Raw genomic sequence first — 144,179 nt, forward strand, 5'->3', positions numbered from 1 at the left:
ATTCTTTCACCCCCTCTTGGCGGCTTGAGGCATAACCATATTCCAAGCAAGGATGTCCTCCACCACAAAGAGGCTTCGAGTGAAGGAGGTTAAACACACTGAAGGAACTGCCTTGTCCCCCAGATATGGGGTAACCAGCAGTGGAGTTGTAGTTTTAGAACTCCAAACCCTTTGCTTTGAGGGTTTATACCTTTTCTCCAGCACCAGCATAATGTCTTCTACAGCTACAGCAATCTGAAATTTGCCATTTCTCTTTTGATGCACCTCAACTTGGACAAAAAGTCTGGGGCATGTAAGTCTGCCAGAAATATGGAGTGGCTGAGGTCTGCTGTGCCTCTCTGAAGATATTTTGCTCCTGTACAGTCCTCAGTATGGTATCTCTCAATGTCATGTGGATCTTTACTCATCTTAAATTTTCTGTCTGTGGAAACACAACTGACAGGATTCACATGACCCTCACATCGATCTTAAAACTATTGAAATGGTGGACATCATGACTAGATATTCTACTGATTTTGTGGCACCCATTTTCTTTGTATCTTAGAGTTTCAAGAAGGGAATAGATCAACATCTTCTTTCTTCAGAATAGACTGGCCTCCAAAAAGTCAGGATTCCAGTTCATGCCATAGGGAATACCAAATGCTCTCTATACCCTAAATCACATAGCCATTTCAAACAATCAAGGATCTATAACAAGGTCCAAAACTCATGCATGGTCAAGGTGAAAGGTTAATTCAAGTGCTCAAATGAATCACACAGGACAGACCTCTGAGACAGATACACTTGACCTTGGACAGGAGGATTAGTGAAGTCTACTGAGACATTACCATTCTGCATAAGGGTGATGACTACCCATATCAGAATCACAGAACAGCCAGAATTGGAAGGGACCTCTGGAGCGCACTTCATCCCACCCCTCTGCTAAAGCACGTTCATGTAGAGCAGGTTGCACAGGATCATGTCCAGGTATATTTTAAATATTGCCAAAGACAGAGACTCAACAACCTTTCTGGACACCTGTGTGTTCTTTTGCCATGCCTTATAATCTAGGTAAATGTTCAGTTATACAAAGGCCAAATGTCATAAAATAAAATGCAGACAATTTTGGCCATATTGGTCCAGTGGAGGCTGTGTTTCCATGTGCAGCGCTCTTCCCTTCAGTGTGCTTTAACTAAAACCCCCCTTGCAGTAAACTATGGGGAAGTAGTAGAGCTAGAACCAACCTCTGCTCCCCAGAGGTGCCTGTGACACCATGGAGTGTGACAGTGAGACCTTAATGCCACTTAGTTTCACACAGTACCTCCTGCATCCTTGCCCATCTTCCTGAAGGAAATCTGCCCCAACACCAAAGTATGCAGCTACAGGCAAAACAGTGGGTTAGACTCACTGCTGGATATGTCCACATCGAAAAAAAGACATTTGAAAATCGTTTTAGCCTCCTCTAAAACTGCACAGTATACTGTTAGCCGCGATTTTCTAACTGAGTGCCAGCATGGTGTGGTAGTGAGACTGCTCTGACCATTGCAGTATGTCTAAGGTGCAATTACCTGCTCCTAGGTTCACCTCTCAGATGACTGCAAATTCAGAAACTTCTGGTCTCAGTTAATAGTGTACAAGGTCAATTCTGCTTAAGCTGCCCACAGCTGTGTTACTTCTGTTTTAAAGACTCTGTGTAAAGCTCGGAATTTTACTTGGAATTTCAGGGGCTATGCAAAAAGTATGATGAAGTCCTGAGCTGCAGGCACTTTGGTCAAGGTACAAGTATAGAAATGGTTTCTAAATGCAGTTAAAATTATGAAAGCTTTATTATTCATGATGACACTGATTATCTACCCCCATACCTCACTGACAAATTCAGCCACTGCTTTCAGATGAGATATCGTACTTTGTCCACAGACAGCCCTAGAGGTAGGAATTAATTATTAAATACTGGTTGATGATAATTACATGATAACTTTATTGACCAAAATCAGAAAGGAATGTGTGATGTGTTCTAAATCGTCTCAATAAAATGACTTGTCTGAGAAAAGAGAATGTCTTAGCTCTTTTATAAACCATCTTTAGAAACCTCTTTGTCCAAAACACTAGCATCATGCTCTAAAAGCATAAAATGGGAGCACACATTTTAAGCCAAATGTTTTCCTTGTCAGCAATAAATGAAATCTAGATAATAAAGCAGAACAGTAATTCAAATTCAGTACTGAGGATCACATTCAAACTACGTGTCCCTGCATAAATTCATATTTAAATTTAGTTTTGTATACTCTTATGACTTTCAATAGTCACCTTTTCAGAAACGATGTCTGACTTCAGTCTTCAAAGTGAGTGGTCTTAAATGAGGCTTCCAAAAATCAGATAACATTTACCAAAAAGAAAAGTCAAGCATCTTCCAGTATATTATTATTCCTTACAATTGCAGTCAATATTAATTTTAATACTACGGGTTCGTTTTCTGTAATTTTAGAAGAAAAAGTGTTTCATGAAGTACTACTAATACTACTTCTTTTCTGATTCTTTTTGGATATCAGTGCAATAATAGAATTTCCAAGTTCAAGGGGGAATGAAAAGAGAATTTAGGTGAAAAATAACAGGTTTGATAGCTGCATATTGCCTCTCTCAGAGTACTGTCATTTATATCTGTGGACTACTACTTGCACTTAAGAGTATTTTACATATATATAGATCCAAATAAAGAGACAGGACGTATGGTAGGAATAAAAATCCACAAAAGTAGAGGAATATTTGTGACAGAAGTAGAAGAAATGAGTTTTAGCATGCACATCAGCAATTAGACCTATAACAGGAAAACAAGGTGTTAGAACCCCAACAAAATGAAGCCCTAGCATTTTAACAAAACTTTAATCTTCTCAACATCCAAGGTGACTAAGTCTCCTGAAGAATGGGCCTAGAGACTGAAATTAGAATCACAGATAGATCCATGTAGATCTACAGCTTTGTAAAAGTAGATGCAAGTGACAATTAGAGGTATGGCTAAACAGTCTAGTCTGGTGCTTTCCCAAACCTTTGAAGTTAGTGTGGTTCAGTCCCTGTTCAACTACAGGAACCCAGTCATTCTCACAGTGTCAGCTATGAGACCTACTGAATCAACATAAACTGGTATCAATTGGTGGAAAATCAAGGACTCATGCGCACAGAATAATACAGTACTGTATCCCTCCCACATTCTGAAGGACCAGCTCCCCCAGGAGGGTGACACCTATGCAGACTTGCATAGCACTGCTGCTATGGCCTTCTCAAGCACATGCAGTAGAGGCAGGGATGGCAGAAATGACAAGCAGCTGGTAACAGAAGACAACATATTGTCTCAAAGAAGGCTGTCAACATGGTTCCCCCATGGTTTCCAAATTCGAAGCCTCTCCATGTGGTCATATGCTATGTATGAAGCAGGGCACACTAGACAGATTTGTGGCTGAGTAAATGCAAGAGCATCTGAGCCCGGCCATGAGGACAACTGATACACCCTGAGGACACCTTTATGTAATGTCTGCCTTGAACACAATGACAAACAGCCTCCCAGTCCAGTTGGCCTAAAAGTCAGAAGTTACTCCTGACATGGACCACATCATTGTATAGATATATCTTTGTCTTAATTTTGGATTGATAGCTCCAAGGACAAATGAAAGAAACTCAGCACCTCCTTCATTACCTGTTCTTTAAGAAGACATGAAAAAAATCACATGCCTTAACATAAGAGACACTGGAAGAAGGTTGTGGGGGATGCAGAATAAGAACTGTCTATTTTTATTCTGGAAGTAGGCCATCTATCCACTTCTCCAGGAAAGTAATGCTTACTACAAGTGTAATCACTGTAACTGAATCATTGTGTTGTCTGGATTTTTCTTTTCTCTCTTACTGCCTTGTTCAATACTCTGCCCTTGACAGTATATCTTTCCAAAGTCTGTTTCACTGAATAGTCTTTAGACAGTTCTGGTAGCTTTTAAATAGCAGATTGAAAGCCAAGTCAGATAACAGATAGAAATCATATATAATGGCAAGAGAACAGAATTAGTGGAAGCTTTATAACAAAAATGGTATTTAGAAGAGAAATGATTAATCAGTATTGGTTGAAATCTCCTGTAATGATGAATAATTCAATATATAACTGGTAAGAGTGTCACTAGTCTGTATCCCTATACATTTGGTTCATCTGAGAAAATCACTATGTAAATAGAAAGAGCACAGAAGCACTCCAAGGCTTCCGTAACAATGGGAAATTCTTTATTTAAATAATGGAATTAACATCAGCCTGAAGCTTTCCTGTGAATTTCTGATGTAAAGCCACAATTTGCATATCTGTGTGTATGATATAGATTATCACATATAAATAAAGATCTGCATAGCTCTCTGAATTTTTCCTGTACAGATCTATGAGTAAGTAATAAGGTACTGCCTATTCTGGATTTCTCTCGGTGTAAAGGAACATTAACTCCATAGCATACAAGAGTACTTTAAATTAGTGGTGTGTAATATATGGGTGGGCGACAGTCTCTGCACAGTGGCCCTGGGGTGCAGTTGTGAGGGGGCAGCAACAGCCCAATCTAAACTGAGAATTTGGCCCCAAAGGTCTCCCTTCCCTGATTTCCTCTATCCCTGAAATTACCTGTTAGTACACTGTGGTGTGAGGAAGAGAACAGCAAGCAGAAACTCGGCAAAAGTTCATTTGCATGTATGGTAGCACATGAACCACCCAGAAAAGCCTGTAAATTAACCAACAACCGGTATCCCACCCCTCCTAGTGACTAACAATAAATGCCACTCTCCCATGCACCCTGCCTTATGTGAGGAGAGAAGAGAGCCATCACAGCTTGATAACTAGCTCCACCTCTGACAGGGGTCCTCCAAGGACAGGGGCTAGGTGCCCTTTTGCTCCTTTGGCATCATCTGACACATAAAGGACAAGTCAGGAAAACAGCCTCAAAGTACAGACTATGTAATCCTTGACCACACACTAGCAACCTACTTTGATCTTTTGACTGGAGTGGCAACGTTACACTAGTGAGGAATTAACACTGAGGTGGAAGATAGAGATCTCCCAACATGTGGGAGACAGTCTTGATCATTAATTCACTCCTACCTAGGATTTGAACTGCTGGCAACAGCTGCATCCCCCCTAGTAATTCTCCCAGCTATTCATGTTCCCCTTTGTTTATGTGGTGCCTCACTCTACTCATCTAATCCTGCACTGATAGGGGAAGTCATTATACAAATGAGAGGATATAGCACAGAAGACAACATAATCTATCATTTCTTCCTATAACTATGAAGTTGTATGATATTCCTTCAGGCAGATCTGGAAAGAGAACCTTGGGGGCAGTAACACGTTCACTCTGCCCATCTTTGAAAAGAATCACAAGAAGTTTGACAATTGCAAAAAATTATGCTGCATCTTGGTGTCACTTTTCATACACTTGATTTGTTTCTCATCCATTGTCTATGAACTGCCACCAGTTTAAAGGAAAACAACACATGAAACAATTGTCAAGAAGATAAACAATAATAGTTCCTAGATTCACACACATTTGATTTTAAGTGAAAAATAGAAGCAACATGACACAAGGTGGTTGGTTTTTTTTCCCAAATCCAACAGATTAAGCTGCTGCATTAAAAATGGCTGAGAGACATAGAGCTAAAACACAATCAGATCATGCTTGACATTGGCAGCTTGCTCTAAAGCATCTTTTGCTTTTGCAGTAATTGAGAAGTTCATATTTTCTCATCCTGAGTTCCTAATTTAAATTTTGTCTGCTAATCAAAAATGGTAAAGTGCTTCCTGGCTAAAACTAGAAATTTAGACAGCTTTTTTAGATGCTCTTTTTTAAAAACATCTTGCTGTTTTTACATAAATACCAAGGAATCCATTGACTTTTCATATATCAGCTACTCAAAGGTGATATTTCCCCGTCACAACTCTTTCCTAGAACTGAAAAAGATGAGATCTGTTCTGAGAATAGCAAAGTTGAGGTATATGGGGTAAACCACTTTTTTTCCAGAAATTAGAATTCTAAAATAACTGAAGCATTTTCTACTGAAAAATTTTACAACTTTACGTGAATTTGAATTTTTATTAATATTTTGCAGTTACATATTCGGTGTTAGTACTTTGGTTAATAAAATAGTTTTTCAGAACAGAATGCAGTGTGTTTAAGACCTCAGTTATGAGTCTTGGGAACACAAAAGAACTAATTTTATGTTAGCTAGATAATAAGGTTTCCATTGAGAAGAAACTTCCTTAAGGAAAATAACTAAAGAAAAAACTTTTTTTCATAAAAATCTATAACAAAGACCCTTACAGAGGACAGCAAAAGCAGTAAAAGGCACCAGGACCACACAACACTTAAAGGAACGCAGGTATTGAGTGTGTGAACTATTACTGGAGACACATAGACTATGACACATAGACTATAACTTAAAGAAATTTGTAAGAATAAAAGATACAAAATATCCTTGCTTTTACAAATGTGGTAGACAACTGCAAACAGGAGTCACCGGCAAATCGTTAAAATCTCCAATGAAACCTAATAAAACCAGAGAAGGGTTTGATGCAGCTTTTGTAAGAAAGCCATGCCTTAAAGATCTGCTCGAAGCTTTTGAAGGTGCCAGCAATTATATGAATAAACTTGAACTAAATGATACATATACTTGAATTTCTAAGCATCACACCCAGAGTCCCTTACCATTGCCTTCTAAAGAAGGCAAGCTGGTTTAGAATAATATACAAAGTTAGAAAATAAAGAGTGTGAAAGGAAAGTTACCAGGGTGTGCCATGAGACTCTACAATGGCATTTATGCCCTTCAGCATCTGCCAAAAAAAAATGTTGGAAAGAAGGAAAATATGGAGACAACAAACTTTGCTGAGATGGAAAGTTATTTACAATAGTCAAAACTAACACTGTATAAAAAGCACTGCAGGGGAACATGCAACTTAATGACTGATCACATGACAGAATGTCAGTAGAGATGCAATGCCAACACAAGAAAACAGAAGGTATACACAAAAAGATATTCTTAACTATACAGTTTTGAACTATTATCCTTACCCCTTGCAAAGGGACTCGTTCACAGTTCACTGTTCTGTAGCAGGCAAACAAAGCAATAACGCTATCAGGAAGGAAAAGTAGTAAAAAAAATAAATTCATTATGCTACCATTATTTTTTTATTAGTTCATACCCTGAATACTTATGTGTCTCCAGTTGTCTTAGTTCATAAACTGACCTTACCCCAAAACACTCCAAATAGTAAAGACAAAAAAAAAAAATGCAGAAAGAGGTAGAGTTATAAAGGGTATGGAATAATGCAAGGAAAGACAAACAAGACTAGGATTTTTGACTTGCAAAATAAGCTGCTCAAGAAGGATGCAATAAAGATCTGTAAAATAATAAATGTTGTTGACAAGGTAAGTAGGGAACCATGTTTCATGTTTACTCCTGACAAAAGAACTAGGAATACAAAAAACAATTAACACTTTGAAAGCCTGAAACAAACGGGACATTTTTTTAATACAATGCACAACTAAATCCTGGAAGTTAATGGAAGATGAATTTATTAAACCCAAGACCTGTAACAGATGATTCTCTGGATGCAATACCTGGTTCATAAATACGTTAAACCTGTGAATGGTAGAAGATCACAGGTTAAGTCAAAAGGATTATCACTGTATGTTTTTCTTCTCCTTAATACAAGCTCCTTTTTTTCCCACTGTCCGAGAGAGGTTAGACAGATCTTTGGTTTGACCCAGACATTGTGGATCACTAAAAATGGCCAACAGCTTATACTGGGAACCACTCCACCCCTTTGTTCTTGCCTTGAACTTGGTGCTGGAGTTCATGCCGAACTGCTCACAGTGCTGCTGTTATCCACAAAAGCTACCTTGGAGCTTGTCGAACTACATTGTAAAGGTCTTGCAGCTATGCCTTTGATTGCAATATAGAACTGCTATGGGGAAAAAGTGGATATGGGTTATGGGATTTCATCTCCTTTGCAGAATACTATGAAACCTTTTGGCCCCCTTCCCATGTGCCATCCCCCCAAACCAGCACCTTCTAATAAGAGCTACTGAAGAGAGAAGTGCAGCTCACATAAACGTAAAGTATACCAAAGATTTAATGAAACAAAATACCAACAGGGGGTGGTGGGGGTGATGGGTAGTGCTCAGGAGAGGGACAGAGACTATGAACAGCACACCAAAATCAACAACTGTGAATATATTTTTAAGAAAGTAGTTCAACTCTGTATTAAAACAACAGCAAATGACATTCATTGGAAAAAAATGGCAGTTTCCCCTCCTTTCCCCAAAAATCTTAAAAGACCAAATGATATATGCATCTAAATGATGTTAAGGCTGGAGCATATCAAGGATTTTTTCATATATACTGGAAATTATTAATTCAGTTGTTTAATTACTGATGCAGTTTTCTTCAGAAGTATGAATAACTGCTAAAGTTTTCAAAAAAATTGATGTAATTTGTCTCCTTTTTGCCACGTATCTAGGTGACTGCTACACCCAGAGAGGTTCCAAGATGACAGCAAAAATATCTCAAGGATGAATATTTATACCTTTACCTATTTGTAGGAAGTAGGGACTCATAGCAATTCTTATTATACTTTTTTCTTCCCACAAATGCTTTTGCACACATTATTATGCACTAGCAAAATAAAAGACCTAACTGCTTCGGTTTTCATCTGAATACTACAGTCCATTTTGAAATACTAAAAAAAAGTTGCAAACACATTCAAACAAGAGTAAACAAGGAAAGTGGTGCAGTGAATTAAGGTGTCATGGTCCCTTATATTAGCACTACTCAAATGTACGGCTTTGCAGTACCTCATCTGGGCTGCCAGGCTGTGAATGCATCCATGCAGGATGGAGACACAGGAAGAAGCACTGGAATGAGCAACAGATGAAAACCAAAAGTTAAATGCTTACTTCCAGGGCTTTGTTTCTTGATAAAGTTGCTGAGAGGTCAGCCAAAAGAAATGAAAGAAAAGAAACAAGCAGCAAGCCAGAGGAGGTTTGTATTTGGTAAAGGGGAAACGTGTCAATACAAGAGTTTGGAGGTGACTGTGCAGAAGCAGAAGTGTAAGTGAAATAGCTTATTTTGATGTGACAGCATTTTTGGTAGATTTAAGGCAATAAGGTAAGTGTTGCTAGGAGGTTTCTAATAAGCAATTTAAGAAGTCTCAAGTGCCTGAACAAAAGCTGTGTAATGAAGGGCATCAAGGGGATTCAAAGATGTTAAACAGGAAGGAAAACAAGCACACTATATATAGGAACAAGTAATGAGAAGGGAGAACTAGAAGAAGAGGGAGCATTTGAACACAGTACTGTTCACAGCTTTCTAGGTTACACCTTTTGTTACCCATAGCAGCAAACACAGACCAGAGCAGAACAGAGTAATTCAAAAATTAAGGCAAAGGGGGAAAAAAGAGTGAGTATAGCTAGAAGAAAAGAGGGATTAGATATAGTAATTTTTTTTATTTTGAAGCTTTGGGTACTGAGGTAGCCAGAAATTAGTTTTATCAAGGCTTGATGTTGTTACTAAAAGTTGTCAGAACTACAAAGCTGACAAAAGTTAAGGATATGAACGTTGGGGTAGTAGCTGTAAACATCTTTATGGTGAGGTAAAATGGCATAATAATTAAGCACTATCAGGAGTTTCTAGACGGCAGAGAGATAAATAATTCCATGCTAGAGGACAGAAATAGCCAGAGTACTAAATATTGTGATTAATGAGGCAAATATTTTTAACAGGTTTGAGTTAGTAATTGAAACCTTGCAAAAGAATGTACCCAAGAAACAAAGTTATTTGAAGTCATCCTTGTTTCATCTTCTAATTTTATGCAAGGACCGGAAATTATGCAGTTGTGCAATGTCGAATAAACATTTTTTTATATATTAACTAAGAGATAAAAAATGAAGAGGTTTTTCTGTCCGAAGTTTGTGAAGCAGCTGTTTACAGTGCATTCTGAGGTTGAGAGAGGTTTCCTGGGATAAATCAAAGCTGGTCACATGCTATGTGGTATTTCCACTGTGTCCTTGATTATCTAAGAGCACAGCAAGTAATCAAGAGTATCTTTCCAGCTCAGCAGAAGCTATTTCCACTGACTTTCTCTGAAAAAGAGGCTTCACTTCAGCTGAAGTATTTGCAGTAGCTGGAAAAATTGAAGGCTTTCTATTTTCCCCTAGGGCCTACAGAAGTATTTACTGATTATGGGAACCTGCTTTTCTTCTTCCCCTCCATTTACAAAACACAGGATTTTATATCACTGTTCACAGATTGAATATACACTACCTTCACTGCTAAAATCCTTTTGTAAACACACGCTTCTGTCAAGTGCCTGTGGGTGCAGCTACGAGAGCTGGAGGTGGCTGGCAGCTCTGCAGGAAGTTGGGAGGCACCTGAGGAAAAGCAGCTCTTTTGCAGTGGACTGGTGTTCTGCTTCTGGTGTTTTCCCTGTCCAGGCAATGCTTCCTCAGCTCAGACAGGGTGAGGCACCTCCTTGCCACCACCACATGCTGGTTTCACAAAGGGGCTTCTTCCTTTAGTCCTGAATTTCTCCTGCAGGATCAGACTAGCATAATTTGAAGACCTTCTCCTTCCAGTCATCCCTGTTTTGATACCTGTGCATGTATCTCCTCTGGTATCTTCTCTGTTGGAAGTGAAAAAGGCACCTAGTGACAGATTACAAATGTCCAGAATTAACTGGATGTTAACCATTGTTAAGCATCCAACATTCAGCCTGGAAATGCCTAACCACTAGAAACACAGAGTAGTTGCAAAACATTCCCAGAAACCTGTTCCTACACTTTAATTTTCCAGCATTCAGGAGTTACAACTCTCCAGTCATACTGAATTTCTTCTCCTAATTTTCCCCAGGTATGGAGAAGGGCACGTATTAGAAAATCTCAGTTTATACACACCATCAGAAATACAGTTATTTGAAGTTTTGTGTAGATCAATTTTTCATTTCAGGAAGAAGCATTACATGGGATAGTCCCTCCCCATACTTAATAAACAAAATAAAAAAAAGAAACAAATTAAATTTTCCCATAAAAGCTACTTAATATAAAGAGTGCCATCTGCTGGTACGATTGAAGTGAGGCATTGTTCATAGGCATCGAGGTTCAATAAAGTTTTGCTAGGCCCTGTTAAGGGCACATTTCAACTCTAAGCTATTTCACACTTTCAATTTTACTTATTCATGGTACTGCCTTTTACAGAATAAAAGTGCAGTCAAGCACAGTGGTGTAGACAGCTCTTGTTGTGTGAACATGGTGGGGGAAAGCATCATTTATTAATTCACATTTTTATATTCACAGGGTGTCTTTGTTGATTTGGGATTTCTTTGTCTATTTTTATTTTTTCATCATTAATAGATTTTTAAACAAATATTTTTGAGAACCTGAAAATTAAAAATGTAAGAGATTTTCTAAAACACTGTGGGTGAGACTTTTAAAAGTACCTGCTTTCCACTCTACCTCATGCCAAACATATTTATATAATTGTCAAACAGCTTCAAAAATCCAACTTGCAGGTCTCGGGCTTAGAAGCACATTATTGATAAAATACTGTTGTATACCTTCTTGGTCATGTGAATCTTCTACAAAGGCGTGTGGATCAAGCCTTCCTGACTCATAAAATGTTACTTAAATACCCTTTAAAAGTACTGCCTCCTCCATAACCAGGATAAAAAGTATGTTGCTTGCAGTTGTCCCAGGTCCTGGCCTGTGCCAACAACAAGCTGAACAGTGAGGACAAGTAGAGGGGATGAGGACGGAGGAAAGAGGGAGACAGTGTGCTACCTTACAAAAAACTCATTTGTCTAAAACCGAAGTTAAAGTAACATTGCCCTTTGCTAGCTCAATGACTACTTACTGAAGAAGTCTACTTTGCATTTGGGTGTTACCATTATTAGCAACATTTGCACTTCATGTTGTATTGGTGAAGTAAAAAAAAAAAAAAATCTTAGAAAGTCCACATTCACTGCAAGGATAATAAGATTTTTATTGTTCTGAAACACTGGAGTTCAATTTCTGATTTCCAGCAGGTTCACAACAAAAGATACTTTATAGTCTTCCCTAAAAAATTATCATTCAGATTATGACTAACTCACACTCCCTCCTCTTACTTTTTTTGAGGTCATTACATGACAAAGTGTACCAGACCAATTCCTGAATAGTTAAGCTCCTTCCATATCTCTTTTCTAATGATAACAGCTTTTCCATTTTGCTTTTCTTATAATGTTGTTTCACATCTGACTCTTCGTTTGACTTCCTCCACTTTGTTGTGCAGTTCCTATGAATTATTGAGGCAGTTTCCAGTTAAATCTCACTATCCAAATTAAGCATTCCTATTTTTAACTACCCACTTCGCTATTATCCTCAAAGCATTTACTTCCTCTCTACTGTCCATTCTCTTATTAGTCAGATTAGTAAAAATCCAAGAGGGCTACTTCTCCAGGTACTTAACCAGGCAAATATCTCAAACTCTGGATTGGTGCTTTCGCCAGTCCTGATGATATTATCTTCCCAAATATTTGCTCTCTAGGTCTATGAAATAGAAGAATTCCAGCAAAGATCTTTGAACATCTTCCCCCATCTAGCACAACTCTCTTTGAGCAGCTCAAGCAAGTTTCTTATTCTTACAGTCAAATGGTAGAATGACAGCAAAAGGATTCTTCCCCAGCCTATTTAGAATGACTTTCACACTCTGCCAGCCCCTCACAGCATTATGCTTGGACAGACTTCACACAAGACTGTTTTCCATTTCCATCCACTTTGATGGCCAGTCTGTTAATATTTCTTATGAAAAAAAGTGATCTTTCAGAGCAGCCTTAGGTTCCTATGAAACTTTGACCTTCTTGCTTCCTTTTTGCTTTCCACTTATCTTTGTCTTCTCTTTTTCTTCAGCCACTAGCCCCTGCTGTTACCATTTACTCAGTCTCTTCTTTCATGCTGCTCAATATTCTGTCTCTACAGGTTGCACCTCATCACTCCTTCCACAGAACAAACTCCTTCCACAGAGAAAACTTCTTCCACAGATTTACTTCACATTCTGGTATTTTCCTCTGCCCTGTCATCATTTTAATATATTTCTAGAGGTCTCCTTTTCATCTGGGGATCTGCCAATCAACCCATCTGCAACTACAGTTATGTTCATGCTCTTTCCTTTCATCTTATCTGTCATACTCAAATGCATTTCTATATTCTACCCTCATTTCTAGCAGCATTTATGTCTCTCACACCTCTTTATTTTCCTGAACATTATGAGATGACCCTTCATGCATATGTAAATTCTGTCAGAAACTCACTGAAGGATAACATACACCTTACAGCTTCTGCATCCAGTCATCTTCATCTTTCTGCCATATTTTGGTCTTCTCCACTGGTGCCCAAGATGCTGGTTTTTTCTCCCTTACTCTAGGTTTAAAATCAAACAAACCATCTGCATACCAGGGTCCTCTCCGAAATTCTTCTTTTACTAGACTCATACCAGCCTCTAGTTGCTTTGATTCTGACACCTTCTTACCTACATTAGCCCACCACTTCATTTAGGGTTAACTATGATCAAAGGCCATGATCAAAGACTTCCTCTTTGTGCTGTTTAAACTAAGCCATATGGCTTTGCAACATAGCTTATCTAGTCTTGTTTGAACTGGTTGTGCACTTCTATGCACAGCAATCACTTCCAATCATAGTAAGAAATCCATGTGAATTTTCTGATGCACTTATGCCAAAGCTCACATTACAGTTACCCTGGGCAGAGAAGCTGCCTGGTGCTTAGGAAGCCTGAACCAGAATTTCACAACTCCACCCTCATGCAGCACTAAATACCTGTCAGGAGGTGAGTATGCTTTGCTTTTGGGGTGTTAATTTGGTGGAGTTTTCTTCTTTTTCAAAAGTAAAACACCAAAATAGAGTTCAAGCACAACCAAAAGTACAGGGTGATGCTGATGATAATTTGAGAAAAAAATGCTGAGAGTCCAAAACCTTCATAATGCAACTGCTGATATATACATGATAAATACAGGGAAAGGCTTAATATTATGGACCTCTCAGTCCAGGCAGGGTGAACTACCAATTGTAGATCTCCTCTGACACGGCTAATTATTTTCACTAAATATAGTTCATTAGTGTCTAGACATCACTGATTCACCCTTCACATCTTCTTCTTCTCAAAATAAAAATGTGAACCAAAATCTAAATTTCAACTTAATTCTCCAGAGGTAGAAGGTGAAAATAGTGTATTTCGCTTTATTAAAAAGGCCTACAAGCATTTTGGTTGCAATATAAAAACTCTTTCTGGAAAAAAACAACCGGTATCATGATGGTACCCAACACTGCAATACATTATAATAATTTATAGGAAGGTTATATCTCAAAAAAAACCCCAAGAGTGAGAAATAGAACTGGAAAGACATTCCTTGATGAACTTCAAGTGTTTTTTATATGTGAAACTTAGACTCTTAAATCACTGGATCAGAAATATTTGTCAAGCTGACTGCAGGCTCTATAGTCTTAGTTCTTAGTTCTTTAGTCTTTTTTTAATATGGAGACCGAAGTGCTGTATGCTATACTTCCCTTCTCCCAGAATTTCAGTTAACAATAATGTACATATTTTCTTGATAATCTTTACAATTTCTATCATGAAAATATAATATTCAGAAAATACTAATGCATCAATTCAGCTTCCAGAACTCTAATGGTATGAAAACTAATATATTGTACTGATACAGCTAAAACTTGGACTAAAGAATCAAAATAATATGTTTATAAACACCATATATTAGACTGCCTGGTTTGTTACAAGGTAATAAACAGAAAAGCTTGCATCTAGTCACTCGTGGTTGTTAAATAAGATTCTTTGTGACTTGGAAAAAAACTAGAACACAATGAAGAATTATCAGTGCATTCTCCACGGAAGTCATCTACATGTGTTTATTTAATAAACAGAAGATGGCTTTATTATACACATTTGATTTCCATATGCAATCGTCTCCTTATCTGTCACTTGTATCTAAGCAGGGTGCTTTATACAAATCTGAAAATGAAAAATTCAGAGCAGGGCACAGGAAACTCATTTAATGTCGAGTGCAGTCAAAATCAAGATTTCTTTATTTGTAGTAACAACGCTGTTAAATCAGAAAATTACTCTCCTTTTCTGCATGTCCTTCTTCCTTTACAATTCAGTTGTTTGATCATAAATTGTCGAGTGCAATGACTTGTCTCCTCCACTTTCCACACTGGTCGAGACAGATTAAAAACTCCGGCATACCACCAACCAGTCTCAGCATACCATTAGCATATATATGAGATTTGAGACATTTTCTAATATTCTCCAGCAGAACTCATCTGTCAGCCAGGTGATGAATTATAAAAACTCTTAGCTTGTTTAGAAAAGAGAGGGGGAGAGTGAGAGAGAGAAAGAGAAAGAGAGACAGAAGAGGAAAACACGATCCCACCTTTCTTTTTCATTTTACCCACCTAACTTTGCAGTTAGTCAAATAAATAAACATTATCCAAAATAAAAGAGACATAGTGTGAAAGATTTAAATACATGAGCAGCAGAGCACATTTAAAAGCTCATGGAATTGGATAGAATTATGGAGTGGTCAATGATCTGCATAAATAATTTTTAACAAATTTTTTTCCACCTCATAATAACAAAGATTCATAAGGTGCATTACAAAATTCACACAGTTATCAGAAGCTGATAAACCAGCACAGGGACTGTTTAGGAAATAGTGGGAAAATTAAAATGTAAAATTCATGCAATTCATAGAAGGATTGGGGTGGGGGTTTTTTTCAAATGTTCATGAATTCAACAAGTTTTCCTGCACAATCTGAAAATTCTGTGTATTCAATTAAAAAAAATTAGTCTCCCTTATTTGGATTTCATTAACATGTTCAGGTTTTTTCCCTGATTGAAGGTGGAAAGTGGACAGTGATTTCTTGTGACTTAAATTACAAACCTATCTCCACTATGAGTAGGAAATAGCAAACACATGATGTCACAAAGAATGACTACCCTTTCAAATATGTCAGTAGATAATTACACCTTATGAGTATATTTGAAAACTATCAAATTGTCACATGAATGTTTTACATTAAAGAAGGGCTAAAGTTTATCATAATAATTTACACAATCATCAACTCCCAATACCATTGTAGAACCTGATACTAACTAAAAACAACTTGTATTTCCTGTGGACTTTTGGAATTAGAACTGGGAAAATATTAAAACATATATTTTTCCATAGAAAAGTCTTCTCAGGAACAAAGCTTTTCAAAAGCTCTAGGAAAATTTGGTAAATACTGTAAAAAAAGGAAGAAGGGAGATTTTTTAAAACGCCATTTTTTTCAATGCCAACATTTTTAACATATTCATTTCTTAGTGTGACCACAAAAAATGGTTTATTTCTATATTTCGACGGGGGAAATTGATTCAACTGTTTGTTTTCAAAATAGTGTTTTTGTTTAAAAATTAACCTACCCAGAAAAAAATGAAAAAGAAATTTAGAAGAAATGAAATAAAGCACTTATTTTACATAAGTTGCACTAAAAAGAATAATCATAATATGTTCGTAGTATCTAACAGTGTAAGTATGACAAGTCAAATTCAATTAGAATTTAATTAGAAGCTTTGTTATTAAATGTACGAGTAAAACTATGCATATATTAACTTGCTTTTTATCCATAAATACCTTTGAGATTTAGGGCACTACATATCAGTCTGGTATAAACTATGGAATAAAAACACCATTGTTTTTTTAGGTGGGAGTGTGTATAGAAAAAATGACAGATTTATTTTGGTAAACAATTTGATACAATAGTATGGTATTTTTGTTAATATACAAGAGATATCTATCATAGGATAAAGGTTTTAGCCAATAGAGTGACATTATCTGTACATACACGGACTAAGAAATTAAGAAATTAAGAAATTAATGTATACAGATTATTTGAAGTATAAAATAGCATATTTAAGGAATAGTTATTTGGAACTGATCTTGAATGCCAGGTAATCAATTTTTTTTCTGCTAAGCTATGAAGCTTGTGAGAGCACAAGTTAGGAGCTAATGAGCTGTTTTTTCAGTTGGAGCACTTGTTCCAAGTTCTAGTGATAACCAGAGCTATCAAATCATAACCTGTTTTGGTTTCCATTTGCAGATGTACACAACACCATTATTAATTCTTGCATTTATAAAGCAGAATCAATTTAAGGAACAGATATCTAACTAGTCCTTTCTCTACATGATAGTCATTGGTTGCAATACATTGGCTTTTTTCAGGCATTTAATTTTGAACAATTTTTGTAAATTCAGTTTCAGACCAATACTTCCCCACCAAGTGCTTCCATTTACCACCAAAGAAAAGCAGCAGCATGCTACTAAACCCATTAATAGCCACTACTTGTTTAAGTAATTCTTTACAACATATAAAGATATATATATAAAGATATATAAACATAAACTACGCTTCAATAAGAGCATAATAAGAGATGTAGTGCATAATGCTACTGTATTGCCAGGTTTCACTAAAGCCATAGAAAAGTGTGACTTGAACATCCAGCTATTTCTTTATCCATTTACACACTATATTCAGTGAAAGTACTAGCACAAGAAACATTACACTGAGATACTTCCTCCTGATAATCATTATGTTTTGGAGTTAAAACTTAAGGCCCTTTAAGATTCTGAAAAAATCTCACTCACACTAAAGAAGAGTGTTCTAGGACTAAAAAAGATAGCATTGGAAATCAAAACAGATGTTCTTGCAAGTCTGCAAAGCCAGTGTTGTAGATTTAAGTGATCCAGATAAGTTGCAAGCTGAAACTTTCAGAGATTTGCCAGCAAAACTTAGCAGTAAAAATCTGGCTAATATTAAAAGCAGAAATGCTTTTTCAACATAATCCTAAATGGATTTATTGTATCTCATTTTCTTAAGAAGCTTCAGTGAAGAAGTGGAATGAGAAAAACTAGCATGCTTTTACCATCTTCACTAAGAAAAACAATGTGGAAAAAAAACCCCAAACCTGTAGATCTAAATCAAGTCCTAGAAAGCTCCTATTTATAATTGATTATAATTAGCAATAGAGTAATGAAACCAAATAAGAATATGGAATCCAAACTGACTTAAATTAACTTTGTAAACTCAGACCCATCTGCTGGTCAAAGCTGAAACAAAGATCTCACATTTGCTTTTAAGGAAGTTTGAGTCTGGCTGTGCACCAGGAGTTAGAGCTGAGGACTTTCTTCTTCTAAGACATCACAAAACAGTCTATGCAAAACAGAAATTAGATTTTGCTTACAGCATAGATATTATATATTTAGTAGTTTATCCTTTAAAAAACTTGGTCAGGAAAATTCTTGGTTGATTCTTCACTGATCTGTTCTAGTATTTGCAGCTGTACAAAGAAAGAGGAGAATAAAGGACAAGTAGTTTCTTTGTATGATATAATAAGCAAGATTATTGGCTGAAGAAGTCTCTTATCAATGCAAAATTCATGGACGAAAAAATATCACAGAAATTATGTTATTGGCACATTGATAAATGACATGCCTACTTAACTGGGATCACTGCCAAGGGACAGATCCAGTTTCATGCAGGGTTTCAGTCCCCCTTAACAGCATCAGCAGACAAAGTGGCAAGCAGTTTATTTTGTGGTGTTCACAGATCTCTCCGTATGTGGAACGGTAGGATAAATGTCCTTTAGTCATGCCATTATTGATCACTCTGGCATTAGTCTTACCAAATCAAAGTCATCTTAATATAGACTTTATACATGTTTCAATTGATTTAAAATTCTTAAGCATTTACCTGGATGCTGTTTAAAATAATTTCAATAAGATCAACATACTGGAAATTAATGTCATAATCAAGATATTTGTTAAATATGGATAGGTACATTTCAAATGCAAAGACACTAATACCAGACACTTCCATTGCTGCCACAATGCTTTTATCCCATGTTAAAAATAACTAAGACACAGCAGTGTTTTAGGTGGGCTTCCCGCTAACACCCTGAACCCAAGACCATGTTCTAATACCGGGCAGCTTCAATGACTGCAAAAACAAAATGTGGCTCTCGGTCTAGGTAATCTTCTATTTAGGAAGATTATTGATCCAACTCCTCTCTAAACTATGCCATTTCCCATCTGGAACAGCTTAGAGAAGGAAGAATGCATATTTAAGACCAGTTGTCTTTAAAAGAAATTTATGATGATGATGGAAAACAGGAAGAGACTGTGTTAGTCGTCAAAATCTCTTTAAAGCTACCTTTTCATAGTGAATTATCAAAAACTAACCATTTCAACAGAACTTGCTGAATCAAATTCTCCTTTCACTATGAGCTGTTTTGCTGTTTGTTATTATGTCTTTCATTTTATCTCCTCTTTCCTTCTTTGTTTTTTCGTTTCCTTTGGCCACTTAATAAACAGACCTTTACACAACAAATGGATTCCCCATCTTCACCTCCCAGGTGAATACTGTAACCACTAGGCTGTAAAATTTCTCTCTCTCAAGCTACTCTACACACAGCAGTGCAGTTTTAATAGGAAGGGAGAAAAGTGATTCCAGCTCAGCCCCTCAGCAGGCAGCATTGTAGGAGATACTGATTTGAAGTCTTTCAGGCAGCTGGAGCTGGCTCAGACTTCTCAGTAATGCCAGCAAAATTGAATTTTGCCTTCTGAACACTACCATAAGAGTGAGACATTCTTCCCATGGGTAAGGAAAGTGCAGGGAGGAGGAGTGGCACCCTGACTGAATAAAGCAGTGAGGAGCTCACAGATCCTCTCCTGTCTGCACTGATGTGAGACATCGCAGCACTGACTGGGTATGAATCCCATCCAGAAGCAGAGGCTTCCCCATACACGCTTACCCTTTCTGTACAGCAGCAACTGCAGCCAACCCAGTTACAGTCATGTTGCTGCTCTATACAACTCCTTGCTTTGCCTGTTTCTGGAGATAGCCCTGTTAGCAGTGAAGGGCTTTCAATCCGATCTTCTGATGACTTGAGCATGTCCAGAAACTGCTTTTCTAACACTGAACTTCTCCAGACAAATTGCCAAAAAAGTTATTAGCTGTCCCTGTATTTCCAGGTGAGTCCCATCCCAGCAGTCACTAATCCACTACCATCTCCAAACACTTCCTGGAGTCAGATTTTTAAAGGATTCAGAATTAGATAGAAAATCTACTCTTTTGCTTCTAGATGGTCTAAACTGCTCTGATTGATCAAGCCTGAGACAATTTTGGTTGACTAAAAAAGCCAAGATGTCTGGGAGCCAACATTCAGCAGACGAGATGCGATTTACAATCTCAGATTTAGATCCACAGGCTTAAATTCATTCTGTTTCTTTAGGTGCGTAAGTCCAATCATGTATGGGCAGCATGAAGTTTTATGGAAATCTCATCAGTTGCAGTACTCACATTAAACAGCAGACCTATACTTTCAGGTATAGGTCTAATATGTGCACTTTACATAGCACTAACAGCATGTCACAAGATGCTCACAAAATAAAGTACATTCCTGTATAAGTTTTCTCAGATAAATCTTTTTGACCACACAGCCCGCTCACCAAACATGCATGTGCAACAAAGTATGATTTAGGTTAACATAATGGTGAAATGGAGGCCCAACAACTGAAGTCATATAACCTTCAAAAACAACATAATATAAAATATCCTAACAGACATGAAGATTAAATGCACTGTGTGAAAGCTGTAAAAAAAATCCCAAATCCTGCTCTTGCCTGCTACCTGCTTACATAATACTGACACTTTGTAAAACTATTTCCAAAAGTCAAATTTTAAGAAAAGGTTGATGCATTTTGTACATACTATTACACCCAAAAGACTCACCCTGTACTGAAAGATACAGGAATACCAAGACTTCTAAACAAGCTATAAGGTGAGTAGATTTGATGCTTAGCTTGCTTTTAGTACCAGTCAGGGATTTGCTACTTTTGCAAAAACTTATTTATTATTTTTATTTTTAAAACACTGTAATTTTATTATTCATTATTTTATTATTTGGAAACATATTATTTTTAATGATGGAAAAATAAAAAAACAGGGTACAAAGATGCAAAGGTAACAGTTAATTATCCCCATTTCTTTATATTTTTGTTACATCAGATGCATCTAATAAGAACTACAGAACTATTCAGACCTATTAAGAGCTAAAATACAAAATTTTCTTAGATAAAAAACATTTCTTACAATATGTCTAGATTTTTAAGCTATATGAATTACATCAAATATATTCAAAACATACTGACATCTAGTATGGAAAAGTAAGGTCTACTAAAAAAAAAACAAACCACACTAATTTCTGAGTAGACCTTGAAATAATCGTCAGCTAGGACAGGACTCCATAACCTTCAGATTTCAGGAGAGAACATCCCTGTAATTAAAATGGAACAGAGCTTGGGGAGTCAAGAAATTGCAGGAGAACAAAGACATCAGGCTAAAAGCAGTAAATCAAGTGCTGACTCCAGGGAGGAAGGAGTAGATCAAGTGGGGCTAGAAAATGGGACTAAAATTCATAAAAGTTAGGCAGAGATGTGCAAAGTGGAAAGCACAGCAGCACAGCAGGAGAAGTGAGAGAAGCATCCAGCAGAAAAGGTAACCTTTGAATTCCTTGGTTCTACGAGACTGTCTGGAGAATCAGGAACAGCAAGTACTGCTTTATTTATCTTTTTTAAAAATCCGTGTTCCAAATGTATTAGGGTTTTTGGAAATTCTATCAGAACAATTTTTATGTTATAAACTGAACATTCATGGATACTCACTGAAGATATGTTTCCAAAAAGCCTACATGGCTCAACTCTGAAGGCACATGAGACATTCTACTTTCATGCAGAGGGGACTATATCCCCAGCATTTACAAAAACATTTTACAGTAGGCCAGTTCTGGATTTAAGTTGTTACATTCTTCCATTTGCTATCCTTCCTGGCTTATTTTCCTGTGAAAAAAAGATGACTCAGAAGGGTCTCAACTACATATGTTTAAGGGAGGACTTTGGTCAGAATAAAGAGAGTTTTGATGTTTACATAAGGTAAGAAAAGCAATTTGTGGTTGAATATGGCAGACATATTGTGGGAAAAGGTCCAGTTCCAACTCATGGAATTTGACATACATGCATTTTTTAGGTTAAAACTCTGCTGTAAGATGCGGATCATATGAGTTACACTTGAACTGAGATGAAAACTCAGTGAATCTCTGACAAGTGTCTGCTCTCCAGCACTATGTCCAGGGGTGTCTACAATCAACTCATATCTCCATTTTGAATGACAGTGTTTCCTAAGCACTTAGATAGTCTTGCAAATGCATTACCCATCTCTAAGCTAACACACCTTAATCTGTGATGGGACTGGGAGATGGTTGAAGACACATGTAACTGTCTCGGTTTCATCATGCACATATGGACCTTTCCTCAAGATACTTGGACCATGATGAATTCAGCCTATTCCAGTGCTCAGTCATAGACATGGTAAAATACCTTTCTTTTCCAGAAACAGCCTACCAGACAACTCAGCCAAAAGCTAAGGGACCAAAGTGCTAGACACTCCTGCAGCCTGCAGGAGTCGAAATCCATAGCTCTCACTTTCCCAGAAAGGACCCTTTACCTCTGGAGTATTGATACTGCCTAGGACTGGTCCACCTTTCATCTTACCTGAGGATGTGAGGGCACTGTCAGAAAATAAAAGATGAGCTGAATAATTTCATATGCAACTTCAGCTTATGCAGCTTCAGCTCAGGCACCCAAATTACAGCAACAGTAATGCTCCATGTGCCCTTGTCCCATGTAGACCAAGATCCAGCTTTAAGTATTCTTTACCTTTTGAGCTCTTATCTCTTCACTGCCTAGATAGATAGGGAGTTTAGATAACTAGTTTACATGTTTAAACTATTCTTGTTAGTACCTTAGGTCTGTGTTCCTTCAGGTGCTGTGTGTCTAACACGGGTTGTCTAATCTTGACCACGATTACAGCCTGCTAGGGTCCAAGCCCACTGCAACAGGAGAATACTGGTTAGCATCACAGGCATTGTAAAAAAAAGATAGTATATCAAATATGAATTTGAAAAATTATAAAACACATCTGATGAAAGGGAGGATTAAAATTGTTCAGTGATTACAGTGGTTGCTAGTTCGTTCCCAGCATAGGTTATTACGTCATCCTCAATGTATCCTTTTCATACATAATCAAAAAAACCTTACCACACGCTTGGAACAATAATGCTATCCAGAATGGTAGCAATCTCTTTCTTAGTAAGAGAAGACATAAGTCAACGTCTTTCAAGACTACCACAGACCTCAGCTCTCTTCAGGTCTTTTTGCTATGGTAAGTGCAAAAGAAGAACAAATCATTGCATTAGTAAAGAAAATGTTGATAAAATTCCTTTAAGGAGTTACATCTCCTTCGACATCATCTGCAGTTAGCCATTTGATTCAATCCACTTCCTCATAAGGCACCCTCAAATGGTAAGCATGGTAGAAGAGTGTTTCAGTGACAGCTGAAATAGTCATTGTTCGCTCTTGGCAAGATTCTGTTCATTAGCCAATGTTACAATTTAGCTAGAGAAGTTACTATTAAATAAAGTTACTAAGACCTTTATGAATCTAATAACAGTGAAGTTGAATTTTATATGTAATTAATCATTAAAATCAATTAAATATGTTCTCTCCAAAGACCAAGAGTTCTACCCCTCATATCTGCTTTCTGGTATATTTTACATATGAATGTAGAAGTCAGTGGAAGTAGACCTCATTGGAATCAGGACTACTACTTTTACTCCAGGTAAAATTTGAGAGAATTATGTAGGATGGCCAGGTTCATGACACCCTGTCATATGCTGTCACAGACAATCTTATGGGATCGAGGATATAGTCTGATGAAAGAATATGTTTCTCTGCATTGGGCATATATCAAATCAATATGTATCAATTTATCTTTTGCTCATAGAGCAAAATAATAAATTAAGCAATGAAACCAAGTTTCAGCTGGCAAGTGAAATGGTCGAAAGACTGGCACCAGGCTATACATGGTTGCAATCTGAATCTCCCTCACTCCTCAAACGTGAAACTTTCTTATAAAATTGTTCTACGGCTATGGAAATGTATCCTCATTCTGCCCTCTCCTAGCCCATTAAGGTGACTGATAGACTTTAGATTACAGTGACTTGAAAAAAATTACTTTTTTAGTATTAAAAAAAAAAGAAGACATTCAGAGAAAAGAAAAGAACAAAAACCTACCTTTTCAGTAAAAACAGAAGGCAACAGAAGCTTTGGAAAAAGTGCTTGCCAATAGAAGGATTTCATGCTCTTGTTAATTAAAGGAACAAAGAAAAAACAGTGCAGTAGGCTGTATCCTACATAACAGCTTCTACTAATAAAAAGTAATAGACAATTTCCTGCATTCAATTCTTTTGAATACTATTATACAAGGTAATAGAGTTTTGGAAATGGAAGTCCTAGCAGCCTGTCAGAAAGAGCTTTCTTCCACTTTTTTTTATTAAATGACTAAGTGCAGCAGTCTGTGTCCTATCTCTCCCTCTTGCATCTATTGGATTGTATTATTTTACATTTTGATTGAAATGATGTCACCAGCAGATAAAAGCCTGGCCCAGGCATTGTAATTGAATCAGCCTGAGTTGTTTATTCTAGTGATCTACAGCGATGCTTTCCTTGTCCTAACACAGAATACATAAAAGATCCCCCCTTGTTTAACATGCTACTGATTAGATCTATTTTTTTAGAAGAAGGAGGAATCAAATTGGGGGGTCGAGAGAGTAGGAACTGGAGTTTGGGGGGAAATTGGAAAAAAACAGATGAGAAGAGGCACCATCTGCAAAACTTTCCATGTGTGACTGAAAGTTTAAATAAATAAATTTCACATGGCATCAGTACCAGATGCAAACAGATTTGATTGACAACATTTAAATAACAGTTAATGGGAACGTCTACAATTTTTGGATGGTTTTTCATGCTTAGGTCCTAAATCTGACACTAATTCAAGTTTTTATTTAAAAACAATGCTTATCTTGGAAGAAGAAATACTCTGAATTGCTGGGGGTTTTACTGCTATAAAAATATTTTTTGTATTGGGTAACTAAATTATTAAGATATTCTATTTTCAGTTAAAACATTTTACATTTAAAAAAGAGTTATAACAACCTTTCATTTGGCAAGTTGTGACAAAATTTACTTTCTTTGGTAATTATTTTAAGAGAAAGTCTATCTTTTATGGGAAGTACTGTTTCTTTATTTTTTGTAGTCGCCACACCTTCCTGCGCCCCTGTCTCAAAGCCTCAGTCAAATGAGGGAAAAAATTGCACTATTTTATGTATGTGATGTGTGCATCTTAACACAAAACTTCTTCAACGGCATTTTTTGTGGTGGTGGTGGTTTTCTGTTTGTGGTTTGGTTTTATTTTTTTACTTCTGGGTCTTTCCTTAAAATAAAGTATAATCATATGATGTTTAGTAGTAGTGCCAAGCTGAAAATAAGCCAAGCCCATCAGGCAATTTCCTGAACTGTTTTTCACTTTAAACTTATGTTTTTAATTGTTTACCTCAAATCTGAATCTAGGAGCTTATTTAGTGTGTTATCTGGGATTTCTGTATGAGGAGAAAAAAAAGATATAATTTGAGAAAGTATTTAAGGCATAAATTAATTTTTTGAACACAAATAATTTACTAACAACTACAATTAATAAAATACTGTCACAGAAATGGCTACTAAAGATAGTAGTAAAAAATTTAATTTGGGGAGTTTTTTTAATCCTTTTTTTTTAAATATAGGCAACATTATTTTCCACAAGTGAAAACTTAAGTCAGCAAAAAGTATAATAAAAATGCATCTATCAATCTCTATATATAGCTTAATTTTACTGTTATTTCTTGAGTATTTGCTACAATCTATAAATAAAGAATACATTTTCCATGCCATTTACAGTCTATTTAGCACTCATTAATACATGAATTACAAAATTCACTTCATAATGATTGCTGATACCTAAAAAACAGACCTTAGAGTCCTTAATTTTTTTTGTAAGTCATTTATTGTCCTGAAGGTATCACTATTTAAAAGCATTTGTAAAACATACTTATTAAGATTTCTAGTCAGCAATGAACTCAGAGCTGGGAAGGTACAAGATGCGCTATCTACATTAATAAATGTGCTTGTTTGGAATGTATCGTTAAGAATACATTTTGACTGAAGTTACTCCTTCAATTTGCATTTATTAGAGCCAGTTGGGCAATACTCTTTACAGTTATCTTAGTTTTCAACACTGCTACTCACTTTGAAAGTACTCATTTCATAAAAACTAAACTGAAATAAAGAACAAATTAATTCAGATCTGTGATTAATAATTATAAAACAAACTCATTGCTCTATTTATATACAAATGTGTACCACAGTCAGCCTTGTAACATAGAGAAAAACTATTCTGTGACCACATAGAAAGACCCAGACTCACCAAAGCACCAATCCACATTCAGTCCCCAGAACTGGTTAAATATAATTTGCATCACAGAGGCTACACATTTGGTCTCTGGGGAAAAAAAAAAAAAAAGTAGGCAATGTTGATTTAGCCGCCCTTCAATACTCTCCAGCAGCTGCCTCAGGGAATAGCACTCAGAGGAACATCCCAATATGCCATGCTTTTTCTCACCATCACATTACTTTCTTGTTAAAGCATAAATGGTTGGTACAGGCAAATTGATTTCAACAAAGGAAAACCATTGTGAACATGAACTCCAGCATCCAATCCCCCTAAACAGGAACAGAGATTTATTTATAATTCAAAGATGCAGAATTAATTTTCTAATAGCAATTTTTTCTTATTATTGGAGTTTCCACTGTGAATGCCTCTTATGTTTGGATGTCTGGCAAACATCCTAACACCATCAATGGGATTTCCTATTTTAATGGAAGCTGGTTCAGACACTGCTGGCAGAAAGGTGTAAAGAAAAAAGAAAAGCCTATATTTTCATTTATAGTTTACAGTAATTTCCTTTTATTATTTGTAGTCAGTCTCTTGTGGGAGTCTTTCCCTGTGAGATTTGCAGCCACAAGCATATTTGATATACCAGCCTGGGACTTGTGCAAGCTTATCAAAATCAAACTAAACTTTCAAACCTATTAAAGTTTGCAAAAAGAAATGAAAGTTGACAAAACTTAATACCAACAAGTGAAAAGAGTGACCAGGAAACAAACAGCCAAACACTAGTGCATGTATCAAAAATGCAGAAAAACATAAGAAAGATGATGCATGGCGGTTTACTTGATTTAAATAATGACATATTAAAAAACACTCAGATCCCAGGACTAATGATGTGAGATGAAGAATGATGAAGAAAAGGAACAATGGACTCTACATCCTGCCTTCCTCCAGTGCTCCAAGCACGTGAAAGTCATCAGTATAATCAAAACCAAGATCACATAAGAGAGTAATTTGTTGGGGTTTATGGGTGGGAATGACAAAACTGAGGTGCAGACCAACAAGGGTTTCTCATTAAGTAGTGTGCTTTTAAATCCTGAAAAAAAAATATTTTTTTTTTCCTTCTTTAACTCATTCAGAAACCTGAAATGAGTGCTCAGCTTGTATTGGTAGAAACTACCACATACTAATATTTCAGGTCTGTCTTTAATCACAGAACCAGGCTTGAATATGAAAACAAAAAGAGCAGCAAGATGCTGAAATTTCACATATATCCTGTCTCTAACTAAGGTATAGAATACAGGAAGAAATAGGGTTTTGATGATAAGAAATGGCAGTTTCCTTGATCAATTTTCTTGTTTTGGATATAAATAATATCTCATAACCTAAATCCAACTTCTTCTACAACTCAAGCAAGAGACCAGATTTTCAAAAATGCTGTGCCCCAGCAGACTTCTCTGAAGTCAAGTATTTAGAAAGCTAATTGAGGAATCCAGTAGACTATTATGCTTTTGAAAATTTTGATCCAGACAATGTAAATAACTGCCAAGATAGTCAAGTACATATAGTTCCTCCTGCTTTTTCTCAGAACTGATACTTCAGCTGTGTTTTGTCTTTTAAAAAATAATTAGTCATAGCAGCTATGCAGCTCCTTCATAACATTAAAACAAAACCAGAAAAATGTGCTACATTCTTGCCATTAAGGAACAGTAAGAAAATCAGTAAAAATATAGTTGTTAGTGTCAGACTTTAAGGAGTCATTTTACACTAAAACAAATGCAGATATGAATAATTCTTTGGCTATATATATGCATATATACAAATAAATGCACATATACATTATAAAAGCACAAGGTGCAATTTCCTTCTATAATATTTATGAAAATATCTAAAGACTGATTAATTGCATTGTACAAAATGTGATTCTTTCAGAAAATATATTGCAGCTAAGAGAAAATGTGTCTCTGTAGCATATTTTTTCTTCCAAAGTGTGAATATTAAAAAAAAAAGTTTACATGTCATCCTGTTCCATCTTTGCATGTACTTGCTCTTTATCTCTAAAGCAGCATACGTTCCATATGAGAGAGGGGGTTGCCATGGTATCTGCACTTTAAAAAATTGAATAGCAGATCTAAAAGAAGCATAAAATCGATTTAACAAGTTGTCATGTAAGTTACCCTGGCCCATAAGGATGAAGTCTATGCACCTTTTTCTATATAAAAATGTTTCTTTTTGAAAGAACACTAATTGTAATTTTTTTAGTCACTGAGCTAAATACACTGCTTGTCATTAGGTTAGTCTCATCAACTTACGAATCATTTGGGTGTGCATGTGGATTTTCAAGAATTTTTTTTCCCTTTTCTCTTAAAAATACAACAAAATACAGAACCAGTAAAGAAATAAGTCTAAGCAGTGATCCTAATGCAGAAGATAAAATGCTATTGTATAATCTGAGACAAAAATAAATCTTACTTAAAAATGAATTTATTATCTCCTTTCCCATTCTAGAGAAAAGATATTACAATAAACACCTTGAAAAAGGACATATTTCTTTTTCTTTTTTAACTACTCTGAAGAGAAGGCTTCACAACTCTTAATGTGGAACTTCTTATAGTTGCAGACACAAAATAGTCATTCACATTTCTAGTACCCAGTTTGTAGGGGAGGACAGGGAGTTCTTGCAACTGTAGTGATGTAGTTCCACCAGCAAATTAGAGAAAGTGTGTTTTTCCTCTGTTTTGTGGTCATTTGTTTGTTTGGTTTGGGCGGGGTGTTTTTGTTTATTTGTTTGATTCATTTTGTTTTTTAAACAGAGAGAGAAACATGAACGGAAGAGGAGAGGGGGAAGATGACAGTTTGTTCCAAAACCATATCCTCCCAACTTTCCTGAAGGATAGGTTACCACCAATTCCTTGAGGAACCCCACACAGAATTATTACCTCTGCTGAAACACCCTCCTTGGAGGAGTACAGCCTTTGGAAAAAGGTCAATGTTACCTAGCAACTACTAAAAGCCAGTGCCTTTTAATAAATTAACCCCTTCACATGAGCTTCGGTAAGATCTCACATCACAAAAGGACTTCCTATTTTCTCCACAGAACACACTGGACATTATATTTTCATTTTCAATGGGTTCAGCTGGCAAAAGCTGCCTGATGAAATCATTGCTGGACCAGAAATTCTTTTAAGGATTGGATTTGTTCACTGGAATATATAATCCTAACAATGCTCAAATAGAATTATGCTGATCTCTTGTAAACCCATACAAAAATCAAAGGTTGCTTCACAGAGAGTTTCCAGAATTTTTTATGCCAAGTTGCCACCTCTGTGGTTTGGCTGCAGCTAGGTCCCAGAATGGGAGAATCATAAAACACAGCCACAGTGGATGTGCAAGGCAAAGTCCACAGAGCAGCCACAGACACTGCTCCCACTGCAAGGCGAGTATGAAGTCTTACTGATTTGCTCTCTGCTTTGAATGTAAATTCCATATGGAAATAGGAGATGAACATGAGTGGATTTAAACAAGAGAAGCTCTTTGGCTCAAGTATCCCAAATAGCTGACATTGTGCGGATTATGGCGCTCAAGGCAAATGCCAGAGCTGTCAAGTAGGGGAAACATGAGTCAGTGTTAGGGAATGCAGGCAGAGACTGTGCTAAGAGTAACTAAGAAGTGGACAACCTCTCTACCTGATTATTTTCCCACATCTTTCACTTAAATAGCATTTCTTATTTTATTTTCCATATTACTCTGAATTTCTTTGCATTTTTTTATTACTTTGGACTCAACTGTCTATAGTAACACCCTCATCTTTCTATCAGCTCAGAAAAATTTATTTTGTATCTAGTAATGCATTAGGTATTTCCAATTACTCCATTCAATGCATGTTAGACACAATAAGTTTGTCAGCAAAGGACCGTCCGTTTGGCTTGTGCATGATGTCCTTCTTCAAGTCCCTTAGCTTTCACTGTTTCTTAATATCCTAATTAATTTTAGGTCATCTGCATTCCTCATCTCAATCCTGCTTCTTCTACAGGAATAAGATGTATGGACTACCAGTAGAACCACCATAACTAATGTCAGGATTTTCTTCTTAAGAGGTTTGATAAATTGTCTAAATATGTGCTTTGAGTTACAGGACTCATTAAAAAATAATCCTTTTTTAAGGCTGAGAACTGTAATTAGATCAGGATTCGTGTCTGTCAAGTTGTCTTTTTTATATCACTAGATTAGGAATTTAATACATAATAGACCTCAGGCCTTCTCCAGAGCCACTTTGGGTTGGATCCACAAAGGAGGTAAGGGTAGAATTTATTTCAACTAATCTTTGAGGCCTATAGAGTAGTTACCAACATCTGAACTATACATTTGTTATTTTTTTATGGCCAATGGATGAAAAGGCACTTCTGGGATACAGATCACCTTTCAAAAGGTAGATGCATCAGCTGGGTAAGAGAAGGGCAGCCCTGATGTGCTCATAGGCTGTAAAGGGGCTCTAGATTACTCCACCAGGTCTGGAAGGACAAATCTGAAGTGAGGTGGAATAAGCCCCCTTCCAAGGGCTCAGAAGAAGTGCCTACCTGCAGGTCATTCTCTGGACATTATCCATAACTGCTTTTGTCTTGAGACAACAGCAATGTCTACCGTCTAAGCCTAACAGGAATCAAATATGAGGTTATCTTTTACAGATTTCATTTACTAATTGAGTTCTGCTTTGGTAAGCCTTTGGACATACCAGATCAAGCCTTCTTGAAAGTCATCAACTGAAGTACCGCACAGGCCCTAATCCTGCTACTCATTCTAAAGAAAATATAAAAATATTTCCAAAAGATAAGATTCAGTTAGGTTTTCTATAATGTCTGTCTTACAGAAACCCAGCATGTATACACAAAAATATTTATATACACATACATACACACACACACACCTACATATATATGCCCATATATATTTGAAATAAGCCAATAAAGGAACATTATCGGCACAGGATTAAAGGTTAGAAATAGTAGAATTAAGCTTGCAAATTTAAGTGACGTTGGGATGCTTAAGTACTATTTGGATACATGTCTTCCAATGAAATCCTAGCACAAAAGAATTTGATGACATTTTCATTAACCTGAATTTTTTGAAGTAATTTATCCTTAAATATCTTAGTTGCAATTTGCAATACACTTTGTTATTTTGTCCTGCCTACCTACTTCCCTACAGTTTTGATTTTGCACTACTGTTTTTTTCTCACTCTCCCATCTCAATGTTGTGACTTCTCTCTTATTCTGTGTCCTTCTTCTGGCAGGCCAGACAAACAGAAATAACAAGCAAATTCTGAGAGCAGAAAAGAATAATTAAAAATATGTATCACAAGTGATTCCTTTAAACTAGTTCTTGTGAAAATGCTGATTATGCATAATAAGATCTTTGTGTAGAGGTATAATATCTCATGAATGTCTCCTACACTGGAAAGGAACAAAAGATTACTGAGCTGCTAAAATACCATTGTGAACCTGCTGTTTTGTTCTGAGAGCTTACACCCTAATTATAGCATTTTTCTTTTTTCTTTATTTAAGAGTCTTTTTTTATCGCAGTGCAGACTGGACATAAACATTCCTTTGGATCCTGTGTGTAAATAATGAAAACATAAAAACTATGGATTTTTCCCCTATCAAGGAGGTTAATAGTTTAATTGTATACGGTTATTCTTACATTAAAAGCTGCATACCTGGCAAGCTTTATCGGGTAACAGGGACTTTTAAATGTGCCAATGTTTCTACAGAAGTAACGCGGGTCAATTGCAAAAGGGATAACCATAATGATTAAATCATTAAAATTTTGTCTATGCTTCACAGAGCATAGAGAAAATTAACTTCCCACCAACCTCATTTTTCTGCTGAACATGAAATAATGATTTTCTGCCAGTATAATTACAAAGCTAACATCTGATAGAGTCAGCATCCAGGGGGGATTATCACATGCATGAGTATTAGACCTCATTACCAGCTTGACTGCAAAATTATTACATCTTGTAATTGGATGGTGAGATTTATATACAGATTGGCTGGGTTCTCTGTAAGATTGTAATTACAAGCTTCGTTGGTTCGCTACTTATCACACGGTGCAGGAGGAGGCAAAAACAAGCAGAGGAAAGACCATTTCATTAAGCCATAACCCTATCAAGGGAGGAGCACTGTAACATCCCTGTATTTATTAGGCCAAACAGAGCTGTTTGCAGAAGGGGAGGCCATTTATTACCGCCTGACAAATGGGATTTCATTTATTTAACCTCGGTGATCTATTTCAGTAAAATGTACAAACGAGCCATCCATTTTATGATTCCGGAGTCAACGCCTCAATTATCTAAAGGCTAACTGACTGTTAAAGCACCCATCTGCTAGGATGAATTCATTGATTTAATTTGCTTCATGTTACTGAATGATTCTTAGCAGACAGGGAGGGGATGGAAAGGGAAGGGAAGAAGGGAAGGAAGGAAGGGGGCGGCTGTGGTTTTGGAGAATGCATCGGAGTGATTCAGCACACCAGTCTGGCTGTGTGTCTGCGCGCGCACAGCCCTTTTTTTTTTATTCTTTCAGCACAATAGAAGAAGGAGATCAATAGCAGCTTAAATTTTATGAGACAAGGAGTTAAGTCGTTCAGCTCAAGCCAAAACACCTTTGTTCTACCATAACAAGTAATCTCTGTGGCGGAATTAATATTGACAAGCTGGCTTCTTTGTAGCTAATTTTGTGGGTGCCTGAGCCAATCGGAAGCCTCACAGTAATAGAGTTGTTATTAGAGTTCATTATAAAAGCTGTGGATCAATGGCTACACTGGGAGGGAGAGGACATGGTGCAGCAGAATGCATATGTATGCTCAAGGAAATGAAATCCTTTTAATGTCCTTGTAATAATTTATTCTATAGTTCTCTTTGACTAAAAAAAAAAAAGTCTTTCAAAAACAAAATTAAAAATCTTCCCTTGTGAGGCTTCTAATTTTATTGTAACACTGAAACTGATAGGAAGAAAAGCAGCATTTCAGGGGTAGGGAAATTCAGGGAGACTTTGTTACCCAGTTCTGAGTTTTATTACAAGTAGATTTTGTTTAGAAAATACCTCCACCCCTATATTTATCCGAAGCACACAGGCTGGTTTGTCGAAAGCTTACGCCGCTGTGAACAGAGCGTTGACGTCTTTTAAGGCACTCCTTTTCTCCTTCCTCTCTAAACCATCTGTCTCATTAAATCTGATTTTTAGTTTTTTTCTTTTATGTGGTGTCATTTTGTAAAAAACACCATTACATTCAAGGAGAAAAAGTCACAAATAGCATGCTAAAGCTTTTCTCTCGTGTTTCTGGGAAGGAATGACCTGTATGCTGTGAGTTAGCACTTTCAGCAAGCTGACAAGGAGTTCACTGAACACAGCTCTTTGTAAAAGGTTGCCTCTTTCAGCTGTAAAAGGGTCCTCCTTGATGTAAGTGTTCCCAGAGTAATAATCCATTTCTCTTGTGGCAGGCTCCAACTCATACTATAATCTTTCCCACAAGCTCCAAATCAGTACAAGAAAGCTGTTTACTGGACAATTTTCCCTGCATCTCAATGTCAAATGATACTGCATTAAAATGTGAGAATATCACACTCTAAGAAATGCAGGAGGATCAAAGGGAGCCCTCACGGTGAGTGAGTTGAAACAAATTAGCATCTTTTGGTCATGGTTTCCTAGATATAATAATGGTATTTCAGGGCCATAAGTTGTTTGCTTTGCTTCCTCCCCTTTATTTCACTATAAAAAAATAGCCATTTATTTTTTCCATCTCCCTATGCTTGTTTCTGCCAAAAAAATTGAATCACTTTCAACTGATGCAATTAAACAGGATAAGTCCCTTGTGTAGACACTGTTGTTTCAATTCCAGCAGATATCATTAAGTCAATATAAGAGACTCTTCCACAAAAATAAGACCATCAAGACTGTTCAGTCTGTTAGATTTTTTCTCAATTACCCCATTTTTCACCCAGATTGACAAAAAACAATAATTTCAATTTTCTCATTTCTTTTTTTCTTTTTTTTTCTCCAGGCATCTATCTTAAAACTTAGATTCCTGCTATTTGGTGCAGTAACAGAAAATATTCTGTGAGAGAAAACCTGTGAATTAAAGAAACCTTGACATCATATTTTCCATCCACTTTTTCTTCCACTCACTCCTTCCAGCTGGAAGAAAGTAGAGGCTTAATATCTGGAACCAGTGACAGAATGCATTGAAAATGAGGGAAAAGGTCAAAATACAGGCAATGTAGGAAGCTAAAAATTTTAAGGAAAAAATGCTGTGTAAATTAGAAAGTTTTGAATTCGACAACTAATATCTTTTCTTAAAATGGAAACCCCAGGCACCAGTACAAGCTGGGGGCTGACTTGCTGGAACACAGATCTGCACAGAAGGACCTGGAGGTCAAGCTGTCCATGAGCCAGCAGTTTGACCTTGGGGCAAAGAAGGTCAACAGTACCTTGGAAGGCATTAGGAAGAGCATTGCCAGTGGGTTGAGGGAGATGATCCTGCCCCTCTATTCAGGCCTGGTGAGGCTGCATCTGGAGTGCTGTGTCCAGTTCTGGTGGGTGAAAGAGAAGATTGAGGGACTGGAGCAGCTCTCTTACGATGAAAGGCTGAGGGAGCTGGTGCTGTTCAGCCTCAAGAAGAGATGACTGAGAGGGGACCTCACCAATGTCTACAAGTACCTGAAAGGACCGTGCCAAGAGGATGGACCCAGGCTCTTCTCAGTGGTGCCAAACAAGAGGACAAGAGGTAATAGGCAGAAACTGATGCACAGGAAGTTCCACCTGAATATAAGCAGGAACTTCTTTACTGTGTGGGTGACTGCACCCTGGAACAGGTTGTCTAGAGATGTTTTGGAGTCTCCCTCACTGGAGGCATTCAAGAACCATCTGGACACAATGCTGTGCCATGTGCTCTAGGATGACCCTGCTTGAGCAGGGAGGTTGGACCAGATGACCTCCTGTGGTCCCTTCCAACCTGACCCATTCTGTGATTCTTCGCTTCTGTGATAATAACCTTAAATTTCAAAATTTGAACTGAATATACCTTGATTGGAATTTTGCTTTGAAAAAGACTAAAAGGGAAGTGTGACACATCCCCTTTTTCCCAATTCAAATAAATAATTTTTCCAGCCACCCTCTGTTGGTTTTCTCTTTTCTTCATGACAGTTTATTTTTAATAGCGGAAGAATGCCAACAGAAACTTAACTGTGATTGTTATGGCTTGTCATGCTGTTCTCTGACATTCACGTTCCTCCCAGTATCCTTCTGAGGGATGAGCCTCAGCCTTGATGATTTCACTGGTTTTCGGCATTCATTATTTGTCCACTATGGAAAGTCTGTAAGGAAAGAGAAAAAGATAATTGGTCAATGTGTCTCACAGATCAAAAGGAGTTTTCCTAGAACTTCCAAAATTAGCAAGATCCTGCAACAATAATGAGAACAAATAGCAAAAGACTTTTCAGCCACATAAATGAAAAGTAAAGTCTGATAACAATGATATTGACACAACAATTAAGAGCAATCTGGATCTGGCTCCAAAATTAAATTATTACCATCCTTACTGAAAATGGAGATAAAATACTATCCTTAGAGGTAAGGGCAAGACAGCTACTGGAATTCAAAGCAGAAATTCCCCTAGCAAATTATTACTTATTCAATAAATATATATTCTTGCAGACCATCCTTTTTCCAGCATACTGCTGTAAGTGCTCTGTGGTTAGGCCAGCCATGAACTACACAGAGCTGACATATAGGAAGCCCAGTACAGCAATTGCAAAATTGGTATTATGATTTCTCCCATGCATCTGTCCTCATTAATTAGTTTGTCAGGCCTCCAACCAGACCTTTTTAGTGTTGGCCTGAAGTTCCTTAGGACATGAAACTTTTTCTTCCAACATTTTTTGGGACACTCCATGTCAGTGTAATACAAGCATAAAAATAATAACAAATTATCTTTAGTTTTCCATCCCCTTTCTATCAGATTTCATTTCTCTGAACCACTATTAGTCACTCTTTTTTATATTATTATTATTTTCCTTCTTTACACCATTTAAAGTCTGGAAATTATTCTGTTATTTTTTCTGATCGATGGAGCACCACGAATCCCTGATCACTGACTTTGAAAGTTACTTCTACATATCATATCATTGCAGTCCATTATAATTTCTAGCAACATATCCGGGGATGAAATCACTCCAGCACCAAAATCATTCTCTAATTCTCCTTGATTTCAATGGCGAGAGAGTTCCATGATGCAGATCTGATGCTCTGTCACAGCACTTGATTTTACTGATGTCACTCCAATAATTTCACTGGGACTCTCTAGATTTACACTACACTAGAAGCAAAGAACTATCAATAAAATGGTTATTTGTAGAAGAAACTCTTCCTTTGCCACATCTCCTTAGTGGAGATGAAATAGATTGGGAACTTTTATTTTCTAAGCTCTCGTGTCACTAGCAGAAAGGTAGCAACATTTAAGCTGCTGCTCTGACCAACTGAGTATCCCGTAATACTATTACTACTACAGCAGCAACTTTAGAACAACATACTTTTGAGTCCTTGAATGCAACTTGAATTTCTTTCTTTGGAGTTTTTGCCTGCTTTCTGAAAATATTTTGAACTGCAGGGGAAGCTATTCATTAGAACACACATTTTTCGGCCTTATTGCTCACAATTAACACACTCAATAAACCACTGAATACAGCTGTCTGTTATATATGCAGCTAGAGTAAAAGGCATCTACTTTTCAAGTTTTTAAGCTACTTGTCCTTCCACCTTATACCTCAAAAGTGGCCTGAGGCAGGAATGTATTGCAGTAAAAATACATGCCTTGGAGCATGCTATGTGTGTTGTAATGAGATAACACTGCACCTCTAGTAGTTTACCTGAAGGTCTACATTATCTCATTATAAAGTCTGTTCAGTCAAGTCTTATTGAGTAATTTAGGGTTTTTTTAATTTATAAATATTCACTATGACTCGACTGTACAAATGGAACAAATAGATGTTCAGTGCCAGTTGGCTGGTTGGTGTTATTTCAATACAAGTGCCAGCATTTCCACTAACTTTCATGAGAATAGCATATGCGCCGAGATATTTTTGAAAGAACCGTTTTACTCTTTTACAAATTCATACTCAATCTAATCTACATGCACTAAGATATGAAGCATTTCACAAACTGAATATGTCCACAACTCAGAAAAGACATTTGCCAGGAAAAGAAGGAATCAAACAATGTAGCCATGGTAACCTGTGATTAAAGATCAGATCCAAAAACTGACCACAAAACTGCTACTACCATACACACATTCTCTCTTATCTCATTAGAAATAAATTTTGAAGAAAAGCTGAATTAAAAATCAGTTTTCTTTCTAGTAAATGTGGGTTGAAGGGTTCTTTAAAACAGAACATAGAATAGCATGAGCTGGGCCAAAGACACCACCAAACCAGGATGTCTGTTAACAGCTCTAAGGAAACTTACTGAAAAGGCATGTTTATTGAATGGGTTTAGGAAGATATCAAACTGCAAAGGCGTGTAGAGTACCAGATTGTCTCTCAACAACTCTATAAAAGCAGACACAGCAAAAAACTGTTACTGTGTGAAATAAAACCATATCACAGCTCAGGTCTTTGAAAGATCACCTGGTTCAACCTTTTGTGGAAAAGATGAGATTTGCTAGTACCCTGTCTAATTGTGTCTTGAAAACCTTCAGTGATGGGGACTCTTATCCCATTCTTAGGGAAGCTGTTTCAGTGATTGATCTCACTTTGAAAATTTTCTTTCTCATATCAAGATGAAACCCATCATGGTACAATTTGTACCTGTTGTCCCTTGTTATCTCCATGTGGCTCCTCGTGAAGAGAAAGCCTCCATCCTCCAAAGCCACCCTTTAAGTACTGGAAGATGATGATGAAGTTCCCTGTGAGCCTTTTCTTCTCCAGGTGTTTTCTTCTCTGGTGTTTTACAGCCCTTTGATCATCCTTATGGCCTTCTTTTAGTGATGAGATCGAATATTTTTGTTATCACTTACTATGCTTCATAACTAAAAAAACCAGATATAATATTTGGGAAGGACAGAGTGGTAGTTCAAGAATCACTGCTGTCCCACTTGCTAACTCCACATCTGCCTGGTAATGACTTTGCTAATGGACAGGAAAAGCATCCTAACTAGGACAAGAAAGGAATCAGATAAGGGATTCATGAACTGGTTGGGCATTGGGCACTACCTTGTCTTGTAATAATGACAGTGACACAATCATCAGTCCTCTGATCTACCCCATGCATGTGTTTTAGGCTTTGCTTTAATTACTCTGGGGGAAGAAAAGACTGAAGATGTCATCTGTCAGACTGGCAAAACTTCCTGGTTGCTGAATGAGAAAATACTGCTCTGGATCTATCTATGTATTTTTTAGAATGTGGGGGTTCTTTTTCTACAGTCTAGTAAAACATAAGAAATATTTTATTTCTTAAGGGCACATTCCTTCATCTGATTATGAGGACATGATTAACACACTGATTGAAATGTAGCAGTAATATTAATTAATCATTTACTATCACTTAGGTAAAAAATTGGTATTCTTGCTTGTGCATGTAAAAATAGTATTTTAAATAAAGTCTGTAATACTGGTAATGAATGTTCGAGAGTTCTTAGGAGTGACTTCACATGAACAACTCAACTCACAAGATTAATATGACACTAGAATAATTTTGTGTAACATAAAAAGATCTCTATCTTCATTTGCACAAAACTAAAATGAGCAAATGTCAGGAACACACCAGGACACAAAGAAATTTTTTTTAAGTAAAAACTGGTAAAGTCAGGTTTCTGCTGCTTTTACCACTATTTACAAATCTATAGATTTTTTTAAACAATAGGAGATTATTACTTCAAGCATTATTAAAACAGCACAGAACAAACAAAGGGTTTGCTCATCAGGAGTATTTTCTTTCATTGTCCTTGTTCTATTTCGCCTATTGCAATTTTTCATTAATATAATTTCTCTGCTGACAGTAAATGCCAATAAGACTCATCATGCTAACAATCTCTGAGATCAAGAAAGAAATAAATCGAAACCACTGTTGTTTCTTATTTTAAGAAAAAGGCATTCCTTTAACACATTTTTTTAAGTCAGATATTTCCAGAGAGTAAGTTCCTCAAATACATTTTCTAACATTTGTTTGCCTACTAGCTTTGACAACTGTGATCTCAAAGAAACCATCGGTGTTCAGACACAATCAGAAGCCCTTCAGACTTCTAAACCCCCATGTTTTCCTGAAGATAAACACCATCGTGGAGGGGGCAGGGTAGCTGTAGAGGAGGATAAAATTAGTGATAAATTCTTCCCAAAAAACCGATTTGGAAGACATGCTTAGAATTAGAGTCAGTACTTAAGCAACACCTCTCTCCCCACCAGCTTTCCACAAGCCATAGTAGGGTGTCAAAATTAAGTCCATCTCCTTGTTCAGAGTCTTTGATCTAAGCAACAAAGCAATATTCTTTAGTTTGTTCCTCTGCTTTCTGTGATTTCCTCAGTATCTCATTCAAGGACTGAGCAGCCTAGGACTTTTTAACTTCCAGAAGACAGAAAAGAAAATAGGACTGCAGTTTGGCCAGCTGGCTTCTGCAGTACTGCAGATCATTGGTGGTGACCAAATTGAGCTTTCTATGTCATTGATACCTGTTTTTAGCATAAGAGCACTCTATCTCCTCATGGAAGTATGATTTGTATTCCATTAACAAAATTACCAGTTTCAGTCAAATGAAATGAAATTACAATATAGAACAGAATCTAGTATTTTGGTTGAATAAACTAATCACAATAATTTTCTATTACTTAATTATAGTAGCTACTGGGGGGAAGGGTAAGGGAACCTCTTGCTTCTTTCTCTCAGATAAACACATAAGTCAGCAGCCTGCAGTGCTGCGTTCCCCTGTAGGCATAACAATGTTGAAATCTATTGTGCACAGCAGAGCAGCTTCAACAAGGGACCAGGGAGCACCTTGAAATATCCTACATACCACCAGTGAAGGTGATTTCCTATTACATGCACTTTACACCTCTTTTCCACTCTTTTACCAACTCCTATGCAGAAGGAATATATATGCCCAGCTTTGTAGGGTCCTAAGTCCATGGGCTGCAAAGAAAGAAGTTTTTTTCTCCCTCAACCTTGGGAAAAGAACACTTTCCTTCTGCTAAAAATATCCACCAACCACTTCAGTGTTTTGTTTCCTTCTGTCTGTGAATCATTTCTATGGTGGACTTAACATTTCTAAGAAAATAAATAAATAAATAATGAATTTATATCACATAAGTCATTCTCTCCCTTATCCACACAGAACGAGGCCAGCCTTGAGGAGACAGGATCCTTGCTTGTTAAACACAGAACCCCTGGGGTTTGCTTCTAGTGAAAACCATTCTTAATCATTCCTGTCCCCTTCATTTTGTGAGAAAATGATAGCGAAAAAAAGAAATAACAAAGCATGACAAATGGGAGGCTAGGAAGGGTGCATAAGTAATATAACTCTGCATTCCTGTGAGGCCAGGACTGAGTCCAGCTGAATATGGGGACTGTCAGGGTGGTGTTTCCCCATCCTTATAATGGAAAGTGGGCATCAGCTCCAGGGAAAATAGATATCAGACTATGAAGGGGTAAAGGAATATCTGCCTTATCTTCCTACCTTGTTCCCTCTACACCACGTCCACCCAGCTCCCTTCAGGGCTAGCTCAGCCCATGTCTGAAGAGAAGGCATTTCCCCAGGGACTCTCCAGTGGCTGGTCCTGAGGAGGCCCCAGATGCTTCCTGTCTGGAAGGAGTGGTCCCATCCTACCCCAGGCACCAAAATATCTCACTACAGCTCTGAAAATAACATTTCATATATAATACACATATGGCATAACTCCTCTTATGCTGCAGGACTTTGCCGAATAAAGTTAGTGGAATTACAGTGATGTAAAGTCTGCATAATTAAGGTAAAAATATGACTCCTTTCTGCCCTCCACAGCCTGATCATATGAGAAGCTGAACATTTCCCTCTAAGTGCTTGATGCCCTCTGCTCACATCTATTTGGTTTCAGTGAGAGTTCAGCTAGAAGAGTTAATCTCTTACAACCTACTATTCTGATGCAATATGTTGCTCTCATTCAGGAAATCTGAACTGAGTTTAGAAATTCCCAGGTCCCTCTGACAGTCAATAACTTACTATTTTAGTGCAATGAGCACATTAGCCCTGAACGGCTTGAGACTGCATTCTCCATTGATCAGATAAACAATTCGTGAGATATTTTATTACAAAATGACGCACCAATTTAGCCATCTTTTCATCAATGATGTGCTTAAATTGGATGTGAAATGCCAAGAAAGTTGCCTCCCCAGGGTGCCATCAGTGAGAAATGTAAAGCAGAGGCTTTCAGTTAATATGGTTCATGTAGTGGAGTTTTATCTTTCAGTCAAATCAAATTTAAGTCAGTTGGTAATACACGTTTGACCTCCCATTATCTAAAGCCATAAATTGCATTGCACTGATTTGTTAATCTGGCCTTAAATCATCCAGCAACCTTTATATGTTCAGGAGTTGGGTTTTTTTACGAATCATGGGGGTTTGCTTCTTCATTTTCTTATGAGCCCATAGAGGACAGTTGATTACATCTCTGATTTCTTGTACCTACTCTGTTCATTCAAGAACCCTTATTTCTGTTAAATATAAAACGTGTTATTGTTTCTAAATCCATTTAAGTATAGAATACCACACTCTGGCTATAAATGCTTTATTCCAGTGGATAGAATGGATAGTCTCAATAGCCCACTTTAAGACTGCATCTCTGAATCACAACAGAAATGGAAAATGAATCACACAGTATTTGTGATCTTTTATCAAAAAGTATTTTAGCTTGTGCTAGCATATTTACTAATACAAATTTAATTAATAGAATGGAGGTCCTATTTTATATCACAGCCACCACATTGCACTTTTACCAGAGTTTCATCATGAAATTTCAGGAATGACAAAAACCATCATTGTTGAATACATGGCATAAATAAAAAAGTAACATTGTTCATTTCCCTCACCCCCACTTCTGAAAAAAAAAAAATATATGGAAAACTATGGAATATAAAGGACATGCAGAACTACGTAAAATTAAGTATCTTCAGAGTACTTCCAGAAGAAAAAGTTCCGAAGTCAAAAGTCATGAGATTATGAGAAATGTCTTTTTTTTTTTTTTGTAAATGTTAAGTCTCAATTATTCACTATCATCAGACTTTCTAAGAATTCCCTCAACATCCCTGTGATATAGTGAGCTTTGAGAGCTTTTAAAAACCTGTTGCTAGGACTGTTGATTGCAGTCCACAATCAACACAAGAGTTTGAAGGACCCAGAAAAGTCATGGTTCTGTGTGTTGGGTATTGCGAACAGCCCTAGGGAGAGATGCATTATAATCAATGTCATGAGGGAAAGAGCAGAGACTCATTAAACTCACTTCATGGTGTAGCTACTGTCTTCACTAGATGGGTCCCCTTTCAATCCTGGCTGATCTACACAGGATGCACACTGCTCACATGTAAAATGTTAATTAACAATGACTTGAGAGGTTTAGTCCCTCTGCTTGCAAAAGGAAAAAAAAATCAGTCTTGTTTCCTGACAATGCAATTTTTCCAGCCTTCAGAAATTTCCCAGATAGACTTTTCTCTTGTCTTGATTCACAGGCAAAACATCCCTCTTCCTCAGGTCAGACCCTCTCTTTGCTTTGGTCAGTCCCACAGACCAACGCACAGATGGTAAAGCACACAGAGGCACTGCATTCAAATTTCATGATATTTCAGTACAGAGCACTTAGGATAATTTTTATTATGTCAAGCTTTATCCTTTGGCCTTGCAGGGTGTCTCAGAAGGTTTAAAATCAATTTCTCCCACATCACCACTGTCTTCTACTTCAGCTATCATCTCTGTTACTGTCTATATGGATCCCTCTTGCAAAGAAGCTCACGACACCAGTAGCAAATAAACACACTGACACTACAAGAGATCTGTAATCACGCCTAGGCTTGCATTCACACTTAAGGGACATTCAAATATCTAACCTATTACCCGTGTCTAGTTCATCCTCCCTTTGCTTCTGCCACTGCATGTGGAAACCTTTAGGATGGGATGCTAGAGAAAAGCCCTATTGCAAGAGCTACCTCTAAATACGTGGGCTGTCAGTTGAACATACAGAATCTCAGGCAATTGATCTTGTAATTAAAGACCAAAAGGCAATAATGTTAGCTATTCCAAAAAGTTATATTCCAAAGAGTCGCATTTTAAAAGGGTTATTCCCAGTAGCAATTCACAACAACCCTTTACCTAGTACTTTTAACCTTCGTTCTCAATGCTTAGTACAAAAATCAAATATAAAAAATTAAAATCAAACTAGGAAAATATGGTCTGGCTTGCCTTTTATTTTTGATACAGCTGTAACGAGTTCTCTTTTCATTGCATCTCTCTCTGTCACCAAGACTACCCAAGAAGTAGCAATAAAGGTAGCAATACATTATATAATGTATAGAAGAGTTGTGTGGCTTATAGCTCAATCATGGCTCATCAACAGTTTTGCTAAAACATAGGTGCAATACTAATAAGCATCTAATTTGAAATTTTATTTTAAGAACACATACGAGTAATTAGCAGAAAACAGTTGCTAGGTGTTACATTTCAATAGACTGGGGAGGTTGGGGATGATATCCAGGAGCTTGCTTAGTACTCATAGCAATTTAACATTTGCTGAGTGTCTGTGCAGTGGGGCTAACATCAAACATTAAACAAGAAATCATTGCTGTGACCCCAAAACATCATGAGGTTGCTAAAAAACAACAACAAAAAAACCCATCAACCAAATAAACAAATGAAATCTATAAAGATAGAAAAAATAAGGAAATACTAGGGTCTTTTAATTTGACTTTTTGATTTGGTGCACTCAAACTGTTCTAAACTTCTTTCCAGCACTAGAAAGATTGAAGAGATTCTCACATTTCTGAACGAAAACTAAGAGGATAACATAATCACTCATCTCTGAGAATTAAAGCTTTAAATAAATTCATTGCTAAACTAAATAATTTTCTCATGGTATCATCAACTAATGGACAATTGTGTCTCAGTACAAGCTACAAAACCCAGATCAGGTAAATACTGAAAGCTCAGTTCTCAAACACATACAGCTGCTGGTTACCACTTTATTCTGACTGTCCTTTTTGACCTCAGGCACACTCAGTGTAGAGACAAACCCTATTTCAGGAGAAAGGGACATGCCACCAATGTGTACCCATAGGTCCTAATGTAACCATATTATTCAGTTGACAGCTTCTCTACCAAAGTACTTGAAAGGAATGGTACTGCAGAGCAGCCCATAACATCAGTAGTTACTTAAAATTAAAATCACTTTTGTAACAAATATACTGCTCTTTTAAATTTTATAAACTGAACTCAGATAAAACTCATACAAAGTCTGAACCTTTTACCTAACATCACTCTTTCACAAAACGGTACATTATCTCAACTTCCAGATTTATTAAGAAAATTGAGAATCCATTGTCACAAAATGCATACAAAGCCAAACTAAAAAATCATAATGATGACCTTATTTACACAAACAGGACAGAAAATCACTACTAGAAGACACTGGGAGTGTTTCATAGAAACATAGGATCACTTAGATTGGAAAAGACCAAGTCCAATTTAAAAAAAGAGTTCTTCACCCTCAGATGGACAGCAGTAATTAAAATCTTTGTCTTTTTATTTGAAAATATTATTGTATTTGTCTGTATGGGAAAAAAAATCAGTAAGAACAAAGAGATCTTGTAAAAGATCTTGTAGTATGAGTTTCAAATGTGACAGAAGCAATCTGGTAGATTTATTATAGGTCAGTAGTCAGAGTAGATTTTTTGAAAAAACATCAGAAGTGTTACAAAACTATATCTTTTGTGATGTTCTCAAAATTTGGAACAGTCTGTTTGTGAAAGCCTTGCAGGTTCAGGATTGTCTGGTTTTGTTTCTTCCTTTATTAGGTTTGGCATTTATTATAACCGAAATTGATCTTATTTTTATCTCCACAGTCTGCTTTTGCTGCGTGCTTGCAAATTTCATAGGACTCTCTTTCAACTAAACAATTTGAATTTTCTATTCATACACTCAAGACTTCAATCAGTGAAGCTATCTGAAAAATTATAGCACCGGCAAGAGCAGACAAGAATTCATCTTTTGTAGGTTATAAAAGAGGAAGATATTTATTTTCATTCTTGCAGGAGAGGAAAGCTGTGACAATAAAAGGTAAATGACACCTCCAGATTTCAATTGCACAGTCAAAAGTTGTGTTTGTTTTCAGAAAAGCATGAAAATTGTCACACATTCTTATGGTTTTGCAGTTGTCACTTACATTCACCAATTAAGCCATGTGTTTAGATTTATTTTGTTTAGTATCAAATCAAACTAAAAAAATTACACCTACTTGTGAACAAACTAAAGTATTGGTATTTAAAACTGCAAAGACAGAGTGTTCACATGACCTTAATAATGCTAAGGCATACACAAGGACATACGAAATCAGACTGAGTAGCATCTTAATTCAACCAACATCAGTGATCCAAACTATTGGGCAATGTAGCTCCTAATATTAAACAAGACCTCAGATTATGATCAATAACTCTTCTTGTTTGGATAGATAAATCCAGACAAGCAGTATCCCTGCCCAGCATACACAGAGACACAATCATGTATTAAGTAAAACCTACGGGAAGGTTCTCTGCAATCATCTCCCGGAAAAGGTAGTTATGACCTTAGGTTTTGCATGGTCTCTCATCTTCATAACTTGTAGAGGGCTTTTATACCCAGCAGCCTTCTGGTTACAGGCTTACCTTCTTCTTGTTCTGTGCAACTCATGCTGCCTCCCAAAGAATGAGACACATCTAAAAACCACCATCTTCTGCTTTCACCCCTCAGGAAAAAGCTGACAGCCTGCCAAGCAACAACATGAATGTTGACAGCCCCTTCTGATGTTGCCTCAACTATCTATCTCAGCCACATCTGTAAATAATGGATGGGATACATGGGCTAACAAGAGTGTGTAATAGAGCTGACATAGGTGACAATCCTTGCCTCCCTCCTGGCTCAGATTTCAAACATGGCACATTTCAGTAAAGCTTTGGATACTGTTTGTCACAAGATCCTTCTGGACAAAATGTCCAGCACACAGCTGGATAAACACATCGTGTGGTGGGTGAGCAATTGGCTCATGGGTCGAGCACAGAGGGTAATAGCGAACATCAGACTGGCGACCTGTCACTAGTAGGGGTTCCACAGGCCCTGTGCTCTTCAACGTCTTTGTAAATTACTTGAATGCAGGACTGGAAGGGATACTAAGAAAGTTTGCAGATGACACAAAAGTGGGAGGAGCTGTTGACTCCCTCAAAGGCAGGGAGACCCTGCAGAGAGACCTCAAAAAATTAGAGGACTGGGCAATCACCAACCACATGAAGTTCAACATGGGAAAGTGCTATATTCTGCACTGGGATGGGACAGCCACAGATGTTCGTACAGACTGGGGAATGAGATGCTGGAGAGCAGTGCCACGGAAAGGGACTTGAGGATCCAGGTCGATGGTAGGTTGAGTATGAGTCAGCAGTGCCCCCTGGCAGCCAGGAGGGCCAACCATGTCCTGGGGGGCATCAGGCAAAGCATTGCCAGCCGGTCGAGGGAGGAGATTGTCCCACTCTGGTCTGCACTGGTGCAGCCTCACCATGAATATTATGTGCAGTTTCGGGCACTGCAATATAAGAAGGATATTAGGCTCTTAGAGAGTGTTCAAATGAGGGCAACAAAGATGGTGAAGGGCTTTGAGGGAAAGCCATATGAGGAGCAGCTGAGATCACTTGGTCTGTTCAACCTGGAGGAGACTGAGGGGAGACCTCATTGCAGTCTACAACTTCCTCGTAAGGGGAAGAGGAGGGGCAGGCACTGATCTCTTCTCTGTGGTGACCAGTGACATGACCCGAGGGGCTGGCCTGAAGTTGTGTCAGGGGAGGTTTAGGTTGGATATTAGGAAAAGATTCTTCACTCAGAGAGTGGTCAGGCACTGGAACACACTCCCCAGAGAAGTGGTCACAGCACCTATCCTGCCAAAGTTAAGAAGCATTTGAATGATACTCTCAGTCACATGGTGTGGCTCTTGGGCATGGTCCTGTTCAGAGCTAAGGGCTGGACTTAATTATCCTTGTGGATCCCTTCAGACTCAGCATATTCTGTGATTCTCTGATGGCACAAGGCCTCCAGTTGTCCCCATTCTCACTGAGGTATCTCAGAAGGAACTGGAAAATGTCATCTTCCTGTGGAAGACAGGAAGGATCTTCCTTTTGATACACAATCATGTAATACTTTTTCCCACATCATAACTTCCTTGGAAGATCTGAGGTGCAAAGGTAGCAGAGAGACCTATTCATTCGATTTCACTCCCAAAACCTTCAGCCCCAAGCAGAGACACACATACACACACATATACACACACACACCTCTCTGCCAAGCATCATTGCTGCTTCCTGCCAACAAGAAAAAACCCTTCACGAAATCCTGCTTTGCAGCCTACCTCATTTCTCTCACAGTGCCTGCAGATAAACAGCAGTCCCCAGCAGCATGGCAAGGAGTGGTCTGAGATTACTGAGGAGGTTACCAGAGAAAGAAAGTCAACAGGCAGAAGTCATTGCACAAGAATAGTCTCTTCCAAGAATATAGTGGCTTTAATACACCGTAGCCACATTAGGCACAGGTTTAATAAACTTACTTGACTAATTTTCCCTGAAAACCCTGTGTGAACATGGCCCCTGCCTGCATTACCACACTCATGCTTGTCAATGTGCTCATGGCACCTTGGTATTGCAGCCTTCAGTTGCATCTATTCTGAAATATTTCCTCTGAAATTTGTCTTTTCTCATGTGTCCACACACTGTCTAGGGCAAGCTAACTCTGATCTTTTAAAGAAGTTCTTAAACACTACCTTGACATAAGTGACTAACAGAAACAGTAGTAGTAAGACTATATTTCTAGGGAGCAACAACTAGCTCACCATTATGGTTGGTTTAAAACCCTCAAGGACTATGGGCTGTATGACTCTTCCAGCACGTACTACTTTGCAGATGAATTAAGTTTTGCTCATTGGATGTCTACTCTTCCTTTAGCCACTGAGATCCTGGACAAGTACAGTTTAAACATAAATCTAAATTTTGTTCATTGGTTCTAGTTCATCTCTATTTCCAATGTAATAGAACATAAATCTGATCACACAGCTTGGATAATGTCATTGTTCACTTTATAGCCATGGTTCACCGTCACACTGGACAAGATCACAGAGGGGATAAGGTCACGGAAACTCTCTGTGTGTCTTCTACCCTGTGATGTTATCAGGTACTCAACCCTAAAGCAATAGAAACACACTGATAAAAGAGGGGAAAGGGAACTGTGATAATAAATCAACTCAACTGCAGAGAAAGTGCCAGGGAAAACAATATTGATTTTTTTTTACAAGTCAGCGCACAGATTTGTCAGACAAAAGAATAGAGATGTCAAAACCCACAGAATCAAACACACTAATATTAAGAGAAAAACAACTCCACTACCTACAAAATGCGAGAATGTGTGCATAGTGATATTTATCAGGAAGATGAATGTATTTTATCATACTCAGAAAACTTAAAGAAAATATTTATATGATCTGTATTTAGCAGTCCCATGCTGATTTTACAATAAGACATCTAAGTAGAGTCAAGCAGAAGGGGAGTCCACTGCAAAAGGAAAGTGCCTCTGGCCCAGTGAACAAATGATGCTTCAGTCCTCACCTAAGGGAGGTGACTCACTGGTCACCACCTCCCCAGGTGACAGCAAATTATCTTGCTTCTCTTCAGCAACTTAGAGGAGCTTTCTTTCTGAAATGGCCATGTTATGCTCCTGGATAATAGGGGATTGGTCGGGGGAGGTCAAGCAGGCAAGACTATATTGGAAAGAGAAGACATTTATATTCTATTCCACTGAAGAAGTGAAGTATTAAAATTATATAACCTGTAAAATAAATATACTAGATGACATCATAAACTTTGATCCTTTCACTGAGGAGCATAAAAAAAAAGTAGTTGTATGAAATGCCAAGAATAGAAATAACTAGCAGTTCAGAACAGTGATTCATTTGCTATCTAACACTTATCTGTAATAAATTCAGAGAAACTAAGGTCAAAAGGACAATTACTTCAATGATTGTGTCCTATGGATCAGAAGTCCTTAAATTTCATGCAGTTCCTCTTATTTGTATTCACAAAACCTGTTTGACTAAATGAATTATTTTAGAAATACATTCAACACTGATTTGAAGACTTTTATAAGGTGTAGAAATCATCAGTTCCACTGGGAATCTGTGCTAATATTTCAGTGCCTTCACTGTTACAAATTACAACTAATTTCTTATTAAAATTTGTATGCCTTTAACTTCCTGCCATTAATCTTTTCTCTCTTAAACTACCGAGGCAAGATTTTCTCAACTTGAAGGTATTTGGGCATTATAATCATAGCACTTGTAAATCTTCTTTTTAGAAAAATGTATAGATTGAATTTCTTAACACTTTCATTATAACTCATATTTCTCAGCACAAAAGTTATTTTTGTGGTTTCTTTGCTCAGCCCTTCTAATCCCTTGCAATTCTGGAGCTGCAGGACTCAGGAATTCAGCTCCTTTCATGCTACCGCCAGTAAGGTACCAGCCATGATGATGGCTACATGTCACTGAACGTGTGCAAGGTATGAACTAATACTGAACCACAAATCAAGGCACTGTAAAATCACTATAATTTAGCAACTGTTGATATTCTTTAAATTGGACACGATGTTTTCATTTGCTTCGCCTTGCTTTTATTACCATGCTTTTATTTCCATTAAATGAGAAGCAATGCTAAAAAAGTAGACAGTAAACTTCGTGTTTCATCTTTGCAGGATGGTCACAAAATATTGTTTAGGGAAGAAAGTATTGTAGAAGTAGCAGACCAGTTCTAGGCCTCATTAGAAAGGTAAGCAGCAGTCTTGATTTTCAACACCTACTCTTCACCAGTTGCCAACATGCTAAAAGAATTATTATCTTTCAAATATTCTTGCATTTTATATTTACATTCTTTTCTGTGATGGGATTTTTGTTTTCTTTTCCCATCTTTTCAGTCTCTGAAATGGTTATTCCAAACTCAGAAATATAATGTACAAAAATATTTCAAATTTAATTTATCCCCAGGTATTTGATACTATATCTCTGCATAGTCAACAAACCTATTCAAACAGTGGCTGTAATGAAACTCCTTTTCTGACAGTAGTTTTCCCCTTTGCAAGCTTCCCAAATTTAAAACACACACATGCCATTAGACACACATTAAAACACTTGTCCCTGAGGTTCCCTTCTCACAGGGACACTTCCAATTACTAAAGAAAAGTGAAGTGCATCATAGCCAAAGTTTTCAACACAGTGAAGCAGCTCTCTGTGCTGTGAATTCTTCACATAGCATGGGCAGTCACTGGTCCCACCACTCAATTAGAACCTCTTCATGATGAGGACACAGCATACCATTTGAAACATCGGCTGATTAAAATGCCAGTATTTGAGAAGGCTTACAGCTAATTTTGTTTGCTTGGCACAGAATCACAGAATGAAAACAACTGCCTTTCCCTGATCTCTTCATAAAACAGCAGCTAGTGGTAAACAAAATTTCAGAAGCAGAATGTGTCTTTCCTGTTAATAGTTTTTGAGCCAAGTTGAAGTGAGGGCTATTAAAGTAGCCATCCTACAGCAACTTAAACACACTGAAACTCACTAGAACCTTCAGGAAAAAGGGTGATAGTGCTAAATGTACCATGATCAGGAGAAATAAAAGCCACTGGATTAAGAGAGAAACACTTATGTATAAACACCTACATGTGATAAATGATTACAAGCAGAAAATAACAATTACTGCCAAAAAATATGCTTTTTCCAAAATACACTGTTTTTTTCTTGTTCATCAGGCCTGTCAAATATTAGGGGAAAAAAAAGTTGTTTATTTGAATATTTTATGGGCTATTTACTACCTGGACTTCTGAATTCTAGCCCACAGTTCAAGCCTATGGAGTCTTGCAAAAATTCCGCCAAGATCTCTAACACTGGATTCATTGTACTTATCTATGTATTTTTATGAAAACATCTCATGGAACAATACTTCTTAGACATAAATAAAAGTCATATCTAGTATTTTAGCAAGAAATTGTCCTTCCTATTACTCTTTCCTTAGAAATCTCTTTCCCACTCTCTTATCTAATGATTAAAGTGAATGCTTTCCTTTATTCTACTTTCCTGCAAAAATTAAAAGAATTCTCTTTGAACAAAACCCAAATAAAAAATCCCTAATCAATCTTAAAGAGGTAGAAAAGCCTCAACCATGTAGGTGTGATTCAAGTTTTTTATATGACAACTTCATATGACTTGTCTAACCCAAAACAATTTAAAATTAAATTTATGTTCAAACGACTTGGAAAAAAAATCACACTATACTGGTTTCATCATTTTAATGCTTTATTTTTCAATTTCAAGTGTGTGACTCACAATGTGGGAGGCTATACAGAATATTTCACTGGGGACTAAATCTTTATTCTCTTCCTGAATGTCCTGGTTTTAGCTGGGATAGTGTTAATTTTCTTCCCAGTAGCTGGTGCAGTTCTGTGTTTTGGACTTAGAATTAAAATAATGCTGATAACACAATGATGTTTTAGCTTTGCTAAGAAGTGCTTACACTAATCCAAGACCTTTTCTGCTTCTCACCCCACCTCACCAGCAAGGAGGCTGAGAGGGGCACAGGAAGTTTAAGAGAGACACAGCTGAGACAGTTGACCCCAAAGACAGCTAAGCAAAGGGATATTCCATATCATATGGTGTCATGCTCAGCATATAGAGCTGGGGGGGAGAAGAAGGAAGGGGGGGACACGTTTGGAGGGATGCCATATGTCTTCCCAAGTTACTGTTACATTTGATGGAGCCTGGCTTTCCTGAGGAATACCTGCCTGCCCCATGGGAAGCAGAGAATTAATTCCTTGTTTTGCTCTGCTTACATGCATTCCTCTTGCTTTACCTGTTAAACTGTCCTTATCTCAACCCATGAGTTTTCTCACTTTTCCAGTTCTCTCCCCCTTCCCATGGGGGGGAAGTGAGCAAGTGGCTGCGTGGGGCTTAGTTGCCAGCTGGGGTTAAATCAGGCTGCTCTATATTTCCCAAGCTCAGATTCTGGCAGTAAAACTGAGTGCCTATTCCAACTCATCCAATACTTCCCTCCTTCAGAGTCTCCTGCCTTGCTCGCTTTTCCCTATCTGCTGATATGACATCAGTATTGAGTGGCAAGGACCAAAACATTCATGACAAACTTATTTTGCTCAGCCTGTGCAGCTAAGCTATTTGTCTGTTTTAAAGACAAGTTATTCTTATGAAAATCTAAGAAGAACACAACATGCCTGCTGGCATTTTTCCTTTGCACCATCACATCTTATGTGCATAACAAGGCTCATCCATCATCTGCACTAACCATGGACTGAGGTGAAAGGTCAGGAGTCAGGAATTGGAGAAAGACAACTGTAAGGGGAGAGAAGGCTGATAGGCAAAAGACTGTATCACTGTCATCTACTGGCAGCAGTGATTGACAAAGGCAATACTGTTTGGTAATACATGACAATTATCCATTTAGTTCATGTTTTCCTTTTGCTCTTCCCAGTTGTAAGATGCAATAGCTACTGCTGAAAGTCAGTGAGAGACTTTTATGACTTCTGCCACTGTGTAGTGCACAACATCTGCACAGCCTTTAGAGGTGACCCCTTAGGGAGAGGCTCACAATTTTAGGTTCCAGGCTCAGCCATTCTGCCCTACAGAGGTGAGATTTCTTATTTCTCCAGAGGGTTCAAGAACTGGCTGAAAGAAAATAAATGGTCTTAGCACTGTCAAACATTCCTGATGGAACTGTTCTGGACACTTTCCTCTGCAAGGATGTTCTTTTAAAAAGTCCCATCATCATGTTAGACTTCCTTAAATCCCACAAGCTTTATAAAACAAGTCTCTCTCTCTCTCTAAGCAGGGCTTCTCTTTCAGTTTCAACTATCCATTCTAGAATTTTGCCAAAAGTTTTCCAACTTCTAGGACAATTGCTTTCCATTATTCTAAATCTCTTAATCATAAGATATGACAACCTAACCAATAAAACATATTCCACGTTTTTTCATTTCATTTCATCATAAAATCATTGAGCAAAAGAACAGTGGTATATATGGGATTGTTTTAAGAAGAGAAAGATGCCTCAGCAGAGTCTGCTAAACAAAAGCGTGTACTTCTCTATGAAAAAGATTCTATGTCGCAAAAGCAGAAAACAGTAGTATAAAGAAGAATGACCTTCCTTTCACAGTCAAATGAGCACAGGATAGGAACGTTGATCTCAAAGGGGTATTTTAGGAAAACATATCTTCAAAAAATATAAAGAAATAGGGTATCCTGGATCTAAAGGCAATAACCTCCACTTCTTAAACTACTGATAAAAGGTAAAGACAGAAACAGAACCAGGATCTGTGACTGTCTTTTGAGGAGCCAAGGGTGAATCTTAAATTTAAAATGTTCTCAAAGAAATAATCAGAGAGTTTACGCCCTGAAGGGATCTCTTAACCACTCAGCCTGACTTATTTTAACATGCATTATGTATCTTCCAGCTATCCTATGCTGGACTGAAAAACTTCATCTTGGCTAAAGTAACCTTTGCCCAACAATTGCAGAGTTATTTGCCCTAGGACTTGCCAAGATGCATGAGGTGAAGAACCCTGTCCAACCTGTAGTACATTTCAGGGCTTACCCCCTCTCACTGCATGGAGCAGCTCCCAGGGAGTCACTCTCATTGTGGCTTTCCAGCCAGAATGATGACCTCTTCAACAGCCAGCATTTTTTTCACCTCAGAAATACTTACATGCAGTAATCAAGTTACTGCAACCTTTTGTTTTCCCTTCTCTCAGCTGAACAGCTGGAGGTTTCTACGTCTGCCCTCCAAAAGCCATTACATCATTTTCGCAGCTCATTTACGCCCTGGCCCCACTTTTAAAATATGACCACAGTCAGACTGTGAGGAACAGAACCATATTTAGCTTCTCAATATCTGTCTCACTGACTTGGTTTAAAGAGGTAAAAATCACCTACTTATTGATCCTCTGTGCTCATGCCTAAGGATCACATTAGCCATTTTGTCAGCATAGCACCAAATTCAGTAGTTGAAAAAAATGCTGCAAAAATGCTGTTAGCGTTCCTGTATGACACAGTTTATAGCTAAAAATTTTCACCTATAATATGAATGTCAAAAATATCACATTCCTTTTCCAATATCCCAGCCCAGAATTAACTGGAGACACAGAAGCTAGGAGATGAAAGTATACACAGGAGGGAATGCAAGTCTTTCTTTCAGTCACAGCCTTTCAATGTTTTACATACGTCTTTATTTCCATAAGAAGATAATTATGGTTTCAAGTAGTACTTATTCTAGTAGGACTACCATACAGACTTGAAAGTGGTCAAATCACTAGAAAGATATTAATCTTGGATATATACACCAGAAAAACTCTGTATGAAAGACAAAGAATAACTTAAGGATTTTAGTCTTTAGTGGAATAAGTTCTTTTCCTGTGTCCAGCTCCCGAAAACTTAAATCAGCCAGAAGGTGGCAGAGGAAAGGTTCATGTGAAAAAGCACTTGACTGCTGAAGGAGCCACTCCGTACAACTATTAATCCCTAAGGAGGACAACAGAGCTTACACTAAGAATGAAATATGTGCAATTGAGGGTGCTACCCATTTCATTATTGATTACTGAATGACCCAACACTGCAACCTGCTGCAAGGAAGCAATGATTTTCCTCTCCTCCATTGCCTGCTTCCTTAACACTAAAATTCTGAGGTCTCGGGTTTTAGCATTGTAGTCAGGCTGCTTTTTCTTAAGGATTTCTGGTTCTTTATTTGGTAGGCACATTAGGTCAAGACTATTTAAATAGCAATTCTTGACTATGAAACATTAGTGAGAAAAAAAACCACAACAACAACACCACCACCAACAACCACCACCAAAAAAATGCACCAAAGCAAACCTTCCACCCATTTAGATATATTCTTACTAGAAATTGTATAATACATTTAGGTATTTTTCACTATTAAAATCAGTATCAGTCTCACCACCAAATTCAAACTCCCACGAGCTGAGAATAACAGAACCCTTTCTTCTTCTGAGAAAGGTACTTTATTACTCAGCAGGCACAGCAAAAGTTAATGTCAGCTTAAGGGTGTTTTTTTGTTCCCTTGTTGCTAAACTCAACGTAGTTGTGGGAGCGGTTGAGGTATCCTCAGAGTACGTTTAGCCATTTCTGACTTCTCAGGGAGCTTAAGGCTGCCCAGAGAGTAAGATCTTAGACTGCAGAAACCAAATGTTTAAAATAAGGGCAGAAATATTAGCTTAGGAAATAGCTCAAAGCTTCTTCCTCCTTTTATCCAAAGAAGCTGTCATTTTCTTTTGATCATAACAGAAATTTTAGACTCATTCACACCATTTAATGCTAATCCTTGCAAGATGGTGGATTTCTTAGCTATTCTTCTGACTACATCAGTAAAATTTTCTGTTAAAAGACTATTAAGCTTACAGTCTTGAGTTTCTCTAACTCTATTCTCAATTACCTATTCACCTCTGGTTGTACAGTAGGGTTATCCAGATGACTCAAGATGTTTCAAGCATCCTGTTTTAGCACTTCTGAAAAGTCTCACTAGGCATTTATCCATCTACGAAATATATTTTTTGGTGTTTCAAATCTGTCTTTTAATGAAGTGTACAGGTGACTGGGCTTCATTATGTGTTTAATGAATAGGTACCTTGGAGAAAACAGTAACTTGAAATAATTTGTCAGTAGAGTTACTAGAATCCACTTATAAAAATGGGTTTATCGCATAATTTTATTGATGTAAGTAACACATGGACAATTCAGTTTTAGACTTGCAACATTTGGCTTTGGTAACAGAAAAACCATACTTTTAAGGCGTTAACTTCTGCCTCTTTCTGGCTTTAAAAACGACTCTCTATTTGGAGAAATGACTTCACTGCAAGCACAGAACACGCATCTCAGCTCTGAAGATTCACTTAAAGTGAGAACTGGTGGGGTTTTGAGCCCAAATCACTGTCAACTCTTATGTCAGATATTGCTGATGTGCTTCAAACATGGACTAAAGCCAGAACAAGAAGATGGTCCATGGTCCCAAAAGGATACAATTTAAGACTCAGCAGCAGAAAACAGAGGGATTAGATACACAGAGAAATACAGGAAGAAAATAAAACATTGGTTTGTGTGATATATCAGAGTTAAACCACAAAACAGTGTGGAAAGGTAGATGTGAACTAAGTAAAAGAAATACTTGCTTTTATCAAGGATCTGCAGTGTCCAAACTGCATGCAAGTTATGTATCCTCCACTAATTCAAAGGCGACCATGAGTTCACTGGTTTATCATAAATTTGCTTTCACATGACCACAATTTGGCTTTGCATGGTTACTTCTGATTCCTATTCCAAGAACTTAAAAGTTCATAGATTTGCATACTACTACCTGACTTTGTGTCGGAGTACTTAAAATATGTTGGAAGAGAAACCACCAAGCATTCAGTGGCTAGATTCCATTTAGTGATCTAATTCAGAAGAACCTTTCTGTTTCCTTGGTGTGTGCCTGTGGCCACCTGATATATTTTCAAGCTCGTTTCCAAGCTGTGTTCTCTCTCAATATTTTTCAAAATCTCTAAATCTCCATTTGATGTGGAAAATAATGTCTACATAACCCCTCTGTGCATCCTGTGATATTTTAGTACTGCCCTTGGTTAGAAGTTACCCTGTTTTGTTTTGCAGTGAAGAATAAAGTCAGCAAAGTCCAACAGGATACATCATTAAAATGAAATTATATAGTATCAACTAAATAAACTTTTTTGTCTCAGTATTTGATTACTCTTTTCAATTGACAATATAGTTAGTAAGATCACTCCACATGTAAAGCTGTCTCTATGCAACTGTCAATCATACCCTTCATCCAGTTTTAGATACTATGTTCTTCTAACATTTTGATAAGGCTTAACTTAAAGCTTCTTTATGCTACACTCTGTATCTGACACGTTATTCAATGCACCACTTTTCCTAAAAAAAATCAAAAGAAAAAGAAAACTACCTTGCTATATTTCTGGCAACAATGAAATAGAATCAAAGAATATTTCAAGTTAGAAGGGACCCATAAGGACCATCGATATAGACATTTCTACACATTTTGAGTCTAAATGTCCAGTCTCCTTTGGCAAGGACCATCACGGATTTCTGCATCTGTAACAGAATGCATTATATAGCTTTAAATATTCTGTATCTCATCCTATAATATTCTAAACATTTTTAAATACTCTTATCTGGTAATAAAATCATACATAATAAAACAGTATCAAACTCTACTTTGGTCTACTCTATCTCTCTATTATAAAGTATTAAATATTAAACAATTTAGATAAAAGAAAGATGGAAAAGAGGTACTCTTCTTATCATAACTTAGCATTAATATTTCATTAAAGTCCAGATGTGACATATTATTAAACAGTGACATTTTTCTTCAGGAGTATTTCTTCTTAATGTTGCATTTTTAAATGACAATACTAAAAATGATTTTATTTTTTTTATGAAACATTTAAATTTTGAAAAAAAAAGTTACAGGATTCTGTATTTTTATGAACTGTGGAAGACTGAAACACAGTCAAAATCATATTCTGGGTACTTAACAGATTCCAAACATTTTATTTTTTAATTATTTATTGGAAATTTAGACTCGGATTGAATGACATTCTCTTCTATTTTTCAAGCAGGATATTTTTTTTCCATAGAGGTGTAAAACTTCAAGTGCAAAACTGCTCAAGAACTAAGGAATGAATGGTCATTTTATCTAGTTATCTGAATGAGAAAAAGGCAGAAAGTCATTCATTCAACTGTTGCTTGATTTTTTTTCCAAAATATATGAAAATAAATAATTTCAGTTATCAAGTTTTTACTTCCCTTCAATTGCTTAAAAGTTGCTCCCTGCTTCTCCTCATTGGAGTTATTGCAACCAGATTTTGCACAGGCTTTTGGTGAGTGTGTAAAGGATTTGTATTTATGGCTTAGCCTTCCGAAGGCATAGCTTTTTTTTTCTCTCTTTTTTTTTTTTAAATATATCATCTGTAGGCTGTATTTATATCACCATGAGCTCTTTCCAATCTATCCTTGTTAGTACTAAGGTTGTATTTACATTCTGCTGAAATGTTTTTGTCTAGTTAGCTGCATATGCTTCAGCCAGCACGGCTCTAGCACCTAATTGTTGTGTTATGCTCTCAGGTCAGGAACTATTCAAAACATGAGAATTTTATTAAGCTGTAGCTGCAATTTTATCCACATGTAAAGTACATTATAGTTTATATGTATTTTTCTCATCCTAAGGCTGATTCTTAATAACTTTAGCCTGACAGTTAATGCAGCAATTGCTTGCATCACTTTTAGTGTATTGTATAGGAGAGGCCAGCAACCCTTGCAGCCTGTACTATTTTGCTGAGATAAACGCACAGTGAGAGAGAAATAGCTAGTTCACCCATGCATGCAACACACCACACACACACACAGAGAAAGAGAAGAATTGGCGAGACAGGTACGCATTTCATATAGCACAACATAGACAAGGATGAGATTAGTGATGATATGCTTACGATCCCTGGACAGCGTACATCCTTGTAGTTACGCCTCTAATGATCAGTTGCTTTTGCAAAGAATGTAATGACCTATTAGTCTTACTTGGTGGGAACAAATGAGATTTTTAGGACATCTTGTGAAATCAGTAAATGAAGACACAGCATAAATAAAAAATATTTCAAGCTTCATGATAGAGAATCACAGAATCATCAGCATTTGAAGAGACCTTCAAGATCATTGTAGTGGTTTGAACCTTGTTTTCCCCAGAAGCTAACAGAAGTGGTAGACCCCAAGGGGTGGAAACCCCCAGAAGTTTTGAAGTTCTGCCCAATGGGCGCTCCTGCAGAAATGTAAACATACCACAACCAGACCGGAAAAGAAGTAGTGGTGGTTTTGGGTTGTTGTAGGAGAGGTGGCCATGTTGTAGAGCCACGAGGTAGGGGCTCTGAGCCCCTTGGGGCCTCTGGCCCCCTCCCAGCCTCTGGCTGGGGGGCTGCAGGGACCTGGAACAGCATAAAGCTGGGCTAGGTGCCTGTAGTTATGCCGGGAGATGTTTTCTCCATGGGCACAGAGCAGCAGCCGACGCTGACCAGAGAAACAGTGGCAGAGAGCCAGAGATAAGACCTGAACTGAAGAAGCAGCAGAAGCAACATGCAGCACTGCAGAGGAGACTCCTGGAAGGAGAGTCGAGGAAAGGAGAGCCAGCAGCTTAGAGCTACAGAGTTCTTGGGGGTAAGACTGATACCAGATCCCCAAAACTCCTTTGAGACCTCCTGGAAGGAGGAAGATGATGGACTCTTACTTGAAAGAGCCTTGAAGTGCGACATGTACTGTAGAAAGGAGCTAGAGAGCTCCGAGAGGAATGCAGGGGGAGTTGACCTTGGCTCTCCCCCCCCTCGCACTGCTGCCACGGTGGCAGCCTGAGAGACAGGGCACAGAGGCCCTGCAAGAGATATCAGACCGTCACGAAGACCCCCCTGTGTCTTCGTGATATGACGTGGTGAAACGACCTTTGTCTGGGGTTACGAAGTCCACGGAAGACCCCTCGGTTGTGAGGCGATGGGGTCAAGAGAGAGGCTTGAATACCTCCCTCGTGGATGCTGGCAGAAATCCAGCTATCAGCTGCTGCATGCATGAGAAGAAGCAACCTGCTGCCTTAGAAGATGCTGCTGTTCAGAGACTGGAAGGGATCTGTCCTTCTTTCCCTCCTGGACTTTTATTTGGAGGGGAGAAGAGATCTGATCCATTGTAAATACATATGTCATGGTAGAAATAGTTTGTGATCATGTGTATAATGTGATATGGTATTTATTTGTACAGTCATTGTAATATATTTCCCTTTCCCCCACCTTGAGTCTGGTGTGTTTTGTCTGGAAAAACCCATCTCACATTAGGTTGAGATGTGGGAGGGGGAATGGAGCTAGGGAATTGGATGTTGGGGCTATCTCAAACCATGACAATCATCCAGGCCAACCAACCACTCGGCACTATTTGTTTCTGCTACTATTGTCCACTCCCCTAGCTGTAAACTCTTGACTCACGCTGTCAGGCACTGACACACACACATCACACATACATCCTTGGCACATAAAAGCTCACAGACTTTGAATAAGTCCAGTAGGCCACTAAAGAAAACAAAAAATCCCCTCAAAGACAGGAAAAGAGACATTGGATAGATTGCAAGAGTAACTGATTCGTGTTATCCCTTCATACGAAGTTCTTTCTAGAAGAAGTACTTGTTAGTAGACAAACAAACTCAATGGATTAGGTAGTGACATTTTTCATCTTGTTTCCTTTGTTTATTCAAATGAAAAAAAAAACAAACCAATGTTCATGAAGATAAAAGCACAAACATCATTGGGGAAGGGTGTGATTACCATAAGCACTGCAATTTCAGACCAATTACTTTCTACACAGATAAGGCTGAAAATTAGTTTTAGTTACTTTTGCTCTCTATGGTCACATTATATAAAGCCACAGAAGTTGTTTGCTTACTTATATGCTCATTAATAACAGACATTGATCAGCCTAATTGCAAGTGCACATTTACACATTCCTGCTGAAGCTATTTATCTCCGCTATTTACTTTTCCCATTAAGTTCTTAAGTAACAGTTGTTCTCAAAAATATTTTATAAGGGCCCCCATAAAATTATAATATTTAGAAAGAATGCTGCTTGACATCTCCCATTTAATTGTTTTCAGTAGAAGACAGTAATTAAAGATTGATTCCACAAAACTAAAAATGTGTTATAATCCATAAAAATCATGCATCATAATGTGGACTTGTGATGGAGTTTACTTTTATATTGCCCAAGAAACATTTTTCTATATAAACATAGGAGAATCTATCACTTTCAAAACTCATCATCACATCATTACATTAGAGTGCTCAGTTTTTGTACAAAATGGAGTTAATCAGCATCCTTAATTCATTGTCAAAGGAGCGAGTTTCTTTTCTTCCCTTTAATCCTATTTCCGTGTACATCATGGACAGCAGGGGAACTGTTGCCCTTGTCATTTATGCAAAAATAGACAGAAGTTCACAGGTAAGCTTAACAAAGTCTGTCAGTTTGGTTCACTCCCTGGTTCGTTGGACTGGCCTAATCCCATGGGCAACTTTAACACACACAAAATAATTTATTCCTGAGCTCCAATGTGGAATAAAATGAACTGTTCCCTTGAAAGACAGAGATCCATAAGAGACACAGACAATATGATTATGAACTATGTTACACTACAATGCTGTATCTAAGATGGTCTTTCAGGATTGTTCTTGCACCTTCATGAACCCAAAAATACCCCATAAAAACAGAATATCCCTTTGTTGGCTTGGTGTAAAACCCCAGCCTGTGGGCTGCAAAGCAGCCTTCTGATGAGTTGACTAATACAATTTATTACCAAAAAAACCACCACAACGCAAAAACAAACAAACAAAAAAATTTATAACCATGTCAAATGGTAAACCAAAGCAGTCTGTGGAATGGTGGAGACTGCAGGCTTGATAAACAGCTTCAGGGAGCTGAGCTGAAAATTTGCTACCAGGAAGAAATCATGAATCATGGTAACAATACAGGAGAATGGGCTGTGAAGTTGGACCTGCCAACTCCTAAAGAAGCATCAAGAAATGCAACTTCAAAGTGAAAAATATGGAATCTCTGTAAAAGAGCTCACAAGATGTCAGTGAGCATTCTGAAGAAGCTACACACGTGCCTGCAATATCTGAAGCTGCACAGTATCACTAACCAGGAAGCAGCAAAACATATTTTTGTGTTCCCTGACCCTGGCAATTACATCTTTTGCAGTTTTACTTCAATATTGCTTTCAGTCCATTTACCACTGTAAACATTACCTCACATCTCCTGGAACTCCTGAAATCCAAGACAGAAACACCTTCAAGTCCCCAGAGCAGCTCTCTACCAGTGCAGACTTTTAAACCTGCTGCAGATCACTACTACCTCACATCAGTGCTCTTGGGTAGTTTCTGCCACGGTGAGTCCCTGTCTCCAGCGGAGATCAGTCCCATGTCTTTGGTGTTCTCTGCTTCTGTAACTGCCTGCAAACAATGGTGTCCCTGTCTACACTGAGGGGCAGACAAGCAGTGTGGAAGGCGTGAACAGGGATGGCTCTCTGCAGCAGCACAGGTTACAAGCCAGCTACATCCTCTATAATGGACCATCTGTGGGAACCAGAGATGTCTGAACAGTTTGCTGTAGCTGTGCAAGCCTCAGCATTTTCGACACCACTGATGAGCTTCCCGGGGATGGCACTCTCCTAAAGACTATCATTACACTGAAAACAGAGGCAGTGTATCTGCAGTTTGCAGGGCTTCCCAAATAACTGTCAGAGGCTTATGTGATAAGTTTTAAATTCTAACTCTTTAAGATGAGTATCTAGAGCAGCAGATTATACACGTATATACCTCCTGGCATTGTCCTGCCCTTTATCAATTATTTTCTAATCAAAAGGCTATAGAATTAAGAGATAGAAAAGGTCAATTAAAATTGTACAGTCTATCTTCTGCCTGTTCGAATAATATTAATGTTATTCTCCAAAGAAAACCTCAAGTAACTCAAATTTCTGAGGATTACTTTTTATTTTTCTTATTAAAGGGAGAGTTTTAAAAAGTTTCCAAATTTAAGTAATTGACGAGTCTTCATTAATTTAATCATTTTACTGATTGATAATAGAACTCCTGAAGAATTGGGGTTTGCCTTAAAGTTTATGAATGATCTTTTAAATTTTCTTCAATCTTTTACTTACATTCTTTGCCCATTTCAATTTTTCTTTTCTTGTCTTATTTTATTACTTACTTTCTACAATAATATTAGTTCATTCCTACATTGCATTGAAGTAAACATAAATAAATTACTTCAGACTTTCAAGAAGATATTCCTAAAGTCCTTTTCCTTGTTCAGGACACCCATTTTATTGAAAACTGAGATTACCAACTAGATTTGAAGTCACTGACATTAGAAGTGAATGTCTGCTGCTGAACAGAGGCAACAAGTGCTGTTTCAAACACCTTAGGTACCTGAGACATCAGCATGGTAGATATGGCCCAGGGACTGGAAGAGATCTGTACCTGTCTGGAGACCAGTGCAGCTGTAAAGGCATCAGAACTGGCAATGCTCATGTTTGGGCAGCTGGCTCCTGCCCAATACTTCTTCAAACGAAACATCACCAGCTAGGAGCCTAACCTACTCGTTTCACAGTGGAACAACAACATAATGCAAGTTGCTAAGGTAATATCGTATTAAACACTTAGAAGGATTAAAAAGATATGTGACACCATATTTTGAGTAGGCACTTTGTAATACTGAATACATGTCAAGAGAGAACTGCTTTTATCAGGAAGGCAAGAACAGTATGCTTTAGAAACCTTGGTAATGGCATGGACAAAACAAACACCAGGCTGCACTCCAAACGGAAACTGCACATATAACTCCTAGGTGGCCCATGCAATCTCACACTTTCTTCCCTGGTGAATGGTCACTTGCTGAAACAACAGTTGGGTTAGCACAACTGTAGCCAAAAAGGGACATGTGGGTAGGTTCTAATATATTATCTAGGCTGTCTCAAAACTATTTCTCATTTGTGTATTTGTGGAATAATCAATATTAAAGGTAAAATACATAAGAAATTGTATTATTTCTTACACCATACGATGATTCCAAAGTCAAAAACACCTGTCAAACAGACAACCTGAAATTGAAGCATCAATTTTTGAGCTACATACAAATTGAACACAGTTGCTCAGTAAGAACAAGTCTACTACTGGTACACAAAACAAAATTTTTTCTCATCCATTCAATTACAGATTGGAAAAAAAACAGCCTCCCATATCACTTCCTTGTAGAGTGAGCACTAGGAAAACAAAGGAGAGAAGTGAAATTCAATACACTATAATTTTCAGCCTTCTTCATGAGTTGCAATAGTCAATGCCTGCACCTACATTCTGTCTATTCATAGTCACTTCTTCAAGCCCTGGTTGGAAAGAAGTCAGAACTGGAAATACTGTGTCAGCTCCACACCACTAAAGAAATCCACTACGCATGGAAAATTGTCCAGCAGGATTTTTACTTATTTATTTTTTACCATACTTAGAGGTGTTTCATTCCCCAGGAGCAACACAAAGCCACTGGATCACAGCCATCAATTAATCATGCCACAATATACCCAATACTTTAAGGATAAAAATAGTGCAGGAAAAAAATTTAATCCTTCTCATCTCTGCCGGCCCCGCAAAAAACCCAGAACCCATAGATCATCAGTCCCTCTTAAGACATTATAAAGAAAAATTAAAAAGGCGAAATCTAGCATTTTCCCTTTCCTGTCAAGTTAACGCTGAAACTTTGATACAGTATTTATTTTTTCCTTATTTAATTTCTAGCAAGTGTCTACATTGGAGAAGGAAAGATTTGGAATATATATTCAATAAAAATTAATTCCTCAGGAAAACAGCTTATACCAGATGCCTGCGAGCTGTTAGCCACATGTTGCCAGTTCAGCCTTTTGTTGTCATAAGCTGCACACAGTTCCTCCAAGTATCATTTGTTCCTTCTAATATCACCAACTAATCTGATTGAAAGACCAGACAGTTCCAAATTCCCAGATGAGGACTGCCTGGAGCTGCTAATAATTTTAACACCAGGAAAAAATAAGAAGCTCTCCTTGTGTTAAGAGTGTTTTATTTTCCTTTTAAAAAGTACCTCAGATCCTCATCTTTCCACATACTCATTCAAACCACTTGCAAACATTCTTTCACATTTTCACAGTCGGTTGCCAAAATATGTAAGACCAACAGCATCAAATTACTTCCCCCTCTTTTTGATTTTCAGACTCACACTTTTTTTGGCTAGTCTGATGGCTGAGTAAATTGCAAGGTGCTAAAACAATCGGATAAAACAAAACAGACCATTATCTCCTCTTATTGGCATATCCTGGTCTCCTCATGGAATTTTCATATTTGAATAATGATAGAGTTGACTGTATTCTAGCCATCGCTATTATAAAGCAAATGTACTTACAAGAATGGAATTAAATGGAAAAGAGAAATAGAAAATATCTTGAACAAGCATAAACCTTCAACCAAAGAGGGAGCCTGAGCTGAAACAGCACATCCAAAACGAACTTTCTCATGCAACTTTCTCTAAAGTCCTAACATTTTCACTGAAGCATACACACTTCTCAGCTATACAGTATCTAAAATACACTTACAGAAGGTTTTCAATTTTCAAGTTTCTTTACTGAATTAATTACTTATTAAAATGAAATCCTAACATAAAAGGTGTACTTTTTTTTTCTTCAACAAGCGCTCTTTTTTACCCTTGCTGTATTGCTGGACTGGAATATTTGATACTTCTAATCTGTCTCTGTGGAACCAATGTCAAAGTATAGTGCAGCCTAATTTTAAAAAAGAAAAATTACAGAAAATCTTCCTTCCCAAACTTTAGCAGCTGAGCACTGAGGACCATCATAGGAAGGCAAAATGTTAAAGGTTATTCTTCCCTTGCTATCTCTGAAAATGCAACAACATGTAAAATGTGTTATCTTTCCTATTAATGCAAAGTGAAATGCATTTTTGCATGCTGTCTTATATAGATCTGCAAAACAGGAAATGATTGCTTGATGGGGACAATGGCAATCAGAAGAATCAACTATGTTATTATACAACATGGAAGTTATCTTGTATTTTAGATAGCTGCATTTTTTGGAGTTGAAAGCACATTAATTGACCTGGAGGCCTGTCAGGAATTACATCATACCTAGAGAAATTCAGTAAGATCAAAGATTATTTTCTACAGTACATTTAAATTTCCAGCTACCCTACTTTCATGCTCTTTGTTCAAAGACAAAACTTCACAGACAAATTTGGATCTGCTTCTCCAAATTCTTTCGGTTTATGTTTTTCCACATACCTCTATATTTCTATGTGCAGACAGAACCAAAAGGAAATAATAATTCTGTCGTATTTACCCTTAACCCAGAAATTGACAACACCTAACTTTAAAACAGTTCTAATCCTCCACTATTTGCAGTTCCAAGTCTCTCCTTTATTGTTTGCAAGCAAGTTTACAAATGCTTTTTGTTGTCCTTCAAGGAACATATCACAACTTCCAGTTTGAAGAACGGTCCATCCCCACTTGTAGGAAGTCAGGCAAATGTGGCAGGAGACCCATGCAGATAAACAAGGAGCTCCTGACTAAACTTAAACATAAAAAGGAACTGTGCAAGAGAGGGATGCGGGGTCAGATCATACAGGAGAAATATATAAGTACTGAGTACACGAGGATGTGATTCGGAAAGACAAAGGTCACCTAAGGTCAAATCTACTGAGGGACATGAAGGGCAATAAGAAGGGTTCCACAGGCCTAGCAACAGCAAAAGAAGTAGAAGGGGAAAAAAGTAGGCCTGACACTGAATGAGGCAGGGAACCTGGTAACAATGGACATGGGAAAAGGTACTAATATCACCTCAAACTTCACTGAAATGTGAGGGACAATAAAAAGAGTTTTTTCAAATATATTAATGGCAAAAGACAATCTAGAAATAACATCAGCCCATCCAAGGATGAGGATGGTCACCTCACAAACAGTAATAGAGACATGGCAGTACTGTTTAATGTTTTCTTTGTCTCTGGCTTCAACACGGATGACAGACCAAGGGGGTCTCAGTGCCCTGAGCTGGAGGAACACGACTGCAAGGATGATCAGTTGAACTTGTACAGGATCTGCTGCTCCAGCTGCATCCCTACAAATCTATGGAGCCTGATGGGACTCATCAAGAATCATCAAGGAGCTGACTGATGCCATTGCAAAACCTCTCGATGATTTTTGAGTGGTCTTGGGAATCCAGAGAGATCTCTAAAATATTTTTTTCAAAGGGGCAAAAGGATCTAGCATTCTGTTCTGCCACTCAAAATCACATTAATGTATAAAGATCTGAATAACTAATGGAGTTTTAATAGTAACTATTTAGTGACTTAAGTAGTAACTAACAACCATCAAGCGGTAATGATTTTGTATGTTATACAGTTTGATACCTTTCAATATTTTACGAATGATCTGGAATTAAGTAAAAACTGATTCATTATTGGATTTGTAAATCCACCAAAGTCTGCAGAATATTAAGTAAGGTAGAGAGGGCAATTGTGCAGAGTGATCTGAAAATTAATTTAGTAAATTTAAGCCCATTCTTATAGCACATACCTTAATACAGTCAAATGCATGTTCATGGATATAGAAGCAAGGAATACCCTGCTGATCACCTGACACAAAGACTGTATTCAGGAAAACAGCGACTTCATCCTTTATGACACCTAAATAACTGTCACATAGCTCAGTTCTGCCACAAAAAAGGCTACTGTGAATATAAGCCAACAGAATAGCAGTATGTAAGAATACCAAGATACACTTTACCTCTTTGTGTCCTTGATGAGAACTACAATGAAGATACTATAATTCTAGTCTATGAAATAATATATAGATTATTATATATATACATAGGAAAAGCAAAAGTGATTTAGACTGAACTAAGAATTACATTAAATTAATTCAGAAGCTCCATCGGTTTAGTTTACCGAAAGAAGATTAAGTAGTGATTTCATTAGGGTGAACAACTATATGAACTAAAACAAACTGTTTAAAAGGCTGTTTAGTGCAGAAGAGTAAAAGCAGAACCCATAAGTGATCGTTAACTCTAAATAAATTCAAATAGAATTAAGTCATCATTTTTTAACTACAAGATAAAATATTGAATCACCTCTTATAGATTTGAAATGTAGGTTGCCTGCACTTCTGAAAGAGTATAATAAATTATGAGTTGTTAAGCTCTATACATGTAATGATCTAAGGGTTGTGCTACCTTGCCATCTTGAACTAAATGATCTAATGGTCCTTTCTAACACAAAATCAATTACTTGGCGGAAATATCAAAACAGTCACATTTAATTAAAGTGCAATGTCAAAGCTTAGGTTCATTCTGAAGTCACCTGTGCGACATGGGTTAAATCTGAGGGGAAAAAAAAGCAGGTAATCAGTATCCCCATGTTTCAGTAGCCACATTTTAAGGCATATCTGCTGACAGAAGCTGAATACTGACCAGCCATCTATTGTAGTATAAAACTTTTTCTGTATTTATTCTACCTTTCCTGACTGCTCAGTCAGAATTTGCTAATATACATTTTGCAGTTTTACTGATCTGAAGAACATTTATAGACTCTGATTCCAATCAGAATCCTGCAATTTTAACAAAGACATTAATGCTATTAACTAGTAATAAAAAATCCCATCAATACACTTATTTCAATTTATATGTTTCTTATTCCAATTTAGCAGGTCTAATTACATTTCAGTGAAAGTACCACATAATTACTTTTACGCCCTACCTTGTCTCTACTATACGAAAGTGTCTGTGCAGAGGTAGACACTGTTTTACACTGCACTGAGTTCAGCAGCATGCAGATGGCCACAGTCCCTTCCCCCCTGGCATGGAAGAGCTAAGGGCGCATATTAAAGCTCAGCCCCTCATTCTGCAAACGAGTGGGGACCAGCTGATCACTAAGAGACAAAGAGCAGGACTGAGAGAACAACGGATTTCTGCTTGAAGAATGAATATAAAAACCTGACTAAGCAAAATGAAAAAGTCATCATGACAGTAGCAGATAGGAACATGTTTGTTTTCTCCTCAATAATATTGGAAAGCAAAGCTAGTTTCATTTTGGGACAAAATAAAATATTTCATTTTCTCTGACAAGAAACATTTTATTTTTACCACAACAGTTGTTAAAGCAGCAAAGCAATGGATCAGAGAGCTAGTTAGGCACAAAACCAAGGAGATGACTCTTTTTTCTACAGAAACCCTGGATTTACAAAAGCCAACTCATTACATGCACAAGCCTACTTAATAGCTCTCCACCTGAGGAGATCTGAACTCACGAACCACTCCTTGCAGAATTCCTGCAACACAAAGTCCTTGGTAATTCTGTTGAGATGCTCTGTAACTTTTTCTGTTTAAGCTCTTCCAATCTGAAATATTCATTGGGACAATGAGAGAAAAGCATTCTGTATCTTCCGTTTCTAATGTTCAGAGCTAAGCAGCCTGGTAAAAGCATGTTTCATTTAATGTATGAGATCTAACTGATTGGCTATAGCTTACAGGGGTTTCTAAAGCTATCCAACGACTATTTCCAAATCCCTTTTGCAAAGGCACTTTGAGGTATTTTTCCTGTATCTTCATTTCCCAATAAAAAAATTAAATAACCCACTACCTAACTGTCATGGTTTGAGATAGCCCCAACATCCAATTCCCTAGCTCCAATCCCCCTCCCACATCTCAACCTAATGTGAGATGGGTTTTTCCAGACAAAACACACCAGACTCAAAGTGGGGGAAAGGGAATATATTACAATGACTGTACAAATAAATACCATATCACATTATACACACCATCACAACTATCTCTACCATGACATATAGTATTTACAATGGATCAGATCTCTTCTCCCCTCCAAATAAAAGTCCAGGAGGGAAAGAAGGACAGATCCCTTCCAGTCCTTAAGCAGTAGCATCTTCTGAGGCAGCAGGTTCTCCCCATCTCATGCATGCAGCAGCTGTGGCTGGCTTTCTGCCAGCACTCACGAGGGAGGTATCCAAGCTCCCCTTGACGCAGGCAAAGGGGTCTTCCGTGGGCTTCGTAACCCCAGACAAGGTTGTTTCACCACGTCATATCACGAAGACACAGGGGGGTCTTCGTGACGGTCTGGTATCTCTTGCAGGGCCTCTGTGCCCTGTCTCTCAGGCTGCCACCGTGGCAGCAGTGCGAGGGGGGAGCCAAGGTCAACTCCCCCCGCGTTCCATCTGGCCGTCCTGGTCCAGCTCCAGGACGCTCTGAGCTTCTCAGCTCCTCTCTCTCTCCGGTGCTGCATGTCTAAAACTCTTCTCCTAAATAGGAGTCCATCTCCCTCTTTTCTCAGAGGGATCTCAAAGGAGTTTTGGGGGGCTGGTACAGTCTTACCCCAAACTCTGTCTCTCTGCTGCTGGCTCTCTTTTTTCCTGGTTCTCCTTCCAGGAGTCTCCTCTGCGGTGCTGCATGTTGCTTCTGCTGCTCCTCCAGTTCAGGTCCTTATCTCTGGCTCTCTGCCACCGTTTCTCTGGTCAGTGTCGGCTGCTGCTCTGCGCCCATGGAGAAAACATCTCCCGGCATAACTACAGACATTTAGTCCAGCCTAGCACTGTTCCAGCTCTTTGCAGTCCCCCCCAGCCAGGGGCTGGGAGGGCCCAGAGGGCCCAAGGGGCTCAGAGTCCCTTCCTCGTGGCTCTACAACATGGCCACCTCTCCTCAACAACCAAACTACAACTCATCTCTTCCGGTGAGCTTGTGGGATGTTGACATTTTTGCAGGAGCGCCCATTGGGCAGAACTTCAAAACTTCCAGGAGTTTCCACCCCTTGGGGTCTACCACTTCTCTTAGCCTCTGGGGGAAAACAAAATTCAAACCACTACACTAACACTCTGAGATTTCCTGCGATATCACACAGTGGTAAGTCATTGTTCCATTTCATTTTCAGAAAATGACACTTCAAAATAGTTGTAGAGTCCATAAGACTTGTTTCTAACCAGCAGGTCCATACTTACCCCAACAACACCCTACCCACTACAGCTAATTTCTAACATTTTTGTTGATCAAAACGGCTGGTTGAGTGACCACTAATTCATCTCCTATTGAATGCATAGCAGATAACATCAACTTCTCTGTGGTACATGCTGATATATAAGAAATGCTATCTTTTCCAACACAATATTTCAAATTATTTCCGTTTCTCCACTACTAGCTGAATCATTCAGGTCTTTACCATCATAGCACAGCATTGTTTTTATGAATTATGGGTCTCTCCTGAACACCAAAATAGTGAGGATTTCATTTTGCTCTGCCTATATACATCTGCAGTTGGATTATAGCTTTCTAACTCTGCAGACATGCATATTTTCAGTTCTCTGAGCTAAACAAAAAGATGCTAGCAGACAGCAAACCAAGCTTTACTTTGTCCATCTTTAGCTGGAATACTGTTGATTAGACCCTGAGTTCCTCTTCAACTCAAGGAGGGGCTTTACTATCTTCACAACCCTGTGGTGGAATAGCTGTACCCACACTTCACTGCAAACAGCCTAATCTCCCAATAGAAACTATTATTAAATTAAACAAGGGCTAGCCCAAATGGATTTGATTATGGTGACCTTTTTAGTGACAGCATGTTCAGGGAGCACTTTCTCAGAGGAGTGAAAGAACAGATGGGCAGTCAAGGCAAGTAACTCTGTTCACTTTACTGCATGGGATATTCCCCCCCCCCCCATGCTCACCAGCAGTACTGAAAATATTCCTCTTTTTACATAAATACTTATTAAGGATGTATGAATTCAAAAAACATTATATTGTGTGAGGGATTTTTTTCCACCCTTACTGAGAACAGCAACTGCATCCACTCTATGGATCACTTCCCCAAGCCCCGCAGAGCAACAGGCATATCACAACCTGCTGCTTGACACAAATTATGAAAGAATTGAGGGAATGTAGCTATTTGTGCAACTTCCTTTCTTTTTCCAGGATGAAACCCTCAAATATTTCTTCAAATTCCCTCATTCTTTCAGCAATTGCCCTCTCCTGTTGAAAAGGGTTTGCCATTATTTTACCGTAACAAAGAGGAGAGGTGAGGAGGGGAGGAAGAGGAAGAGGAAAGGGGAAGAGGAAAGGGGAAGAGGAAAGGGGAAGAGGAAGAGGAAGAGGAAGAGGAAGAGGAAGAGGAAGAGGAAGAGGAAGAGGAAGAGGAAGAGGAAGAGGAAGAGGAAGAGGAAGAGGAAGAGGGGAGGAGAGGAGAATGGCTCTTCAGCCACATCATATGGGCAAACAAGTTCAAATTTTTTTATTTTATTTTCTGTTCAAAAATGAAACTCAGCTACTTCATTCTTACACCATCCCTATCTCCTTTTTTCTTCCTTTCAAATGCTTTTTCTCATTTGATAATATTCTTTTTAATTTGAAAAACGAGCATTCCATACTATATTCACAATGATTGTACATGATGAATTCGCAAAGTGGTATAATGAGGTTCTGATTTGTTCTCTGTTCCTTTCACAATAATTCATAATATTCCATCTGATTTTTGACTGCCAGTCAGCGCTGCTCTCCTCTTTCCATAAGGCTATCTATTACCATTTAGAACGAGATTTAGGGTTGTAATCGTCAACTCACAACCCATCCAAGAATATGTAAAATTAGGACCATTCTTTCCTTGCCCCCCCCCCCCAAGGGCATTATTATCTATTAATCTACATTGAATTTAATCAGCTGTTTTATCATAGCATTCTTGGATTGCTTTGCAGCTCTTTATCATCAGTAGATGGTATCATCAGCAAACTTTGTTGCCTAAGTATTCTTCCTTTTTCTGATCATTTATGAATATGCTAACGAGCATATTGCAGCACAGAATAGTAGACTACGTTGGCGAATTCCTTCCACTGTGATAGATTATGTTTTACCCATGCCATCCTTTATCCTAGTTTGTAATCCACTATTAGTCCATATGAGAATCTTCCCTGTTATCCCATGGTCTCTTAATTCTTAGATTTTCGCAAGAAACCTTGATATATTGTTTTGGGAAATACATTTACTAAATCCAGAAAACACTGACAGACTTGATTTTTTTTTTTTTTGTTAAACAGAAGATGAAGGCTTATCACAAGGATATGTTTTCTACTTGTCCATCTAATACTGATATTCTTAAAAAAAGTTTGTTCTAGGTCATCTAACACTGAATTTACTGGCATATAGTAATGTTTGAGCTGTTTCATCTCCAAGTTTCTTTAGAGCTCCTGTGTGCATGTCATCTCTGTCTGTAGATTTCTTCTTGTCCTTTTGGTCCATTTGCTCAGAGACCTCATCCATCAATAACTAGATTTGAGAAAGATACATCAAGAAATAGATGTGATAAAGATCCTCCAACATTTTCCCCCCTCAAAAAGCTTTACCGTTTGAAAAATCTCCCCCCGTTCTTCTTAAATGTACATACATTCAAAAGAATTACAAAAAGTTTAATTTTTCAGCTATATTGTCTCCTTTTTCATAAGTTAATCACCTCTTGGACTTACAGTTCTCCAGAACGCTTACTTTTTGAACACACACAGAAAAATGATTTGTTATTCATGTCTATGCTTTCAATTCTTTCCTGAACACATTTTTTTCTTTTTTTTTTTTTTTTACACAGGTTCTTTACCCACGGCATCCTTCTTTTGGTATTCAATAACTTCCCTCCGCAACACATACAGGCAATATGCATTTGCTCCAAGTTATCAATATGTTTTGAGTTTTTAAATACATTACCATGTAGTCATATATGTATTAAACAAAAAATCTCGTAGAGCAAGACCGACACAACTTGTCCCTACCTCATTTAATAGTACAACAGCATACACAATATGTAGTATCTTTACCAAGGGACATTATGAAGTTTCAAGGCACAATTAGTAACATATAGGACAATGATTATGTCATCTTTGAGAACAGCAAATAAGTTGGGGTCAATTCAACCTAATCAAGTAGTTCAATAAACAAACATTTAAAAAAAAAAAAAAAAAAAAAAAGAGTGCGTGCCAGATGAGTGACCAAGTCTTCTGGTCACAACTCCAAGAAGGGATGGTTAGGTAAAGGCAATTAGATTTCAACAAAGGATGATGGTTATCCCTGAAGTGTACTAGGGTAAGGATACAAGGTTATGAAACACTGGGATCTCCATTATCCTTTAGTGGACACCTGGTAAATGTACATGCAATGGGCTCGTAAAGGCTCAGAATTCAACTGATGATGTTAGAGCCAACTTGTCATTTGTAACAGAGGGAAAGAGAGTAGCCTCTCTAAGAAACTTTCAGTTGTATTGCACAACAAGAGAAGGTGGAAAACTGCTAGCTGAGCATATCTGCCCACAAAAGAAAAAGACAAGGTGAAATCAAAGGACTATACTAAATTTTGAAGATGAAACAGAATAGAGAGGGAGGTTTGATGCCCCAGAGAAGAAAAAAAAGTAAAAAATAAGGGTAGCAAGAAGGACGAAAATGGATGCTAGCTCTGAAATAAGACAACAAGAATATCAGGCACTGGAAACTGAAGGAGAACCAAGGAAGTACACAGAAACACTGAAAAAAAATAGAAGGGAGAGTTCCAGACAGAAACAAAAATGGCACTCATAAGAAAAGGCTGGAGATTCACAGCATCATGTCTATGTGATCACAGCTCCTTACTAGTTACTGACAGTCTACTCATGAAAGGGGATCAAAAAATCCAAAATGGAATCATGTCTGTTAGGTGCAACTGGTAGGTGGACCTAGAACTGAGAAACATCACAAGAAAGCTGAAAAACAATTACAACCCCCCAAAACCAATACTGCTCAATTCCCACCAGAAAAAAAAAATATCAAGGACTAACTGTTTCAGGGAATACTTGCAAATGAGTAGATATTTGTATGAACTTCAAGAACATCAAGTCACCAGAGAAGGAGTAAAATGACTAATAAGAGAATAGACTAGCCAATACCTAAATGATGAGTGGTGTAAGAAGTCTCTGTAGTATTTGCCTGTTGAGGTACATTTATTGAAGGAAGTCATTTTTCAAGAGGTAAATTTGACTTGAACGCCCGAGAGAATAGCTACCTAGGATCAAAGCTGACATAACAGATAAGAACAGCTTTAAACTGAAAAATTATAGATCTCCAAACACAAGTGGAAAGACAAAACATAGAGTAAATAAGAATCCAGACATGGATGAAAAATACCTGCGGTAGCAGGAGAACATATGGTAAATAAAAAGAATTAAGACTGTGAACAGCAATCAGGTAACAGAAGATGACATGCCTGAGTCTGCTCCATATAAGCAACAGAGTAGGAAACAACTCTGATGTGTAAACAACTCTCAAGAGCTTTCTCAATACAATGGAAGATCTTGAATTACATTTATAGGATGTGAAAATTAATGTTAAGGAGAAAACAGAAGTTTGATAACAATAAAATTCAAAACTGGAGTATAGATAGGGAAGAACAAATACCACTCAGGAAAGATAATTCTAAAGATGACAGCACTGGGATATGCAACAACTTATAACGCATACTTTTTTTTATAAAAGCCCATGTTTAAAGAGTTTCCGCTGGAATCAAGATGAAAGTTTATGAGATCCATGGTCAGATATAAACTGGGATATTGATCACTGCAACATCATTGGAAAGAGAAATACTATTGGCTATTGTGACAATATCTATTGTCACAGGACACAAACTTCCTGACAAAGATTACAACTAACTATAGTAACAACAGCTAGTGATATAGGTGCAAGCATGTTACGGCCAACAAACCTGCATAGCAAATATCCAGAGCTAACAAAAACTTGCATCATTTAAATTTTATTCTGCCATGTAATGAAGACTTAAATAGTTTAACATTGAAAGCTGAGTCAATATAAATTAAATCAAAGAACTGGAATAATGTTTTCATAACTCAATTATCAACGTCATAAGCATAAACTTCAAGGGATCCAAATGAAGGAATTCAGAGACTAGAATGTCTTTACGTCAAAGACAGTAGCACATCTAGGAAACTGAATTCCAGACATCTGGAGCAGACTCCAGATCTGATTCAATTAAGAAATGTCACAAAGTAGGCTACTAGCTACAAGTGAAGAGCAAAAAAGTGCAGCAAGGATTATGAGGGTCATTTAACCTCAACAACAACATGGAAATTGAATGGAACTTACCAAGTTTTTTCCTGGCACAGTACAACAAAACAGAGCCAAAAATAAAAAATTAACTAATTAATTAATAAAGGTAGATTTGGTGAGTTTGAACAAAGAACGATGGTCTAAACTGGGCCAGAAGCTGTATTAGGACTTTTGCATCTGTTTTCAAACAGACTTTGATGACTAAGTATGAAAATCAGCATGGATAACAAGAGGAATACAGAACAGAAACTATCACAAATGAGGTAAAAGTACCAAAAATTCAAATCACTATGTACTCTTAAATGAGAAAGAGTAAAACTTCTTTCCAGTGTTACCAGCAAATATGATAATAAGGAGACTGCAACCTCTCCCCTCGCTTCCTCATCAGAGGACAATATTGTTGACAATGCACAAGAAAAAGTTGGAAAAAGACTCAAGAGGTTGATCTTTGACTTTCAAGGCAGCACAGTTTCTCAGATCCTTGTCTTTGCATGAAGATAGTTCTGGCAGCTTTTTTTGCCATTCCATAAACTCAAAGAGGAATGGGACATGCCAGCCCACGCTAGCTTCGTCTTTCCATCACCACATGAAAAGAGGGGCGTGAAAATCCTGGGGATCTTGAGAATTCAGCAGCTTTCAGTGTCACCTTTCACTCATGCTTTGATCCATGCATGCTTCAAATTTAAGTCAGATAGCTGAGAAATTAATTTACTACAATCTGCACTATCACTTAGCAGTGATCTTCAGGTAGCTCTTTAAAAGTAGTATGTTTGATTTTTATGTATGATGGGTATGTTACAAATTACTTACAATGATTTTTTTTGTTTTAGATCTTGATTCTGCCAAGAAGACAAACCAGGTAAAACAGGCACATCAGTCAGTGATAAATATTTATTTGAGTTACATTTTATCCTGAAAGAGAGAATGACCATTTCTGCAGTCAGTTTTCAGAGTGACGTTTTTATCTGTGTCACCAGTTAGAGTAACACAAACCTCTGATTTGCATAGGACAGCAGTGGTGCACGCTCACCACTGGAGAATGACCACAACAAACCAACCTTTGTTTAAGTAACAAGCTTTATTTTGAGCCAGACAAGGGAGAAGACCTATAAGAAGCAAATCCTGATAGGTGGGATAATGATTTTTATCATGCCAATGTTCTCCCTTACACTACTGGCTCAGGAGTCAAACTGCCCCCCACACAGGGAAGTACCAGGACATTCACACATAGGCCTGAAGGTATTCATCACTTCTGATGAGGCATAACTGGCTCAACTATGCTGAAGTGAGAGGCAGCTGTTATATCTTAGAAGGGGTCATAAACCATCAAAGACCTTCGAAGCGGTCCCAGACCCATTTCTGGGGCCTATCAACAGAGGACTGCGCATGATCTACAGTGTTGCAACACCCAGTGTAAAACTTCCCCCAGGAGAGGTACCTGGGCATTCACACCTGAACTGAATGTATATTGAACCCATTGAATTCTGTGTTTTGGGGCTTCCCCAACCCCTGATGGATCAAGACTGCAACTATCATTTTGACCAACCAGGTCTCGTCGCTGGGTTCATGGGTGGTGACAACTTTCCTCTCCACTATCTAATCTTATCCTTTATTTATCTTTCTTTCTTTTCCTTATATACTTTCTTAAGTGATATATTTATACGTTTATATTGCTATATTACTATAGTTCATAATAACCGAAACAGCTACATACCTCGTTTCCATTACAACCAGACTGTGCTAAAATAAACTGTATATATATATATATATATATGTGTATACACACACACACACACACACACACACACACACACACACCCCAGTCATTCAGTGTCGTTTCACTCTAATCCACCCCAAGGGACCTATTAACAAGAACCTCAGTTACTCTCACCTTCGGGGTGGGTCGTAACAATAGTGGGCAACGTTGCCTAGAAAAAAAAAAGATTACTTTATTGACTACTACATTTGATATGATTTTAACTAAACAGATCAGCAGTTTCAGACTAGAATTAGAATTACTGTATTGCCCTAAGCCTAGTACAGGAGTGAATTTACAGACGCTGACATTTTGCCTAGCTTTCAAGGATGCAAGTTAAACAAACAGCCCAAGTAAAGCCTATAACTCAATAACTATTATTTAGACTAGCAACTATTAGAAGCAAACTTATCAAGAGACACCTTATTTAAATCAATGCACATGTAAACTCAGAAAAATAACATGTTGGTGGAAACAGGTTGCATAAAATGGCTCAAGAATTTACTTGAATATCCAGATACCTTTTCGCCCCCACTGTGAGAATTATTTTATTTTGCTTCCCCAGGTAGAAACAGCAAAAGCCTGCATAAACCCTTGCCATCCCTGCACGCACACCCTCGCCTCCTGCAGTCTAAAATCCTCTGGTGTGGCAGCTGTATATCTTTAGAGGCAGGAGAGCAAGCTTCACAGAATTTAATTACAGGTGGGAAACTGGAATAACTTGGTAGGACAGGAAGCTATGTCACTCTCCAGTGACAGAACAGCAGAAGACAAAATGACTTCAAATATCAATACAAATTTCACTTCAGTTGCCAACACAGAGTTCACACGCTACAACGCCACGAGTAATCACCCCATCCCAGGTCTGGCTGTTGATTACAGCAGGTAATTCTGCAGTTACCCCGGGAGGAGGTACCTCGGGCTCAGCCAATTTGGCAGTATCTACCTTATCTTAACTGTCTCTAAACTGTAAGTGTCTCATTCCACGCTGAGATTCCCATTTCTTTCTCACTGGACTGCATTGAATTAGCTACCTCTTGCAGATGGTCATTTTATTGAAGACCAATAACAAAAAACACCTTAATGACATCCACCTCCTAGGTGTTACTTGTCCAAACTAACCAAATTTGCCTCTCCACAGAATGGCAATTTGACTTTCCTCTTAATGCTAGAGCATGCAGACAATTATTTCCTGCTACCTGTGCAACTTGTTTCTATTTTGTGCCATTATCTTCCCAGTTTTGCTGTGCTTCTCAGAACAGAGTAACCTGATCTTTTCTCTTCCTTTCTATGCCCTTCTTTCACCTGCAGTAAATGAAGAACAATTTCAAAAAGCTGCTATCTTACTGTTTCTTATCTTTCATGCAGAATGGAAAATTATGCATGTCCTTACTACTCAAGTATTTATGGAATATCTGCCCCCCTTTGGCAGATTCTACATGGCATCATTCTGCAATTCACTAGCAAAAAGTCCCATGCAGCTGATCATCCTGGTTTGGTAGTTTGTCATAAACTCTCATTATTATAGTGGTCTTTGGTTTCCCCCCACCCCATCACTAAGAAAATCTGAGTGGGCTTAAATGGGAGTTTTTAATATTTGTACTGTTTCCCCCAGCCCGGTACGTGGGAGTTTGGCACGTGGGTGCTCTGCATGGCCCCTGCCTGGCCCTGGGCGCTCGGCGTGGCCCGGCCCCAGGCACTGAAAGGAGAGACAGAGGGGGAGTTTCGCCAGCACGGACTGTGCCCTCGTGGGAGATGAGAGGGGGAGCCCCAGAGCACACAGAGGAGAAAGACAACTCTAAACCTGGGCAGAGGGAGCTCGTAAAGGAGCTGTAAGGCCATCCCTCTAAGAGAAGGTCACTCTAATTAAACCTACGTCCTGAGGACCTCGCTGCCACCTCGCTGCCATCTGCCCTGGCAGACGAACCTTAGGATTAAAGGGCGGGTTCAGTTCCGCGCACACTGCGTCTCACCTAAAAAATCCATTGCGCAGGCTCGAAGGCCTTACCCACATTTGCAAAGCCCCGTAGCGACATCTTCTACAAATGCAGTCACACAAGGATCAAAAGACAAAGGCATATACACCTGCCTCCAAAGGTGCAGTCAAATTAACTCTAGCATGCTGGAACATCAGAACCATGCTCGATTTGGCAGATAGCGGATGTCCTGAGTGTCGTTCTGCCCTAATTGCCCATGAACTGGCATGTCTCAACATCGACATTGCTGCTCACAGTGAAGTTCGCCTTCATGAGGAAGGCAGCCTCAGAGAACATGGTGCCGGTTACGCACTCTTTTGGTCAGGTAAACCCAGAACCAAAAGGCATCTCTCAGGAGTCGGCTTCATGATTAAAAACTCTATTGTTCCTAAACTCGAAAATCTGCCGACAGGTCATTCTGACCGCATTATCTCCTTACGCCTTCCACTACACAACAAGCAACACGTTGTCCTCTTTAGTATATATGCCCCAACTCTCCAAGCTGACCCTGTTGAAAAAGATAAATTTTACACTGACCTGCACTGCCTTACCCAAAAGGTTCCTGCAGATGATAAGATCATTATCCTCGGTGATTTCAATGCCAGAGTAGGAAAGAATTTCGAAGCCTGGAAAGGAATGTTAGGCAAGCATGGTGTTGGAAGCTGCAACGATAATGGTCGACTTCTGCTAGAATTCTGTGCAGAACAACAGCTCACCATCACTAACACTATCTTTCAACAGAAAAATAGTCTGAAGACAACCTGGATGCACCCCAGATCCAAGCATTGGCACCTCATCGATTATGTCTTGGTGTGACGGAGAGATGTCCGCGATGTCCACCATACCCGCGTGATGCCCAGTGCAGAATGCCAAACACACCATCGACTGGTGCGCTGTAAATTTAATCTTAAATTCAAACCTAAAAGGGGCAGTATCCCAAGGAGAAGACTCCAAGTTAACAATCTCCAATCAGCCAGTGAGAAACAAATTCCAGGCTAATCTTCAAACTAGGCTCGAAAACCATTCCATGGATTCTACAGATACCTCTCCTAAAACACTTTGGCACCATATTAAAAACAGCATCCTGCAGTCCTCTGAAGAATTTTTAGGGTTCTCCCTCAAGAAGAACAAGGACTGGTTCGATGAAAACAATCAAGAGATCCAGGAATTGTTGAGGAAGAAGAGAACCGCCCACCAAGCACACCTTGCACTGCCTTCCTGTCACGCAAGAAAAACAGCCTTTCGTCTTGCATGCAGCAAGCTCCAACAGAAACTCCGTGACATCCAGAACAAGTGGTGGATCAATCTAGCTGAAAAAACACAAATATGAGCAGGCACAGGTGATCACAGAGGATTCTACGAAGCCCTGAAAACAGCATATGGGCCTACATACCAAGCTCAAAGTCCTCTACTCAGCGCTGATGGTCAAACACTTCTGACAGATAAAACCTCCATTCTGAATCGTTGGTCTGAACACTTTTAGACTCTCTTCAGTACCAGTCATGTAGTTCAGGACTCAGCTATTCAGTCTATCACACAACAACCAGTGAAGTATGAATTGGATACTGCCCCCACTTTAGGAGAAACCCTTGAGGCCATACAGCAGGTGAAAATCGGTAAGGCAGCTGGGGTTGATGGAATTCCACCCGAAGTCTGGAAATATGGGGGCCTTGCAGTCCATGCTAAATTTCACGAGTTTGTGGTGCGCTGTTGGGCGAACTACCATCAGACCTTTGTGATGCAGTCATCATCACCTTATATAAGAAGAAAGGAATTAAATCAGACTGTTAAATTACCATGGTATCACTCTGTTCTCCATTGCTGGCAAAATCCTGGCAAGAATACTCTTGAACAGACTAATACCCGCTATAGCAGAAGGAATCCTTCCTGAAAGTCAGTGCGGTTTCAGAGCCAATAGGAGTACCACAGACATGGTGTTTGTTCTCAGACAACTGCAAGAGAAGTGTAGGGAACAGAACAAAGGTCTCTATATAACCTTTGTCGACCTCACCAAGGCTTTCAATACTGTGAGCGGAAAAGGTCTATGGCAGATTTTGGAATGCTTAGGTTGTCCCCTCAAGCTCCTTAAAATGATCATCTCACTCCATGAGGATCAACACAGCCAAGTCAGATATGGCAATGCACTTTCTGAGCCCTTTCTAATAACCAATGGTGTGAAACAAGGCTGCGTTCTTGCACCAACCCTATTCACAATCTTTTTCAGCATGATGCTCCAAAGGGCCACGGCAGACCTCAATGATCAGAATGGTATCTACATTCGATACCATACTGATGGAAGCCTTTTCAACCTAAGGCAATTGAAGGCCCACACCAAGACTTAAAACCATCTTGTCCGGGAGCTGCTTTATGCTGATGACACCGCCCTTGCCACCCACACAGAAGCAGCTCTGCAGCGTTTAACATCCTGCTTTGCAGACGCTGCTGAGCTCTTTGGGTTGGAAGTCAGCTTAAAGAAGACAGAAGTTCTCCATCAACTGGTACCTCAGGAAGTCTTCCATCATCCCCATATCACCATTGGCGTATCAGTGCTCAAATCAGTCCAGCAGTTTAATTACCTAGGTAGCATCATCTCCTCAGATGGTAAGATTGACAGAGAGATAGACAACAGGTTAGCAAAGGCATACAGTGCCTTCGGAAAGCTTCATAAAAGAGTTTGGCGAAATAAACACTTGAAGAAAAGTACAAAGATCAGTTTTTACAGAGTCATTGTGCTGTCTACTCTCTTAAAGGGGTCTGAATCATGGGTCATCTGCCGCCACCACCTGCGACTCTTAGAACACTTCCATCAACGCTGCCTCCGTACAATCCTAAACATCCACTGGTCAGATTATGTGACTAATACGTCTGTTCTAGAACAAGCAGCAGTCACAAGTATTGAGGCCATGTTACTGAGAACGCAGCTGCGCTGGACAGGGCACGTCTCAAGGATGAAGGACCACCGCCTCCCTAAGATCTTGCTTTATGGTGAACTTGCTACTGGCTGCCACATGAGAGGAGCCCCAAAGAGAAGATACAAGGACTCCCTGAAACAACATCTCAGCCTTGGCCATATTGATCAACATAACTGGTCTACTCTGGCCTCGAGTCGGGAGGTCTGGAGACACACCATCTATAATGCTGCTGATGCTTTTGAGAAAGCACGCAGGATGACTCTCGAGGAGAAAAGACAACGCAGAAAGAATCGTGCCTTGCAGAATTTACCACCTAAGGAGTCTTTCTGCTGTGCCTTTTGCAACCGGACGTGCCTGTCTCGTATTGGCCTTTTTAGCCACCAGCGTGCTTGTAACAAACGTGGGTAAAGCCCTTCCCAAATCTAGCCATGATGATGATTCCTGTTTCCCCAGACAAAACTGGGGAATTATTAATTTCTCCATCACGTCACATCACCTCTCTTCTGTTTCCACTAAATCATTATTTTGAACACGTATTAAGACTTCACATTTTCTTTTGCTTATTCCTTTTTATCATGGTCATACAAGAGTTCCATCAGACTGAGCCAACCATCTACACAATCTTGAATAACCCTATACCTTCTAGTTCTTGTCCTAGTCCAAGACTGCTATATATGAGATTAGGCTTTCTTTATCATCCTTCGGTTTTATAGAAAACTATCTTATTACTACATTTAGTGAAGTAGTAAGTTCAATGGTAACACATTTTCCATTTTTCCTTAGGAGTGTTCTATCCTATGGTCATGAAATTGTCCATTCTGTGACCATAGGCTTATCCCCAGGATATCTGTGTTTGCGTGAACTTTAATTGGAAAACCTAATTCACTCACTCTACTCTTAAATGCCAAGAGTCACTTTTGATCCATTCAGGAGCATTTCTAGCACACATAGCTACATAGGTGGGTCACACTGTATGGTCTCAATGAATCTCAGAAATCTTTAAGTATTGTATCTGACTTGGGATCTAAAGAGACAACACATGCCCTGGACTGTAATTTGAACAGATTGCCTCCCAAAACTGAGAACATATCTCACAGAATGGTTTGGGTTGGAAGGGACCTTAAAGATCACCGAGTTCCAACCCTCCTGCCATAGTCCCATCCAACCCAGCCTTGAACACTTTCAGAGATGAGGGATCCACAGCTTCTCTGAGCAACCTGCCAAATACAGACAGTGTCTTAAGTCACAGAGATTCCTTATAGTCCTAAAAAGTGAAAATACTCCTTAGACTTACCCAACACTCAGTGACGCATTTTCTTCTATTTTTATGAAGCTCAGATTTTCTGTATAAGCCATTGATCTTGTAAGTCTTTTTGTTTGTTTCAAGACCATACAAGCTCAAGCATGCAAGAATCCGTTTTGAAACCCGAGGAGGCCAACACAGCTGTTTTTAACCGTGGCAATGTCAAGTCACATTCAAATGGATTTCCTCCTCCATGCACAAAAGCAGCTATTTTTAAAAACTGTAAAACTGCACACATCTGGGAACTCTTACAGTAGTAGTAATCCCTATATAGTATATGTTGACATCACTAGCAGGAATTCCCTCTTCCTTGACCACAGGCCAAAAGAAGACAACTTCTTTTTGAAGTAGCTCTGGTTTATTTGGGCTTAATTTCAGGCTTTTTGCCATATCCTTATCACAGATTATTACTAATGTTTCAGTTCCGGATGTTTCTACTATGAAACACAATCATCATACCATGCTACAAATACAGAGACATATGCCACACTGTATTCTTTATTATCCTACCTGTTTCAGCTCTTGCTAAAGAAACAAACTGCAATGAGTAGTCAGAGACAGTGAACATTCACACTTCTTGATAGATTTTCAATAACCTCCAATAACTCTCTCTTCTATGATGGGGTTACTTGGTCAGATGGTTACCAAGCAGTTCAGTGTTCTTCAGAAAACAGTTTATGCTACTCCCATCCATTACATCTATTTTGGTTTTTTTGTTCTTTTAAAAAATTCTAGCAATGCTCTAGAACAAGAGTTTCTCATTCCCCTTTATGCTTTTTTTCTAGTCCCACTTCTAACAGGTCCACGGTTTCATGCTACGCAGCAACATCCCCCTTTGTTGAGTATTTGCTGGTTTTGAGGGTTATTTGGCAAAACTGTCACGGAGTTGTTTCAGTTTCAAGGAATTCTGCTAATTTCATCCCATTAAGAAAGTTTCAAGACAAGACTCAACAAATCCCTCCTCTTCAGTGAGTTCCTACTCATTATATCTAGTTGCCATTATGGTTTCTATCCCTGGAGCCAGGAAACAGTTCACTAAAAAAAACAACTGTGAAAGTTTACTGCTTTCTTGCAATTTGCCTCACCTAGCCCACACCTGTATGAGGAACTTAGATGGATAAAATTTGAGGATGTTTTCCCTGACACTTATTAAATGTTATTTATCATATAGGAATCCAAGCCAACTATTATTTCAACCCTTTTATCTTTTCTTTCCAGCTTTCTTTGTCAAATTTCAGAGGTCAAATACCCCTGCTCAGTCACCTCACTTTTGGATAAATGCACATTATCAACCACAACCCAGTTGATTTTAATGAGTTGGAAGGATTTACCTTGTGCCAAGAAGAAGTAAGGACCAGCTGCTCCCCTAAGGGAGGGAAAGCCACAGGCCGAGGATGACTCAGTGCAGGCAGTGCCTGTGCTGACCAAGGCACAGTCCCACATCTGAACACAGTACATAGATCACACTACTTACTGGTAGTCTGGTAACAGGGCTCTCCAATAGTCCCAGAGAAGGCAAAATGATGAGCTAGGTCCAGAGATCACATAGGCTCCCAAGCCAGGAACAAAAGGAGAAGGAAATAAGGTTACAACACAGGTCCAAAATCAACCTAGAAAACAAAGACAAAGCAGAAGACAGGTAATAAAGTACATCTAAAGAACACAAGCTACCTATAACCCAGGTCTGAGGTCTCTCCAGGAGTTAGGGGCACACCAGAAGTCCTAAGCTGGAGCTGAAATGGCGCTTCTGGGTCTATGGGCAGGGTTGTGGACAAAGGCCCCATGTGAGGCTGGTTAGAGCAGTTAAAGCCTATTGGTGCTCTCAGAGACCTGATATTTTGCAATTTCTATTTATTACCTACATGTTTACTCCTTGGATTTTATTTTTACAATATCTTTTAACAGTTTTCCTCGACTAGAGTCACCATGCCAGTGCACTTCACAGTCAAACCTCTGTTACTGCTCTCCAGCTGGCCAGACCAGAACTAAAATTTTAGGGTTGCTCTTGCAGTTTATTTGCTGCTTCTATTTTATATCTTTCAATTTCTCCAACAACTGAATGACTTTTCATATCTGAAAAGTCATGACTCGTGATTGTCAGCTCTATCCAAAGTTATAGGCCTGTTTTTTGTGTCCAGATAATTTTCTTTTTTGTTTTGTTTTCCACATAAAGACCAAATACCTGAATTTGGGGCGTTTCCCTTGATTTTTCATTACTACAAAAACATCAGCAATAGTACTTGGTCATGCTTTTCTTGGGCCTGTTTCAGAAGGGCACCTCACAGACTTTTACAAGATCTGGGTAGCCCAGTACCTTTCAAAGGTTATGATCTGCTCGGCTGGACAAGCTATTTGATAGGAAAACACCTAATTTCTCCAGCTCCAGTCTTTACATTCCCTTGTTCTGACTTTTTTTCAAAATGGGATATTTAGACAAATGAACTACGATGGTTTTCCTCAATCTTTTACTAGGTTGATCTTTTTCTGAACTTTTCATGGCCTGCAAATCCAGTAACACGGATATTACAGGTGTCTTTTGTAACCTGGGCACAGCACTTGCCCAGTCTCACATCCTAAGAACTAGTTTCTTCTAAGGTCTGTAGCTCCTTCATTTGCTTAGTGGTGTGACTTGATTGCTCTCTAAGTTCAAATTGAAGCTCCCTTCTGGTTAATGGCACTACATTTGCCATTTGCTATCACGATTTGCTCCAGCTTGGTCCCACAGAAATAGAGATCACAAGTTTGTTCCTTGGAAACTGAATCTGTTTCAAGCACCTGCAGAGGAACTTTTCACTAAGAAGCTGAAACAATTTCTTTGTTTAATTAGGAATAAATATGTAAAGTAAAATGGCATGAATTAAAATCTTTTATCACAGGTGTAAGTCTCTTACAGACCTTTGCTGCAAATATTTATGCAAAACTAGTGCTCCCTTTCTAGTTTATGGCAATTGCCCAACTTCTCTTTCACCTCTTTTTCTTTGCCTCACTCTCAGACAATTCAGCAAGCCAAGTATCTTGGCCAACTTTTTCTTGGCCTTTGACTTGCACTTAAATTTCAGGTTTAGGGGTGCCATTGCATAAGAATAAGCCATTGATATGTCTCCTACATTCACGTTTGGAAACAAAAATGTCAGTAAAGCTCCACCTGATGCACTACAGTCCTTTAGTAGCAAATAAAGACAGCAATTACCTAACTTACTTTACGTTGTGAATCTATTCATAAGGCCCAGACTAACATTTTAATATTTCCATAACTGATGTTCATAGTATGAAAACACAGAACCACAGAGTGGCTTGCATTGGAAGTGACCTTAAAGAGCATCTAGTTCCAATTCCTATTCCCAATAGGGGCCGCTATTGGGAATAGTCCCAATTCCTATTCCCAAACGAGGCTGCTCAAAGCCTCAACTGACCTGGCCCCGAAGACTCCAAAGCATAGGGCATCCACAGCTTCTTTGGACAACTTGTTCCAGTGCCTCATCACACTCACAGTAAAGAATTTCTTCCTCATATCTAATGTAAAACTCTTCCCCCTTGTCCTATCACTATTTCACTGTGTAAGAAGTCACCCTCCCTCTTTTTTTAAGCCCCTTTTAGTGGTGTGTACTACACTTCAAGGTGAAAAACTGAGCTGCGTTTGAAACTCCTGAATATCACTATTCCAGGTAACTCGTGCCTTTATAACGCTCCTTTTCAAAGGTACCCGAGAACCTTCATGTCTCCTCCCTCCCCACACAAATCTCGAGGACAAGTCCACAAAAAAAAAAAAAATATCTCAGTTACCTTCTCAGGGCTACAAAGCCGCCTTTAGTGCTGCCTGGCGGGCGGCGTTGAAAGCCCAAGATTTTTACTCGTGGATTTATTCACGGCGGGCGGGTGGGCTCCAGGGTCAGCGCAAGCTTCCCTCGCTCCCCTCTCCGCTTACCCCGGGCACTGCCGCGGGCAGGCGGCGCCGGCGGGAGCCGCTCCCGGCCCCGCTCCCGGCCCCGCTCCCGGCCCCGCTCCCGGCCCCGCTCCCGGCCCCGCTCCCGGCCCCGCTCCCGGCCCCGCGGCGGCCAGCGGAGGGCGCCCGCCCCGCTTCCCGCCCGCCAGCCGAGACCGGGACCCGCGGGCGGCGGCGTGGACGGTGGATGGGTGGTTATGTAGGTGCGTGGGCATCCTCCGCCCGGCCCCCCGGCCGAGGCGCTGCCGCCGGGGGGAGAAAGGGCAGAAGGAAGTGCCGTGTCACCTCCCCGGGGCGCTGGGGAGAGGGGCTCGGAGCTCGGCTGCCTGGGGCTTCCCGAGAGGCAACGAGCAGCCTCCGGCTGCTCGGAAGAGGCGAGCATCGTCCGTGGCGTCGGGATAACGCTTCTTCCCCCCCCCCCCCTTTTTTTTTTTAATAACCAAAAATACCCTCTCCACTTTATTTGGTAATTTAACGGCATATGATTTAAATCAATATAAAATTCAAATACTTTTGTGCCACCTGTTGGATTTTGCTACTAATTACATGTAGCTGGAAGCACACTGCTGTGTGCGGCCTGGGAAGTGTTGCCTTTACGAAAATACTACTTTGTTTGCTGTTTAGAAATATTTTCTCTCTGGGCAGGCATATAGAGCTGGTTTTTTCCTCATAAAAATCTAACCTATAAATTATAGACTACATTCAATGGAGGTTCAGTGTAATGTGGGGCTGGAGTCAGAGTTCCTGTGATAATGCAGTAATAATTATTTGGGAAGGTTATTAATAGAGGAACTCCAACCTGAAGGCCTCAGAGGCAGAAATGGCTGATTCTAGGCACACAAAGCCATAAATGCACCTGACAGTATCCGTGGTTCAGAAAAGGGAGGAGTGCTGCAGGCCTGTGCTTTCTTTACGCTTGTGAATACACAAACAAATACCAGCACTACTGCTCAGACTATCAATCATGGGCGGTCATACAACACAAAGCATGCCAAGTATTATACAGCTGAGACTCTCTCAAAAAATAATTTTGTCTGATCCTTCTTCAATAGCTGTCAAGCCACAACGTCACAATACATTTTATTGTATAAGAATAACATGATTTTATTTCACATTGCAATGGCTAGATTTGTTTATTTTTGAGTAATATTTCTTAGAATGACCAGGTATAAATGAACTGCAAATCAAACCACATTCCTGTAAGAATCTAAAAATTAACCAATGATTTTATCTGGATTTCACTAGAACAGGAGATTATTGACCTGTAGGTTATCAGCTATCTTACTTGTTATTCCTTATCTGTATGTAATCACATCACAGATACCTTACTGTTCTTTGAAATCAGGAGGTGTAGAAGCAAGTAGAGAAATGCAAGTACCTGGAGAAGGAGTGGCCACTCTTACTCCTTCCCAACTGTAGCTACTAAACTGAATGTGGGAGATCTCCATGATGACACTTTCATACAGTGACAGCTGAAGGGCCCATTGCTGCTTCTCGTGAAATAGAGGGTTACAGCCATCTCTTCATCGGATGGGAAAGTACACTGGAACCAAGAAATGTTCTTCTATGGCAACACCAGAAATAAGTAAAGCCCCAAAATTGCTTTAATTTGCCTCCATTTCCATTTTCTTATTTTATTTTCCCATTTTTAAGTAGAACATACGCAGGACTAGTAATGTATAACATTGGGGGTTGGTATTGTTTTCTATTTTGCATACAAACACAGACATCTTTTTTGGTATGTGTTTCCATTGTGTGTTCTACTTCTCTGTTAAAATGCAGAAGTTTAGAAAGGTATGAAGTACATTTTATGACAATATACACAATTTCTAAACTGTTTGTGCTTTTTAACTCAAACCTGGCAAAGATTAAAGTACAAAATTAAACTACAGACTTAATTAACTGTATCAGTCAAATAGTATATACAATACAGTATTTCAGTGGTGACATCTGTCAGTCTGATTCACAGAAGGCTTTAGTGAAAAATTTTGCTGAGACTTCTATTAGCAAACAGTATCTTTAAACTGACTCAATTGGCCACAGTTTTATTGACTTTGGATTTTGCGATAGTCCTGCTTCAAAATCTTCTCTGGTTTTATGAAAACAATTTTCTGCTGTTTGAACAGTCATAAATGCCCATAAAATGTACAAGATGACAGAAAAACACACCAAGTAAAATTAAAGTGTTTACACACCAGTACTTAGCTCTTGGCAAGTGCTTAAGTGACTTCACAAGATGCAAATCAGTGCACATTACATATTACACATTGTCTTTTTAGACCACTCTTGTAGGCAACATGAGCACGTCCTGGGGCCCCGACATGATGGCTGTTTTTTTGTTCAATTTCTACAGATTCATAAATAGCATCTGAGGCTTTAGTTCCTAATGTGGTAAAAAAAAATGATGGCTTGGACTAAACTGAAACCCAGTTATTTAAAAAGTGCACAGCTGAGTTCTCCGCTTTCATTCCCGTCAACTTCCCTCTCATGTGGATTGTATTAATTATTTCATATCAATTTATTTCTATATGTTAAAATAAGCCAAGAAGTGGGGAATAGAGACTTACACCATTCGAGATCTTCCCTACAAGAGAAAAAAAAAGGCATTTAAAAGAAGCAGTTGCAGTTTCCATTTAGCTAGTACTTTTAAAGCCAATTGTAAATAAGTTGATGAAATCTTTTGTGCAGTGGAATTTAAGATTTAAGGACTCTTTTTTAGAACGGAGGAGTCAGTAAAAGTTTAGTCATTGTAAGCCAAAATCCAAAGAGAAGTATGTTAATTAAGGAGGAAATAGTGATTTTTCTAATCCCCTTTCTTAAAAAACCTAGGTAAACTTCTTTGATACAAACAAGGTTAGGAGAAAACATTTGGCTTGGTATTGATAGCAATCCTCTCTTGATAAAAAAACTATAAAAGAACCAAAAGTGGCACCCCACAGTAATGTTAGAGACCTCCAGAATTCATGATACATATGATGTCTCAGCTGCATGATGTCACAAGGAATGAAAATGCAAACATTCACTCGGAGAGAGGAAGGCTGGGAGGAAGGATAGGAGGGAGAAAGGGAACGAGGGAAAGAGACCTTGACTCTCTGACTGATCTCTTTGCAATTTGAACTGAAGAACAAGGTAGCCCTTTCCAGTGACAGACATGCCTGAAGGCAAGCCCAGAGAAGGAAACCCTGCACAAAAAGAGGAGGAAGGGAAGAAAGAAGAAGGAAGATTAACTGGTTCTCCTTCAACCAGGAAAACTAGATGGATTAATCTAGGAAGTCGTCTTAGTTATGAAGTGCCCTTAGCCTCTTTTTCCTGGCAAAGAGCTTAATACTACCTAGGTTGTGACTTTCATCAAAAGACATCCTTTTCAATTCTTCCATGATTTTCATTGCAGTGCTATGATTTGTCAGCTCATAACATAAAGTTTTAACGCCTTTATTTTACAGGCCACTCAGAAGGGAGTCAAGTTCCTTTTTTCCATTTCTCTGCATTGCAAAAGCCCTGTTTTTCTCTTTTCCCTTTCCATATATTCCATCGATTGTTCCAGGAACACCAGTTTTGTTATATGATATGCATGACACCTTATTCAATCTATGCCCTTCCTTAATTCTAAAGTAGATATAAAAAAATAGGCTAATTATGAGGCAGAGGACTTGCAAACATAAAAATCTAATATTTATTTCTTGGAATAGCAAGAGTTACAACTACAATTCAGGTTTCATTTTGCCTGGAAAACAAAGGTTCTGCAATGACTCCAAACAGGCTATAAAATATTTTCTGCAGATGTGGAAATACACTAGTGTGGGCAGAGTTTGGAGAAATATACACAGACCATGTAGAAATGTATGGTATATAGTTTTCCTGGTTCATAAGGTATACATTTTAGGTGACAGTCTCTGTGTTTCAATAACTGTGGGAGGAAACCTAACTTTAAAAAGTGCATCCATCTTCCTAGACAAAAGAAAAGATCAGCTTCCCAGAAATTTTTGTCACGGAGTCAGTTCTTACACAATGACATGTAATTCTAAATAAATCATTTTTTGAGTTACAAATTGTGAATGAATGTTATTTATCTGGGGGGAGGTGTGGCAGTGGGGTGGGGGAAAGGATGACCTAAGAATAATTATCTACAATATTCAAGAGAGAGTCGGAGTTGTCACTCCCCTTTTGGAGTGCCAGCACGAAAGTTGTTGACAGCTTTTAAAATCTCTTCTTTGATTTTCAAGTAATGTGTGTATGGTTAAAAGCCAGCTAGAGAACAGTGGTGTGATTTGGTGATACAAGGCAAATGGCACAATTTAAATTGTCACTAAAAATCTATTCTCTTTGCTTAGATAAGGCCTTCCTTTCTTTTAGTCATGCTTGGATGTCCTATTCAACATAGCTACCAAACTGATATTAACAAGAATTAATGTGCGAAAATAATGCCCTCACTTTGCATTTGGTAACACAGTTTCTTCAAGGTAAGGGATTTTTCAGCTGTTTAAAAAGTGCAATACATTCAAGTAAAAGTTGTTCTCTCTAGCCAAAAAATATGACCCCATTCCCCCATCACTGCCCTAAGTACCTGTAAGCCGAAGGTTGTATTCTTCCCTCCAGTTCACACTAGCAGAATTTATCTACAAGTGTCAGCAGGAAACAATCAATTTATCTGACAAATCATAAAACAATATTTTATGTTGTAAAGAAACTTTGGACTCTGCCAATGTGCCAGTCAATAGGTAAGTACGATGAGTCACCAAACAAATATTTCAGAGCATGGGGAAAAAATAAATCTAGGTTCAGCCCACATGCCAGTCAATCAGAGATTGCCTGAAGAATCATGGAACACATATGGAGACAAGTAAAAAATTTCTGGGCTCTACCAGGATGCTGGGCCAATCAATCATGGTGCAGCTGATGAATCATGAAACACACTCTACCGCATGTCACAACACATACGTGGTTGGCACAGTTCTCATCATCCCGAGTTTGTCTTGCAGTTAAATTGACTGAAGGTGAGTTATAGTTCTGTTGTTTCCTCCACCTACTGACCTCTGCAACCAGCCACTCTTAAATCCTTTTGCCTTGCACTTCGTTAAAAGTGGAGATTCAAGACAAAGATTCAACAGGAGAGCAAACATAGTTCCGATTTTAGACGAGTTGTTAACATGCTGCTGAAAGCTCTTGAACATGTATTTTGACAACAGAACAAACACCTACAAGAGTGGTATTCTCTTCAAATTTTGCTGTATTGTTTACATGGAAATTTCATATAATACATAATAAATATGTAATATATTACAAAATATTATTTTTAAAAAAGATAAAGTAAATCTGGAATTTTTAGTCACTGTCCTATTGGCAGTCTTTTTACCTAAGGAGTTCCCAGCTTTACTGCCATTCATTACACCAGGGGAAGGTGGAGGGCACCGTGGGACTGTTATTATGTTTGTTCTCCTGTCTCAGCCAAAATTGTTCAGCACAAAATATTTCTCCAATAGAGCAACTCAACTTTTTACAACTTACGTCAAAGTCATCTGGGTGAAGTTAATATTGTTTGCCAGTCTATTCTCCTTTGTCTTGTGATTAGCCTCCATTACAAATATTCTAATAGTATGCTGCAAAGCATTTTCCCTGATTACACAAATACTCATATTGTGTGACATTTTTCTACTTAAGATTTTTGAGTTTAAAAATGTATATTTGAAAAAGCAACTTTTTTCCAAATCGTAACTCTTACATAGTTTGAGTACTCATTGTATCCCTCTACCTAATATTATTTCAGAGTGCATTTTTCTAGACCAAAGCAGAACTTACTACAGCAGTAGGAATGACATTTGCATAAATGACAGTAGCAGTCACTTTTTCAAAAAAATTAGGAGCAAAGAAAAAGTCTGTACTCACACATTTTTCCATAGTTAGCAAGGCCACGTGATGAAACAATGAAGGGTTCTTGCAGGTACTCCATCAGTAGGTGTTCCATTTCTATATTAAAAAGTCACTTTACTGAAAGAGCAGCTGGGATCCTGATTCCCCACGAGTGTGCTATCCAGTTCTTTATGGACTCTTTAACATCATCATCATTTCAATAAACAGATTTCTCAAACTTTCCTAGTGACTCTTCAGCGTCAGTGCAGCACAGCAGAGAGAATCATACTGTACAAATGTCTTAATACAGCATTCAGAAACATCTGAAGCTGTAGGAAATTTAAATAAAACATCTTGTTCTGCCACATGTAACATTATAATCAACTGGATCGAAAGAAGTCTGGTTCCCTATGCCAGCAGAGAGATAAACCATTACTGATTTCATAGGAGTAGGTAAAGAGAAAAGAATGTTTTGAATTAAAACTGAATTATCAATGTCAACTAAGGAAAAATTTGATTTGACATTTTATGTAACTTCTGTTACTTCTTAGTATCCATTAGTAATTTATTTTCCTTTTTTTCTGCTCGTTCTTAGCATCCCTATTCTTATTCAGAAACTAAAAATCATGGTGGCAGCAGGGCAACAAACAGTTTAAGTTGCAAAATGAAACTGTTTACTAAAGATTGCACTGCAAGTTGGTAAATACAGTCGGTTTCCTTTGATGTCAAGGTGATGGTAAGCATGTTGCAAGACTACATCTATGAATAATATAATACCATTGGAGGAAATGCCAGGAAAGCATCATAAATTCTGAAAAAAATATGCATGTGTATATATTTATTTTCACGTATATTCTGAACACCAGTGTATTTATGTCAGACAATTTGTTAAGGAATCAAAAGATGGCTGATATCTTTCATCATTCTTTACAGTAAGTAACTCTTGTCACCATTAAGGGCTCCCAAAAACTTATCCCTTCTCAAGTTAAAAATATGCTGAGGGATAAACAATGATGGTGCATAAATAATGATGGAAAGCCTACATAAAAATACTACTTTTGAATCTTCAGTTTTAACAAAATTTCAGTTTTCACTCTTTGGTAAACTGCATTAAAAAATACACTCCTCCCATCCTCTGGTGAGAATATCAGCCAATAAGTAGATAATATGAATCACTGGAGTTATGTCCATTAACATTATCAAAGAATACAACCCTTTACGTTCATTATTTTAAAAAACAATTACTTTTCCTACTGTGGTCAGTAAATGTCCATCTCTTTATTTCAAGGTGAGTTGTACCACATTGTCAGCCTCGTTTAATTATGCTTCACTGAATTAGGCTGAAGAGGATGCAAAAAAAATCACTGTATAATATTTATGAAATAAAGACCTAGTCCAGTTCTCTCCAGGATAAAAATATGCTTTAAAGACATCTGCCAACTCAGAAATACATTGATTTGCCAGCCAGTGCTTGTTACAGCCAGCAATGAGAAATGAACAACAAAACTTGGAAAAGTGAATCCTTCCCAAAACCAAATTTTGCAAGGCTCATTGTATACAGATGCTGTTTTATTCCAGCAAATGTGTGCCAGATATGCACAGCTGTCTTTCTGTCACTTTTGATCCACCTCAGTATGTCTTCCCCGCTAGTTCTATCTGTACTTTGCTGAAGGTGTTAGAAGGGAAAAAGTTCATTTCTCATTTCAAAACTTTCACTTCTCTACAGTATCCATCTCCCTCATATTTCTGTGGGACTTTCATGTCCCTATGGTGTGGAAGCCACATATGGATGAGAAGGTGTTCAAACACCAATTGCACATGAAAGCTCATATCTGAGCTGCCAATGACATTAAATAAAAGCCTAAAACAACAACAAGGTGGAGGTGCTTGTCCCTCCTCTAAAAAAGCCAAACACTGATACTTTTCACTCTAACTACCTGAAGCTTATGATTTAAAGGCTTGTTTTCTCTGCTGATAGCCCCAAGCTGTGCCCAGTTTCTCTACAGACAAAAGGATATGAGAGATGGTGACAAGCACACACCCCTTTTATGATTCAGAGAAACAGTGCTCTTCTTGTTCCCTAGGCACCAGCCAGTTGAAACCTGAGCCACGGTTTTACAGCTTAGCACTTACCAGCTGGCTCTCACGTGAAAGGCTTTTAAAATATGTACATATGTACACGCACACACATGCACAGAGTAAGATATTTTTGATTCTGGTGATAGTTACAGAAATATAGAAAAAATGAGCTTTAAATCATGTTTCTTGTTGCAACTGAGGCTCTTTGTATCTTCTCCTGTGCACCTTGGACAGGGGGAACAGATTGTGCCTCTCCTCTTTTCATCAATCTTTTATGTATTTGAAGGCTAATGTCATATCCCCCTTCAGATGTTTCTTCCTTAGGATAAATTACTCCAGGTTGTTCAACTTCTCCTTATAGCTGATATTTCCAAGTAGCCCAGGCTGGATATTTTCCTCTTGCTATTACTTGGAGCATGTTGATGGAACAGAAGGTTTACTTACATATCTTGGCATGGCATTTCCATGTTTTATCATCTCGGTGAGGTGTTTGCTTTTCTTTGCGAGAACCTGGCATTGCTTCCTAACCATTTCACCCTATTTTCTGCTCCCCAGCCAGTCCAGTTCAACACTGGGTAGAGTGGATGAATTCTTTAAGTACCTCAATATTCAGCCCAGATTGAAGGAGGGGAGTCTGATACACTGAGTTTTCTCTGCTTTGTGGATTTATTTGGGCAAAAGAATGTAATAGAGTTCCTCTAACTTGGTAGATATTTGTACCTGAACTAGTCATCCGGTAGCCCTTTGTAGGTAATGGCAATAAAAGGAAACAAGCAATTCTGTGGGACGGTTAATCTTGCTCTGCTATACACATCTCAAGTAGGTCAAATGAATCACCCACTATCTGATTCAAAAGTCAGGAATGTGAACAAGGAAAACTGGGAAACAAAGGAGAACAGGTTTATCAGAACAGATTAAGAAAATAATAGTAAGAAAAAAGTATTAAGGAAAAGATGAGGGAAGAAAGTGGATACAAATCATGAAGGCTTCACTGGTCTTTTAGGAATAGTTGCTAAGATCAAGCAAACAGTGGGTGTATATGAGTACTGAGTGGAGAAAATACAAAGTGAAAATAAGCTACAAAATACGTAATAACAGATTCTATATGTATTGAGAACTTCTCAACTAAGCAACTTCACTACTCACATGGGGAATTCTCAACAGCAGTTGAGAAGTAGTACTTTCTGTTAAGGAATATATCATGCCTACTGGAAGAGGAAGTTGGTCATGGAAGATGCAGTAAAAAGCAATAAAGAATGTAGGAATGCATGTAGGAAGCAAAATATTCATTTTTCTGGGTTAAATACTGATGTGTGAGAAAGAGTCAAAGATAGAGATTGGAGGAGAAAGTGGAGTGAGTCAGCTGGAGAGGTATCAGAAAAAAAGGAAAAGAAAAGCAAAGAGGAAGAGGAGGAGAGATGTGGAGGTGGACAGGCAAACACAAAGCCATGGGCTGAATTGTATGTTAAAGAAAAGCCAAATAAGGCTGGATTATTTTTATCTACCTTCAGGAAAAAAACATACTGGAGAAGCATTATACATAATTACACTGAAAATATGTTTTTGCAAGTCACTTTTATTCTTAATGTGAAAAAAACCAAGAAGCAGATGTATTACAGGAACACTTTTGTACTTATTCATCTTGAAATGTCACAAAACAGCATTTTACATTATGATGCATTTTTTTGCAAGATGTCTTAAGCAAATATTTTAAGTGTTTCTTACTCACACTAGTCCTTAAGTAGATTAAAACAGGAGAAAAATATATGAAACCATTGTAAAAATTGTTTCAAGTTCTACGTTTTCATTACTTTAAACACCTTACCTGGAGGTTTTTTTTTTTTTATTCTTCTCATGCACACAAGAAATTGGCCCAAGAAAAGAAACATTCCTGGATAATGGGAAGCAACATGTGTGTGTTTCTAAAAACAGAGAAACTCTTTGAACATCTTCCAAAAAATCTAAGTGTATGCACACATTCTTCCAGCTAAAAGGAGTGCTAACACTCTCTATCTTCTTACACATCGCTTTATTTTATCTATGTATTTTTACAACTACTGCTTATATGCTGCAGTTGATCCATTAAGAATAGTTTGGGCTGGGTGCTCTTCATCCCTGCCCCCATCTTTGGTGGATCTTAAGGAGGAATTGTGTCTTGGGGGAGAGGGAAGAAATTTTTTTCAGGTAATTCTGTCAGATGGGAAAAGGCCACCACTCATTAAATATACTGCCTCCTACCCTGCCTTATGGTTCAGCCCATTAAGGTGGAAAGGAACAAGGATGAGAGCAGTACTTTCCACCCTGCTCCTCACCCTTGGTATTGCTCACATTTCAAGAAGGTGGAAGGAATTGCTTAAAGAACAAGGAGACAAGAATTACAAAAAGAAAAAAAATAGAAAAAAGAAAAAAAAAAAAAGAACTAGAAAGCAACTACTGCTGTGCTTTCTCCTTTGGTTCTGCAGTCATTTCACACTCAAAGTCTCACAGTCAGTGAACATGAATGACTCTTGGAAACATAATTAATGCCAGGTGTTACCTTCTGACAGTAAGTTGTACATCGTTTCTCATATCAAACGATTTAAATTATCCTCATATTATGTGGCAAAATGTAACATTGGGGCACAGTTTAAGGAAAGTAATTTTGTGGCATCTGAAGTAACTTCTTCTCAGAACCAAGCTCAGAAATATCCAAAGAAAGGGGAGTTCCTTCATCCTAAATAAAGTACGAAATGGAACAAGAACCAAATTCAGAAGTTCTAAGAGTGGACAGTAAGGGCCCAGATGATGACACCTATGCTCACATGGCACCAAAACTTAATCTCGTGGTCAAAATCAGTGTCTCACCACAGGATATTTAGGATACTAATATTCCTTATGAACACAAAGAATCAAGAAGGTAGTGAAACATTTTTAGGAAACCAAATAATTTATTCATGGGACAGAGCTTTAGCAACACCACGGTGTGCTTTTCTCTTCATGCCAATTATTATTTCAGCCAGAAGCGTCTTACAAATGAGAAAGGCAGACAAAGACCTGAAATGGCTCACTTTCACTTCCTCATTTTTACCTCCTCATTTTAACCACATTTTTAAAGCTTCAAGAATTGGCAATGCATAAAAAATTATGCTAATGGAAAGAAACATGGTACATATCATGCACATTGACAGTCATGGTTGACAATTAGGGAGGTACTGAGGAAAGGTGAGAAGGAATTTGGAGGGTGAATGAGCATCATTTCACAAACAAATTAAGTCAGTGATGTCAAAGAGGTCAACCATACGGTTTTGTTTATTGTAGGGCAAAAATCTTAATTTTTTATTTAAAAGACACGTGTAATTGCACAGAAAGTGTCAGAATACAGAATTAAATACCACTTGTACCATGTGTGAAACCAGTCTGTCTTTGGAAACTGCAGTAGATCTGCAAGATATATAGAAAATCCCTTTTTTTGTCTTCAATGGTACTTGACACTAATCTGGTATATAGAAATAGACCTAAGCCTACAAAGTCATCCATCTTATTAGCTGAGTTCTGTATGGTGGGTTGCTCCGCATTTTGATTTTCAGAAACACCCACATGTCTATTTTTCCTCTAAGTAGAGGATGAGAGAACAAATGGGCCATGCGTCATTGGAGGGGTCAATTTGATTGTGTTCTAATGTCCTGAAATAAATCACCTTATAAAGCAGAGGCTCCTCACAGAGAACTTTCTGTCAGCTTTTCTAGTTAGAAGAGGTTCTAACAGACACTTCAGGCTTTCAGATGGTCTCATTAAGAGAAAAATCAGTTTGATGATATTCAGTCACGATCTAATTTACTATTTTGTTTGTTTATTACAAATTGTTAATATTATTTTTCTTTAATTTACTTGAATGAACTCAGAAATATAATTCAAGGCTATATGGTTTTATACATTTACTACAAGTGTGAATGAAGCCTCATGTACTCATTCAGAAAATATTGATATAAGAGCATGTATGAGCAAGTACATAATTTATGTACAATTTCTGTTTGGGAGATGAATCCTGTAGAAAATGTAGTGTCCTTCTAACGTTGGTACGCAACTCTCACACTTTCTAGTGTTTTGGTCATAGCCTAGAACAAAAGTATCTGTCATTGCTGTTAGTGTGGGAATTGACGGACAAGGTATTGCTAAGACCAAAAAAAAAGCGGGTATGCAAGAGACAATGAAACACAAGGAACACTTTTGTATGTACTCTTTGGCTTCAGTGCATAGCCAAAGCAGTTACTTGAGAATGCCTTCAGAGGTAAACTGTAAAAGGTTTCAGTAGCTGGTGCTAAGCCTAATGTCACCTACACTGAAAGACAGTATGTTTATATTAGATATTAGGAAGAAATTCTTTACTGTGAGGGTGGTGAAGCACTGGGACAGGTTTCTCAGAGAAGTTGTGGATGTCCCATACCTGAAAATGTTCAAGGATAAGGGTGGATGGGGCTTTGAGCAACGTGATCTGGTGGAAGGTGTCACTGACCATGGCAGGGAGGTTGGAACTAGGTGATCTTTAAGGTCCCTTCCAATCCAAACCATTCCATGATTAGCAATAATAATGAAAAGTAGCACAGCTCACTCTTAATACAGTTTTTGTAAGACCTTATCTCATGATAATTTAGTTAAATTGAGTTTCATTGGTGCACGTTACTAAGATATATTGTGAATTAGGATTCAAAATGTTTTAATAATTAAGACTTGATATGAATTAAGACTCACTATGTTTTGGTTGATTTGAGATTTTGACTTACTGCTCCATTATGGTTCTGCCAGGGCATTTGAATAAACTGTGTAAGCTCACTATGTCCTTGTTGAAGCAAAGGTTAGTAACCAGAATATTTTACCTTCACAGCAAGTCGTACTGTGTATTTCTTCATCTTGTCGTATCAAATATTTGGGAAGCTAAACGTTTCTCAGTATAATTACACAGTTATACATTATGGGATCCATGTTTTGGTCCCAAAGTTAAGTACTGCAGCATCTGCTCATTGATTTAAAGAAGAATAAGTCATTCTTATATTCTTCGATATATTTTTCATGTTTGTAAGTAGTTTCAGAAGTGCTTAATCTCTAGATCAGGTCTTGACATACTTATCTGTTAACTTTTCCCAGTTTCATTATTTTTTGTTTTTTTAATTCAAGTGCTAAATAATAATATCTGAGGACTCCACCTCCATATCCTTGTTTTTGCTGCTTTTCCTCTTTGACAAGCTTCTTTAATATTAGATTCCAGCCATGCAGTAATGTGGAGGTACGAGCTTGTCATTAGATCTCTGATGAGCTTTGCCCATTAGATCTCTGATCTGCCTGTTTCCACTTACTGGTCAAATACACCATTTACCCCCAGTAATAATATTTGTTGAAGGCCTGCCCATGATATCAGGTATTCCGTCCAGGTGGAAAGGGCTTAATGAAAGAGAAGAGCATGAGCATCAGCTTTCCTTCGTTCCCAGTCTCACCTGCCCACTGGTGTGGAGAGCTGGCAGTAGCTCTTTCACTGATTTTCATCTGTGCTACAAGCCTGCTATCAGGTCACCCAGTTTGAAATGGACCAGGTAGCATCAGCCCATTCCAGAAACAATCTGATGTACCAAACAGGCACTGACAAGTTGGATTCCAGTTTTGAGAACTTTTCTGGTTGCCATTACTGGCTGGTTACTTAAACTTTTTTCCAAACATGAACATGCTTTGAAGCAAAAAACTAAACATTGTAGCCCTTGCTTCCTTGAGAATAGAATAATTTTTATAGTGAAAAATTACCAGAATCATTTAGATTAAAGACACATCAGATCAGACCAGTGTTCACTTTAATCCAGTAGATGCTGACAATAGCCAATGGTGTATTGCTAGTCAAGAGCGCAAGTACAGGACAAGAAAAGTGGGATTTAACAGTCTGTTCCATAAAACTGTCCAAACACCATTCAAACCATATGAACTTTTAGCACTCACAATGTTCAGTATCAGAGAATTCCACACTTTAATTTCGCATTTCAAAAACAAAAATCTGTTGTCATCTGCTTTGCACTTATCAGTTAGTAGTTTTCACTCTTGTGAAGAGGTCTTGTAGAGAATTAAAACAGAAAACAAGCAGTTCCCCTTCTACCCTCTTAATGGCACTCATGATTTAGATGTCTGTTGTGTATCCGCTCAGCCATCTCTCCAGTCTGTTTTGTGGTTCCTGTGTAGCCCAGAAAGCATCCCAGAGTTTCAATTGTCCTTGTTGCCCTTGTCTGAGACTCTTATTTTTGAGATGCAGCAACTAGAAGTACACAGTGTGTTCAAGCTCTACATGCCTCAGGGATTCATCACCATCAGGCGGTGGCAAAGTAATGTTAGTCTTCTCTTCTGTTTTATATTGCTTTCCACAAACTCCCTAACATTCAATTTCTTCTTCTTTCTCTTTTTATTTTTTTTGTCTCCTACTGAATGACTCTGCTGCCTCCATGTTTTCACAGAGCTGTTCGTCAGATCCCTAAGATCTTGTTTCTGAGTAGTAATGGTCAGCTCATGGTACATGGAAAGTTAGGATTTTTGTCCCACGTTACATTATTTTGTGTACATCTATGGTAATTACATCTCCATTTGTCTAGTAATCCAGTGCTGTGGGATACTTCTGCACCTCTTTTACAGCTAACTTTCCATTTCACTAGCATAAATTATCAGCAACAGTCACAAAAGTGTGACCTTTTCAAGACCATTTATAAATAAATTGAACAGCATAAACCATACCTCAGTTGCAACTGAGTTCATTCAAGTGTTCATTCAAGTCATCAAGTGTTCCACAGAAAGCATGAAATTCTTTAAAGTCTGTCTTTGTTTCTTGCTTCACTGTGGGTGTCTTTGTCTTTTTACTTCCCAGACCACAGTGTGATGCCTGTAGGAGCCACAAAATAATGAAGATTGTGCCTCTCAGCGTCTACTTACACACCTGATGGTCTGCCTCCGTAAGTTAGAACTAATACATGCACGGGAAGAATAAGGATAAACAAAGTTGAGTAACCAGCGTGGGAGTTAGAGAGGTAATGACTTAGAGGCCTGGGAGACAAATAGAGAAAAACCTGAACATAGCCTGGAACTGCATGGATCATCAGAGAGAGCTTCAATACCAGAAAATGGAAAAGTGGGGAATCAAAAACAAGCTGAAAGCATATAAAGAGGTAGAGGGATTGTCCAGAAAGATATTCAGTACCAAGAGACAGAAAGCAAACTCACCCTCCAGAAGTAGAAGAATATACAGATAAGGAAAGGAGCAATTCATTTGAAGGACAACCAGTCTTTGCACTCAAAACTGTAAAGGATGTAATTTTTTTTTTTTTTTTTTTCAAAAATGTGAGAGAAATAAAGTAGAGTCGTACAGGTATAAAATCACCAGTTCTATTTACCGCTATAGCCTAAGACAGAAATCTCACATCTGCTGACACTGGTTTTGGTAGAAACTATAGAACAAATGTGTGTGGAGCTTAGCAGTGCTGTAAGGGTTGAGAAAATCTGCAAGTAAACAGCCTATAAAAGAAAATTGTTACAATCTTTCCTAAATGGCCTCTAAAGGGAATTGCCCATGCTGCCTGCTGTATAGACAGAGCTTGTTAGACAACATTCTCAGCAAGACCCCATGGATAGAAGATCTAATTGACACTCAAAAAAACCCTGTTGCCGCAGTTCTGAGCGCGACAGTTGTTCACAAAGCACTGAAGTCTGTGCATTCGGCAAAACCTCCCTCTGTCCTGTAAAACTGCTTGTTCAAACGTTGTGATTGTGAGAAAGTCAAGGGCTGATTTTAAAACTCTTGTTCCTGTTACAGGGCTGTCTCCAAACTGCAGATGAGAAAGTCATTCAAGAGACAGTAAACTTCAAGTCGGAGCATGTTTCACATTCTGTTTTTTGTTTTTCATTAGCTAAATTGATATTTCTTGGCTAGTATTTTTATCCGATTAATTACCAATGAGCACCAGAGCGATAACTCTGAAACCTTTGCATCGTTCACTGTACAGAGAGAGTAGTGCCAGAAAAAAAACAGAATTTCCAATTATGAGCTGCCAAATTCCTTTAGCCTTGTTACAGAAGATCCACTCAGAATGACAAATTAATTCATTTTCCTTGCCAATCTAGTCATTGTCATCTCCACTGAGACTGTCAATAAATGCCAATTGTGATGCTGAAAATTGTGTGATGTTTTATGAGATATTTGGCTTGCTTGCTGGTGGCAAGGGAAAGGAAGTAGGTTTGACACATTCACCTGGAATTTGTGCCTTACAGAACTGGTAAAATCTTACACCCAAGGAAGATTTTCATGGCAGAATGGTGAACAATTACCCCCAAAAATATTTTTGAGAATAGAAAATAACTGTCCAAGAAGCAAAAAGATGTCTTTTAGTGTCAGAACTATCAGGATAAAATTATAAAATCACTGACAAAAAATATGGTGTGTACTAAATTTGGCAAAGAAAGTCAGAAAACAAAATTCTCTAACTGCATGTTTTAAAAAAATAGTCAACAAAAAAACAAGAGACAATAAGAAGAAGGGGAATAGGGATGGGGTGACAATGAGATGGAGATTAAAGATAGCTAAGATATGGCCCCCAAACTAAATCAATAGTCTACACTAGTTTCTCAAAAACTATGAAGATGAACAATATAGGAGGATGGTAAATGAGAATGGGGTTTGTGGAAGTAGAAATTAATTCATCTCGAGTGGAAGAAAAACTGTAAGATTTAAATGGGGGCAAGAGTGGGGAATAAAAAAAAATAACTTGATAATCTCCATCCCAATATTCTGATAAAATTAATACTCACAATGGCATTTACAATGTTGCAGTAGTTTTGGCATAATACTATGTGATTGAATTACAATGCATGCACTGTGTGCAATGTCCATGTTTGAGGATGAAGGGGAAAATAGTGCTCAGATAAGTCTGTGTCTTGTCATACATTATATCATTATACAGAAGACATTAGAACAGAGTTTGAAGTAATAAGTAATTAATGAAATGGAAATAAATAGAAAAGCAGATAGAGTGCAATATGGATTTAGCACATGTAGCCTGTATCACACAAACACATAGTCTTTATACAGAAACGTGATCCTTTAAAAAAGAGAATGGGAATGAAATATACTAAGGTTACTCAAATTGCTATAAAGTGGTTGGTACGGCTCAAGATGGAAAGTTGTTGCTTAAGTGGAAAAAGAGAATGATGACCAGAGAAACTATAAATGAGAAAAGGTGTTGGTAAAAGGAAGGCATCAATGAGTAGTACTAAAAGAGGATGTATGTGGCTAGAGTGAGGATTAGCGTAAGGCTTTCTCATGGATTGGTTCTAGGACAGTTTTCTATTTATTCAGCATTTTTGTTAATTTTGTTGTCACAAGAAGAAGAAGTGAGTTAATTAGATGTACTGATGACAAAATATGGGGAAGAAGTGTAAATAAAGAGAAGAATAGGGACTTTCTGTAGGAAGTATTTTAATACAATCAGATGAAACTCAATAGTGGAGAGTCACAGCAAGTCACTTAGTAACTAAGGCAAAGCATTTCTGCTAGGATCTGGTCATTTAGAGAGAAGGAGAAATGCCTGGGCTTATGAGGCAATCACAGTGACCTCCTAGGAACGTGAGGCAGTTGAATAAAAGTGAAATGCACCCACCGGATCTTCTGGTACTAATGCTGTTGATAAAGACAATGGGAAGCAAATGTTTGTCAAAGCAGAGATGTTTCAGACAAAAGTGACTAGAATTTTTCAGTAAATTAGGTTTTGCTAGGGAATTTCCACCCATCTTAAGCAGTGCCACAGACCTGGATTGTCAACAGCATTCTCTCTTGGATAATCTCTTAGCCTCTTCACGATACTTATAAATGACTTCAGATAAATTGCACATCCAAGCTGTACCCAGTGGCGAGCTGATGGCATCATTTCACTTCCCAGAGCACTCTCGGTAGCTCCTTTTTTGATTGTGTTTGCTGCCATAGTTGTTAAGAGTTTTGCTAGCAAGCACAGGTTGACAGCTCTACAGCAGGGCAATTCCTGCAGTCCTTTCTTACTGCTTTTTTGAGGTTTTGTACCATGAGCTGCTTTGAACAGCTGGGCCTGTTTGGAAAGAGCAAAATGTCTAAGCATTCCTTTGCATTTCCAAATGTTTGTAATCAAGTATTAATGTGGAGGTGACTCAGAGGTGGACAGGACTTCCAACATTAAATTTTCAAAATTGTAGCTCAACTTAGTAAGTCCATGGGCTTCCTTCCTTTTGACATGGGCGTTTCCATAGCGGCTCTTAAACTATCTGGATCGGTCTCTCAGAAGACAACAGGTCTTGATAGAGGCAGTTTCAGGCCCTACTGGCTTCATTTTTCTTGCATTTAGCACTCTTGCTATCTGCTTAAAGATAAGCAGTCTCTGAATATTGTCTTAGAGTAAAAGCAATCAAAACTCAGGATTGCACTTCCACAAGAAAGGTCTTCCCCACCCCAGGTACTTTATACAAGACTGACAGTACTTTACAGTTCAGGGTTCAAATGAAAAATACCTGGTGTTAGGGGTAAGGGAGAGATTATCTGTTCCTAAAGGAAAAATTAAAACATTTCGCTTTCTGATCTCTTGAACAATGCAGAATGCACAGCCATCCTAACTCCTGGGAACTATTCGTACTTTCCTAGAACCTGAGGGCAGCTTCTCAGGCAATCCCCAAGGCTGGGTGAGCCATGGAAGTTCCCTGGAAACACAAGGATTGCTCTCCCACGTCAAAGTCCTTGGCTAAGTTCCCAAGAGCTGTGGTACAGCATCTTTACTGCCCCAGCAGACACTCTAATTCACAGCAAACTCTAAAGCTTTCTGCCTTCCCTCCAAGGGGTTTAACAGTACAGTCTGGAAGTGGTGGCTTATCTCAAGGGAGTGATCACCTTGGACCCGCAAGCTGTTTGTTCGATCAGTGTCTAAGAAGTCAGGCATCAGTTTAACGAGACTTTGCCTTCATCCTCATGAAAGCATTTCAACATGATGTTTTGCCAAAGCCTTGTTTGATTTTGTTGAATTGGTTTTAAAATACTTTATCCAAAAATTCCTAGGATTTTTATTGCCTGTAGGCAATAACTCTTCACAAAAGCATAGATAACACTGATAATATAGAGAGCTCGTTATGAGCTACTCATAGAAACAACTGCGTAACAGTACCTATGAAATGATGTGGCGCAAGTTGTCAGAGTTGGTCTGTATAGGTCACAGGGAAAACCTTATTCTTAAAATAAACAGTAAATATTTTTTTTCCCTGAATAAATCAGGTAGCCCACCTACGCTCATTTGTAAAGTTTTGTAACTTATTGCCATCACAATGCTTAGCGGTTTGGGTTCAGTGCAGATCCTTGAGCTTATCTCTAACCTCTTTTTGTCTCTCATTTCTGCTAATGTGAAGATTAGTTTTGTGAACATTGAGATGGATCATGTCTGCAGAACTGCTGGCTTCTTGTCGCCAATTCCTTGCTTCACAAAGGATGAATTTTGGAAATTTCATTGGCCTTTTTCCATTTTAAGTTCCCTCACTCACAGCCTATCTTCCTAAAAGATATTTCATGCTCTGTCAGGATCCTGGACAACAGAGCTGGTTTTCTCTCACACTGAAGAGGATCTGCTTGGCTGGCACTGCTCACTGCCTAGCAGTGGGAGGCAATATTGTGTGTCTCACGTATGGTGCTGTCTCTAATTAGCCAAATGTCTGTGGTTGCAAAGATAAATGTGGGTGCTGGGAGCCTCGGATTTGTGATATAGGTTTCTGTGCCATCTTAGTTTGGGCTTAAGTAAAATGGTTCTCCAATTTCTCATTCTCAGTGGAGTTTCAGTGCTTGTCAAGGAAGAAGAGTGTTTTATCAGCTGTGGTAGTATGTCAGGCACTATTTCTGACAAAAGTTTCTCACTCTTTCCTCAACGAGGGAGGGAAAAGCTTTACCTTTATAATCACATCTATAATTCCCCATATCAAGATAATTATATATGCAAAATATCCTTGTCTTGGAGACAGGTATACTTTGTTGTTGAACTCTCTCCATGCTAATATTACAAATTTGTTCAAGTTTTAAGGGCTATTTGCCTGTTAAGGTCTCACTTTTTCTGTCCAAAATCCTCATTAACCAACCATTGTTACCTTATTTCATGCGAGAGAGAACTGTTTGTTTCAGCAAACTGAACCAATCTACAGGCCTGCTCAGCCAAGAACACACAACCTTACAGACTTCTCTGTGGATCACCATACACCTCTCTATGTAACAAAAGGTCATATCTAAGTACACACATGTATTATCAGGCTGCAGAAAAGTGAATCAAGACCATCATGCAGAACAAACTCATGCATCAGTCAAATAATTAACATTCAGCAATGAGGTGTATTTTCCCATCACTTGATTACAGAAAGACTGGCATCCCTTGGCACAAATGCATTTATCCTGCAGGATAACTTTTCCTTCATTTGGAATTCTGTAGTCATTCCTTCAGCTACTAATCTACTCAATGCATTTCTTGTTTATTACACCTTTGCCTGCACCTTCAGGTAGCTTCCTCTTTTTTTCTGTCCATCCCACTGCTTTGGGTGTTCATTGAGGCAGTGGAGTCAGAGAACAGCCAAAGGCTTACCACTGATGCCTCTGTATCAAGGCTCAGTGTAAATGGTGGCAGCTGAGCTGTGACCATATTTCCCCATTTCATAGATCATATAGGACAAAGAGGGTGGTCTGTAATGGACTGGAGAGCATTACAGCATTTTAAATGTCATGCATTAAATATTTCCTTGTATACATCTTTAGTATTCAGCACTCTTGCTGAGGTGTTCTTGAAAGTCTGTAGCACAGCTTTTTATGGATTGGAAAATTAAAACTGAACCACAACATCATACAGTGGACAATGCCAAAAAACTTGATTAGAAGGGCTATAAATGGAAGAGTAAAGAATTCATAATATTCCATTGAAGAGACCATATGTCCTTCCAACAGTTAGTCATCTTTAATAAAACAATTTAAAGCAAGGCTTGTTCTCAGTGTTAGTCTGTATTCCAGATTTAGTAAGAACCTTCATTCTGAGAAACAGTATTTTTTAAAACATCCAGAAGAGGAAGGAAAATAACACAGTGCCATTGTAAAAACTACCAATAACAGGAGCCAACAAAAAATTCTTAATTATTAATTTTATCCTAGAAAGAGAGGACTGAGCAAAGATATTGTATGTGTGGCTGTGCATGCCATATCAACAAATCATTCTAACTTTTTCATTTCAAAATACAAAATTAATCAACCCAAAATCTTTTTTACAGAAGTGTTTTAATTGCAACATTTTTCCCTTGGACTTGGGATTAAATTTTTAATCCAAATGAGAGAGAGACAAGCAGAAGCTATTCCCGAAGTGGCTGTTGAACTGGGACATGGAAGCCACAGGTGCAAGTTCCTGTCTGTATCACACAGAAGGAATTTCACTGCAGAGCAAGTATTTCATTTCACATGAGTGCCTCCAGTATTGCTATTCTGAGAATAGCTTTTTTTTATGTTTTACATCAAGGAAAAAAGGTGTTTCAAAGTCTCTTGTACTTTTCCGATATGAAATGAAAACAAATTTCAAAATCTCCCACTTCTTTTTTGCCCCTAAACTTGAATTCTCATTTTTCAACTAGATGTTGAAATCACATGGTCCATCTTATTTTTTACTGCCAATCTTATACATGTCATAAACAGAGTCTCCAGCTACAGAATGAATTATTTATATGAAGGGAGTGAATCCCAGAACGTTGCAAGTTTCCTGCATGAATACTTTTGTGCCTCTCGTTTGTCACACGCTTCATCCCATATTTGGCTCTTGTCAGATTGAGAGCAAAGGCCCTGAGTAGCTGCCCCAATAGGAATGCCTGCTCTTCCTCTTTTTTCCCAGATCCCAGAGGAGGTAAAAATACGACACTGCTATACTGGGAGTGCTTTAATACCTCCTTTATGTTTGCCCTGTACCTGTGCTTGAAGGGAAGCAGGGAAGATGGAAAGATTTGTTCTTTCTTAATGCCTTTCTCATGGATAAAATAAGTTCTGGCACATCATCCACATCTGACTGAACATCATGCTATGGTTTATACAGGTGCTATGTAAACACAGAGACAGCAAGTGGAATAGCTTTTACGATTTCCACAATTTCCACAAATTATTAAATGGGGAGAAGTTTTTTTCCTAGTCCTATAAAATGATCTGATTTAGTGCTCAGAGTGCTCATGGATGGGAGTGGCTGCCAGGATTCCCCGAGGTGTCAGTACTTCATAGCATATATATCTGAATTATCCCTTTTGAACTGCAGGATTCTCCTCCAAAACTGCAAATCTGGAAGAGTCTGTAGAGAACAGGAAAACCTATGAGCTATGAAAAAAATCCCTAATGAAAATCAGTGGACCTTCAGAAAACAATCTTGGGAGATAAATAACAATTATGGAGGATAACTCCTTTCAGCAACACCAGGAACAAAGCAAAATTAATTACACACAGAAAAGAAATAAATCTGACTTTAATTAGATCAGAAGTGCATGTGTCTGTAATAATGCTGCTGCCTCTTAAGTACTACCCCTGCTCCTCCCCAGCTCCAGGATGTGGCTCCAGGTTTTAGATGTGTTTCACCAGGAGTTTCACAACCTGTTGCCTGCAATGGCCCTGGTGCATCTCCAGAAGGCTTTGAGTGCTTTTTCTGCCTTAACTGACAGGAGCAAAGCCTTCTGGGATAATTAGTGCTGCTTCAATTGGACAGGTAGCGGATGGGAAATAAACAGGTTCAAGAGCTCAGGGGACATCCGCGTTGCTGTAGGCAGGGAGGCAGTGGAAAATAAATATAGCTAAGCAGTTGGAAAAATATTTATTTATTTATGCTCCTTTCCTTTTGAGATGTGAGATGAGGACCAGCCCCAATATGAACTCATTTTTTTTCTAAGCAGTTGCCAGCTCTCCAACCCTCAAAAATCACATCCCACATAAGTCTATGGCTAGTTACAGTGATGACCCATTTGGAAATGCTTTTCCTTATTGTTAGCTGTGAAAGGAGATAATTTGTTACATAAATAATGAATTAGATGTGTATTAATTTAGAACTGCTTGTCTGAATGGTTTGCAAAGCAGCTGTGTGATTTTAGGCAGTCATATGCTGTCAATTAACAACTTATTCTAAGCCAAATCTGTGTAAGCTTATTATGTGTATCACACAGTGTGGAATTTCTTCATAGGTTTTACTAATTCTGACTGTATACTATTGGCTGCATAGTAGTTTAAAACTGCTAAAGATTAGTAAAAATCCCAGTGAAATTACTGACGGGCAAAGGGAACTTCCAGCTGCATTCCAGCTATTAAGCTGCCAGTGATACTTTTCATGTTGTTGAGAAGCTGGGAGACCTCATTAAAATCCCCAGTGTTAGTGTATGTCAAACTTAATGCAAGTCCAGGAAGGCAACATTAAAGCTGAATATTAATAATACATTGCCAATATTCTATTGAATTAAGGGAAGGACCTTTTCAGTTCATAGACAAAGCAGCATGTCTTATACTTACAGGTCTGATTGCTACCTGACTTCCCAAAACCAATATGCCCCAAAATTTCAAATGACTGATATTGTGTCCATACTGAATTTGGGAATATCTGAGACAACCTGATCTCATTGGAAGATAACGAGACCTTTAATAAATCTTGAGGGGCTGCCTCTGAACAGTACAATTATTAAAATCTTCTCTTAACAACGAGAGTTTTCTCCAATCAGTACTTCTAAGAGGATAATCCTAAAGATGATAGCATGACTGAGCTATGCCCTTTTATACTTGCCATTAGTATTTACAATATACACCACTGTATGGTTTGAATTGAAGTATACAAGCACCACCATGTCCAGTTTTCTGCAAAAGTTTTACTTCTCTAAGAACGTGGTCATTGCTAAGAAAAAAAGAAAAGCACACAAAATCCCGGGCATTTTTTGCCACACAAATTTAGCCATAATCTCCCAAGCATATGGAGCTTTAAGCATTTTCACAAGAAGAATTGCTCATACTGTGTATCGAGTCCTTAATAAAATCACTTACTTTGAAACTTGTTCCACTAAAAAAATGGTGTAGAAGCTTGACTATGAGTCAGGCAAAGCTCAAGAGTATCAATAGTATGTATTTCTGTGGCTCGCAGTGTGATGGCTCCCCAGCTTCTCATTCACATTATCTGAGCACCTGACCCACAGCTAAGTATGAGAATAAACAACTCTGTGTCATTTCTGGGAAATGTGTCCTACTGTAAAGAATTTTTAGAAGTTTCCTTATTAGCAATGTTATCTAGTAGTGCTTTGGGATATCTGCTTCTCCCTGATGTGCAAGGAAGCTCTGCCTTCCATTCAACACAGTGTGAATATACTCAATCCTGACTCCTTTACTCTTCTTCATCTTGATTCTCCTTGCTTTCTCCATTTCCTCTCTTCTCCATCTGATGTTTTTCTTCCACTACCTATCCAGCTCCATCTTTCTCTCCAATCTATCTGCTCCTTCAGAGACAAATAATTTTTTCCAGATCTCGAATTTAGTATTTCTCCTGTCCAGACACATGGCAAAACCAAAATTCCTTTCAAACTAATATAAAAAAAAAAGTAGACTAGAAAAGCCTGCAGAAAAGTTTAATCAAAATGTCTTTGGGGTACAGATGCCTGCAGACAAATTTAGTCAGCAAACGATAAGTTTCAGTGTCAGCACTCTCTGATCCCTCCCTCACTAAAGTCAGCTGTAGTTAAGTGGGTAAAATTGCTGGTAACATGATGCAAGAGTAAATAGAACTGCCATAAAACTGAAAGGCAACAATTTCTAAGTCTTAATATTTTCTTGTGTAGAAAATATTTCACACGCAGTTTCCCTTGGAATGAGATAACATTGACACCAAGAGCTTAGACCAATATAGTGATTTCTACATAGAGTGTGAACGTCCAATTACATCAAACAGATTTCAGTTCAAGATTTCAATTACTATTATCTAATGTACTAGAGTCAAACCAGGAGGAAACTTTCCTAACAGCAGATTATTTCATGAATTTGCATAACAAAACTTTCTAAACCTCCTGATGAACCATTTGACCATTCAAAAAGTACAGAGAAAAGGTAGTATGCCAAATTATTAGCTTGAATCTGGTTCATTTAATAGTAAGCAAAAGAAGTAGCATCATATTAAATCATGAAATATCCACATATTTCATTTATGTTAGGAAAAATCACAAAGATTCATTTTGACTTTTTCAGGTCAAAGTTCTTAACTAAAATGAACTGCTCTTACATTGCATTTTTTCCTTTCTGCTTCCTTCTTTTTCCCAGTTTACCTTTTCTGCCTCTGCATTCCTCTGCCTGCATAATATAACTACTTCCTCTACTTCTTCACTCAAACTGGCAAATTCTGATTCCTCAGCTAAGTTTCTGTAGTAAGCCAACCAGACAGTAAAATTAATAACATTTTCATAGCATTTCTTTTTAATTCATTCTATTGCCTAATTTGCTTATATGATTGTGTAGCTGAAGAAAAGGGATAAAATGTCAGACTATTGTATAGATCCAAACCAGCCCCTTTGAACTCTGATTTTACAGCAGAAGCATCAAAGAAGAATTGCTACTCCAAGGCTTTTTATCAATAGGAACTGTAAGAAAGAAATGATAAAAGAACATATTCACAGTCTTACCTCAATTTCCCATTCTAACTTCAGGAAGTTCCTATTGACTTTGATGCTATAGGATTAAGCCTTTGGGCCCAGATCCTCAAAGGTACTTAAATGTTGCAAAGCTAACTTTCTTCCCCTCTGTGACCTCATGGATTTCTCAACCCAAATACAACTTCCCAGGCAATGAATCATGAGAATGATTTTTTTTTTTTTTTTTTTTTTTTTTTTTTAGTAAAAAAAAAATAAAATCATAATTCAGTAGAGCAAGGATCTGCCTAAATCAGCCATGTCTGAAGAACAGAGAAGTGGAACTAGACATTGTCAACTGCCTCTGCACAGGCTCAGAGTGACCTAAATATCATTCATCTCTACATTCTGATTTTTTTGGTGTGCAAGGGCTGTACCTGTATGACAATGGCTAACACATGCCCAATTTGACTCCTAAGGAAATGGTAAGTAAAAAGGTAGAATGGAATGGTGCTGCATCCAGTTGGCGGCCAGTCACTAGTGGTGTTCCCCAGGGATAGTGTTGGGCCCAGTCCTGTTTAATACCTTTATTGATGATCTGGACGAGGGGATTGAGTTCACCATCAGCAAATTTGCAGATGACACCAAGGTGGGGGGCAGTGTTGATCTGCTGGACAGAAGGAGGGCTCTGCAGAGGGACCTGGACAGGCTGGATAAGTGGGCTGAATCCAATGGTACCATGTTTAACAAGACCTGAGGTTTTCTAATCAACAGGAAGCTGAACATGAGGCAGCAGTGTGCCCAGGTGGTCAAGAAGGGCAGTGTATCAGGAAGGCCTGTATCAGGAACAGTGTGGCCAGCAGGTCCAGGGCAGTGATTCTGCCCCTGTACTCAGCACTAGTTAGGCTGCATCTTGAGTGCTGTGTCCAGTTCTGGGCACCTCAATTCAGGAAGGACACTGAGGTGCTGGAGAGTGTCCAAAGAAGGGCAACAAGGCTGGTGAAGGGACTGGAGCAGAGGCCCTATGAGGAGAGGCTGAGGGAGCGGGGGCTGTTTAGCCTGGGGAAGAAAAGGCTCAGGGGAGACCTCATCACTCTCTACGACTACCTGAAAGGAGGTTGGAGTGAGGTGGGAGTCAGTCTCTTTTCCCAGGCAACCAGCAGTAGGACAAGAGGGCCCGGTCTTAAGCTGTGCCAGGGGAGGTTTAGGTTAGACATTAGAAAGAAATTCTTTATGGAGAGAGTGATGAGATATTGGAATGGACTGCCCAGGGAGGTGGTGGATTCACCGTCCCTGCAGGTATTTAAGATGAGACTGGATGTGGCACTTAGTGCCATGGTCTAGTTGACATGGTGGTGCTAGGTCATGGGTTGGACTTGATCTCAGAGGTCTTTTCTAACCTGGTTGATTCTGTGATTCTGTGTGTGATTCTGTGAATTGGATGGGAAGGAATAGAATAGAATAGAATAGAATAGAATAGAATAGAATAGAATAGAATAGAATAGAATAGAATAATAGAATATTTTCAGCTGGAAGGGACCTACAATGATCACCGACTCAAACTTCCAGGGCTAGTTCACCTGGGTGATCTGATGCAGGTATGTCACTTTTAGAGCTAACTTGCTCAGAGGCATTGCACATCTGTTCACAGAGCTGAACTATTCATTGTGGACCAACCAGGTCTCCTGTTGAGGCCCGTCCCCTGTCTAAAAATTATTACATGTAGATTGCAAGAGAAAAGACAGACCATGATTAGAGACCTCACTTGACATGTAGGAAGGTGACACTCAAGCCCTTGACTTGGCAATTAGACTTAGTACTAATCTAAAACCCAGTTGCAGGCTGAGGTGGTGATCTCAGCTACTGTTAACTCTCAGGTTGTCAGTGGTCAGCCAGCTACAAGATTTAAACACCCATCCTGTCCAGTGGTAGCTTGGCAGAGATTTTGAGCACTTCAATGGTGGTGGTTTGGGGGGTGCGTGGGCCTCCATTTCACTAACCTGGAGAACCTGTTTTGTGTTTCCAGCCTACTATGATACTTCAAGGACAGGACATTCTTGCTTTGAGTGTGGATGTGCCTCCTCATGATGGGGGATGGGGACTGTTGAGGAATGAGGAATGTGAGTTACCATCATTGGGTGGCTCTAACCTCCTTGCTGGGGAAGGGCAGGACATCAACCCTCAGCCCCCACTACCCCCTGCCCTTGCAGAGTGCTTGCTTCTCCTTCCCTCTGCTGTGTGAGACATGAAATAGTGGAGCCAAGTAGTATTGCAGCTGCAGGGGAATGAAAGATTTCCAGATGTATCTAACCTGCCTCTGATTCCCTCCCCAGCTGCATTTGTCAGACCCACCATCTTTCACTGTACTCCATCACCTCTCACTCTTCTCTGTTGCTCCATTTTTATGGAAATTCATTTATAAAAGAAAGACAGTTATATTCATAATGTAGAGCATGCTGGAATACTTAATCTTTCACTTCATTTTTTTTCAAGTGTGCCTTACTCAGACGTGGACTGATAAGCTGACAAGTGCTAAAACAATCTGTGAAATGATGCATGGACTTTTAAGAAAATTAATAAGTGCCTTGGAGCAAAGATATATATAATCACAGGAAAACCTGACTCTTTTCATAGGAGATATATCCTTGAAATACTGTTTTATCTGGTTAATTAGAGTTAAGGAGTGGAAACGTTGGCTTTCCCGAGATTAAAGAGAAAACTTAAAATATTCAGATGGGAATTTGTTTTATATAATATACTACATACACACTTAAATATGAAAGTTTGATCCTTTAATATTTAACCAATGGACAGTCCACCGAGACATCTCTTTCATTTCCACTGAGGTCCTGGTACAAGCACCAGCTAGTTTTAATAGACATCACACATTTTTAAAAAAATAGGCGCAGTTAAGACACAGTTCAGCTAAGAGCCATGGGGCACAATATGTTGCATGGGTCAAAAGCGCACATCCTAAAGGAACTAGTGAACTAGAACAGTGTCTTTGTTATTAATCCGGAAATTGCATTTTTAGAACATATATTGCTGACTATATGTCTCCTTTTTTTTTCTTCCAGTAATTTCTTTTTTCACATGAACAGAGCAAACATCTCTCTTTGTTCCTTATAAAGATCTTTTAACTTTCCTGTTCCATCTAGACAGTAACAATCCCTTATGCATCTTAACATTTATGTTTATGCAGGCTATAAATGTTCATACTCATACCAGACATCTTTAATACACACTTCCATCTGTCAGCGACCTGCCCGTGACCTTCTTCAGAAATGCAAGGTAACCTGGCTAGCTCTAGTTCTGGTCCTTCTGAAAAAGGATTGTCAGGTCAAATTGTGACAGTTTAAGTGTGATGTCTGATATTGACTGCTGTCCAGCAGGGACTGTAAGCACTGCGTCTCCTACTTCATTCAGGACCTTACTATTGACTTGCACTATCATCTTAAGGTTAGTCTTTTATCTCCTGTGCTTACAGGCAAAGAAATATGTGGCACTGGAGCAAACTGCTGTACTGCAGCCTAGGGACACTGCTCGCGGGAAGCTAGTGGCTGTAAGACTTCAATGCCCACAAATAAGATGACCACTTCCCAGTGTGTCAAATAGGTGTAATTACTATTACAGCAGGTTTCTGTAGCTCAATTTTAAGTAAAATAACTTTTCCAATATGTCTGTTTCTCTGTGTGTCTGTGTGCATGTGTATGCTTTGAACAGCATGGGACAATTTCTTTTAATGAACTCCTTCTACAGTGAGGCAAGAAAGTAAGCAAGATACCAAAAATCAAGCAAACAAAGAAACAAAAAAAAATAAAACCCCTCACTGTTTCTAATTGTATGTTAGTGTTAAAATATTATTATTTCGCCTTTTTCTTCCCCTTTCCACTCTCCAGGCTTGTCAAACCACTTTCCTAACACCCGTATTTGTGCTTGCCAATCCTTTTCCACAGCAATGCGTCTTCATGGTTATTTCACTACCGACTCTAATTTTTTTACAAAAAATGAAATGTGGGACATTAGGAGCTTTGAAGCAGTCCTTTTGATATAGTAGGAACCTGGAAGTACTTGCAGGTGCAGAGGATCCCTGCTGGTTACTGGCCAGGGTCACTAGCAAAGGGACAGGGAACAGAAATATCTTTACATTCCTATCTTTCTCCTTTTGAATTTAGTGGCTTCTCTACATAAATAAATGAGTTGGAGTTAAAAACTGAGCACTTCAAGAATTACAACATGCAGTTTGGTCTGATCTTTCACCTAATTTTGTTTAACAGTGGAATATCAGATTCTTGAAAATATGCAAATTATTTCTAATTTGTAAATGCCTTGCGAATAGACACCATTCAAAAAATAGTTTGTAAATCAGCTGCACTACTATGTCTATTACATTTAGTTGTAGTTATTGTAATTTAGACTGCAGATACAGGTTCAGTTTAAGTGTGTGGTATTGCACCACCTGCCATATTTTATCCCAGAATAAAAGCATATAATTTCATTCTTCTTGCCCATTTCCCAGGTACAGTTTCTCACCTGGATCATTCCATAGCTTAAAACTTTTCTCTTCTGCTTCTCTTCACATAAAACTCTAGGCAAGCCTTGAAGAAACCTTTGCTGACACAAACGTATCGGCTATAATTTTTTTTTCAAGTCTGGATTTTAGAAAAATAAAAGTTGCAAACTCCTACCTCATTCCATACATGAAAACTTTGTTCAGTGTTGGCTTAGAATAGCTCAGTCTTGTTCAAAGAGATTAGCAACAATGGGTTTTCAGTTTTTACAATGTTAATCCATGATTAATCTAAACATATTTTAATACTCCTTGAAGCACAGTATTATTTTCCTAATACGAAATTTGCCACATTGATCCCATCCTTGCTTATTTTTCCCACAACAATTCAATTTATACAGGACTGTAGCTAAAATCTTTACATTTAAATCTGAAATTAATTATTATTATTATTACTCTGAATGTAGCTATAAGAGTTGATAAAATAGAAAGATAGACCTGTTTCCTGCCCTTCAAACATGGCCATCATCCAGAAAAACTACTGAAAGATTAAGTGTTGATGTGATAAATTTCTACTTACTTGGGATTCGTGAGTATTTACAGATGCTGTACACATGCCACCTTGGCGTTAGTGAGAAGAAAAACAGTTAATAAGATTTCATAAGATGCTAGTTAAAAATTTTGCTCACTAATATGCCATTTGTCAAAAAGGAGAAAAAGATTTCAGAATGATAAGGAGATTTTCTTGGATTTTGAATTGTACCAGGATATTTCCAGGATATTACTGTTTGTTAATATTTTTTCATTTCTTTGAGGTGATTAATGAAGCCTATTTGCTATTTTTGAGTAGACCTCACTATATCTGAAGCAGTAATGGACAATCAAAGGAGTGTGATAGTCACAAAATATGCCTTCAGATTCAGATAGTATCTCTAGAAATAAAATGGTTTCCCACACTTTTTTAAACAATTAAGACCTATATTAAATAACAACAGTAGATTAATGCTAAGGGTTGATTCATGGCTCCCATTGTTTAAAATTAAAAACTTCAAATGGATTTGTTAAGTGTCTCTGATGGCTGATGCCTCATAATATCTGCAACATTCACCCAAACCACTGTGAAGGTCAGGACACAGGCATTATTTAGTGTCTGCTTTTAACCTTCAGGTTTTGAGCAAAGTCAACATCACAAAAAGAGCTGAAAGTTTCAGTGATTTTGCTTTGCATTACATTTTCAATGGCCCTGAGTAAAAACTAATCATATTCTTATCTGTTAATTTTCCTACTTCGAGACTGCACTCCTTTGCCGTAAGTAATCTTTATTACGGCTAAGGGCTTTATACTCCCCAACAACATTTTGGGAACCCAAAACATATTTTTTAACCTTTCTGTGTAAATGTAATACCCATCTTACCCACCACTGCTCCTCCAGTGACTATACAGGTTGTTTTAGCAGGCAGGATGTGTTGGAAAACTGAGTATAGCCATGCTACCTGTAGCCCCGGATGGCTCTACATTGCCGTAGTCAGATGGACAGGAAGGAGCTCCTGGCTTTGGGCTGACTGTGAGCTGGCAGCTGCCCAGTCTGCCCTTCCATTTCCCTGTGACAAAAAAGTGGCACACTCCATCTAATCTGTCACCAACTTTCTCTCTGTCAGAGTCTGGCATCCATGGGGCTAGCATTCCTCTCCTTTGCCCGTGGAGGACATAAGAGTTGTCATACCACAAAAAAACATCCAGTGACACTTAAGACAGGCCATCTGATAGGTAAAAATAAAATGCCACCTACCAGGAGAAATGCCCCATCTCCCACCTGTGAGGGCTACTAGCTTTTCCAGTGACTTTCTACACTGAGGTGAACAGGGATACCTCTGTGGTTGCCCACTGCTTTGGGCAGCCATTGTGAGCTGATGGAGGACACCTCTGTGATTGTCCATTGTGTATGGGCAAAGTTAGGGCCCATTCTGCAATTTATTTAGTCTCTAGCAACATCTGCTCGTATCCAGAGAGAGGAATAACCCTTGAGAAGCTGCAATATCCTCCCCCAAGACTAGTAGAAGTTATGAGGAGGCTCTGGGCTCTTCATTCCCTGTAGGGCCTGGAAAGGTGGGGATGCAAACTAAACAGCAACAAGCCAGGAAGGGCCCAGGAAGACGGATCTTCTCTTTGCGTACCCAGAGAGGCCATGCTTGCTCCCAGTTATGCCAGAAAACAAATCAACGTTACAATACTTAGAAGAATTCCAGCTGAGCCTTTTTAGACCTGATCAAATTTAATTTCAGGTATAAGAGGTTCAGATGTTTTAGAAATAAAATACATTATTTACAACTAGAAGTATTTATTATTCAAGGCATTCTATCAATGCTAAAAGAATATTTAATGGCTAATGTATTAAATCCATATTTTATGAATAGTCAGATAATTTTGATTTCTTTTTCTCCTTTTGTCAACTAAAGCCATGTTGAGAAATAGCTGAAGTTCATGTCACAAATGAGGGGTTTTTTTCACAGCTCAGAAACACACCAAAATAAAAATGAATAAATAATGTTTTCCATACCTTAACACTATTATTCTTAAAACTCAATGTAGTGTGTGTGCAAATTAAAGGTAAAAATATGTTTAATATTTGATTACCACATTCAAAGTTCACATCTTGTATGGCCATTGAGAATGTAAAAATCTATCCCACTCTTTTATCAGCTGTAAATGTGAGCAGAACAGACAATATCATGAATTTCAGAAAAATGTTAATAAACATTTGAATTATCAGGTCTTTACTGTTCTGAAAAGAAGCAGTAGCAACTATTTCACATATCAAAAGAAATTTGTAGGAGATTATGTCACAGAAGTGCAAAATAGAAATAGAGTACAATAATCCTAGATGATATGCAGGATATGAAGTAAGAAGTTGCAAGGTCCTCTCCTCTTACAGCTGCTGTGCAGACATGAACTAATGAGACTCTGAAAACCAGTGGAATGAGTGACAGAAGGGCGATGCCTAAAGGTGTCATCCATAGTTTGCAGAACACCAGACTGCGTGCAGCAGAAAGCAGTAATTCCTTCCATAAAAATGGTAAGTATCCTTAGGACCTACGCATAGCATCAAAGAAGCAGTCAGGTTTGGAGCTGGTTTGTATAAACACTCTAAAGAGACCCTACAGATTTACCTTTCTCATGTAACTTTCTCCATATTTCAAAAAAAGGCAAAGATAAATTTTATGAACGGTGAATCTTATTTTCTGCAAATAATCTATATATTGTGTTTCTGGTGTTCAACACAAATGTTAGAATATCAATAAAATGCAAATTCATTTACAAAATGCTCTATGCAATGTGGAGAACAATTCATAGAATGATAGAATGGTTTGGGTTGGAATGGACCTAAAAGATCATCTAGTTCCAACTGCCCTGCCATGGGCACGAACGCCTTGCACTAGACTGGGTTACTCAAAGCCTCATCCAACCTGGTGCTGAACACCAGGTAAAGAGTCAGATAAAGGGGCATCCACAACCTCTCTGGGCAATTCATTCCAGTGCCTCACAACCCTTATAGTAAAGAATTTCTTCCTAACACCTAATGCAAACCTGTCCTCTTTCAGTTTGAAGCCATTCCCCCTTGACCTACGAAATGGGTCAAGGCCTCCATACCCTTATGAAAAGTACCTCTCCAGCCTTCAGGTAGGCCCCCTTTAGGTACTGGAAGGTTCTCTGAGGTTTCCTTGGAACTTTCTCCTGACTGAACAGGGCAAACTTTCTCAGCCAGTAAGAACAGGAAGAACATCAAACACTTTTAAAAGAGTGGCTGCAATATTTTCCTGTATCTACATACTGCAGAATCTTTTTTATTTTTTTTTCTTTTTATGCTCTCTTACAACATTTCTTATTTTTTTATTTGATTGATTGTGCTCAGCACTTTCACTTTTCACCTTTCTTCCTTTTCAGTTTAATGTCTGAAAAATTTGCAACTGCAGTCTCTTTAGAATATCTTTTCTTCTGAAACAGACAGGATGCAGCATGTCCTGTGAAGGGGAACTAAAGTTTATTAAATATATTGTATATATATATATATATGTATATATACAATATAAGAACAGGGTCTCTTTCCTGTTGCAACAAATAGTGCTAAATGCTGAATTATTCCAGGAATCATTTTATTAAAAGGTCTCATCCTGATTGAGAGCAATCGTGCAAGTAGTTAGTAAGTGTGTATTCTATTTATTCTGTGAGTACCATTTACTATGTTTTGTTAAGGAGAGGACTACCAGGAGGAAGGAAAGCAATTTGTCCCAGTCCTTGTACTCTGGAGACCCTCTGGAGGAAGGAAAACAGCACCCTTCTGGACACAACCAGCATGAAATGCTTCTAGGACACAAGCAGGAGGAGGGACATGACATGGAGGTCTGCAGAGGGAGAAAGGATTTAGCACAAGGAGGGAGCCTGTGTCCAGAAGGAAGCAGATCTCCCTCTGACGTGATGGAAAGAAAAAGACTTTCCTAAGCAAAGAATTTCAGCAAACTAAAGGTCATTGACTGTTTCTGGTCTGAAAGGCAAATGAGGGGAAGACCTTGCCCCATAAGGATACAATGGGCAGGAAAGAGGATTTCAGAGATTTTTTTTCAGAACTTATTTAATATGGGTTACCTGACAGACCCATGATCTCCCTATATAGAGAATTATCTTATTCTAGTTAAGCATTTTGTTCTCTGATAAAATCTGTCTTTAGAACCAGGAGATATTTAGTGCCCCTTTACAGACTCATTGAGAAAAAGCAGAGATTTTCTACACTCTGGCCAGTGCAAGGTTAGGCACCTGTAATTCTGTGTTTATTCTCTGAAAATGGTTTGCCTGCAATTAAACATGGATATTACTTTGCACTTTACACAATTGTCAAAAAAAAAAAAAAGTGGATGGCAACTACTGAACTAGCTCAGTTGGTTAGAGCTTCATGCTAATAATGCCAAGGATGTGGGTTCAATCCCAGTACGAGCCATTCACGCAAGAGTTGGACCTGATGATCACTGTGGGTCCCTTCTAACTCAGAATATTCTGTGACATCTGACATATCTGTGGCAACTTGTATGGCTTGAGCTATAGCACAGTTTGTGGTGGGAAAAGGTAATGTGAGTGATATACTCAAGTCTGATAGGTTATGTTATTTAGAAGAGGGTACAGTTCTGATAATCTTATGTATGTTACAGCCATAAAAGAATGGCTGTTACTCTTTGAGACTATCACAGCTCTTTTCTTGTCTACTCACCTGCATAAAGAGAGAGAAATTTATCAGATGTTATTTGCATCAAACCTCCAACTTACAAAATGTTAACTTGCTTCAGACCTCAAAATACTGATGAAACTCGAGGTTAAACTGGAGAAAGATAAAGGATCCCACCTTCTCCCTAAGCCCACTTTGTGAGTGACTAGTTCCAGGCATGTCACAAAACCCTGTTCATGGGGAAGAAGCAGCCTTGGGCAAACACAGTCATATTTGTGGCTCTAGTTTATTTCTTCTTATATTAAAATACATCACATTACTTGGTTGCTCCAAAGTTAACCAAGTTATCCAAGTTATCCAGTTCAAACTGAGTAATTGACCAAGCCACAAGTCTCAGTATCATCTGCAAATTTTATATATACATCTCATATGCTTTTTTTTAGTATATTTTCTTCCAGAAAATTGATTGAATTGCATGGGCCACGCAGAGCTGAAGAATCAACCTGCAGTGAATAGTCCTACATAATTCTATACATATATATCAAAAGGAAAACTTTTAATGTGGAGGAATACATGGTCACAATGTCGTAGTAACATTTCTTACTGAAAACATTGTGCTACATCAGTGTAGTTGCTTTTATCAGTTGGATTTTTTTCCCTCTTCAGAAAAAAACAGAACTCAAACATCTTCTGGAAAATTTACATCCACCAACAGCATTTCTAGCAACTCTACTTCTGTCCTTTGACTCCATGTGCACAAGGTTCAGCATATCATCACCAGGATGATCAGTCTGATCCCTGGCTTCAGTGACTCTTTATTAGGGCAGTTTGGGACTAAATGCATCGTCCTTGTGGCCACCATAGCTTCAGAAATCTCTCAGATGTCTCCCCATCACACCACTGTGCACCTGGAGAGCACTCTGCCTTGTGTGTATGTTGGACAACCAGCATGAAGGGTGTGTGGTAGGTTTTAGTGCACACTGCAGTACATTCACGGCTTTCATTCTGCATCTGCTCAGTGAACTCTCCGTAATATCTTTGGGATAAGAAAGGCTGTGAAGGGGAAGGCAATTGGCAGTGGATTAGTCATGAAACTGCTGTGTAGGGACTATGAAAATTTGGATGTCACTGATTCACATTCCCAGATTATTGAGTACATATTGTCATATTTTTTTCCAGGATGAACAACCAATTGATTAGCTAATATTAGCTGGTTTCCTATTTTTAAGCTGTTGTAACTCTTTTTCAGACCCTGGTATATCCCTTTCATCCTCTCCGTTTTCCTTAAAACAATTGTCACTGCAATGATATCAAGAGTTTGTAGTTTGTAATTTTCTTATTTATATTTGTTGTTATTCATATTCATTCTGATTGCTTATTTTACTTTTTTAATTTTCTCTACCCATATATATTGTACTGTTTTATAATATAGAGTTCTTTTTTTTCTTATGAAACATAGTGTTCTTAAGCAAATTTTATTGTCTGTCTAACAATTTGTAAATAACTCTTGTTTAGATATCTAGATATTATGTCCTGGTACCAATACTGGATGGTTTTATTTTGAGTTCAAACTAACTAAACCATATAAGAATTACTCTTATTACAGGAGGTACCATATTAGTGGTTACTTGAGTTTATTAATTGCCTTTCCGCGTAAAGTAATTGCAGAAAACCTTTCTGAAGTCTCCCAAGAAAAAAATAATAAGTCAATATTTACTGCTACATGCTGTTTCTAATACAGGCTGCTCAGTACAGAAACAGTATGTAACAGGTGATAGAATGTCATTTGATTCTGCATTTCTGAGGTTTTTCAAGCTTCAAGTTAAGTCCTTTTTGACTGTTGGCATAAAGAAGATACATACATACAATTTCTTGTGGTTTTTTCATAAAACAAGGGATGATCAGTATAAAGTTGTCTTACCAATTTCAGCACATCTTGGACAAAACATTTTCCATACAGTGCACTGAAGTAATGTTTAGGGCTGCTGTTTGTTACTCTACACTGGTGGAAATACATAAGTTTGTTTGTATTTGTGCACATTTGTTGTTACTGGCAGGGTAACAACCTGCTATTACACGATGCTTTGAAGCAGTATTTTTCATATCCTGGATGAGTCAATGTTGTTTAAAACAGAGCCAAAAAGCATATCCTCATTTCTTTTTTCCTCATCTCTTTTTCTGTTCTTAAGTGTCTTTCCACCTTATGATGCATTCAAAATAGTTACTACATTAATGTTAGTTCTTATCATTTCAGTTGATTCATTTGTTCAACATATACCAATTTAACAACTACCAGTATATTTCAAGAATTTATGTATATAATAGGCACAAATGTTTCTAAATAACCTGACATTTTAAAAAGCTGCATGCTTCTAGCCTTATAAAGAAATTAGAAAACCATCACAAACACCACTAGAAAATACTTTGCTATAGATTCGTACTACTTTGTTCACTCTAAACATTCTGTGGACTACTGAGACTGTCTGTTCTTTTTCAACTGAAATCATGTAAAGCTCTAATTTTAGGAAATGCATTTGACTCTGTTAGAATAGTATTAAGACCAAGCAGTGCATGACTAGCATTCTGAAATCCACAAATAATAGTTGCTCTAGCATAATACACACATTGTGTGGTGTCCAAAACATACAGTCATTCACAAACTACATGTTTAGGACTTGGCTATTGTGTTCAGACTACATCTGCAAGTCCCATCACAACAAGGTAAGGTTTGTAGAGAATGAGAGATTTCCTCTTTCATTTTGCCAATTTATCAACCAGAGGGTATTATTTTGCTCTACAACTCATTTACTGCATTTGCCTCAGATTCTACTGAATTCAGGGACAGTTATACCTGCAAGTCAAGGAACAGACTCTTCCCGTAGTATTTATAAATCATGATGGAAATAAATGAGCAGTGTTCACTACAATTGCCAGTTCTTATATGTAGACCAGAGCAAAAGCCTTGTCACCAAGAAATGTTGCTGCTGAGACAGTAAAAAGGATGATGCATGAAACTGCAGGGCACTGCAGCACTTTGCAGTCTGTAAGTAATTCCGAAGGATGTTGAACAATATCCACAAGAGATAAATATCTTAAAATCAGATTCAGAAAAATTTCAGCCAAGAATTCCATAAGAATTAGCTGAAAAGCCCTGCTGGCTGATACTAATCTCCAGTACAGCTTGCAATAGCAGAAAGACTTCAGATGCCTAGAGAGCATTAATTTCGTGAAAGCTCTCAATAGAAGGGCAAGCAGATGACCTGCATAACTTAAGACCAGCAATCCTGGTATTAATCCAGGATAGATTAATGAAAAAGTCATGTAGGATTTACACCACAAAGAATTAAAGGATATATTAATACTACCACCAGTCATTAGAGCAGATTGGAAAGTACATCTTGTCAAAAAAATTATTTGATTATTCGAAGAAAATGGATCACAGACTGGTTTCAAAAATTTGGGAATCACCTACAACAGAAGATGTTTCTAGTAGGATCCATATTTGGCCTAATGTTAGTCAGCATTTTAACCAAATCTGTAGCTGTCACTGATCATATCTGAATAGCAAATGAAACTAAGAGGAGGGCAGGCCAGACACCCTGCCAAACTCTAAACCAGTTATGCAGTAATCTGCTATCAATACAGGCTGGGGGAGCAAGGAATCAAGAACAGCCATGCAGAGAACTTGGGGGTACTGGTGGATAAAGAGCTGGACATGAGCCAATAATGTGCCCTTGCAGCCCAGAAAGCCAACTACATCCTGGACTGCATCAAAGGAAGTGTAGCCAGCAAGTGAAAGGAGGTGATTCTCCCCCTCTACTCTGCCCCACCTTTACTGCATCTGGGTCTGGGGTCCTCAGCACAGGAAAGCCATCTGTTAGGATGGGTCCAGAGGAGGCCATAAAGATGGTCAGAGGGCTGGAGCACCTCTCCTATAAAGACAAGCTAAGAAGGTGGGGGTTGTTCAGCCTGGAGGAGGGAAGGCTCCAAGGAGACCTTTTAGCAGCCTTGCAGTATCTAAAGGGTGCTTTAGTGGATTGACCCTGGTCAGATACCAGGTACCCACTAAAGCCACTCTCTTGCTCTCCCTCTGCAATTGGACAGAGGAGGGATAAAAAAAACGGCTAAAGATTCATGAGTTATGAGAGCTGGGAGAGGTCAGTAACTGATTACCTTCAGAGGCAAAACAGATTCAAAGTGGGGATAGTACTTAAATGTATTACTAACAAGATAAGAGCCAAAGAGTGAGAAATAAAACAGCCTTAAAAACACCTTCCCCCCCACCCCTCCTTTCATGTTCTCTCTCCTCCCCCCCAGCGGTGCAGGGGGTCAGAGAACAGGAGTTGCAGTCAGTTGTTGTTTCTGCCGCTGCTCAGAGAGAGGAGTCCTTCCCCTGCTCCCATGGGGTCCCTTCCATGGGAGACAGTCCTTGTTGGACCTCTCCAGTGTGAGTCCATCCCTCGGGCAGCAGCTCTTCCCAAACTGCTGTCCTGTGGGTCAGTCCTCCATGGGGTGCAGTCCTTCACGAATGAGCTGTACCGGCACAGGTCCCTCACAAGTCCATAGGGGCCACAAGTCCTACCTGGGAAAAACCTGCTCCAGCGTGGGCTCCTTTCTCCATGGGCTGCAGGTCTCCAACAGGACCCTGCTCCATCCTGAGCCTCCCACAGGGTCTCAGCCTCCTTTCTGCATCCACGTGCTCCAGCTCCAACCTCCATGGGCTGCAGGTGAGTCTGCACCCCGATGGTCTTCCATGGGCTGCAGGGGCACAGCTGCCCCACCATGGTCTGCACTACGGGCTGCAGAGGCCTCAGCTCCAGCACCTGGAGCACCTCCTGCCCCTCCTTCTGCACTGACCATGGTGTCTAAATTGTTGTTCTCATGTTCTCACTCTGCTCTTCCCTGGCTGGAATTCTGTGCGACAACTTTCAGTTCTTAAATATGTTATCACAGAGGCGTTACTATTACTATTGGCTTGACCTTGGCCAGTGGCAGGAAGTCCATCCTGGAGCCAGCTGGCATTGGCTCCGTGGGACAGGGGAAGCTTCTAGCAGCGTCTAACAGAAGCAACTCCTGTAGCTCCCCCCACTACCAAAACCCAACCACAGAAACCCACTACAGATGCCTACAAGAAAGATGGGCACAAAATTTCAAGCGGGGCCTGTTGCAAGACACAAGGGGTAATGGTTTTAAACTAAAAGAGGTTCCATTTAGAAAGAACCTTCCTATATATAATGAAGATTGTTTTTATAATGATAGTGGTAAAACAGTGGAAGAGGTTGCCCAAAGAGGTGTCCCATACCTGGAAACATTCAAGGACAAATTGAATGAGGGTCTGAGTAACCTGATCTAGTTGAAGATGTCCCTGCTTGTTGCAGGCATGTTCAACTAGATGACTTTTAAAGGTCCTTCCCACCCAAACAATTCTGTGATTCTATGAAAGTCATACATGTAAGGAAAAAAAAGAATGTCGACCATAACACATACTAAGAAGTTGCACCCAGGCAAGAAAGAAAAAAGTAAGGAAAAAAAAAAGAAAGGCAAGAATGAAGAGTTAATAGTGTCTAGGTAAGCAGATGTGTGAAAGTAAGCTTCCATTATAGTGACCCAGCTAAAGAGGCATCTGTGATCTGCAGATACACAAAAAGCAATAAATGGGCCAAAGCCATTGTGATTTCAGCTACACCTTATGGCATTGGTGAGACTAATAATGGAATGCTTCCTCCAGCTTTAGTGTTCCTATTTCAAGAAAGATGTTGAAGGTGCACGACAATTATTTGAGAGCTCGAAGAAAATACCTTGCATAGACAGAATACAGAATCTGCTCAGCTTTTTTAAAAAACAATAGTGAGAGGTGTCTGCTTACAATATATAAAATATCTACATGGTAGAAAAGTAGTGATTATAAAAGGAATTATAATAAATTGGAAAAGGCATAACAAAACAAAACAAAACAAAACAAAAAATAAAAAAGGAAGAAAAAGAAAAACAAAACAAAATCAAAACAAAACAACACAAAAACCAACCAACCAAACAAAAACCACTCAGCAGATAAAAGATAAGCACAAGGAAATGTAGAAGGGGGAATGCTGTAATTGTTAACTGCAAGAATGATAAATCCGTGGAGCAAGGACCAATGAACATGTAGTTTGCTTACATTTTAATTCCTTCCCATAAAGTTTGAAAGCTTTTCTGTAAGAGCTATGTAAGTCAGACAGAACATGTGCACTAATTATTAGAAAATTATTAATCTCATTACAGAGATAGATGCTCGTATTATACAAGAGAACAGACCAGATGACCTGCTGATTGCTTCTGTCCTTCAACCCCACAAATTCATGTAAAGAACTGATCTCCTCTTGTTCCAACTCAACTTTCATGAGTTAATGACACATGGATGTTTGGTGGCTTCTTGCTTCTCACAGGAATCCCACTGCTGGAGTGACCATTCATGAATTACATGTAAATACTATGCCATTTCCTTTCTCTGAGGTGCAAACCATGATGGTCCTGATTTAAAACAAGATAAAAATATGGTCATTAGGAACTTAATTAAAAATATTTTAATTGCAAATGACTTTCTGCAATGTGTTTGCTCAGTCTGTTCTGCAGATGTCACTTAAGGAGTTCAGAACATCTAGCATAGCATTATGTTTCTCTTGTATGCAAAATGCTTGTAATGAACCCCATTATGTAACCTAGTGGTGAAATAACTATACTTTTGCAGAATATATTGTAGAATTTGGTACAGGGGAAAAAGGGGAGGCACGAAGAATATCTTTTTAACTCACAGTTAGAACTAATGATGACAGACTGTCAGGAAAGAAATATGAAGGTATATAATTATTGGCTGGCATGCCTCAGGCATCACCCAGGTGTTAACAATACATAAAGGCTGGGCATGCAAGGACTAACCTCCTCCAAAGGTCCTTTGGGATCTATCTCATATTTTAATACCGCCATTTGCTTCACAGTATTGTTGGATTAGCAACAATTGGTTATAACAGAATAGTAGCAAGAAGCACACATGCATAATAGTCTTTTTTTCAGATATTACGAATTCACACCCAAGATAACTCAAGTTACTAAATGAATTGTACAAAAACAAATGTCCCTGCTAAACTGATGGTGAGTGGTTCCTAGAAGTGATTCTTTTGCTTCTGTAGCACAACTCAAACGAGCAAAACTTTGCCTACATTACAGAAGGTGTGCAACACTTGCTTCCCATTATATGAAGATTCACAACAGGAATTGAAAATCAAATTCTGACTTAATTTGATATTTGTTGTTCAAGCCAAAAGCTTACACTGTAAAATTGTTACTCAAGCACCTTATGTGAACAGCCAGTGGTGACACACAGCAGCAGTAAATTTATGGATATTCTGTAGTCTGAAAGTTAATCACAGAGATTATTCAGTTTATGCTTACAAATAACAAAGCAATACGAGAAATCTGGATCAGTTTCTGAGTGATTCATAAGTATGGATGGAAAATATAATCCTGATAACTACCTGACGAGCTCTGACACACACAAACACCCACAAACTGGCACACAGTGCAAAACAGTTCTTGTGGTTGCAAAAAAGTTTCCATTTATTCCCTGCTTTGCAAACTTAAAACTTTCAAAAACTTTCCAAAACTTTCCAGACCAATAACTTCTGATGCTTTCTCTTCCATCAGAGGGTTCAGAGTATTTTTTGGTCTAGGATTGGGCTCTTTAGAAAAGTCTGAAAAAAATACACAGTCACTGTAAAATAAAAAGAAGCTTAAAAATATTTTTTGCATCATTAAAAAATAATACGTGAAAAGGAAGTTTTCCCATTTCCTTTAAGGCCTGAAGCCAAAAAATTATTAAATTTTAAAGTGTCAGCTAGCAAGACAGTATTTCTCCATATGCACACTGGGCTTCCCAGAAATATTTGTTTGAGGACATGATTCACTTCATTCTGATAATGACTTCAAAGGTTTTAACTAAGGCCCTGCAGGTACACTTGGACAGTGGTGAGTCTTACCATGCATAAATCTGTAGTTAAGTACACACAGAAGTGCCAAGTCCAAATAATTATTCCAGCATGGTCAAGGCAACTTTTTAAATGCTGCAAGAAACTCAGAAGCCGAGCAAAAGCTCCACTTCTCTTAAGTCCATCACCTTCTGCAAACAAGACTGTCCTGAGACCCACAGGGCTAAGCTCTTGAAGATGTCACAGCCTTTATTCCTTTTCTTACACTTCTGACTGAACATAATATTTCTTTGCTTTCTCTATTCATGCTTAACTGAGATAATCAAGTGCAGTACCTGTGTTGAACCCAAAAGGTCACTGGGGATATGGCTAAGCTCAATAGGGGCCATGCATGAGGAGGTCTAGCTTGGGCATTGACAGCATCATAGCCTTAGTGTAGTTCTGCACCTGGACTAAATGCTGTCACTTCTCAGTTTTGCATGGATATACTGCTTCCAGATATGGAGATATGACCAGATCCTTGCTCAGTGAAGTCTAAGGAAGATCGGAACTCCACAGGCATTATTCCAACACAGAATAGCTGGATCATCTCAGCAAATATCCAGAACCGTACATTGCATAGGGAGTGTTAGTCATGTCAGCCTATGACTTACCCCAAGAGTGGAGATAGGACTAGCTACTCACCTTCCTCATCCCTACACAAATCAAGTAATTTTCTGCCCTAAGTGCTCTTTCTTTCCTCACAGACCATCTTTATTTCTTGCAGAATGTATAACTTTCCAGATGAAATCTGACATGTAGAAAACAACTTTGCAAGAAACAATGTCCTAAATGTTCTACTGATAGACAGGGGTGTATTCTTCTGAATACTCCTTAACTGTTCAGATGAGGTGTTATATTAAGTTTCACATTTCAAAAATGGAATTCAATATGTAAATTCATTTGCCACTTCCATTTCCAAATAACATTCTATTTGAAAATGTAATTCCTATGTATGTCCCCACAAAACTGAATTGTAGGAAGAACACATTAATTTATACAAGTCTCACATAGATCATACATCAGTTAGTTTAGAAGTACTCTCACTTTATTTTAGAGAATTTCCTGCTTTCTGAAGGAACTTTGTCATAATAAGAGCCAATTCTGAAGTATAAAGCCCCTCTTGTTGTGATGCTCCAATTATGAAATCTCCAACATACTTAAATACTGGTTTTATGTTTCCACTCGTGTTTGAACCAAATTTTCTTTAATTACTTCTGTAGCTGGCTCTATTTGTCAATATCTATTTTGCATTTTCTACCAAATATCTTCTTGTAACATGAAGAGATCACACTGATTTCCTTTACTATTTTCTACTTTGTGACTATCAGAGCTTGCTTTCAGGCACAGATTTCACATGTAAAGTGATTGAGAAGCACCACACTCTTACCGTTAGTATTATTTTATCACTCTACACTGTGTTTCTTTTTCTTGTTGAATTTAATGCATACAAGTGCCTTGGTCATTGAGTTTCATTCAACATAATAAATTTTTAGCTGCTAGTTTAAGCTGAAAATGAAACCTCTTACATGCAGCTTACCACATGTCCTTTAAGTCTCCTTCCTTAGATCTGTTCATGCCACCCATGTCCCCTAAGGCACCAGTGTCTGTTGCAGCTCTTTAATTGCTGTCACTCCCTCATCTGTTAATTCATTCTTTCTTCTCTTTTCCCCCCTTTGCACCCCAGATGGGGTGTGGTGCATTTCTGTGGTAAAATGTCTTCAGAAAAAGTGCTTCTTAGCATTCCTAGAACAGGTTGCAAATCTGCAGTGCCAGATTTTGTTCCCCTGTAACTCACACCAGTTGTGCCACAGCACCCCAATTTTGGTTCTGCACCCCATCACCTCGACCACAAATCTGCAACCTCTGCACCACTGAGAATGTGTTCTCCAGCAGTCATAAAGGCAAGCAGAGGCAATTATGTTCTCCCAGAGTATGAGCAGTACCAGAAGGACCTCATCCTACAGGTGTTCAGTGCTTCAAATCTGGGAAGAGCCTCTGGCTTTCAGTATATCCCCCACACTACACATGTCGCAACCCAAGATAGTACAAGCATGCAGTAAACAGTGGTGGGTAAATTGAGAAACTCACAGCTTTGCATGCCTGTAAGGGGTGAGTCTGTGGTACACCAAATCTCTGCAGGTGCTTTCTCTGAGGCCCAGCTAAATTGAACCATTATATAGCTGCCACAGGCAAAGAACACAAAATTGGGCAGTTAGCACAGCTCAGCTGACACGTGATAACTTGCTAGGCTGAATGTGTAAGACCAAATGTTTTCTATACCTTACAGTACACATTTACTATACATAAAAAATTACATCTAAATAATCAAACTTAGCATTAAAAAATAATTAACCCAAAACACTTTTTGTACAAATTTTCTTTCTGTTTACTTGTCCGAAAAAAGGGAAGCATTCACAGAATATATTTACAATCGTGATCTCTGCTGTCTGTGGTGGGGAGTGGACAAACCAAGTCTTAAGATATATATTACAGAATGAGAAAGAGACAGCAGGAATACAGCGTGGTGGCAGCTGGAGCAGCTTAGCACTGTGCACTGATGGCACTTGCATGAAGCGAGGCATCTGCGTGCTGCAGAAGCCTCTGTAGCCCAGCAGAAACATTATGGTCCCATGAGGTCTTTCCAAGAAACAAGCACGTTTGGTCACTGTCTACAAATGCAGCACCACTACTTAGCAATCGTCTTTCTCAAGGGATGGCACGTGAAAAAAATACTCCTGTCATTTCCCCACCATAAAAATCTTGGGAAACAAACCAGTAAGTCATTTCAAACCTTCAGCCATTTCAGCCCACTGAGATTTACAGTGCCCCGTCAGTAGGGTATGGAGGCCCCAGAAGCACCACTGCCATGATAGAGTGGACCGTCACCTAAGTTAATTTATCCTAGTTCTCAGATGTTTGGTCCTGGATGATCATCTCTTTTGTCCCTGTTTATCAGAGGCCATTTCAAAAATGCTTCAAGAATGCTATCTGTGGCAGCCCAGTGCCAGTCCTTTGAGGATTTATGAAATGAGTCATGATTTCTGCACCTATTAATAACAAAATAAACAACTAGTGTAAGACAAAACCTAGCAATTCAAAATTATGTTCATTAATCTTTCTGCATTAATCACCCTGCTGCATGCTGCACCTTGTAAAGCTTGTATATCTCTTTGTAACTAGCCTCAGATCATTTTGTAGTAGTCCAGACTGGATATGGAAAAGGCTTATAAATGACTATGTAAATACTTTGTAATCCATTTATTCCATTTGTTAATTTGTCATCATGCTAAGTACCAGCAAAACAATGCTTGTCAAATGCCACATGAGTGCAACACATCAATCATGACAAGATGGAAGGCACACAAATATGCTTTAGGATGCTGACTTCAGTCTTCTGCTGCTTAGGCTCTGTTTAGGTTTGTTGGTTATTTGTTTGTTTTGTTATTGTGTGTTGACTATAAGGTCTTTTTTTAAAAAAATCAGGGCATGTTTTGTATTGCTGGAAATGGTCTGGGTGGGGGTATTGGTCCTCTCTAAACATTTTGCACCTCCAGAATTTCAGAAAAATAAATTATACAGACTTACAAAAATAATTACATGGATTTTTTAAAAAAAAGGCGTTTCTTCCAGTTGTATGCAATCATTTCAGTACAACAACATAATTTTACAGGAAGTACATTTATGGCTTATGGTTTTAATAAGGAATAGAAAGAACCTGTAAATAATCTTATTATTGCAAGGAATGCAATTTTAATACTAATTTTCCAGGATTTTAATTAATTAGGTTGTTTAAATTTCTTTATTTATTCATTACAGCTTCATACTTTACCTTACAGTTTTAGATGAGAGGCATTTGAAGCCTTAGGGAAACAAGTTGCAACACAATCCTACTCAAACCACATAGACCTAGTTTCCTGAAGATACACATTTCATTGTCTAGTCCCTTCTTACATTCATAATTACCACTAGAATAAACAAGAGTTAAATAAAGCTACTTCAGGTTTAAGTCTTTGTCCATTATAAAAGAGGGGATGAAACTGCCCAGACATAAGTTGTGGCTGTTGGCATTCTTTACCTTCCTAATCCTTCCTGCTCAACTCACATGTCTGAAGTTAGCAGGCATTTAATGACTACGAAGTGTGCTTTTCCTTCATGTCCCCTCCTACAGAAGGCAGGCTCAGATTAGTCTCGCTATGGATTCATCAGTGCATTTAATAACTGTTAATTTATGCACTGCCTTCTCATATTAACATGATGGCATAAGGAAGAGGGTATTCAGATCCTGAAACACAGATTTCAAGCTGAGAAATTCCATCTAAGCTTCATAAAGAATCGCTCTGGACAGTGCAAGATCCACTGCAGTGATATGGGATACTGCAGTGTGCTTGCAGGAGGAGCCATCTAGCAAGTCCAGGTAGTCTGATCAACCAGACAGGTTAACCAGGCTTTGCATGGGCACAAATGGCTGGATTTCACAACTTCTGTTTAAGTTTAGAGTGTTTGCTAATAATAATAATTTAAAACCTGATGTGAACCGAAGTACCTGTTAACTCAGTGTCTGAGGAAAACTAGGGCGAAGTGGTGGTACTTAATGTTGTTGTGTCCAATCATCAAGCATCTTATAAATATTCAAAAAGGGAAGTTCCTTCTAGCTCTGCCCAGCTTTTCTTGCCCACTGCAGGCTGTGTGCTTTGGTACGTTTGGTCACCTTCAGTTTTCTTTTAGGGATTATGACCCACATTCCAGGCTGTTATTTGGACTCTGGAAAGTTACAATTCAGACAGTTACAGAGATGCATAGGGAACTTCAGAGGAATTGTGAAAACCCTTGAAAATATGGTTTGCAAATTCAAATTAACACTGTAGTGGGACGTGCTACATGGCATCTCTACAGAAGAGATGCATCAATTCAAATTGCAGACAGAAGCCTTAGGGAAACAATTGTTCACTTAAGTGATTAAGGACCAAAACTTTTTTTTCCAGAAGCCTCGCAGCAAACGCTAAGCTTGCCAAGAGCACTAGCCAACAGCTTGTTTTGAGTAGACAGAAGTCATGGCAGGAATTTGCAAGTCTTGCCAAAACCCTCATAACTCTAAGTCTGATAATCAGATATACCCATAGGTGCGAAAGCATTCTCACAGTGCCTTGTAAGAATCTTTTTCTGTTCAATTTGCTCTTGATACACAATAGCTGGATTTTCACAGTCAGACAAGGTGTTTTCCCAGCTTGTATCTAGTACTTTTAATTTCTGTGTAGATCTGTCTCCTGTTCAGATCCATGGGAACAGCATCTTTTGCACAGCATTTGTACAGTTTTACTTCTGCTGAAAATGCTGCTTAGGAAATTACTATTTCACCACCTAGTTCACCAACCTTCAACACCATGTATTATGAATCATAAAATATTAATCTTGAGTCTTTAACAACATAAATAAGAATCTTGTTTAAACAAGAACAAACAATCACCGCACAGTTATGCTACTGTGAATTAATTTCCCATTACTTTGAACAGCATCAGATTTCCAGCCTTGGAAACTTTCTTGCTAGTTCTTGAACCTTCTGAAATAAAAATCACAGTAAAAGAACATAAGAGCATAATTTTGTTTTCATTTTCATGATACATGTCCAGATATTAGCCTAGATTTCAAGTTTAGTTCAGGATCTATTCACTGACACTAAATAATTGCATGCTTTTAACTAATTGTTCTATTTATTTAACAAATAACTTGAAATAATTTTAATAGTCCTCTAATTTTAAGCATTACCCTAAAATACCAATAACAGAAGTGAAGGGACTCTTTTAGCCAGCAAAATACATCACAAAAGGAAATGAATTGCATTTAAAAGGCATCAGACCTTTAACACCTCTGCTAAGCATCAAATCCAGAGACATAATAAATAATGCACTATAGTTCATGTTAATTTTAACATTATTCATTCATGAATGAACAGAAATAGGTAGCTAACTCAATAATGGCACTTTTCAAGTATATCCATGGTAATGTAAAAACTATGTTGGCATTTTGAGTTGATTTTTTTTTCGTAAAATGCAGATATCATAACACAATGTGCAGGGACTAGGTAGGATGGAGAACACCTTAAAAAGTGGTTTTTGTTTTTTTTTTTTTAGTGAAAGCATGTGAGGGGGGGAAAAAACCCCTGTATTTTCCACAAAGTCTGAATTCACACAAGAGTCTGTGACAGTGTCATTACGTTAGTTCACATTCAAATCCAGCACAGTTTCAAGAAAGTAATATATACATGGCATAAGATGTTTTCAAGTATTTAATAAAGTGGATGCTGGTGTCACAATTTTTAAATGGATAGGTTAAATTTCCTTTTGTGTTAACAGAATTGTTATCCACTCTCAGATGGGTTTATATGCAATGCTAAAATTCTAAAATCCCCAGGATTCTGAAATGTTTAGTCATTTGGCTTTATCTTCAAAGTAAGAAGCATTTACATGAAACCAAAAGATCTATTTACTGAGTGGTTTATGGGTTATGTTATACAAGGAAACTAAAACATGGGATTTGGAGCACTTAAAAATATTTTTCTTATTCCTTTTCACTGTAATTGGGGTGCTTTGGTGTGTATAGTTTGAGTTCTTTTACAGTATGGAAATTTTTTATTAAAGTAATGACAACCTTATAAGGTTAGAAGTCCTTATGTTATCCTCCAGTTTTTACCACACAATTCTTTGAATAAGAATAGAACTTTCTTTCTTAGTAAATATTTTCCATGACTAAACAGCTGTTGTAAATAGCCAAAAGAAAATCTGTACACATGAATATACAAAACCAAAACTCATATGATATTACCATTCTATTTTCTTTTTTAGGTCCTAGACCTCAATTCCTTGCATATTGCAAGCTATCATTACATTTCTAAGGGGGTTTAAGTGCTCAGAACCTGTGTTTAACATCTATTAAAATATAAATAAAAATGGACAAGAAAAAGAAAAATCTTTATGGTCTAAACACTCCCATGGCTTAACACAATTTCATTTGAAAGACTTAGTTAATAAACTTTCCATTAACTGACATGCAAAACAGATATTTATTCTTTTCCACTGTTAGATTTGCATACACAGTTTCTACATGTTCAGGATCGGAAAGCAAGTCTTGATCAGTAGCTACTCTAAATTCTAGTTCAAGAAAATTTAAATTATTTTATATATCCATGTTCCTGTTGCACAAATGACAAATTAACAAAATGTACATTTAGCAAAACTAAGGTGATTATTTCTTTGAGCAAAAGTGAATTGTCACTTTTGTTGTAGAAAGTGCTGTTATTGGAAAATGTCACACTAAGCACAGAAAAGTAAGCCCATTTTATGGTAACTTAGTTTATATCTGAAATTCATTATTGCCGCTTTCAAATACCATAGGGGGCTCTATCTTCTCTAAACTGTGTGATTTAATGCGCTAAAAGTTGTGAAGTGTCTCATTTAGGTAGAAATATCAGTCAGATTTTATAGGAAATGATGTTCCTGTTCCTGGTGAAGTAGAATTCAACTTAAGCCTATCATAAATCTAATTTTTAGTATAAAAATCACTTTCTGTAGCTGTAATTTAACTTTGCAAATATGAGCATATAAAACTTTATTGAGACAAGAACAATCTTATCTTTTATATTCCAGTGCAGTAAACCACAGGCCGTCAAATATCTTTTTTTATTCCAAAAATGCTTGGTTTAGTTTTTATGTTTTTACTCAACCTGAGTGCGATAAGGTTACAAGCTCTGTCTGCAGGGAGTGAGAATGGGGTTTTAGTATGACAGATGAGCCTGGTGAATACTTTTGTGAAATAATAAAAATAAATATGTCAGCTTGTCATTAAAAGAAATAGGTTGTCATTCTTTGTATATTAGTCCTGCCTGCAGCCCAGGGTTACCTACTGTGTATAAATAGGTTTGCTAGATAACTTGATTTCCTTTTTCTTTGTAAAAAAACCCAAAAATTAGTACAATTAGCTCATTTATAACACTTGGTAGGTTAAAAATTTGAGTTTGTATCATTTTGCTTAAAATCTGTACATTTTATATAATAGAGGAGAGGTTATTCTAATTCTGGCTTATTCTGATATTATGTATCAGAAAAGTAAGAACACTGCAGCATAATAGCTGAAGTGCTGAGAGAACTTCATAGCAGAACCAGAAAGAGCCTAATGAGCACATATATAAAAAGAAAAAACACATTAACAAAACCAGAGAAGGGTCGGTGGTCACAAGAGCCACAGAATTGCTGGATACACTGTAGGCTTCTCCTGAAGCCTAATACAAATGTCTCTATTATAGCATACACCTTACAGTGACACTGGTCCCTTTGTTCCTAAATACAACCCTGTGTAAAGATGGAGCGCTGTAATTAAAGAAAATAACCAAAGTAAATTACTATTTACAGCAAGCTGAAGTAATACAGTGCTTGTTTTTTAAAATGTGCCTGGCTCAGGCGACTTTATTTAATCATGCTTTCAAATATTTCTGACACAGACATCGATAGGTTTGATCTGCTTGTCAGAGATGTTTTGAGAGCTGGCTCCCTGCCTTTGCTCATGGCAGACAGGGAAAGTTAATAAACTTAGGACATCCATTGAAATTATCGCTTTCTCCTATACATGGCCAAACAGGCAAGATACCTCACCCAATTTCCTGAGCCAAGACAAAAGGAGGAAAGACAGCAAGCCCCCAAAATGAAAGCAGTGAAAGGTGTTTATTTTTGGATTCTGTGTCCTAACCCTGGGACTCTCTCCCTGATGATATCGTTGTGTGAAAAGGCACAGTGCAGCTTTCAGGATGCAGCCGTACCTTCTGGTGTGCGAGAAGAAGGTAGATTTTGATGCCTCAGTGACCAGATCTCCTTCCAAGTAGTTTGCTAAATTCCCACTGGCTAGGAACAGCAAAGCTGGAAGTGCACTAGATGGAAACCAGGGGCCACGATAATTGTACAAAGGCCTGCTGAGATTTTCCTAACTGCTTCCAGTAAAAGAAAAAAGTCCCCTACTAGCAGTGGTAAGTCCCACAAGAAGGAACAGTACACTATGTTCACTCATATATGAATAACACTTATTTTATAACATGAAGTTATAGATCTGGGTGCTCTAATGGAAAGAGGACTTAAACAAATACATCACCGGGTAAAAAACTTGCCATTTTCCCCTCAGCTATGACTTAACTTGCAGTCCTGCTATGTCTCTAACATAAGGGGTGTTTTGTAAGCATTTGGAATCAGGAAGATTACTTTTTTGTTTGGTATCATTGCTGATACAAACAGGTTTCTGTGAATTCCATCATTTTCATTTACACGATCTGGAAAAAAAAAAGAAATCAGCTTAAAGGGCAATGTGATTGACCATTAAAGGTAGGAGATTGCATTGCTATGGCAGGACATCGGGAGAGGAAAACCTGAGGGACCAGATTCTGATCTCCCTTGCACCTTTCTATGGTTATGGAATTATCCCAAATCAGTATAAGTTATTAATCCAAACAACTCTAAAAAGGTTAAATACTTTCTGATCTTTTTTTACAGTTTTCATTTTTAAAGGTTATATATAATATTGTACTAGAAAAAAGATAAAATTCCATTCACCATTACCTGGCTTCATATACATTTCCACAGCAGGGGAGAATAATCTGAAATCCCAAGAGCACAGAAGTAAAAAGCTACTGGAGGTGAAAAGCTGTGCAGACCTAGCTGTGAAGATTCAAGGCACAGCACTGGTAAACCAGGAAATGCCACAAGTATGAATCGTCTCTGCACTTGCAGAGTGACCAGTTTTGAGACTACTGAGCATTAGACAAAGCAGAACCGTAGCTGCTAAGTTAGTCTGCACTTAGAGCGTTGCTCTAAGATGAAGGCTAAAAAAGTACCATCAAAATGCCTTGTGTGTTCTGAAACGATAGAGCTTATTGTCACAGGGGTAGTGGGGAAAAAAAATCTGGAGAAGGCAAAAAATGCACCATTCTGTGTTCTAGCAGCATAGTCCAAGTATTCCTGTCTCGGGGTAAAGAAGAAAACAAAAACAGTCATGATATCTTTTCTGAGGCAAGAAACCTGCACCTGGATCAGACCGAAGAATCATTTATTCCAGTGTCACATTCCTGACAGTATCTGCCTAAGAAAGGCCATGTGAACAATGTACGGGGTAGGAATGTTGTCCCTACTTGTTCTCCTTACAATTTCTGCTTCTGGTTTTGAAAGAAGGTGAGCAAAATGAGAAGTTCAGAGTGAAACTCGCCACCAGATCTGCAATTTTCCTTACCCTTGGCTGTGGAAGGACCCTCAGCCTTCCACAGCTAGAAGGAAACAGGGAGAGAAAGGTGCCACTTGGATCAGCTGAACTGCAGGACGACTGTGGAGTAGAGCAGCAGTCACACTGTGGGGGCAAGTGTAGGGAGATTAACCCACTGAGAGTTTAAATCTGCTGAGGAGCACGTGTCTTTAAAGCAATATATAAATTGGACGTTTGATGTATTATCAGAGTTAGATGAGTGTCTGGAAGAGATTATCAGTAATCTTGTGTGACTGCAAAGCCACTATCTCATCCCTGAAAAGCTCCAGGTCAAGTGCAATACAGTGGTGCTGATTAGCGAGAGGGTGGAAAGGGAGAGCCAAGCAGCAGGAAGAGCTCAGGGGTAAAAGGTGGTGTTTGTTATGCACAGAAAAATTATGATACTTGTAACTTCATCCAGTTCTGCTTGTGCCCCAGACATGAAACAGCTTAATTTGACCTTTTATCTGCTCATCTGAGGGAGAAGGGGCAATTTAAAAACTAGGAAAAACAATTTTCTAGTGCTTTCTCTGTCTGTAGGCTACTTGGAAGAAATTAGAGATATTAATCAAAATTTTAACTAAAAAAAAGATTTTGGCTAACATTTATTTTCAGAACAATGTTACTGGCACGGGGAAGGCCATCACATATAAGGCCTCCAGGATCCAAGATCACTAATTACTGGCACAGTTCTCTGATACGTCAGTGTATCCTTTAGCATTCTCCTCTCTGAGTCACTTAAAATACTGTATATGAAACACAATACTTGAGAAGGAAGAAGAGAAGTCTATAAAGCATAATTATTTGAGATGTATTTGATTTTGACTATGCTTACACTTCCTGACCTATCATTGACCTGGATCCTCTGCTCCTGGATAACTTTACTTTCTGTATCTATGTCTTTCTTTTATTATTCAAAGGCATGGGAACCTTGAAAACAACTCGATAAAAAAAAACCTCCTTTGGATACTAAAACAAAATCAAGTTATTTTCATTATGATGAAGAAATTTTTACTGCTTAGTTACAAAGCCAGTGAAATGCTAATTTTAAACTTATGAAATATTGACAAATAAACTGATATATTCAGGTTTGTGTAATAAGATCCAGTGGTGGTAATCTGTCTTTCAAATAACTTATTCAGAAGCATTTACATTCAAAATATTTTTTTATCTTTTTTTAAGAACTGTGGAATGATTATAACTAATAAGACTGCATTTCATACAAATCATTGAGCAATTGGAAAATGGATAAAAATAACTTCCTTTTCAGAAGAACTCAGCACATGAAAGGAACAGTTTGGAAAAAGCTTTTGGATTATTCCTAAAAACATCTTAAATTGTCATATTATAAACAGCAATATCTGCTCTTGAAATTTTGGTACTTTTTGAGGAAAGGAAAAACAATAAAAGCCATTCAGACTGGAAGTATATTTTGGTATTCAGTACTGGGAGCACGTACAGCAGTACTGTAAACCAGGGTTTAAAATGTTGTGATCTAAATAAAACACAAACATTAATGTCAAGTTTTACTTTTTTACGAAGGCAGAAGACTGCTGAAGGACAAGGACTGGAGCAATGAGCCTCTATGAGAAAAGTGAGTTGAAAAGGGAGTAGCAAGAATTGACTGTTAGCAAACAGGTTTCCAGTAAGAAGTCGACACCAACTGGGCATCTCTGTGATAAGAGAGAGGATTTTAAGGTGTCCAAAGGCAGTGAAAGCCAAGGTGACAAAGGAGATATATACTGTACTGATGGTGGGACAAAAAAAGGAACTATGGGAGGGCCTAGGAGATGGTAGTGATCAGAGATGGGGCAACTGGGTGGATAGGTGATGAGAATCAAAAAAAACCACTGAGTTTATGTGGGAAAAGATAAAAAGAAAATTAACAAATTGCATTAAAAAAACCCTCTGATAGTCCAAAGGCCTGAGAAGTGGCAGTCAGACTCGTAGGTGTGTGTTTGATCAGTGAGAAGAACTCCAGCCTTGAGTAGCAGTGGAAAGGAGGAAGGCAGCACAAACCATTGTACCCCTGCCTGCCTCTGCCCCTGTCAATCCCTGTGCCAAGAGGGGAATCTGTGTTACCCAGTGGTGGGTGAGCTGGCAAGACTGGGCAGGGGAGGGAGGGAATGCAATGCTGCACCTGGCTCCACTAGCACTCTCCACTAGTACATACTC

The 144,179-nt window shown here is 38.4% G+C and overlaps 1 long non-coding RNA gene across 1 annotated transcript; it reads right to left on the reverse strand.

Moving 5' to 3' along the window:
- Positions 1 to 16,608: 16,608 nt before the first annotated feature.
- Positions 16,609 to 88,395, reverse strand: LOC113992480. The gene is made up of 7 exons (XR_005565898.1): positions 88,294 to 88,395; positions 85,985 to 86,120; positions 35,709 to 35,838; positions 26,505 to 26,579; positions 23,243 to 23,361; positions 22,947 to 23,034; positions 16,609 to 18,426 (listed from the first exon to the last, which is right to left on the reverse strand). It is a non-coding gene; the product is annotated as an uncharacterized LOC113992480 (long non-coding RNA).
- Positions 88,396 to 144,179: the final 55,784 nt, after the last annotated feature.

Source organism: Pipra filicauda, unplaced genomic scaffold, assembly GCF_003945595.2.
Source record: "Pipra filicauda isolate LSUMZ 115617 unplaced genomic scaffold, ASM394559v2 scaffold56_size3634133_pilon, whole genome shotgun sequence".
Lineage (NCBI taxonomy): Eukaryota > Metazoa > Chordata > Aves > Passeriformes > Pipridae > Pipra > Pipra filicauda.